General features: G+C 41.6%; 9 protein-coding genes across 11 annotated transcripts in view; 3 read left to right on the top strand and 6 right to left on the bottom strand.

Annotated features, from left to right (window-relative positions):
* Positions 1-6,192, bottom strand: part of trpm2 (transient receptor potential cation channel, subfamily M, member 2) — a 22,630-nt gene extending 16,438 nt beyond the window's left edge. The window contains exons 1-5 of one of the 2 annotated variants that reach the window (XM_079518497.1): positions 6,069-6,192; positions 2,262-2,365; positions 1,470-1,543; positions 723-891; positions 208-388 (exon numbers count right to left, since the gene is read on the bottom strand). In XM_079518497.1, the coding sequence (XP_079374623.1) occupies positions 208-388; positions 723-891; positions 1,470-1,543; positions 2,262-2,363 (526 nt within the window). In that variant the 5' untranslated portion in view covers positions 2,364-2,365; positions 6,069-6,192. Of the gene's footprint in view, positions 1-207; positions 389-722; positions 892-1,469; positions 1,544-1,621; positions 1,720-2,261; positions 2,366-6,068 lie in introns of those variants that run through there. The other variant, XM_079518498.1, reaches the window with a different exon arrangement.
* A 1,892-nt stretch (positions 6,193-8,084) lies between these two features.
* Positions 8,085-15,925, top strand: LOC306934812 (FAST kinase domain-containing protein 1, mitochondrial-like). Its single transcript, XM_079517609.1, has 14 exons — positions 8,085-9,356; positions 9,521-9,589; positions 9,676-9,816; positions 9,905-10,297; positions 10,987-11,097; positions 11,202-11,333; positions 12,241-12,736; positions 12,867-12,981; positions 13,553-13,681; positions 13,808-13,933; positions 14,042-14,161; positions 14,279-14,426; positions 14,920-15,034; positions 15,153-15,925. Exons 1-14 carry the CDS (start codon positions 9,016-9,018, stop codon positions 15,279-15,281), a joined length of 2,565 nt encoding a protein of 854 aa, XP_079373735.1. The 5' UTR covers positions 8,085-9,015; the 3' UTR covers positions 15,282-15,925.
* A 2,495-nt stretch (positions 15,926-18,420) lies between these two features.
* On the top strand, positions 18,421-26,529 carry LOC306935690 (FAST kinase domain-containing protein 1, mitochondrial-like). Its single transcript, XM_079518860.1, has 14 exons — positions 18,421-19,713; positions 20,542-20,610; positions 20,697-20,819; positions 20,908-21,324; positions 22,011-22,121; positions 22,226-22,357; positions 23,265-23,751; positions 23,882-23,996; positions 24,568-24,696; positions 24,823-24,948; positions 25,057-25,170; positions 25,288-25,435; positions 25,921-26,038; positions 26,157-26,529. Exons 1-14 carry the CDS (start codon positions 19,373-19,375, stop codon positions 26,250-26,252), a joined length of 2,526 nt encoding a protein of 841 aa, XP_079374986.1. The 5' UTR covers positions 18,421-19,372; the 3' UTR covers positions 26,253-26,529.
* A 356-nt stretch (positions 26,530-26,885) lies between these two features.
* Positions 26,886-29,525, bottom strand: klhl41a (kelch-like family member 41a). The gene is made up of 6 exons (XM_079518861.1): positions 28,366-29,525; positions 28,101-28,258; positions 27,899-28,006; positions 27,579-27,764; positions 27,262-27,408; positions 26,886-27,141 (listed from the first exon to the last, which is right to left on the bottom strand). The coding sequence occupies exons 1-6, from the start codon at positions 29,449-29,451 to the stop codon at positions 27,033-27,035; spliced, it is 1,794 nt and encodes a 597-aa protein (XP_079374987.1). The 5' UTR covers positions 29,452-29,525; the 3' UTR covers positions 26,886-27,032.
* A 1,391-nt stretch (positions 29,526-30,916) lies between these two features.
* Positions 30,917-35,778, bottom strand: bbs5 (Bardet-Biedl syndrome 5). Its single transcript, XM_079518537.1, has 12 exons — positions 35,582-35,778; positions 35,283-35,365; positions 35,092-35,157; positions 34,924-34,973; positions 34,210-34,337; positions 33,966-34,101; positions 33,361-33,456; positions 33,177-33,239; positions 32,963-33,097; positions 32,003-32,086; positions 31,356-31,379; positions 30,917-31,254 (listed from the first exon to the last, which is right to left on the bottom strand). Exons 1-12 carry the CDS (start codon positions 35,641-35,643, stop codon positions 31,153-31,155), a joined length of 1,029 nt encoding a protein of 342 aa, XP_079374663.1. The 5' UTR covers positions 35,644-35,778; the 3' UTR covers positions 30,917-31,152.
* A 2,018-nt stretch (positions 35,779-37,796) lies between these two features.
* Positions 37,797-51,877, bottom strand: col28a2a (collagen, type XXVIII, alpha 2a; the record flags this gene model as incomplete). The annotated part of the gene is made up of 31 exons (XM_079517691.1): positions 37,797-38,008; positions 38,255-39,046; positions 39,225-39,779; positions 41,064-41,136; positions 41,321-41,401; positions 41,487-41,555; positions 41,934-42,002; positions 42,095-42,169; positions 42,283-42,351; positions 42,441-42,509; positions 42,795-42,863; positions 42,987-43,055; positions 43,534-43,605; positions 43,704-43,772; positions 44,205-44,276; positions 44,396-44,464; positions 44,672-44,740; positions 44,848-44,916; positions 45,017-45,085; positions 45,355-45,423; positions 45,544-45,612; positions 46,010-46,078; positions 46,992-47,045; positions 47,802-47,846; positions 48,385-48,429; positions 48,521-48,547; positions 48,663-48,707; positions 48,886-48,939; positions 50,133-50,210; positions 50,335-50,355; positions 51,299-51,877. 31 exons carry the CDS (start codon positions 51,875-51,877, stop codon positions 37,797-37,799), a joined length of 3,846 nt encoding a protein of 1,281 aa, XP_079373817.1.
* Positions 51,878-75,200: 23,323 nt separating this feature from the next.
* On the bottom strand, positions 75,201-77,114 carry LOC306934880 (coiled-coil domain-containing protein 89; the record flags this gene model as incomplete). Its single annotated transcript, XM_079517690.1, has 5 exons — positions 75,201-75,287; positions 75,369-75,468; positions 75,814-75,887; positions 76,466-76,861; positions 77,055-77,114. The coding sequence occupies 5 exons, from the start codon at positions 77,112-77,114 to the stop codon at positions 75,201-75,203; spliced, it is 717 nt and encodes a 238-aa protein (XP_079373816.1).
* Positions 77,115-78,443: 1,329 nt separating this feature from the next.
* On the top strand, positions 78,444-140,056 carry lrp2a (low density lipoprotein receptor-related protein 2a). Of its 2 annotated transcripts, XM_079519091.1 has the most exons (79): positions 78,444-78,567; positions 84,171-84,278; positions 85,180-85,305; positions 85,917-86,033; positions 86,703-86,813; positions 88,214-88,327; positions 88,576-88,692; positions 89,269-89,412; positions 89,585-89,704; positions 90,407-90,538; positions 91,391-91,560; positions 92,862-93,085; positions 93,549-93,755; positions 93,845-94,047; positions 94,525-94,665; positions 95,675-95,878; positions 96,559-96,751; positions 97,922-98,047; positions 98,472-98,602; positions 98,861-98,998; positions 99,104-99,385; positions 100,001-100,240; positions 100,429-100,548; positions 101,010-101,126; positions 101,514-101,894; positions 102,271-102,285; positions 102,544-102,792; positions 104,388-104,599; positions 104,725-104,909; positions 105,036-105,264; positions 105,868-106,045; positions 106,398-106,526; positions 107,804-107,970; positions 108,640-108,783; positions 109,089-109,198; positions 109,628-109,805; positions 110,181-110,394; positions 110,534-110,773; positions 110,919-111,107; positions 111,784-112,704; positions 113,468-113,633; positions 113,831-113,989; positions 114,164-114,453; positions 114,803-115,003; positions 115,908-116,150; positions 116,858-116,983; positions 117,709-117,828; positions 118,383-118,514; positions 120,006-120,207; positions 120,570-120,865; positions 121,256-121,922; positions 122,071-122,241; positions 122,340-122,563; positions 122,776-122,953; positions 123,260-123,456; positions 124,144-124,389; positions 124,626-124,754; positions 127,301-127,420; positions 128,904-129,020; positions 129,423-129,539; positions 130,681-130,818; positions 130,986-131,108; positions 131,334-131,462; positions 132,112-132,243; positions 132,583-132,714; positions 132,854-132,997; positions 133,262-133,427; positions 133,510-133,638; positions 133,824-134,044; positions 134,721-134,900; positions 135,063-135,182; positions 135,426-135,516; positions 135,846-135,913; positions 136,438-136,555; positions 136,868-136,988; positions 137,379-137,495; positions 137,744-137,845; positions 137,929-138,000; positions 138,687-140,056. In XM_079519091.1, the coding sequence occupies exons 1-79, from the start codon at positions 78,459-78,461 to the stop codon at positions 138,855-138,857; spliced, it is 14,010 nt and encodes a 4,669-aa protein (XP_079375217.1). In that variant the 5' UTR covers positions 78,444-78,458; the 3' UTR covers positions 138,858-140,056. The 2 variants fall into 2 exon arrangements, with proteins under 2 accessions (XP_079375217.1, XP_079375218.1); XM_079519092.1 differs by lacking the exon at positions 102,271-102,285.
* LOC306934879 (retinol dehydrogenase 7-like) lies at positions 140,057-142,760 on the bottom strand (the record flags this gene model as incomplete). Its single annotated transcript, XM_079517689.1, has 6 exons — positions 140,057-140,427; positions 140,639-140,802; positions 141,136-141,394; positions 142,023-142,371; positions 142,623-142,649; positions 142,734-142,760. 6 exons carry the CDS (start codon positions 142,758-142,760, stop codon positions 140,177-140,179), a joined length of 1,077 nt encoding a protein of 358 aa, XP_079373815.1. The 3' UTR covers positions 140,057-140,176.
* Between the last annotated feature and the right edge of the window lie 1,419 nt (positions 142,761-144,179).

Below are 144,179 nucleotides of genomic sequence, written 5' to 3'. Positions count from 1 at the left end.
AATATATACTATAGAGTATTTATGTATTTATATGGATTTATATATATATCTATACATTGTCATTATCCTGCTTTATTTGGACATTAAACTGCTTAATAGTCTTCCTGTCTCCTGAGTGGTTGCATTTGAGTTCAGAACACAACTCAGTCTTAACACAAACCCTCCGACTCTCGTTCTATCATGATTGTTATCTCTGTCTGGGCTGACCTGTTGTCTGGGCCACTTTGATAAGGCCTCTGTGGAACATGCCCTTGAGATGAGCTTTTAGGTAAAAGTTCTTGGCTCCTCCCGTGACCGAGATCAGCAAGTTGGGAGGCGTAAGATTCCACTGCTCTGTCAACAGCTGGTACAGGACCTGCGGAGAGGTGTCTGCGGACACTCGCACATACTGGAGGCACGCACACACGCACATGCACGCATGTGCACGCACACACAACACACACACACCACACCACACCACACCACACCACACCACACCACACCACACACACACACACACACACACACACACACACACACACACACACACACACACACACAATGAATGCTTTGGCAATATACACATATACAGTATACACACATATACACATTTATGTTTTCTCATGCCATGAAAAGCTCCTTTGAATTGAATTGAATTGAATGCACGTTACACACATGCACAAAGCTTAAGTTATATAGCTCTATGAAAATAACAACACGCATTACATGGCAGAGTGTCTCACCTTGCCAGTTTTCTGTGCCTGGCCACCAAAGTTGATGTCTCCAAATGCATCAGTGGGTCTTTCACAGACATGCCTGTGTTTGTTCCACAACTCTCCTGCGAAGTCCTCCGGCTTCACAGCTTCATCTACATGATGTATCTTGGGGTAGCCGCACTTACACACACCCTCTCTAATGGAGAGGACAGAATCAGTGTTTACACAGTCGAATATTGTACACTGTAACATCCTCTGGTTCAATTCATTCTGAGAGTGTACAAATGTAACCAAATCCATTTGGTTACATTTGTAACCATATGCTTCCCTTGTATTCTCAGTTACAAATAGATAAATGAGCATTGATGCTTTTACTGTACAAAAATGCAATTTGATTTATCCTGGAAATGGATACAATTACCATATAACATGTTATACTAAGACACAGATGATACGTATGATACATTCAATAAAGAAAGAAAGAAAGAAAGAAAGAAAGAAAGAAAGAAATTAAGAAAGAAAGAAAGAAACAAATAAACAAACAAACAAACAAACAAACATCAAACCTGTTCTAACTAAGACAATAGTGCAATATTTTATTATTTCTTCTTTTGTAAGAGTTGCATCCTCTGAACTAGAGGGCAACTCATATCACTCCTGTGATGGCATGAAGCCAGTAGTAGCATCAACAGCAGTGACAAGGTCAAGTCAGGACCTACAGCCATACCTCAGATACCCTGCTTTTCTTCGCAAAGTCCCCAGTTTACACCCTACCTGTTTTCCTCTTCATAGAAGCAGCACTCGTTCTTCTTGATGTTCTCCCTGATCCAGGAGGATAGACAGCAGCGCTGAAAGGAGGGAGACAGACTCAGGTACTTAGAGGTTGTGCTGTCAGCCACAACTTGAACAAAGTGAGGTTCCACTACCTCTGCTTCCCCCATCCTGCAGATGGTAGACACGGGGCAGACCGGTGCTCCTCAGATCTGGGATGGGCTGCAGTTAGGAGGACTGATCTGCTAAACATAAGGGCAGAGTATAGCTCTGCAGGCAGCACTGTAGCTGTATAGCTACTTGCTAGCACCTCTATACTGCATTGGTGATGTCACAGCAGAGCGATAAGTGAGGGCTGCTGAGACAGGCTGAAATAGCATGCCTCTTATTGGAAGCAGGACAGAAAAGGGACAGGGCACACTTCCTGATGCTGGGCTGTAGATAAGATAGTCTACTTGAGATTAGATAGTTGTTAAATTATTGGCTTCTATTCTATCTGTTATTTGTTACTTGCAGATTGAATGGCTGTAGTTATGGGGTAGTAATGTGAAATGATTTGTTCCAAAACCAAAGCAAACAAACTAAAAGTGATACCTACTCTTACAACCTGATTGAGAGTATGAAATGGAAACAAAATTGAAACAGACAATCTATTACGCAAATAGTTATATTACTAAAATGTACTGCACATATATAATTCTAGCTGGCAAAGTGTATGACATTAACTTTCTTCCTACTCAAACAACACTAGATATTTTAACATTTGAAAGCATGCAACAGAAGTCTAGCAGTTACCTGGTCAATAGTAGACAGCACTCGATTTAGACGTACTTTGCCCAACTGAAGCTGGGCATCAGCTTCCTGTGGGTGAATTTTGCTTTCAGATCTCGGCAGCATCTCTGAGGGAGAGAACAAGAGAGTTTGAACATTTGCCATGGTCTGTTTTTTCCACTATGTACTGTATTATGTACTGAGGAAAAAACACAGGACGCATCCCACCAACGGTACAAACTGGCACTTTTGTATTCCTTATACTGACATGTGATGAATAATTACAACCACTGTAAATACCATATATACGTATAGTCAATTCCAATAAAGCTAACATATTATGATTTTTTTAAGGACCTATACTTACGGTACCACATTTTTTAAGTCTGCCATAACACGTTGATCCAATATGATTTCAGTAATGATGAGCTCCCAATGATAACCCGTGGCTGGACAGTGAAGATAGATATGCTTTCCTTATCTCACACTGTAAAAAAGGCTCCTCCCACTCAGAACAATAATAGCCACCCTCCCCACCTAATCTATCTCGTGAAGAAGGCTTTTTGTTGTACAGTAAGGTTTCACATTACTTTGCACCACCAAACCAAGGCACACACTGTAGTGTTACTAGTGTGTGGTGTATTTGTCAAATTAGTTGATACTGATATTATTGATACTGAACATATTGATACTGATGTGAATTCAACACAGAGCTTTGACAATCCAAAACATGCTACAGTAACTTCACTTGTAAAAACTGTCTTTTTAGACATTTCATACACCAGTAAAAAAAGTAGTTTGAGGAGGAATGACCCCTTGTTAACATTCTTACCTTTATCACTTCCCACTTTTCCTTGAATGAAGGACACCAGCAACATCAAGGCGTTTATGATGTGTATAGCATAAAAGGCACATATTCACTTGGAACTGCTGTTGTGCTTGTCTCCCAACTTTACAATACAGTAGCTGTTGCCAGGTGACACCTCAAGAATAGGCCTATATTCACCTAGGGATCTTGTTACTGAATGTCATTTAGTTTGGAGTCACTTGACTGATTGCCATAACAATGTGTATTGTCAACACAAACAAGGCAATCACTGATTGGACAGATTTCACTCATTTGATTTATTGATATGAATGCTCAATTAATACACAGAAAGCCATTTGGTATATTAATGACTTTGGTGTCATTACTATTAGTTATATACTATTTAGTATGAATAAAAAGTTGATAAAACGAAGTTGTCCAATGTGTTTAAGTGTCCAACAAACTTATCATTAACTAGAAAAAGTGCCCTTCTGGGCACAGGTCTCCACCAGGAGGATAGGAATGTGTGTGATGTTTGGCAAAATGTTTAGGAGTGATATAAACATGTTTGTTTGTTTTTTGCAACAATTTTCTTCATTGTGTTGAGGAAATGCAGTCAGATCACTCATAGCATCTCTGAGGATAGAATTCTGGATGAGCAGCATTTTGTACAAAACGGGCCACTCCTGAAGACTTTGGAAGGCAATCTTAGCCAATCAGTGTAGAATCTGATAAATCAAACAGACTCGTCAATGTGTTTTGCAGAAATCGGCCTCATGGTGGCGCTATAACCGGCAGATGTGGAGGGATGCAGGGAAAATGTTTTTCCATGCCTCTAGGGAGTGCGCATACAAAGTTGTACACAGAACGATGCAGTTATAGGTAAAAACAGGAATTTCCCTGTTATAGCGCCACCATGAGGCTGGTTTGGAAAATAAATTGTGTCATGTCGTCCTCAGCCTAGTGGAAATGTGCGTGTATAATTTCACGGAAATTTCACACTGTGTTTGTGATTTGTGGCATTTTGTTCTAAACGGACCAATCATGTGAGCTTTGGAAGCGAATCTTAGCCAATCAGGAAGGAAGATGGGAAATGGTGCAGATCCGTGTTGATCACATGACTATGGAGATAGTGTATACCGAATTGTGTGATGTATGGATAAAATGTGTACGAGTAATCTACAGAAATGTGTTTTGCCTAAATCGGCCTCATGGTGGCGCTATAACAGGTCATTGAGGAATATTTGGGGCAGAGGTTCGTCGTTGGCATCCAGAGAGTGTGTGTGCAAAGTTTGGCATGGATCGGGCCAACGGTGCCGGAGATTAGCTGGTAACAGACAGACGGACGGACGGAAGGAAGGAAGGACGGACGGACGCACACACACACGGACGGAGTGCAAAACATACTCTCTCCCCATGCCTTCGGCCTGGCCTGGTGGAGACAATTAAACATAATCAGATCCTCTCACCTTTGTTGGTTGTGTGTGTACAAATGAACTGGGGGTAAAAGAAAAAACTCAATAATGTCCCATTATGTCCAATAAGATCTTCCCACAGAACATGGGCTTTTTGTGGTCAACAGTAGATATAGCCGACACCAGAGCCTTCTATTGGAGAGTTGTGTCAATGAGGAATCAACAAGGATGGAATCAAGAAGGATTCAAGCCATCCCAACCACAGACTGTTTGAGATGCTGCCACATGAAAAAAGGGTTTCGTAGTCTCAAAGCTACTGGAAATAGACAGCAAAAAAGCTTCTTTCCCCATACAATCAGATACATGAACGAACTGATAAGACCAGAGCGAAACAGGGCAAAGGAAAACGCTAGCATGTCCCCTCCTTCACACCTTTGTCCTCTTCTTGCACTATTATGCTCGAATCCACCTTTCTAAACAACATTTGTTGTTTAGAAAGTAACTTTGCTATTACAGGGAAAACATGGACAAGTACATACTGTATGATCATCGTTTTACTCTTTGTTTGCTCGTTTCTGCACTCATAAAGATTCTATCCTTTCCTATTGTTGCTGTTTGATGTTATCTTTGCTGCTGCATTGTCTGAAGGAAGCCAAACAAAAATAGGTTTTACTCTTATGTACCTGTACACAAGATGTAACAATAAAGGGTAACACTTGCAGATAAGGTTCATGAAATAATGATTAACTAATGAATAAAGTACAACCTTGAATCTTGAATGAGGGGGCAGAAACAGTGCCAATCATGTGGTTCAACATTATGTTCGAAATAGTGACAAACGCTCATACAGTAGATTCCAGTGCATTCCGTAAAATAAAGCTCACTTTCTTTAACCTGCTTTTTTCTTTTCTTGAATTCTTTGTTGTGTTCACATTGCATATGTGCATGCATCTTATTTTTGTTTGTTTTATTTTTATTCATGATGAATGATACTACATAATTGTATTGTTCTGTGATAAATAAAAACAATTGATAACAAAACAAAATGTTTTCGCATATCACATGTTTTCCTAATAACGTGTAGCCCTAGTTTGTACACATATGCACTGCAATATTTGCATGTTTATGGGCCCAATGCGGACTGTATGGTTAGGAGAAGTAAATAGTAATTTGCATCAAATGTCAATCATTTATCGGGGGACTGATCATGATGATTCATCATGATATGTTATTTTTTTTTTATGATCAGTACTAATTTTTTACAAATAAACAGAAAAAACAAACACAAGCGAGAGTCTGACAAGAGTCTGTATAGCCTGCACCTTTGACCCTAGCCTAGGGGAAACTTTTATGACCAAGGTCATTAAATACCAACCACTTCTACATACCATCTCAGAGCTGGGCTATAGGTGCAGACTAGGGAATTGTCCCGATCGGATCAGGTGATTGGAAAGTTCTCTCTCCTGATTGGATAATCCCAACCAGAAAATGAAATTTCTGTTTAGTAAGGAGCTGAAGACCCTTGTTAATGAACAAACATTCTATAGCAATGATTACAGAGCATATAGAGCTATTTAACACTTATTTTAACAAACAAAATACACTTACCGGGTACCCAACCTTTACAGCAGAAGGTGGAATCCAAACCCCAGTGATGATGGTGTATGGAATGGGAAGAAGAGAATCCTTGGGTAGGCTATGAAAATCCAGGTCATGGCAAAAAAGAAAAAAGTCTTTTTTCACACCTACGGAGGACAGATGCGTCGGATAATTGACTGGAGTAGTATTCAAAAATGGAATCCTGCACACTGTCTTCACTTACAGCATTTTACTGAGCAACGTTTCAGTCGTTCAGACCTTCATCGGGCCTGATGAAGGTGTGGTATATGGTGAATCATATAGCATATTTCATAACTACTTGAGTATGAAACTAAACAAGAAGTTCTCTCTTGTCTGAGGTTTCATGCCAAAATGTTCCTTCTGCTGTAGACTCAACGACTCCTTATTTACCATAGTAAAGAATGTTTACACTTCGGCAAAGGCCTATTGTTCTAACCGTTTGAAGCTTGCTCCCCTGGTGAGAATCTAGAACAGGGGTGGGCAACTGGCGGCCCGTGGGCCACATGCGGCCCCCACCTTCACCCAATGCGGCCCACAGGTTAATATCAGAATACTGATATAGTATTGATTTCAGCTGTTGCAATTCCAAACATGCAAATATGACCTGCTTTAATTATACTTAATGACTAGTATTAAATGACTAGTACTTAACGACTAGTATTAGTAGTATTGGCTTTTTGTGTACAATTTGTATTTAGTTCATAAAGTTATCATAACTAAAACTAAATCCATTTGAAAATCAATAAAAAAGGTTACTTTTCAGGTTTCTAATTTAAAAAAGCAAAAGATAATTCGGTATTTCAATTCATATATAGCAAAAATAGCTGATCTACAAGCTCAAAACGCGTCGCGTTTGAGCTTGTAGATCGGCTATTTTTTCTACGACAGTAATATGCAATGCGGCCCTCTGGAGTGAGTGTGGAAATATAGTGGCCCTCTCCACGGTCAAAGTTGCCCACCCCTGATCTAGAACCTTCAGATCAGATGACCATTTGGCGGTAGAGAGAGACTCCTATCTTTCTTGCTGTTGTAGTTGGTTTACTTAAAATGACTCTTAACAATGTTCTGTCATTATAGAATAATGAGAAACGCTATGAAACTAATACTAGTGAGTGCATTTTGTACTGATTTAAAATGTACTATAACACAGCGTATTTTAATGATTATAGTTTCTTTACTGGGTTAAACAGTTTAATTCATTTCTTAATAGAGTCTGTTCAGTTTCATATATTTCCGTTATGTTTAACTACGTTTTCATTGTATCTTTAATTCATCATTGTTGTTTCCTGTTCCTTGGCCACCTGAAAAATCCCAGATGAACAACCCAAGCAATTTCATGGACCCTCTCCCAGTTCACATCCGTTCACATAGCCTACCACTCACAAAGGGAGGGAAGATGCTGCTGCAATGCCATCTTCCTGCTCCAGAGGGCGTACTCTAACCTTGTCTGGAAGAAAAACAAAAGTGATGAGTATGAGTTCAATAACAAAAAACTAATTGAATTGATGAAAGTGCAAAACATTGTTGTAAAATGATCTCAATATTTTATAGTTACAAATTTGGTCAAAATGTGCAATCTTTAGAAAATAGCTGAGCTACAAGCTCAGAACGCCTCGCATCGCGACGCATTGTGAGCTTGTAGATCGGCTATTTGAAGTGGTTGTTTTGTAATAATAATAATCAAAATCTACAAAGTAAAAGTAACTATAGTAACTAAAGTTTTAAAATAAGTGTAGTTGAGTAAAAGTACAATATTTGCCTCTGAGATGTAGTGGATCGAGAAGGAAAAGTATTGGAATACATCAAAATTGTACTTAAGTACTGTACTTCAGTAAATCCAGAGCCAGGCTCTGGGACAATCCTTGCACATTCGACCGTATATGAAAATATAGCAGCCAGGGCAGTGGCCACTTTACTCATCACCTCAAAAGTTTGGAAAATACACGTGCGCATATTCTCCTCAATTCTCGGTAATGGGTACTTAGCCGATACTGCATGCTCGATTTGGATCCCTCGTTGTGCCGATCGGTGTTATAAACTCACGTGTCCATCAGAGCCGTCGGGCGCGTTCGGAAATAGCGCACTGTGCAATGCAAACTAATAGGCGAGTGCGCTCCCGGTGCACATTTCCGAACGTATCTAAGCTAGAGTATAAGATCTAGCCCTAAGGCTCTGGTGTCCACCATAATGACCCGCCCGTGACGGACGCTCTGTGCCTTAAAACATGCGCCTACATTGTTTGACATTACTGGCTAGGGAAGTGGCTAGGCTATAGGGAAGTGGAATGTTATCACTACTTTAACATTGTACACGGACAATTTTACGTCTATATATTATATATAGAAAATATGAATAATAGATATCCTATGTGGAGACAGCCATTTAACCCAGCATTACCTAGATGCATGTGACGTTGTCACTCTGACTCCTCAGTCGTGTTTTGCTTGTTCCAGACACGTGTGCTCACTGCTCAGTGGGAAAGTCAAACTCAACATCTCCCGACCTGTTCCTGACGGACCTATTGTTTTGCTAAATGATTGAGTTCAGTATGGAATGGTGTTACGTGCTACTCGTCATTGACAAAAAATGTGAGATACTGTTACACTTCAAAATATTTGATATTTTATTCTGATGACTTTGATTTGACACTTGAGAGACAGCAGCCATTGTTTATGCTGTTACAAAATGCTCTAGCTCTCATCATCGTGAACCGTGATTGTCAGATTACCATAAGTTACCTGACGAGCTGGTACTACGACTGACATATCGATTCTAGATGCTTGGATCTCCATATGGAGATAACCTCGACATTACCGACGGGTTCATAGAGATGACGACACATCATTCTGACATCTCCAAGATCCTAGTCCTTGAATAACAGTCCTTTCATTTAGTAGTATTCACATTGTCCTTCGATTAGTCTGAGGCTGAGCTCATGGCTTTGTTTCGGTTCCGATTAGTGAACTCCTGCCTGCGCAGGGCACTATATGCGGGGTCAGGGAACAGCGACTATCTTATGGAGAGGTTGCAAGTCTGCTCTGGTGAAGACCAAGTGTTTGAGGTGGTGGGCAAGAACAAGGCTAAACTCAATGTGAGCCATGTTGGTTGTGCTGTGGGGATGCTGTGGCAGTTCCAGAAGAAGAAACAACACATGCTGAGGACTGTTGATTGCATCAAGAACAACCCAGAGTTCCTGACCCTCCGGGTCTTGGCCGAGAATAAAATTACCCTGATGGGGGATTCCATGTTGGTAGACATGCTTTACAATATTCTCAGGTAAGGAGGACAAGTTGAGCTTCTAAATGCTATCTACTAAAAGTACTTAGAAACTAGACCGATATTGTCTAAAATGGCAGCGATAAATGGGCCGATACATGGTCAGGCTCTATATGAAACTGCAGCTTATCAATGTCATTCAATTTATCATTGGATTCTTTCAGGCTCAATGTGGACCCTCATGACACTCTTGTTCAACACCTGGTTTCAGAAGCATGGCTCAGATTAGACCGGTACAGTACATTACATCATGTCCCTCTGTCCATGTGGAATTATTGTTATCGTAATTAAGAATAAATGATTTCATTTGTTTTGCCAGATTGCCAATGTCATCCCTCTCCAAGTTTGCAGTATGTCTACATCATAGATATATATATCATGACCACCTGCAACATAGCCCTCTGATGGGTCAAATAACTAACATTCTGGATCAGAAGCTGTCGACTATCGATGATGCTAGGTATACATTGAGGCTGAAGTGATGAAAATTGCTTTAAAATTTGTTTCCCATTTTTAATATCTATTTATGTGGCGTTTGTTGTTCTTAGGATCCTGACCACACTGATGGTTAGCGTGTCTTCCTTGGTGTCTCCTCGTTTGCGGGACGCTCTCATAAGCAAGGCAGATGATCTTCTGCCCCCCGGGGATCCCTCATCAGCAAGTAGGGTGGTGCGGTTCCTGCGTAACATCAAGCACAGCCACTGGCCTCTGCTGATGAAGTGCAACCAGATCCTGGTGCAAAACGTTTGCCGGCTCGATGCAGAGAACATCAGCATTATCTTGGGACTGTATAAAAAATTGCAATTCGACAACTGCTGTGACTTCAAGCTGGCAGCTAAACAGAGACTCTTAGAACTGATTGACTCAAGCACTGATCCTTTCACCTTCACCAAACTGTTTGTTGCTCTTAGTCCCATGGCCAGTCCAGAAATCAGAGAACGGTTTGTTTGTATTATTATTTTATAGTGTAGTTTTATACACAACTGCTAACCACATGAATACTAAGGTTCCTATTCTGGAGGAGAAATATTTGCCGAAAATAGCCAATCTACAAGCTCACAACGTGTCACAAAACTAGGCACTGTAGGCTTGTAGATCAGCTATTTTATTTTTGGTGCAGAGGGGGAAAAAGGAGCAGGACTCGTATAGGCCCCTGGGGGACTACGGTCAATTAAGTTTGGTACATACGTTTGTTAGACATACTAACAGTCCGGCAGGCTTTAGTCCGACAACACCGTCGCTCCCGACATGCACGGCCGGTTACAACTGACCTGTGGCCGGGTTAAAACTCACCCGTGGCTCCCGACATGCGTGGCAGGTTACAACTAACCTGTGGCTTCCAGTGAGGTTATGTTTAGGGTTGGGTTTTGGGTAGGGTGTCGGACTCATGACTGTAGGACTGTTAGTACGTTGGACCAAACACATGCACCCTAATGAAGTATAATATTATATACTTCATTAAACAGGGTTAAGTGGTTAAAACTTTAAAGTTGACTATAATGCGCAACACTGGTGCGCAACAAAATATAAATCGCGCCTTAGTGGTGTAAACTAACAACAGCATGAAATATAATCTAACCCATGGTACTTGCTGTAGATCGTTTCTAATATGCTATTTAAATCCTTTTAGATTCGAGAACACAGCGCTCCTATTAGCAGATGAGTTCAGTGCCCACCAGGCCCTGGCTGTTGTTGTGGCACTAGAAGAGATTAATTGTAGGAATCTTCAGTTGATCAGCAAGTAAGTTGCTTAGATCTGTTATTGTCATGTAGCATGTCCAAGTAGCTTCTACAGTACAGTGTATACAAATAATGCAATCATGTCATCTCATCGTTTCTTGACAGGATCGCATCAGTAGTCCAAAAGAACCTTCATGTCTACAGGCCAAAGGAAGTGACCAGAATTACTCAAACACTTTATCTGCTGCATTACCAGAACCCTGAGTTATTCAGTAAATTAAGGAATAGCTTGGTCAAGTGAGTAATGTTTTGATTATTAACTGCTACACCTACATACCAATTTCCTACATCTGTTTGTTTTGGATTAGGGCAATATATTGTTATATCAATATTGTGATGTGAAATTAGATATCATCTAGGACAGGGGTCTTCAATGTTTGTCAGGCCAAAGACCCCAGATGAGGGAGAGATGAAGCAGGGACTACATACTGTATAATTATTAAACCTTTACATAGATTTCATAGATGGCTTCATACTGAACACGTATTAAAAAAAAATCCTTTGGGCTTTTTCTGCCTATAGTACAGTGTAGAGTGACAGGAAACGGGGATAGAGAGAGACGGGGAGTGACACGCAGCAAAGGTCGTCAGGCTCGGGAGTCGGGAATCAAACCTGTGACTCGGGTGCATTACAGCCTATGTGGTCTTCTCTTTAACCATTAGGCCATCACCCCCCAACCCAAAGCCTCTTGTCTCACTCCACCCTGTTTACCTTTCCAAGATATAACCATAACCACGAGCAACGCACACACCTGGGTGCTCGCATTAGTGTGAACCCCATGCTCGTGCATGTCATGGTTTGAACTGTAAGTGAATTAAAAAGTATAATTTATTCAGCATTAAGCAACAGTTTGAAAAATAAATGTATATTGTCACAATGCTGATATCAAGGTACTTTATTTGGTCAAATATATCATGATATTTGGGGCAGACCGAGGCGCAGTTGGAGGAAACACATCGACTCACTGGCCTTGGAATGTCTCGGGATCCCCCAGGAGGAAGTCACTAATGTTGCTCTAGAGAGGGAAGTCTGGAGCACTCTAGTGATGCTGTTGCCCCGCGACCCGACTACGGATAAGCGGTTGAAGATGGATGGACCTAGCTTTATTTGGAGTGAACTAGACTAATGCCATTTTCTCTTGCAGCTTCTTGCAGAACAGCGTCTTTCCTTATGAAGTGACCATGTTGACCCGCGTCTTGTCAATGCTGCCCTGCCCACGAGTTGACGAAGGTGTGATCTCACGGGTGGAGGCGGTGTTGCCCCAGTGTTCTCTCAGTGACCTCAACATTTTAGCCGTGGCGATTGCCAAGTGGATGCGCAATGACCCCTCCTACCGTCACAACGCTCCCAGCAAGTATGTCCGCTTACTGCAGACACTGAACCACTGTGGGCAAGAGAGACTCCAAACAACTGACCGGCTGGATGTGGTGCTAGAAGAGCTCAAGTACATCAAGTCCATCTCTGGAGCGTGGTTTGAGGAATTTCTGCTGGAGGAGACCATGGTCACATTACAGAGGATGATGGACCAGATGAACTGGAGCAATATACTTGACTTGGCCGCCTTCTTAACCCGGACAAACTATCTATGTACTCCTTTAATGGATCGTGTTGCTTGTGTGGCAATTAAAGACATTGATAAGGTGTTTTAGAGAGACTATATCATTTTACATATTATAACTAGATTTTAAATAATAATTTGAAATGTAAACGGCAGGAAAAGCAGAGCAAACACATAATTTACTATATTTTCTTTTCTCTCTCGTCTTTAAGATTCATCACTCAGCGACATATGCTACACTGCTACCCTTTGCCATACTGAATTATGATCCTCCTGGAACAGATGACTTGTTTGAAGTTTGCATTCAGCACTTTACACCTCATATCAGTAAGTGAATATCAGTGTTTTTTGTTTTGTTTTTAATAATCATTGTTAATCAAAAAGTCAAGTCATCTTTATTTATATACCATATAAACATAATAGGAGTTTACCCAAAGCTCTTTCCAATAGAGGATGATCAACCACAACATAACCATAATAAATCATAATCCACAAAAGCAAGACTAAAGTTTTAAATGCATAAATCACAATACAATTATACAATCAAAGTAAAACGTAAATACCGATTTGCTCAGACAGCATTTAATGTTTGTGTTAGGACAATCTACATACGGTATGACATAAATTCTCCATTCATTGTCAATGGCATTTAATGTTTGTGTTAGGACAAAAATCTACACTAGCTGAATATACCCTCAAAAATCACACCCGTGTGAAGTGAGGGGCGCTCTTATCATCATACATCATCATGACGTAACATGTCTATTTGCTCAGACACTGACGTAAAATTTCCATTCATTGTCAATGGGAATTTAATGTTTTGTGTAGGACAAAAAATATTGATTTGCTCAGACACATGACGTTTTTAAAGATTATATTTTCATCTGTTTGTCTCCAGGTTCCATTGATCCCCATTTGCTAGTGCTTCTTGCCTATGCCTTGGCAATGGCCAATTGTTTCCCAGAGAAACTGATAAGAGAAATCTTTAATATAAACTTTCTCAGCAAGCTGGACTCACAATTAGAAAGTAAGAATTATGTTAAAATGATCAAAGGCAATTGCATATAAATGATTCATTTTTAAATCAATCAAATCACACCTTAGAGGATCAGACTCAGTACTTCATCACTGATAATAAAACATCTCCTGACAGCCCTAAAGGATGCATTCAAAATGCTGATTCGACTGCGGCTTATGGAGCTGAATCGAGCTGTGTGTCTTGAGTGCCCTGAGTTCCAGGTTCCATGGTTTCATGAGCACTACTGTCTGCAGAGGAATGGTAAGGGGTCAAGGACTGTTTGTCAGTGTAGAGAAAAGATACAATATAAAGAAGAAAGTGTGCTGTAATCTCATCCACAATTTCAATTGTCTGTCAAATGTTTTCCAGGGAATGGATTTATCAGTCATGTTACTGTACAACAGCAAAATCACAGAATGCTGGGTGAGGTCCTGGGGGGAATGAACTGTGCCCGAGTGGCAGTTCTCACCCCTTATTTCTACACAGTAGGCAAGTAATGTATGACAATTTTATCATGATAGTCATTTCCACAATATAAAGTAAACTAATGCTACCCTGGCTTTGCTAAGCAATGTTTTCATATTGTATTGCACTTTGTTCTTGTAGACTTTGAGTGTGTGTTGGACAAGAACTATCAGCCTGTGCCTTACATAGAGCCCAACACACTGCAGATCATCTCTGGCAGTGGAAAGGTTCAATGGGGTTCTGATTCACTGGAAAAGAACAGGAATGAGTTGCCACCTGGAGCACAGCGGTAAGAATATATTCCACAACATGACGAAACAGGGGGAAAAAAATCTACAGAAGTTTACATAATTTAACCGCAACGCTTTGTAAGCTTGTACATCAGCTATTTTTATCCAAACTGTGGAACGAACTTCCCATTGCAGTCAGAACGGCAGACTCACTCCCAAATCCCAATCCTCCGCCGTAATCTGAAGACTCACCTCTTCAGGATTATGAAAAGGCTCAAATGTATTTTAGAGATCATGTTATGTAGACAGATGCCAGGTAATTTGTAGACAAATGGCATCTTATAGTGTATAGTTTCAATGTACAGACAGATTATAGATTTCTTTGACATACTGTTTAGACTGATGATAAATTCTTGGTTTACCTATGATCCTGGATTACTATTTCTATGGATTTGATGTATTACCGAACCAAAACCAAGACCCAAAAACTGAGCTGGGCTAACTGAACTGTCCCACCCCTAATATTTACCACTTCATGTTTTAATTTATTAGTGTTGCTGTGGACTTCTTGGATTCCAAGTCGTTTTGCAGAAGTTCTCGTCACATGAAAGGTCAAGATATGATGAGAAAGAGGCACCTAGAAATCCTTGGATATCATGTTGTTCAGGTGAGAGAGGCAAGCATAGAGGAGGTTGAATGTGGTGTATGTTTACTTGAATGAAATCAATGTATCAAGTCTGAAATATTCAGTATCCAACAACCAATGTTTTCATTTGCACATACAGATCCCTCATTTTGAATGGAACTCCATGGAACTCTCAACACAAGATGCTAGGAAGGAGTATCTTAAGAAGACAATATTTTCAGATAGAACTGATAAGACCAGAGCGAAACAGGGCAAAGGAAAACGCTAGCACCCCTCCTTCACACCTTTGTCCTCTTCTTGCACTATTATGCTCGAATCAATCCACCTTTCTAAACAACATTTGTTGTAGAAATATGGAACACAAAGTTTACCTAACTTTGCTATTACAGGGAAAACATGGACAAGTACATACTGTATGATCATCGTTTTACTCTTTGTTTGCTCGTTTCTGCACTCATAAAGATTCTATCCTTTCCTATTGTACTGTTTGGTGTTATCTATGCTGCTGCATTGTCTGAAGGAAGCCAAACAAAAATAGGTTTTACTCTTATGTACCTGTACACAAGATGTAACAATAAAGGGTAACACTTGCAGATAAGGTTCATGAAATAATGATTAACTAATGAATAAAGTACAACCTTGAATGAGGGGGCAGAAACAGTGCCAATCATGTGGTTCAACATATGTTCGAAATAGTGACAAACGCTCATACAGTAGATTCCAGTGCATTCCGTAAAATAAAGTCTGCTCACTTTCTTTAACCTGCTTTTTTCTTTTCTTGAATTCTTTGTTGTGTTCACATTGCATATGTGCATGTATCTTATTTTTGTTTGTTTTATTTGTATTCATGATGAATGATACTACATAATTGTATTGTTCTGTGATAAATAAAAACAATTGATAACAAAACAATGTTTTCGGATATCACATGTTTTCCTAATAACGTGTAGCCCTAGTTTGTACACATATGCACTGCAATATTTGCATGTTTATGGGCCCAATGCAGACTGTATGGTTAGGAGAAGTAAATTTGCATCAAATGTCAATCATTTATCGGGGGACTGATCATGATGATTCATCATGATATGTTTTTTTTTTTTTATGATCGGTACTAATTTTTTACAAATAAACAGAAAAAAACAAACAAGCGAGAGTCTGACAAGAGTCTGTATAGCCTGCACCTTTGACCCTAGCCTAGGGGAAACTTTTATGACCAAGGTCATTAAATACCAACCACTTCTACATACCATCTCAGAGCTGGGCTATAGGTGCAGACGGTAACAAGACAACTCACCCCTTTTCCGTTTTCCTCCCGGAATTTTCCCCAGTGAGGGGTGGGAGAGGCTGGACAGCAGACGGCTGGACTTTGAATTTCTCTAACTATAAACTTTCACGACAGCAGACAGCCTAAGTACAAATATAATTTATGTAAAGGCTACTACAGTGAAGTCGGTTCACAGAAGTTGTTGTGGCTATGTGGGGATTATCTGACGAGGTACCATTTGAGTGGGCAAAACCTTACATATACTAAATAATACTAAATTGTTTATAGGGTCAATATAAGTAAAATAATATAGCCTTTCCACAGGAGTATCTTTTTAAATTTTTCCAAAAAGAATACAAACCGCCAATAGCATATTACAAAGTTATCCCCCTCACTGGGGAAAATTCCGGGAGGAAAAACGGGCAAGCACCGGGGTGAGTTGTCCAGTATTCGTGCAGACTAGGGAATTGTCCCGATCGGATCAGGTGATTGGAAAGTTCTCTCTCCTGATTGGATAATCCCAACCAGAAAATGAAATTTCTGTTTAGTAAGGAGCTGAAGACCCTTGTTAATGAACAAACATTCTATAGCAATGATTACAGAGCATATAGAGCTATTTAACACTTATTTTAACAAACAAAATACACTTACCGGGTACCCAACCTTTACAGCAGAAGGTGGAATCCAAACCCCAGTAATGATGGTGTATGGAATGGGAAGAAGAGAATCCTTGGGTAGGCTATGAAAATCCAGGTCATGGAAAAAAAGAAAAAAGTCCTTTTTCACACCTACGGAGGACAGATGTGTCGGATAATTGACTGGAGTAGTATTCAAAAATGGAATCCTGCACACTGTCTTCACTTACAGCATTTTACTGAGCAACGTTTCAGTCGTTCAGACCTTCATCGGGCCTGATGAAGGTGTGGTATATGGTGAATCATATAGCATATTTCATAACTACTTGAGTATGAAACTAAACAAGAAGTTCTCTCTTGTCTGAGGTTTCATGCCAAAATGTTCCTTCTGCTGTAGACTCAACGACTCCTTATTTACCATAGTAAAGAATGTTTACACTTCGGCAAAGGCCTATTGTTCTAACCGTTTGAAGCTTGCTCCCCTGGTGAGAATCTAGAACCTTCAGATCAGATGACCATTTGGCGGTAGAGAGAGACTCCTATCTTTCTTGCTGTTGTAGTTGGTTTACTTAAAATTACTCTTAACAATGTTCTGTCATTATAGAATAATGAGAAACGCTATGAAACTAATACTAGTGAGTGCATTTTGTACTGATTTAAAATGTACTATAACACAGCGTATTTGAATGATTATAGTTTCTTTACTGGGTTAAACAGTTTAATTCATTTCTTAATAGAGTCTGTTCAGTTTCATATTATTCCGTTATGTTTAACTACGTTTTCATTGTATCTTTAATTCATCATTGTTGTTTCCTGTTCCTTGGCCACTTGAAAAATCCCAGATGAACAACCCAAGAAATGTCATGGACCCTCTCCCAGTTCACATCCGTTCACATAGCCTACCACTCACAAAGGGAGGGAAGATGCTGCTGCAATGCCATCTTCCTGCTCCAGAGGGCGTACTCTAACCTTGTCTGGAAGAAAAACAAAAGTGATGAGTATGAGTTCAATAACAAAAAACTAATTGAATTGATGAAAGTGCAAAACATTGTTGTAAAATGATCTCAATATTTTATAGTTACAAATTTGGTCAAAATGTGCAATCTTTAGAAAATAGCTGAGCTACAAGCTCAGAACGCCTCGCATCGCGACGCATTGTGAGCTTGTAGATCGGCTATTTGAAGTGGTTGTTTTGTAATAATAATAATCAAAATCTACAAAGTAAAAGTAACTATAGTAACTAAAGTTTTAAAATAAGTGTAGTTGAGTAAAAGTACAATATTTGCCTCTGAGATGTAGTGGATCGAGAAGGAAAAGTATTGGAATACATCAAAATTGTACTTAAGTACTGTACTTCAGTAAATCCAGAGCCAGGCTCTGGGACAATCCTTGCACATTCGACCGTATATGAAAATATAGCAGACAGGGCCACTTGACTCATCACCTCAAAAGTTTGGAAAATACACGTGCGCATATTCTCCTCAATTCTCGGTAATGGGTACTTAGCCGATACTGCATGCTCGATTTGGATCCCTCGTTGTGCCGATCGGTGTTATAAACTCACGTGTCCATCAGAGCCGTCGGGCGCGTTCGGAAATAGCGCACTGTGCAATGCAAACTAATAGGCGAGTGCGCTCCCGGTGCACATTTCCGAACGTATCTAAGCTAGAGTATAAGATCTAGCCCTAAGGCTCTGGTGTCCACCATAATGACCCGCCCGTGACGGACGCTCTGTGCCTTAAAACATGCGCCTACATTGTTTGACATTACTGGCTAGGGAAGTGGCTAGGCTATAGGGAAGTGGAATGTTATCACTACTTTAACATTGTACACGGACAATTTTACGTCTATATATTATATATAGAAAATATGAATAATAGATATCCTATGTGGAGACAGCCATTTAACCCAGCATTACCTAGATGCATGTGACGTTGTCACTCTGACTCCTCAGTCGTGTTTTGCTTGTTCCAGACACGTGTGCTCACTGCTCAGTGGGAAAGTCAAACTCAACATCTCCCGACCTGTTCCTGACGGACCTATTGTTTTGCTAAATGATTGAGTTCAGTATGGAATGGTGTTACGTGCTACTCGTCATTGACAAAAAAATGTGAGATACTGTTACACTTCAAAATATTTGATATTTTATTCTGATGACTTTGATTTGACACTTGAGAGACAGCAGCCATTGTTTATGCTGTTACAAAATGCTCTAGCTCTCATCACCGTGAACCGTGATTGTCAGATTACCATATAGTTACCTGACGAGCTGGTACTACGACTGACATCATCGATTCTAGATGCTTGGATCTCCATATGGAGATAACCTCGACATTACCGACGGGTTCATAGAGATGACGACACATCATTCTGACATCTCCAAGATCCTAGTCCTTGAATAACAGTCCTTTCATTTAGTAGTATTCACATTGTCCTTCGATTAGTTCTGAGGCTGAGCTCATGGCTTTGTTTCGGTTCCGATTAGTGAACTCCTGCCTGCGCAGGGCACTATATGCGGGGTCAGGGAACAGCGACTATCTTTTGGAGAGGTTGCAAGTCTGCTCTGGTGAAGACCAAGTGTTTGAGGTGGTGGGCAAGAACAAGGCTAAACTCAATGTGAGCCATGTTGGTTGTGCTGTGGGGATGCTGTGGCAGTTCCAGAAGAAGAAACAACACATGCTGAGGACTGTTGATTGCATCAAGAACAACCCAGAGTTCCTGACCCTCCGGGTCTTGGCCGAGAATAAAATTACCCTGATGGGGGATTCCATGTTGGTAGACATGCTTTACAATATTCTCAGGTAAGGAGGACAAGTAGCCCGTCTCCGGACCCCCCGGGTTGAGCTCCTTTGGACCTACCACGTAGGGTCCGGTCTCACCGGCATCAAGCGACATGGGATGCCATCTGATTTCCCCTGACTTAGCCCTGTGCTGCGGTGTGGGTGTCACGCTGACATATTCCAAACGAAGCATATGAACGCTATAGGAGACAACGAACCATCTGACCCCCCCCGCGAACGGCTCAGAAGCCGTTAAGTATTTTTAATGTTTGTACGACCGTTTTGGCAGCTCTGAAATTCTCTCTTGTTGACATCCCATTGTACCGCCTCTCGGCATCTCGGTTGGCTAGCAGCGCCTCCCTACGCGCCTCGTAGGCGCAGCTAGCCAACCGAGATGTCAACAAGGAGGGACCGAAGAGAGAATTTCAGAGCTGGCAAAACGGTCGTACAAACATTAAAAATACTTAACGGCTTCTGAGCCGTTCGCGGGGGGGGTCAGATGGTTCGTTGTCTCCTATAGCGTTCATATGCTTCGTTTGGAATATGTCAGCGTGACACCCACACCGCAGCACAGGGCTAAGTCAGGGGAAATCAGATGGCATCCCATGTCGCTTGAATCCGGTGAGAAGGAACCCTACATAAAGTCATCAAAATGTCAGAAACTTTAACGTAGGGTTCCGAAAGGAGCTAGAGGACAAGTTGAGCTTCTAAATGCTATCTACTAAAAGTACTTAGAAACTAGACCGATATTGTCTAAAATGGCAGCGATAAATGGGCCGATACATGGTCAGGCTCTATATGAAACTGCAGCTTATCAATGTCATTCAATTTATCATTGGATTCTTTCAGGCTCAATGTGGACCCTCATGACACTCTTGTTCAACACCTGGTTTCAGAAGCATGGCTCAGATTAGACCGGTACAGTACATTACATCATGTCCCTCTGTCCATGTGGAATTATTGTTATCGTAATTAAGAATAAATGATTTCATTTGTTTTGCCAGATTGCCAATGTCATCCCTCTCCAAGTTTGCAGTATGTCTACATGACCACCTGCAACATAGCCCTCTGATGGGTCAAATAACTAACATTCTGGATCAGAAGCTGTCGACTATCGATGATGCTAGGTATACATTGAGGCTGAAGTGATGAAAATTGCTTTAAAATTTGTTTCCCATTTTTAATATCTATTTATGTGGCGTTTGTTGTTCTTAGGATCCTGACCACACTGATGGTTAGCGTGTCTTCCTTGGTGTCTCCTCGTTTGCGGGACGCTCTCATAAGCAAGGCAGATGATCTTCTGCCCCCCGGGGATCCCTCATCAGCAAGTAGGGTGGTGCGGTTCCTGTGTAACATCAAGCACAGCCACTGGCAAGCACAGCCACTGGTTGCACTTCATCTGCTGATGAAGTGCAACCAGATCCTGGTGCAAAACGTTTGCCGGCTCGATGCAGAGAACATCAGCAGTATCTTGGGACTGTATAAAAAATTGCAATTCGACAACTGCTGTGACTTCAAGCTGGCAGCTAAACAGAGACTCTTAGAACTGATTGACTCAAGCACTGATCCTTTCACCTTCACCAAACTGTTTGTTGCTCTTAGTCCCATGGCCAGTCCAGAAATCAGAGAACGGTTTGTTTGTATTATTCTTTTATAGTGTAGTTTTATACACATCTGCTAACCACATGAATACTAAGGTTCCTATTCTGGAGGAGAAATATTTGCCGAAAATAGCCAATCTACAAGCTCACAACGTGTCACAAAACTAGGCACTGTAGGCTTGTAGATCAGCTATTTTATTTTTGGTGCAGAGGGGGAAAAAGGAGCAGGACTCGTATAGGCCCCTGGGGGACTACGGTCAATTAAGTTGGGTACATACGTTTGTTAGACATACTAACAGTCCGGCAGGCTTTAGTCCGACAACACCGTCGCTCCCGACATGCACGGCCGGTTACAACTGACCTGTGGCCGGGTTAAAACTCACCCGTGGCTCCCGACATGCGTGGCAGGTTACAACTAACCTGTGGCTTCCAGTGAGGTTATGTTTAGGGTTGGGTTTTGGGTAGGGTGTCGGACTCATGACTGTAGGACTGTTAGTACGTTGGACCAAACACATGCACCCTAATGAAGTATAATATTATATACTTCATTAAACAGGGTTAAGTGGTTAAAACTTTAAAGTTGACTATAATGCGCAACACTGGTGCGCAACAAAATATAAATCGCGCCTTAGTGGTGTAAACTAACAACAGCATGAAATATCTAACCCATGGTACTTGCTGTAGATCGTTTCTAATATGCTATTTAAATCCTTTTAGATTCGAGAACACAGTGCTCCTATTAGCAGATGAGTTCAGTGCCCACCAGGCCCTGGCTGTTGTTGTGGCACTAGAAGAGATTAATTGTAGGAATCTTCAGTTGATCAGCAAGTAAGTTGCTTAGATCTGTTATTGTCATGTAGCATGTCCAAGTAGCTTCTACAGTACAGTGTATACAAATAATGCAATCATGTCATCTCATCGTTTCTTGACAGGATCGCATCAGTAGTCCAAAAGAACCTTCATGTCTACAGGCCAAAGGAAGTGACCAGAATTACTCAAACACTTTATCTGCTGCATTACCAGAACCCTGAGTTATTCAGTAAATTAAGGAATAGCTTGGTCAAGTGAGTCATGTTTTGATTATTAACTGCTACACCTACATACCAATTTCCTACATCTGTTTGTTTTGGATTCGGGCAATATATTGTTATATCAATATTGTGATATGAAATTAGATATCATCTAGGACAGGGGTCTTCAATGTTTGTCAGGCCAAAGACCCCAGCTGAGGGAGAGATGAAGCAGGGACTACATACTGTATAATTATTAAACCTTTACATAGATTTCATAGATGGCTTCATACTGAACACGTATTAAAAAAAAATCCTTTGGGCTTTTTCTGCCTATAGTACAGTGTAGAGTGACAGGAAACGGGGATAGAGAGAGACGGGGAGTGACACGCAGCAAAGGTCGTCAGGCTCGGGAGTCGGGAATCAAACCTGTGACTCGGGTGCATTACAGCCTATGTGGTCTTCTCTTTAACCATTAGGCCATCACCCCCCAACCCAAAGCCTCTTGTCTCACTCCACCCTGTTTACCTTTCCAAGATATAACCATAACCACGAGAAACGCACACACCTGGGTGCTCGCATTAGTGTGAACCCCATGCTTGTGCATGTCATGGTTTGAACTGTAAGTGAATTAAAAAGTATAATTTATTCAGCATTAAGCAACAGTTTGAAAAATAAATGTATATTGTCACAATGCTGATATCAAGGTACTTTATTTGGTCAAATATATCATGATATTTGGGGCAGACCGAGGCGCAGTTGGAGGAAACACATCGACTCACTGGCCTTGGAATGTCTCGGGATCCCCCAGGAGGAAGTCACTAATGTTGCTCTAGAGAGGGAAGTCTGGAGCACTCTAGTGATGCTGTTGCCCCGCGACCCGACTACGGATAAGCGGTTGAAGATGGATGGACCTAGCTTTATTTGGAGTGAACTAGACTAATGCCATTTTCTCTTGCAGCTTCTTGCAGAACAGCGTCTTTCCTTATGAAGTGACCATGTTGACCCGCGTCTTGTCAATTCTGCCCTGCCCACGAGTTGACGAAGGTGTGATCTCACGGGTGGAGGCGGTGTTGCCCCAGTGTTCTCTCAGTGACCTCAACATTTTAGCCGTGGCGATTCCCAAGTGGATGCGCAATGACCCCTCCTACCGTCACAACGCTCCCAGCAAGTATGTCCGCTTACTGCAGACACTGAACCACTGTCGGCAAGAGAGACTCCAAACAACTGACCGGCTGGATGTGGTGCTAGAGGAGCTTCTGGAGCTCAAGTACCCTAAAATCTCTGGAGAGTGGTTGGAGGAGACCATGGTCACATTACAGAGGATGATGGACCAGATGAACTGGAGCAATATACTTGACTTGGCCGTCTTCTTAACCCGGACAAACTATCTATGTACTCCTTTAATGGATCGTGTTGCTTGTGTGGCAATTAAAGACATTGATAAGGTGTTTTAGAGAGACTATATCATTTTACATATTATAACTAGATTTTAAATAATAATTTGAAATGTAAACGGCAGGAAAAGCAGAGCAAACACATCATTTACTATATTTTCTTTTCTCTCTCGTCTTTAAGATTCATCACTCAGCGACATATGCTACACTGCTACCCTTTGCCATACTGAATTATGATCCTCCTGGAACAGATGACTTGTTTGAAGTTTGCATTCAGCACTTTACACCTCATATCAGTAAGTGAATATCAGTGTTTTTTGTTTTGTTTTTAATAATCATTGTTAATCAAAAAGTCAAGTCATCTTTATTTATATACCATATAAACATAATAGGAGTTTACCCAAAGCTCTTTCCAATAGAGGATGATCAACCACAACATAACCATAATAAATCATAATCCACAAAAGCAAGACTAAAGTTTTAAATGCATAAATCACAATACAATTATACAATCAAAGTAAAACATAAATACCGATTTGCTCAGACAGCATTTAATGTTTGTGTTAGGACAATCTACATACGGTATGACATAAATTCTCCATTCATTGTCAATGGCATTTAATGTTTGTGTTAGGACAAAAATCTACACTAGCTGAATATACCCTCAAAAATCACACCCGTGTGAAGTGAGGGGCGCTCTTATCATCATACATCATCATGACGTAATATGTCTATTTGCTCAGACACTGACGTAAAATTTCCATTCATTGTCAATGGGAATTTAATGTTTTGTGTAGGACAAAAAATATTGATTTGCTCAGACACATGACGTTTTTAAAGATTATATTTTCATCTGTTTGTCTCCAGGTTCCATTGATCCCCATTTGCTAGTGCTTCTTACCTATGCCTTGGCAATGGCCAATTGTTTCCCAGAGAAACTGATAAGAGAAATCTTTAATATAAACTTTCTCAGCAAGCTGGACTCACAATTAGAAAGTAAGAATTATGTTAAAATGATCAAAGGCAATTGCATATAAATGATTCATTTTTAAATCAATCAAATCACACCTTAGAGGATCAGACTCAGTACTTCATCACTGATAATAAAACATCTCCTGACAGCCCTAGAGGATGCATTCAAAATTCAGATTCGACTGCGGCTTATGGAGCTGAATCGAGCTGTGTGTCTTGAGTGCCCTGAGTTCCAGGTTCCATGGTTTCATGAGCACTACTGTCTGCAGAGGAATGGTAAGGGGTCAAGGACTGTTTGTCAGTGTAGAGAAAAGATACAATATAAAGAAGAAAGTGTGCTGTAATCTCATCCACACTTTCAATTGTCTGTCAAATGTTTTCCAGGGAATGGATATGTTACTGTACAACAGCAAAAAAATCACAGAATGCTGGGTGAGGTCCTGGGGGGAATGAACTGTGCCCGAGTGGCAGTTCTCACCCCTTATTTCTACACAGTAGGCAAGTAATGTATGACAATCTTATCATGATAGTCATTTCCACAATATAAAGTAAACTAATGCTACCCTGGCTTTGCTAAGCAATGTTTTCATATTGTATTGCACTTTGTTCTTGTAGACTTTGAGTGTGTGTTGGACAAGAACTATCAGCCTGTGCCTTACATAGAGCCCAACACACTGCAGATCATCTCTGGCAGTGGAAAGGTTCAATGGGGTTCTGATTCACTGGAAAAGAACAGGAATGAGTTGCCACCTGGAGCACAGCGGTAAGAATATATTCCACAACATGACGAAACAGGGGAAAAAAAATCTACAGAAGTTTACATAATTTAACCGCAACGCTTTGTAAGCTTGTACATCAGCTATTTTTATCCAAACTGTGGAACGAACTTCCCATTGCAGTCAGAACGGCAGACTCACTCCCAAGTCCCAATCCTCCGCCGTAATCTGAAGACTCACCTCTTCAGGATTATGAAAAGGCTCAAATGTATTTTAGTTATGTAGACAGATGCCAGGTAATTTGTAGACAAATGGCATCCTATAGTGTATACTTTTAATGTACAGACAGATTATAGATTTCTTTGACATACTGTTTAGACTGATGATAAATTCTTGGTTTACCTATGATCCTGGATTACTATTTCTATGGATTTGATGTATTACCGAACCAAAACCAAGACCCAAAAACTGAGCTGGGCTAACTGAACTGTCCCACCCCTAATATTTACCACTTCATGTTTTAATGTATTAGTGTTGCTGTGGACTTCTTGGATTCAAGGTCGTTTTGCAAACGACCTTTCAGTCACATGACAGGTCGCGCTATGATGAGAAAGAGGCACCTAGAAATCCTTGGATATCATGTTGTTCAGGTGAGAGAGGCAAGCATAGAGGAGGTTGAATGTGGTGTATGTTTACTTGAATGAAATCAATGTATCAAGTCTGAAATATTCAGTATCCAACAACCAATGTTTTCATTTGCACATACAGATCCCTCATTTTGAATGGAACTCCATGGAACTCTCAACACAAGATGCTAGGAAGGAGTATCTTAAGAAGACAATATTTTCAGATCTGCCTTCTTGAAAGGGCCCAGTTATCGGTATTGAATTAACGTTGCTTTTTATACTGACTGAGCTCTAGAAGTTCCAATCAGTATGGCAACACTTGCTATGCATTCCACAGTAATTTTCAGTGCCGTCATAGCATATTTATAATGCATTATAAACTGCTTATAACACTATGTTCTAAGAACTCATACTATACTATACAATTATCATAGTTGTAATATATTATAATTTTATAATGATATACATAGTGTGATTATAAGTCACTAAGTGCTCATTGGGTGCTTTTAAGTAATTAGATTAATTAATGGTGATATGAGTCATTATAAAATGCTTTATAAAGTGTTGTGATCATGGGTATTTATGAGTTCTTATACAATAATACATTATAAGATAATGCATTGTATGTTTAGTATATTATAGACATCTGATGTACTGAGGAGGTCTGATAGAACTTAGAACTTAAGACCTTTTGTAATAAGTTATTTTTTTCATTCAAGTAGGCCTACCTTGTATACATGTGTTTTTAAAAGCAATTCTACTAGCCTGATAAGTGTGTCCACTCTTGTATAGGAGGGACAATGGGTATACTTGTAGCATATTGCACATACATATTTAGTATGAATCTATGATTAAAAATAAAGAAATGGGAATTAAAATTCAAATATGATTTATTAAGAAAAAAACACCAAAAACAGGTATTATGTTTGTTCCTAGTGAGCCACAAGTAAACAAACAAACACTGCCGTCACAACCATAAACAAACAACATTATTGGTATACACCGTATCCTCCAATTGTTACAGTTTGGGCATTGTAGCAGCATTGAGGCGCATGGACACACAAGTGGCCCCTGCTGCATAGCGCATCTCCTTGATCATCCCAGTCCACTGCTTATCATCTTCATACCTATTATTAAAAGAGACATTTGTCAGCATACTGCACAAGTGAAATATACAAATACGATCCTACAGTATAGTCTTAGAATAGTGAAGTATGAGTTGATGTAATAAAGAAATGGACACCTACTGCCAAATGTCAGTGATTTCACTGGGGACACACTCTTTGTTCTCCATCTCAACCACAGTAAAGCCTCCAACTGCATACAACAGCCCTCCACAGCTGATCAGATTGACTGAACTCCTCTCCTGAGGAAACTCTGTGAAGGGTGACCACCTGGAACAAGGCACATTTTAGTTAATTCATGGAAGTCTTCCATATCGTTACTGGTCCAAATGTATTATGTATATATTTCCAATGATGGTCACCCTTAAATGGGATTTCATGAATTTGTAGATTCTAGGCACATGTTTATTAATAAATACAATATAACTATATGCACATACTTGTTGGTTCCAAAGTCATAGGCTTCACATGTAGCGATGATGCCGTCGTCATTGACTCCACCAATCACAATAATCTTCCCATTGTGGATGACTGCCCCAAACATGGATCGTGGTGTCTGCATAGATGCCACAGTCTTCCACTCTGACCTCTTGTGATTGTATGCAAACATCTTATTGGTTGTTTTACTATATTTGTGGGATAAAAGGTTTTAGAAAAACATTTTTTATTATGTGTTCATATGTGCAATGTCATGCATACATTACATTCAAAATGTGTAAATGCATGTTTTTATTATTTATTGTGGTTATTGCAGCCTTACTTGTCATCGGTTTTTCCTCCAATGCAGTATACAAGTCCATGCTCAGAGACAACACTGTGGCCGTGGATTTTCATTGGCAACTTTTTGGTTTCAGTCCACTTCATTTTCCTATAGTAGTGAGTAGATGACACTATTATAAACATGTTCAACATTGAGTATGCAATATATAGAAAATGTATCAATTTGGGCAATATATACTCACCCTATATCATAGCACATAACAGAGTCAAGAGACTCATTGGACTGTAGATCTTTGCCTGCTACAGCAAAGATGATATTGTCACATTCCGCCATAGCAAACAGACCTCTGGGCGAAGGCATTGGTGGCAGAGCTATCCAGTTACTAGTGAGACTATCCAGCTGTGAAAAATATTGTTTTGGTTACTGAAGCTTTGGTAAAGAAATGCCATGAACAGTACATTTGAAAAGAAAATGAACTAACAAGTGTAAAGGCATTTTCTGGTTACCTGATAAAAGTAGCACTGTAATGGAGCATCTTTGTCCTCTTCATCTGCAAACAATCCTCCCAAGACATAGAGGTTATTCTTCTTTGATATCACACTGACGTGGTTCTGTGGGATTAGCTCAGACATTGCAGCCAGGAAGCATTCATTTTCAGTGCCATCATAAGCCACAGCAGCAGTGTCACTGATCATCAGCAGCATATCTTTGGCATACATGCCATGTCTGCGTTTGTCATTGAGATAGCCAGGCAATATGCTGTCCTCTCCTTCACCATCTTCTCCTGTCTTTGTCTCCGGGAGTTTCCCAGCGAAGGCGTCTTTGACTATTTTGATCTTTTTGACGATCTCTGGGTCAGACTTGATGATATCATCCTTCTCCACCTTTTCCTTGAAATACTTCTCTGGGAGCAAACGGAAGCGAATGCAGTCGAAGGCTTCGCCCAGTGACTTGGTGCGATTCTCCTTATCTTTCCTGATCCACTTCATCAGGGACTCAAACACAACTTCCTCTTTCTCAACATTCAGGGCATCTGATCCAATGATTGCAAAGAGTTCATGAGAAGCCAGCTCCAGTAAATCATCATCATTGACCACACTTTCAAACCGGTCTGCAACAAAGTCCCGAGCAGCCACTGCCAGTCTGGGGCAGTCGAGCAGCAGCCCTAGTCTGTAGATGGCCAGGCAGTTGGCTCGTGATAGCTTGCTCTGAAGGTAATTTACACAAACAGTGAAGACTGAAGGGATCTGGAAACGGTTTGCAACAATAAAAATATCCTGCACATTGTCATCTGTGAGGTCGATCTCTGCCGAATACATGTAGTTCACTATCATTTCCATGATATCAGGGTCCAAATTCTCGAGAACAACCTCCTTTTTGTTGTCCAGCTGCTTGCCATCTTCTGAAAAGTAAAGCTCTCGGAAATAAGGACTGCATGCTGCCAGAATGAGCCTGTGGCAGGGGAGGCTTCTGTCCCCTACTTTTAGTACACAGTCAATTAGCTTATTCTCAATCAGGAGCTCTTTTAGCCCATCTTGGAGTAAAGTGCTCTGAAACAAGCGAAGATCATCCTTCAAGCCTTTAGAATCCATGCTGAATAGAAGGAAGAGGATTTCAGAGAGACTGTTATCAGCACGCTGTCCAAGCTGACAGAGAACTATAGGCCACCAGGTCTAAAGCCCCTTCAATATAACCATTCCCATCTAAATATAGCTCACCAGGCATCTAGGAAGAATTCAGGTTGGCCAAATGTGAAAGCCGCCTGCATCACACAGCTGTCACAGAGTAAATACAACAGAGGATCCTTGTCACCCTGGTGACAACAATGTTATATGACCACACCAAAATATCCAATGACCATTATATAGTCAAAAGATCTATCTAAAGGAAATATAGTAAAACAATTGAAAACATTGTATTAAATGTGAGGAAAGGCCCATGTCATACTATTTACATTTAGACCCGTTTGTTGTTTCCTACATGCTTTAGTATTCTCCAAACATCTAAATATATAGATAACTTATTCACAATTCACTGATAGAACTGAATGTTATCCTGTGTATAGAAGTATGAAGTGATGTAGTCACTATACTAGTGTCACAAAAGCATTAAACCTGTTCTGTTGTGTGCCGCATGTTTTGTCACTATACTGTCCATGCCGAACAGAAACAAACTTTTCAATATTACCCATATTGCTTCCAAGATTATCGTACTTCCCACACACACACTTTATGATATGAACAATAAGGCCATCACACGCTTAGCACTTTCAATAACAAATGACACTGATCATCCCCTGTATCGCTACTTCGACCTTATGGCATCAGGGCGAAGATACAGAACCTTGAAGTGGGAAAAGGTTTTGTTTTAGCAGTTTTGTTCCCTCAGCCATTGCGGCATTAAAGAAAGTGCCCTGACGATAGGATGGTTTTCTCTGTAGTGTGGACCTCAGGTATTCTCTTGGCATTGTTGTTTTGTGCTATATGGTTATGTGTAGGCTTTTTAGTTGTTTTTTAACAGACTGTGAAGACAAATATCCCTTCAGGGAGTCAGGGACAATAATGATTATTATCTATGTGTCTAAATATACTGTAGAGATAACTGAACGTAATGGCTGTGTCTAGAAGTATGGAGTCATGAGTACTAGTGTCTGTGTCTAAATATAGAGAACTGATTCACGATTCATTGATAGAATTGAATGTAATCCGGTATGACTGTGTGTGTATAAGTATGGAGTGATGAGTCACTACTAGGTGTGAACGAGCCCAGTTCAGTATGTTATCAATTCAAATGAGTGTTTCCCAGGGGGAAGTGACCTTCCTAGTAGACAGGGTCAGAGAGCAGCTGTGTCTACAACAGGTGACATTTGTCCCCTACTGCCATTTCTAAAATACCTCAACTCCTGACAGTTTTGTATTTAGCCTAAGATCATTGTTCACAGAATAAATGACTCAGTCCCATGTACAAATGACTTGTACCCCTCTCATGATATAAATATAAGGTACATTCAAATTATAAAATGTAATGAACTGTAAAAAGAAATGTAGTCTGTAAAGATATATCTAAAATGTTTATTGACTAGTTTTCACAATTCAAAATAAATATTTTATGTAACACCTCCCAACTCTGCACTCATGATGTACAATCATTTCTTAATTCATTTTCTACCCACTATACTGAATGTACACATAAACTTTGAGTCAGACCTATAAATACATGATGAAAGTAACTTATATCATTACAGTTACATACTTACAACACATGCAAATATAAAAGATTAGTTCCAAATAATTTCAGCCCATAACTTCCCAAAGTCCTTGGAGTGTGAAACCTTCCTTCAGCTTTTCAATGGCAATGCCCAACTCCTCAGAGAACACAGGCTCCCGGTCTTGTTGCTTTGGAAAAATGGTAAACAGAGTAAAGTGACTGACCGGTTTTTAGATTACGGAATGTCCAAAATTATGTAACAGAAACTGGGATGATTGTGACACTTTACCTTATTTCCATCTGCAAAGTAGGCCTTAAAACAAGCAAATACAAAAATAAGAATCAGTTCAGTGAAAACTAGGGATGGGTATCGTTAGGATTTTTGTGAGTCCAGTAGCGATTCCGGTTCTGCTTATCGATTCTGGTTCTTAACGGTTTCCAAAATGGTATAAAATAACTTAAATAAGAGGTCAAATGTTTATTTAACAAAAAAGCTCAATGTCAATTTAAGACATGTAATGAATAGTGTAACATCCTCTCCGTTATTCAACAGTTGAGCCATTTGTGGCTATAGTGATCTATGTTTTCCTTATTCTGTATTTACCCAGGGCAATAGTGTTGTAGGCTACTTCTCTTACTACAATAACTACTGACAATAACAAATAAAAGCATGTCTGAGATCTGAGAGCAGCGCGCACGCACGCACACACACGCGTGGAAACACAATCGAATGAAGTAAGTCAGTGAGAGGGCAAAGCAACAGCTGCCTTGTGAGTACCTCTGTTCAAACAGAGGTACTCACAGAGGTAGCGACAGGCAACACACTTTACTGTTTGTGCTTCATTATGTTGACACTAGCAACATGCTATTTTGAGAGTGTTAAAACAAAATCATGACATCCCTAAGGATGGATGAGTAAGTATTGGATCAACTCACAGTGAAAGCATCAGTCTGCTCATCAGGTTCAATCTCCACATCATCGGGGGGCTGTTCCACTGTCAGCTCTTCAAGTGGCTGAGGCTGGAATCATAGTAGGAAAATATTTCTATGACAACGAGATCAACTGCCATTTTATATGCAACTGACATACTTATGTAATGTAAGTGAACAAACAAACCAAATTTCGATGTCAGTTTTCATAATTATTTTACCTCTAGGAAACTAAAGGCAGGGAGGTAAAATGGCTTGAGACAAGCTTTCAAATGGAAGTCTCACCCATCTACCATGAATAGGTTATGTATCATATCACCAAGTTGTTAATCATTATTTACCTTCTTGACTATGACATTTGACCACAATTTGCACCATATGTCAGCTACTGAGTTAGAGATTTAATATATGGCCTGGGCGGCTAGTGTAGCGGTCCGGGCACCTAGGCTGCTAAGCCAGCCTGACAGTGTGTCGCGAGTTCGACTCCCGATCCCGACGACCTTTGCTGGGTGCCGCCCACCCCCCGTCTCCTGTCACCATACTGTACGCTATCCAATAAAGGCAGAAAAAGCCCAAAAAATGTATATATGATGAAGTTGCCTGGCCTTGAGTTGATGATGATAGTGTATTGAGTCATTGTAGACAGAGACATAGCTACAGTACATACTGTACTATACACACTAACAGACAGCCACATTACAATAGTTTTGCTATGAATTTGCGACAGATTTATGTGGTTGTGATAGATGTTTACCGGTTATTCAAATTACAACACTGTTTACTGCTTCTCTCAGATGCTCTAGTCTAGTGCAGTGATTCTCAACCTTTTTAATTTCAAGGACCACCAGATTGATATGCATTAGGCTACGGACCTCGCTTTTGATATGATAACGCAATGTCCATTTATTCCTAACGAGAATTCAATTTTAGCCTCATATTGTACTGTATTGTATTGCCTGTGTTTACCTTTTCCTCCATTTCATAGTCCACTCCAAAGATGGGGTTGGCAGAGTACACCTTATGTAGTGAGTTGATCTGCTTAACTGCATCTTGAAGCTTATCCATTGGGTCAATTTTAAACCCAAGCACATAGCCTCCAGTCTAAAACAAACACAACAATTTTTGACATTGGCCAAAATATACACAGCATATTCAGAAAGAGCGATTTAGATTGAACTACCTGCTGCGAGCTCTCTATCACCAACGCCAAGCCAAACTTTGAGTCTCTTATTCTGATGGAGCGCTTTTAGGGAGAAAAACAACATGAGACATTTTTTTAGTATTGTAGTATTTAGTGTTGTGTTACTTGTGTATACAGCATTTGTATAGGGCTGTGTGAAATGTATTTAGTGTACTACACTTACAATCTGTAAATAAGGAATGCTGACATTGAAGCTCTCATTCATATTGGCATGCCACACAATCCGGACATTGGTGATAAAGAAAGTTCCCAGATTTCCCTAGAAGAAACGAATACAAGAAAACAAATTTCCACTGATCAATGTCCTAAAAAGGATAATTTACTGGTGATGCAAACTTGTATGTCTGATGAATACTGATATAATACAAGGCTTAAGTGTCTTGACTTGTTCTAGTAGGGACACTTTGACATGAACCTGGAGGAGCCGAGGATAGAACCAGAGACCTTTTGATTCCCAGACGGCTGCTCTACCTCAGAGTCAAGGAGCCACTGTGGCACCTAGTCGTAGTTAGAAACACTTCAAAAGGTCTATCTACAGTATGCAGTAAACAGACTGGGTAATGCTGAATGGGGACTGCCTCCAAGTCCGACATCCCACTAGTCCCGACTACGTGGCTTCCGCGTGCTGTTAGGGGTCAGTAATGGGGCTAGTCGGACCAACGGGAAGGTACCCAGCTCGCCCATGGTCCTCCCAGTGTGTTAAATCTAACCTCATTCCTAACCTCAGTAATCTTTTGAACTGTCTAACTTCAAGTAGAAATACAGTACCTGGTCACTGGATAAGTTCCACACTCCGTTAATTTTGTCGTACACTTGTTCCTGAGGCAAGAGTCTGAGCTGCTTGTTTTGAATAAGAGCACCTCGCAGTTTCAAGTCACGGTACATTTTGGATGTCTCGTAGGCCCTATAAACAAAACAATATACAGTATATACACATTTGTTAACACAACATGCATTCTGATTTATGGAGTGATATAACAGATTAAAACATCTGATCAGTGATGAGTGATACCTGTGCACAGCTATGACCGAAGTAAACAGCCTTGGACTTCCTGGAACCACATTTGTGAAAATGAATTCAAATCTTGTATTGTTGGACTTTGTCAAAATGTAGAGAGCTTCTGTTTGGCCTCTCAGTTTCTGGAACATAAAATGTAACACTTGAAGGCAACTTGGAAAGGTTTGTAACACATAATCAGTCTGTGTTTGTCTGGTCTAATTAGCGCCCTAATCTGTAACCTGATTTTACATCACAACCACTGCATAGTGAGTTTATACAATTTAGGCATTTAGCAGACGCTCTTAATCCAGAGCGATTTACATTAAGTAAGAACAAAAAGCATGGTAATACACCACATACATAAAAAGTAGTTATCATGAACATGCGTAAGCTAAGAATAGATTTAAAAACCTTTAAAAATAATGACATATTCAAAATAGGGACGCCAGGTTGAAGTGGCTATATGTCTATATAAAACACTATATAAGTGTTTTATAACCACTGAAAAGTATTAAAATAGCTTGTGACTAATAACATTGGAACAGAGACTTTTTTTTCCATTTCCAAGCATTTTGGACAAGGTTAATTTCCACCCGACCGTGACGATATGCTACATTCAGTCAGTGCATACTACTGTAGTCTGTATGTGACAAGTTCTGTACTAAAATTAAAATACCTGCTATGCATAACATGCATAGACATGAGTGATTTTAAAGTTTTACTTACAGAGTTTGCTGTCCTTGTTGTGATGTTAATAATAGAATTGTAGCCCACAGCTGATGAAAAAAAGAAAAAGTCTCCATGATTTCAGCAGTTTTAAATGTTTTATTAGCCAGATGGGCTGTATGGGCAGCTGAAACACTGTCACAGAATTGTGTAAATCAATATACTCACACAAATTGACTCTTGGCAGAGCCAAAGAATGCCAGATAATCCTCAGGTTTGTTACCAAGAGTCTCCCTGCAAAAGACCATATAGTCAAAGCCTGTAACCAGCTTTCTTTTCATTTAAGGTAACCTCGAGGCTCGAATCTCGATCCTAAAATGCTCAATAAAAGATATGCCTATCATGAATCAATTAAATACCTCGATCCCCGTTGTTCCCTTTGGTGTCTTCTATAGAGTCAAGGCAATCTATCAATACCTCTCCAGTGCGAGTTTTCATTTGCCTGTTAAGACGGACAATTTATCAGACAAACACATAATAATAAACAGCTAGTAGCCATGTTTACATGACAACTCACAACCATGCGCAAAACTATCTAGATTAATAAAGCCAGAGTTTGCACTTTGCACTTGCAGCAGTGTTGCTATCGCGAATTAGCCAATTATAGCTGTACCGTGGTCGTGGATAAAGGCTGAGTATATGCAATTCTATAACTTACTGTGCTGTTATGTCGAATCTGACGTCTCTGTCCTCCCAAAGAGCATCCAAAATCGCTGCCATTATTTCAGATTTTCAATATCCACCGTTAAAGCTAATGTCAAACCGAGTTAGATTAGCACATATGGTCAATTCCTTTGGTAATCTCAAAGCTTGTCAGAATCACCGTGGTAACAGACGGCAAGAGAAAGGGACAAGACTGAGATCCATACCATATACCCGTTATACCGCCATCTACTGTAATATATTAGCGTAACAGTGCAAACTGTACAGTGTACAGTGTCCACCCAAACTCTGTCCATTCTTCTATACCCCCAGACCCAATATTGTCTGAGATCATGTGTAAATTAGACTAGAGTAGTCCTATATCCATCTTCTCCACTCCAGTAATATCCACATTCAGGAGTCCCTGGAGCCCTCAGCCCTGGCTGCAATCTTGATTCTCTCAGACTTTGTTTGTATTATCCAGACAGACCAGCAATGCTATTGTTTCTTATCCATGCAAATGTTTTGATCAGTTTACATTCCTTTTTTCCTCTGGTTCTTTGCTGAACTGCCATATCAGCCAGCCAGTGGGCACCTAGTATTTCTAGGCACCGTTAAAAAAATCACACCTGTGTGAAGTGAGCGGTGCTCACTAAGTTATAGTTACTTACTGTACTGTACTGTATTGTAATGTACTGTGCTCTGTACTCTACTTTGATTTATTTTTGGAAATCTTTGAGAAACACCCAGGAACGTGCCCAGGGGGGCGGCCCGGTTCCGGCGAGCCTTCCCACGTCCAAAACGGTCGAGAAATGACAGAGTTACCGTGTTGCAGCATTCCGTGCTCGGACACGTATAGGGACACACATACTGTAGTGTACATACGGACACACATAGCTGCGTAATAGAGCGGAGGCACGGTACAAAAAACAGTATTCATTTTAGGGGCCTAGCCGGAAGGGGTTGCAGTTCTGGCAGTTCTGTGCTGTCCATTTCCAAATTCGGCAATAATAGAGGGTCATGGGAAACGAGTACAGCGTTGACAGACAACCCCTTCAGCCAATCAGCTAACAAAAAAATGATGACATCTCCAGTCTCCAACCAGAAAATATGCACATTATTGTACAAATTGCATATCGCTTTTTTCTTTATTGCTTTTATGGCCTGGCCCCGTCTTATCGCTGCTGGCATCTATATTTAGGCGTCAAGCCGGAAGGGCCCCTTATTGTTTTCGTACTTATTCCGCCATTTTTTGCAGTTTTGGTAGTTCTGTGCTGTCATTTTCCACGAGATTCGGAAATATGGGAGACAGAGGGTCATGGGAATTGCTCAAGAACTGAAACTCAGTCATTCGTCAAAGGACCTCTGACCTTTAGATCTCCCAATTCATTAATTATATGATCTGCTCTATCCACTCTAGTCCCATCTTATTGCTGCTTGCAGCTATATTTTATATTTGAATTTATATTTTACTTGGAAAACTGTTTTTTTCCATTTCCTGAAAAGTTGCGGTTTTGGACATACAAACCTCTTGAGCCCCATTGCCCCCGTCGGTGGGGGCAGCGGCTGTCCACCTCATGAACAGCTCTCAGCGGGTAAATGGTGACGCAATTGGTCTCCGGTTCCAACTCCTCTTAGCAGACCTTGTATTGAACTGAACTTTCCTGTGCTTTTTATTTTATTTTTTTTGCAAACTTAATAAAGTATTCAGTGAAGCTATGGATATCCGTGCATTTAGTAGTATCACCTTTTGTTTAAACTCAGTGAATCTTGATAAATCACCATACGACTTCTCTCATAGGAATGGTTTTTATTAACAAAATATTACAACTTAGAAGCAACATATTTCACAACATACTGTATACAAAACATGTATTTTCATGATACAAAGAAAATCTGGTCCGACAGACAAGACTTGGTTCACTTCCATTCAATCAACATCTTACATGAGCTCCTAATATTTACAATATATGATCCAGGGCAATAGATGCAAGAAGCAACAATCACAGCACAAGAGCACATGGTTCATTTTTACCAAAAACTTGCAATCACAAACATGGCCAGCATGGTTAACCTGAAATGGTAATAGTTTTGACTGAAAATTACACTTAATTTGAGGATATAGCTAACTCTTGACTGAAAGTTTCACAGAGAATATTACACTTTACATACAGTATGTGAAGTAATGCCCCCCCCCCCCCCCCCCCTCCCCCCCAAATAAGTGCAAGCCGTTAAAGATCAAGAGTTTTACCAGTTAGCGATAGAGTGCATGTATTTTTGCATTCGGCTACCGTCTTAAAGCGATTGTCATTTCCCTCACAGCCTCCATACCAGAACGCTTCACAGGCATTGGTCTGTTTGGAGTAGTACCAGTGTTCAGTGTAAACACGACAAGGACCTTGCTTCAAAGGCAGGTTGCAGCGTGGATCAGCAGGCATTGGCACTGATGGAGAAATAGTGTGATAGTTTAGTTTTCAACCTGGTCAATAATAATTGATTCTAGCTGAACATTAAACATGTTTAAAAAATATTAACCACTTAAGCCCTACTTTGAAATAATACTATATATATATTTCTTTAAATATAGAATTTATTTTAAAACATTTTCACCTATAATGATATGCCCAAAATAGGGACACTATGGGTTAATGTGGTAATTCTACTGGATTTGAATCAAGTTGCTGCTCACCTTCAGGCAGGACAGGAATCACCACAGGCTGAACCTGATTAGAGATAGATGACGATGAGGCATCTCCATTATGCCTACGGATGTGGCGACGGATTAGGGCACCAATTTTATCTCGGACCTGAACCGGGTGAACCCGATTAAAGTTAGACAATTTATCTACTTTCCCACGGAGGCTGGAAGGGATGAAAGCCTGGGTATCTTGGACCTGAACCGGGTGAACCCGATTAACGGTAGGCAATGTATCTACTTTCCCACGGAGGCTGGTAGGGATGAAAGCCTGGTCATCTTGGACCTGAACCGGGTGAACCCGATTAACGGTAGGCAATGTATCTACTTTCCCACGGATGGGGGTAGGGATAGGGTTCATTTTTTGCGCAGACGAAATGAAAGCCTGGGCATCGAGGCTAGGGATAGGGGTAGGGATGAAAGCCTGGTCATCTTGGACCTGAACCGGGTGAACCCGATTAAAGGTAGGCAATGTATCTACTTTCCCACGGAGGCTGGTAGGGATGAAAGCCTGGGTATCTTGGACCTGAACCGGGTGAACCCGATTAACGGTAGGCAATGTATCTACTTTCCCACGGAGGCTGGTAGGGATGAAAGCCTGGTCATCTTGGACCTGAACCGGGTGAACCCGATTAACGGTAGGCAATGTATCTACTTTCCCACGGATGGGGGTAGGGATAGGGTTCATTTTTTGCGCAGACGAAATGAAAGCCTGGGCATCGAGGCTAGGGATAGGGGTACCATCTTCATTTTTACAGATTTGACTGGAGAGTTTTGACTCCAATGCTGAAAAACAGATACAACATTGTTTAGATCACTTAATGTCAGGTAATGTCATAAATTATTGTAAGACGTGTTGAGATTGTGTCATAGTCTACTCACTATTTAGCCACTGTTGTGTAACAGCATTTATTACCTTTTTTCTTAACACACAACTGAACATTACAGTTAATGTAATAATCACCTGATAAAAGATTGAAGTCTTCAATATGGTGTACATCTTTGTCCGGGTCAGAGGCAATGAGCTTGAGCTCTTTCAGGAACATGTCCATTTTAGCGTGAGAGGATTTGAAAACCCCCACGGCATACATGTAAATGTTGTGTTCACGTGCCTCCCGCACGGCATCCTCAAGCGTATGAAAGTCTCGGTCATCCGTCTGTCCATCTGTGATGACAATAGCTACTTTCCTGACTTCCTTCCGGGCGTTGGAGAAAGCTTTCTGAGTGGCCAACCTGATGGCTTTACCAGTGTAAGTGCCCTCACCAATATAGCGCAATGCCTTGATTTCATCTATGATCTGTTGTCTGGTCAAGTTCCAACCCAAGTTTAACTTCAGTTCAGGTCTCTCGCTGTAGAGAACCAGTCCTATCCTGGTGGTAGTGCGTCCAATCGTGAAGCGTTTTACTAGATTTGTGACAAAGTCCTGGATCTTTGCAAAGCCCTCTTTGCGAAGGCTCTCTGAGCTGTCAATGATGAACACAAGCTCCATCTGCTTATTGCATGTGTCATTGCCACATTCTGAAAACAGAGGAAAACACATTTGTTTAACAGACACTATTTATTGGCTTTTGTTATCTTCTAAGTGCCATTCACACTGAGCACTATAACAATAAAGATAACTATAACTATATTGCTAGTTACTATCGTTGACCACGGCTAATATCGTTCACCACGGTGTGAACTTTGCCATCCACTTGACTTGATTTTTAAAACTATATTTTTATAATTATAGTTGTAGTGCTTTGACAGATGCCACTGCCCTGCTAATTTGTTGACTTGGCATCCTTTAGTTTGTATACCGTAGTTTCAAGGTACATATTATTGTCTCCACCAGGCCGAAGGCATGGGGAGAGAGTATGTTTTGCACTCCGTCCGTGTGTGTGTGTGTGTGTGTGTGTGTGTGTGTGTGTGTGTGTGTGTGTGTGTGTGTGTGTGTGTGTGTGTGTGTGTGTGTGTGTGTGTGTGTGTATGTGTGTGTGTGTGTGTGTGTGTGTGTGCGCATCCGTCCGTCCGTCCGTTTCCAGCTAATCTCCGGCACCGTTAACCCGGTCGATGCCAAACTTTGCACACACACTCCCTGGATGTCAACGAACCACTGCCCCATTTTCCAGAACAGCCTGTTATAGCGCCACCAGGAAGCCAAATCCCGGAAATCGTTCCACAGTATCTCTAAAGTCATGTATTCAAGACGGATCTGTCTGATATTTCATATTCCATCTTAATTGGCTAACATTTCCTTTAAAAGTTTGCAGGATTGGCCCGTTTTGAACAAAAAGCCTCAAATCATGAACACAGCGTGCAATTTACGTAAAATCTTTCACAGACTTTCCTACTAGGCTGAGGAATATATCCCACCCTTTTCACATGGGCCTGTTATAGCGCCACCAACAGGTGGGTCACTTTTTCTAGTTTATTTTTGAGGTGCGATAGCCCCTCCAATATCTGGCTTTCAGAATTACGTCATGTGGCAGCCAAGTAGTCTATGGACTTTTTAAATGTTTGTTTAGAGCACTTTAAATAAGCAAAGTGGCAGCCAAGTCTATTGACTTTTAATGTTTGTTTAGGGCACTTTAACAAACATTACCAGGCGTCCCTCAAGTCACACAAGTGTGATTTTCTTTTATATTATAATGTTTAGACTGATGTTCTAGGTTCTATGATCCTAGATTACTGAGGCACTAGGCACTTGATGCATTACCTTGTGTTTACCTTGCTTACTGTAAATCACTCTGATTAAGAGCATATGCCGTCTGCTAAATGCCTAAATTGTAAATTGTTATTGCAACATAAATTAAATCTTACCACATATTTCTCTGATCAACTGGATGGTGGCTTCAAGTGTGAGGCCTGTGTCTCCTTTTGGTCCTATTATGCCCTGGGATTTAAAAAAAAAGAGAGAGAAAAAAAGGGGAAAAAAACAACATTATCATCATCATCATCATCATTATCATCATCATCATCATCGTCTCTTGATATACAGTAGTCTCTACTCTGACAACAGAATTAAAAACATGATAATAACATGTTAATAAAATGAAGTCCAGGTCTAATATACATACATTTTCACCAGGTGGTCCATGATCGCCTATGTCTCCCTTTACGCCCCGTGTCCCTTTCTCACCCTGTGGGCCACGGACGCCCTATGAGAGAATAGGAAGCTTACAGTCAGTCAAGGTGATAAGATGGCAGTACAAATGACACAACAAAGCTATTAAGCTCCTTTACCTTAGCACCTGGATTTCCCTCTCCCGGGGGCCCCGTGGATCCAGTCACACCCGGAGACCCTGGCTCACCCTGAAATAAGGTTGAATTGTTTTTATGAACCCAGCAGTAGATCATTACTACTATAATATCACTCATCCAAAAATCATTAGAAGTCTGAGGCTCTGTGTCCACCACGCTTCCAAATGACAGAGTTATAAAGAAATATTTTAACTCAGGGCGACCAGATAAAAACACCAGAAGTGAACACACGGTGCATAATATACGTTCAGTATATACCGTCGTTACACTGCTGCCGTACGCTGTGCTCCCATTGAGAACAATTCAAAACATACACTGTGCTCAGGAAAAACATCTTGGTGGACACAACCCCTAATAATGCAGGCAAATGCAAAATTGCAAATACAATATATTATATATGTACACGTAAAGTTTCACCAGTTTACTTACCTTTGGACCTTGAGAACTCAAGCCTTCAGGTCCTACTGGACCTTGGGACCCTTTGCTTCCATCTTGGCCCTTAAAGCAAATTATAAATAGTGATCAAATTGCTGCTGCTGGTTGGCAATGTGGGTTGATAAACTAATCATGTGGTAAAGTGTTTTTCTTACTGGTAGTCCTATTCTCCCCTCCCAGTCCCCATGTGGGCCATCTTCTCCTGGCACTCCTCTATCGCCAGTGTCTCCCTGGAAGACATATAGGTAGGCTACTGTAAGCAAACTTACAATCATGCATGAATAAAATCCATGAATAAAATGCATGAATAAAATACATACAGTATATGTATATACACACTAACCTTGAGGCCGGGGAGTCCTGCACCTGCAGGGCCCGATTCACCTTTTAAGCCTGTCAATCCAGCAGGACCCTAGAAAAGGAGAATTAAAAGTCAACTTACCAAACTTTGCCCAACTTTAAGTTCATATGGGTAATTTATTGGGAGTTGTTTATACGAACCACACGGCCAGTGATGTCTTGACCCGGCAGACCAAATGGACCTGGTAAACCACGAAGACCACGACCACCCTGGTAAAACAGTATTAATTTAAGCATTCATTCATTTAATTGAGCTTGATGTTTACACTCAACAATTTAAATGAACATAGAGTGCGCTATGTACGAATTATATACAATTCTTTACCAAAATGGTAACAAACACACACACACACACACACACACACACACACACACACACACACACAGACACACACACACACACACACACACACACACACACACACACACACACACACACACACACACACACACACACACACACTACATTTCTTTCTCCAAAATAGCAATGCTAACCTCAAGACCAGGCTCCCCTTGGGTTGTTTGCCCAGAAGGCCCAGATGGACCAGCAGGACCTACATCACCCTAAAATAAAGAACAAGGTAATAAGGAATCAATGAAGCAGTATTTCTGACAGTCTGACAGACCTAGTTGTCTACCTTTCAAGACCTGTGTAGACAGGCAGTGGTAATTGATTTGTATTTGTACCTGCAATCCTCTTATTGCTGGTCCAGGGGACCCAGGCCTGCCTATCAAGCCTGGTGTGCCAGGCTCTCCCTGGAAAACAATAGTTGGGAAGAAACTTAACATTTAATTCAGACATTTGTTTTGTCCAAACTGAACATTTTATCTAACCTATGGTTGGTTTAGAATAGATAAAATGTTCGGTTGGAAACCATCTTTATCCAAGGGGGAATCACACCTCTTGGTCAAGAGAGATATTACGCTTCTGCTACTCATGCACTGCCAACAACCTACAGAAGTAAATCAGTCAAATCCTGATTTACGGGTCCATTTATACACTCTCTCTCAGAGTTCTAAAAACACGCAGGATTTTACAAAATAGAGCTACTAGTGTAAACTTAAATTATTTGGCTTGAATTCTATACTTGAGCTAATTTGACATACTGTACAGTAACCTTTGTGTAGAATCAGTAGAATCAATGAACAGAAATTGCGTGTACATTTGACAATCACATCAAAGTAAAAGAAACATTCTAGTCTTCTTGGTCTGAATGCAGGTTAATCTCCTCACCTTTGCTCCGAAGGCCCCGCTGATTCCGGGATGTCCATTAAACCCCTGGATACCTTTCTGACCCTGGTCACCCTGGGAGGGATTAGACCACATTTGGTGTTATATTAGTATGTGCTCTCTACAGTGATAGGAAAAGTTAAACACTTGGATGGATGTAACATAAAACACACCTGCTGTCCCAGAGTGCCAATGCCAGGTGCTCCTATAAGACCTTGTGAGCCAGGTAGGCCAATCTCACCCTGAGGAAGGAAGAGAATCTCTGTCGTCAGCATCTTAAATTCTTTCCATTCAGTCCACAACAATTCTAGCAATAGCTTCACTTTTGGTCTACTCTCTAAGCTAATAGACAATAGACTTGTTCATTCTGTTGATACACTGTACTATTTGAAATCACTGCTTGCATGTCTACTCTGATGTATTGAAGGTAGACATGCAACATAGTGCAACATGGTAATTTAATGCTGAATTAATATACTATATATAATATTTGTATATTCTATGTCTATTGCATTATCCTGCACTGCCCCACGGTACATAAAGTGAGATCCTGTCAGTTATTCTGTGTCTATATACAGTATTCTGTATTCTTTATTTTTACAGCTGATGTGAAGCGGCAGGCTTTTCAGGCCCATGTAGGGTGGTGTGCAAAGAGCTCTCCTCCTGTACTGTACCTTCTGCCCTGGAGCCCCGTTTTCTCCTGGAGAAGCTGCCAGACCATCCAGACCATCTGCCCCATCCTCACCCTGACACAGTGAGATAGAAGTGTTTGTTCACATTAAATGAATGTCATAGCTTTCCTACCACACATTTATACACTGTATAGATCACAATACTAGGATTCTTGTTAGCAGTCCTACTGCACCTTTTGACCAGGTTCACTGAAGCCGATCTCCCCATTAGGTCCTTGTTCTCCTTGTTCTCCTTTGTCTCCCTGGAAATAGAGACAACTCTGTGATTTAGCAAAACATCAAAATTAAGACATGGACAAAAACATGGACATCATGTACACTTGTATACTGTACAGTATACATCATTGCTGGTCAATATTTAGACAGGTTACATTATTTTCTTTACTCCAACATCACACAGACGTCAGAACTATCATGTTCACATTAACTTGTTGTTTTGTTTTACAGACCTCGAGTCCAAGAATGCCTTCGCCGGGGTTTCCTATGGTTCCTGGTGGGCCAGATGGTCCCTTCACTCCCTGTGAGATATCAGTCAGAATATCGGTCAATTGTTGTGCATGTGTGCATATTCATGTGCATTTGAATCAGATGAGAAGGAAACATTCAGAGAAGAAATTAAACTGACCTCCTCCCCCTTGATGTCCTTTCCTTGCAGGCCAATTTGTCCTGCAGAACCTTGAGGTCCGGTTTCACCCTGGAAGTAACACATACATTAAGAGAATCAATATTCAAGATTCATGAATACCGATTCACTCAAAAAACTACCTGTAAGATATAGTTCTTAAGTAATCTACCTTTAGTCCACGTAGTCCGAGTCCAGTGTCACCATTCATTCCCGGTGGGCCATCGTAGCCCTGGTCACCCTATACAATCACATACATACATGCAGATGCCGTTAGATATCCCCTTCAATATGTTGTACATTGTTAAGTTTCTGTTTCATGATATCATACATAGCATTGCCATTATGACACGGATTAGTCAACCTTTGAGGGAACATACAGTGATATACACATACTGTACATACTAACAACAGCAGCCTTTAAAAGGCTTAACACAGGACTATTTTACTGGGCCAGGTAATGTTTCTTTTGATTTGGTTCTTTCACTCGTGACAGACACATAATCATACCCTTAGTCCGGGGATGGCCTCGCCTGGTGGTCCTTTTGGCCCTTGAATACCTTGTAGCCCGTGAGGCCCCTGTAAGAGAAGAAAGTCAGCATGGTCTCCAAGACATGGCTCTGATCAAGGCAGTTTACTGCCCTCAAACTAGGGCCAAAATGTCATGCAAAGCGCACTGCATGTGGTTTCTTAACTTACAGGGAGGCCAGTTTGTCCAATCCCTGGAGGTCCATGAGCGCCATCGCTGCCCTTTAATCCCATGTCACCCTGTAGATAAAAAGATGTAATGCAAACATTGTAAAATCCTGAGTGTGAATTTAATTCTGAAAGTGTGTGGCTTTTTTGTGGCTGTTGGGTGGAAACCTCACAAGTTCTAAACCATTACTTTTCAGGAAATGGATAAAAGAAACCTGTGTTGCAATTAATCGAACCTACACTTAACCACTTTCACTTTCAAAATTAAATATGTGACATTCCAAAATCTGCAATTATTGCTACTTTTGTACACTCCTGTACGATGCATTAGACAACAATGACTTGTACATTCTCTGAGAGGATAAATTAACAGGATTTTACTGTGAACATGGTACAAAACAAAATCAGCAAAATGTCAAAAATATTGCCTGTAAGATATAGTTAACTTGATAAGAGAACAAAAGTATACCTTTGTTCCAGTTAGTGCAAGTCCAGTGTCACCTTTCATTCCAGGTGCGCCACGGTCGCCCTGCTCACCCTGTCATCACAAGCATAAATACATGCAGATTACGCACAAGAAACACTGAAACTCAGCGTGTTAGTGTGTGTGTGTGTGTGTGTGTGTGTGTGTGTGTGTGTGTGTGTGTGTGTGTGTGTGTGTGTGTGTGTGTGTGTGTGCGTGTGCGAGTGCACATGCACATGTGTTAAAGGCCTTCCATGAATCTTCTTCAACTATAAGATAGATTCCTCCATTTTCTCATCCATACTACACAGTGCGGTGGGATGCAAACATACATACACAATATGAGTCAGTGGATTTAGATATAATTCTGATTGGAAGGGTTAACGTCCATTCTGATTGGCCAGGTTGTAGATGTGCAGAATATAGCACATCTACACCAGCATGAAAGTATAAATCAGGGAGCAGAGGTTCTTTGATTGGGTAAATTAATACAAAAAATCACATTCATGTGAAGTGAGGGGCGCTCTTATCATCATACATCATCACATTCCGTGCTCAGCCAATCAAATCATCACATTCTGTGGTACACACAGACACACAAAGCTGGGGCTAGCGCCCCTCAAAAAGGTGTCCATGGCCTTAGTATAATAGTATAAGCCTATTCAAATTGGATACTGGGAGAGCAGCGGACTACATAACAATCTAAGGAGTTCCCAATTCAGCTACGCCCAAATATGGAGTGTGTTGTCTAACCTCAATGTGTCGTCAATGGCATCAGGCCCTAACAAATCAGTCAGCTCCATATATGGGCACAAAAGGGGCATCCCCAAATATGGGGTTATACTGATGACAATCTCCATATACAGTATGCACATAAAAGGACAAGGCCTGACAGATACAGAGATCACCATATATGGGCATATTGGTCGGATCTGCGGTGCGTGTAGCAGCCTGAACCTCTCTAGTGTAGCCTACTAAAAGCACCAACCTTGTTGCCCTGAAGGCCCTCTAGTCCGATGTCACCCAGCGGTCCTGGTAAACCCTAGGCAGGAAGAAGATACAGCTGTGTTAATAAGCGTAATCTACTGCAGCGGTTCTCATAGTGGAAACCGACACCAGGGGCAGGGGTCCCCAGAAAAGTTTGCAACGTAATATAGCATCAACATCAGTTTAACCACTAGACATTTATCGATTCATGTACCTTTTCCCTTCCTAAAAGTGTACTGGAGTCAAAATACAATAAATTATTGCCTATATGAAATGTAGTGGCGTGAAAGTCATCGTCAAGAATCCAAACATACAAATACTCAAGTAAACTAGTAAATTGTTGTACTGGGACAGGCACTTTTAATTCAGTGGAAATGTACTTTTTCCCCTTTTGTCTCCTGATGTTGTCAATATGCCATATGCCCTAATTTCCCTTGTTAATGCTGACCCCTACTGGTTGGTTCAAGGGTGTAGGCGAGCATGTGTCTGATACACATTATGCCCCCAGTCCACTTCTTTTCACCTGACAGTGAGGAGTTTCACCAGGAGGAACGCTACATAACGCATGTAGATGAACACGCTATTCCTCTCTCAGTTCCACACCCCACTGAGCACATGCCCTGACCAACCTATAGAAGTCAACTAAGTGCGGTGACAGAGATCACTCTCCCCTTCCCTGCTGTGCCATCTGGACACCCTGAAAATGTACAATGTATGACACTGAGATTATGGGCATGACTCTTCTTGTATCATGTTTTCTAATACAAGCTGCCAATAGCAATAATAAATGTTTAAAGGTTTAATCACTGACCTCATGGCCTTCAATTCCTTTTGCGCCAACTGGACCGGCAGGACCCTGATCAACATCACACAGGAAAGACAATAAATTATATGCAAAAAAAAAAAAACTATATTGAAACCGATATTTATTATTTAGATAATTGAGAAGAAATGTTTTCTTTTAAATAATATATTTTGTTATAATATAATCACAAATCAACATGGAAAATTCAAATATATTTTGTATAATCGACTGATTAACCACTTAACACTGCAATACTATTATGGTGGCATAATAGTGATAGCCAGCTATTTTCACTATATACAGAATATTTTTTTTTCATATGTGGTTCCCTATGGAGATACAAAGGAGACTCTTTGTGTCTCCATAGGGAACCACTGCTGGTCATCAAACTATTGGCTTCAATGCGACAAAAACAAAACAATTCATGAATTTGGGTCTCCATGGGGTGAGTAATCGATAGAAAAGAAGTTGTGATGGGTGAACTATCCCTTTAATTGTAATTGAAGCAAAGTTTGAAATAACCGTGATATTGATTTGAAGTTGTATTGCCCAGCCCTACAATAGATATAAATAGATGGTATTTCTATACCATTTCTCCTATGTTCCCTTGGCTCCCGATTTCACCCTGGTCGCCCTGAAATAGAAAATAGCATTAACGATGGTTCAAACTACATCATCACTGTGTAATTAATCACTAATTAATGTAATTAAACTGAACCACATACCTGCTCTCCTTTGGAACCTGGTTTCCCCTGCAAGTGGATATAATCAGATTAGATAAAAATGTTATGTGAATGAGGTATCAACAAATATATTTGTGTGGTAACAACACCCAATTTTGCGTTGTTTGTGAATGGTAATATTTACCACATAGCCATTCCGGCCAGATCGTCCCGTTAGCCCTGGTTTTCCCTGTTACCAAAGGAATATAAGCAGTCAAAATGAGTGTTAATTTAACTATGGCCTCAATTCATCACACCGAATAACTGATTTTCAAGTAAGAATCTGTTATTTTAGGGTATGAAGCATTAATTATTGGCTTAAGAAGACCACTGGTTAAGAAAATCTGAATGAATCAAAAGGCAAAGACCTTTGGGCCATTCTTTCCAGGTGCTCCATTATCTCCTGTAGCCCCTTTCTCCCCCTGTGGAATGAAGCAAAAAGTGTGGTAAGATGTGAATACAGCAATGGTCAAGAGGTGCACGCACATCCACACATTTCAACGAATGACTAAAAAATCACTCCCGTGTGAACTGAGTGGTGTGATGTCTTATATAGCCTGTCTGACGTAATGAAATCATGTCTGACGTAATGAAATCACACCCGGGTGAACAGGGTTTTTTTTCTGTGCAGAAAAAATGAGCATGGTTGCTATGTTCACCCTGTTCACCCGGGTGTGATTTCATTACGTCAGAAAACAGGGTGAACATAGCAACCATGCTCATTTTTTCTGCACTAACAAAGCCAGTTGTAGGAGTGGTTTACACCACTCAAAAAGGAAAGAGGCCCCTGAGGCTGAAACGTTGTATTGTTTTCCGCTCTGTTGTCAATAAATTGTTTTGGGAGCTTTTAAAACGGTGTGTGGATCTCCTCTTTCCTTTCTAAGATGTGAATACAGTATCTCATTTACAGTTCCTGCTTGTGTAAAATATCAGTAATCTATGAGACTGGGAAAATACCAAATCAAATGGAATGAGAGACTGGAATATGGGGTGTGTGGGAGGTTGGGAGCAAACGTTTTAGCATCAAAATATATTTTGAGTATATGGTTGTGTGTGTGTGTGTGTGTGTGTGTGTGTGTGTGTGTGTGTGTGTGTGTGTTGAGCTTGATGATGTATTATTCAGAGGGTCTTTGATGGCATGTGTAATTTGATTTCTCTAGGCAGCATCTAAACTAGACGGCGTGTGTCAACTGCTACTGGTTTGTGACTACACACTAATGAACGTAACAACGTAGCCACTAGAACCCCCAGCATCCATATACTGTATACAATAACCAAAAATAGCAGATCTAAGCTGCATTGCGTTGCATCGTGTTGTGAGCTTGTAGATCAGAAATTTTAAGTGGATACTTTCACTCATTGTTGTAAATATATTTCAGCATCATATTAGATATAAAATAAGAAATCTATTAATTCTCAGCTTTCAGCAGCATCCATTTCTCTATCTCTATCTATCTATAAAACAAAAAAGCCATGTTTGAAATTATATCATTAGGCTAATGCAAAACAATCATTCTGCAAGCATAATGATTTGTAGCCCATCTTTAGAAAATAACAGATGTGTCAAATGGATATTTTGCATGATGATCATAAACAGGCTACTGTAATTACTTACCGGTGGTCCACTCTGTCCCGTCTCGCCGTTTGTACAATTACATGTACATGGTTCTTGTTCTTGTTCTTGTACATGACACTTAAAAAAGAATGACATGTTATTTCATGTTGTGATGGAATTCTATCCAGTCAATCATGCATTATGCTGTTTGATACATGTATGTGTAACAAACACATGGGCAATGAAAATATATAGTACTTACCCGTTGTTGAGCCATTTCCTCCTGTATAAAACAATTACAGATGAAAGTTATGAATAACAATGAAAACAAAATTTGAAGATGGGGATGGGGAGTCAGGGGAGTTAAAAATTCAGAATTTCAACAAAATACACTGACTGGTGTATATAAAAATAATTTTGACAGGAAATGGGGCAGAGTAGAAAATGGTGAAAGAAGGCCACTTTGGCTGCAGGGCATTATCCACCCTATCCAATCCACTCAAACTGAGTGAAATTCACGAGTGAAATTCACTCCACTTCAGAAAGTGGAGGTACAATTGGTATATTAACCCAAGTCTTAAGACTTGAGGCTGATTTGACAAATGTCTTCTAATGAATTTGGTCGCCGACTGCCATCTGAAAATATTTTGTTCCAGGGACCACCAGAAGCAAAGATTTGTGTTTTAAAAGAATATATATTCAAAGATTTGCACACATTTTCACGATAAAAATAAATAGCAGAGCTTGTATATCTACTATTTTTGAATAGTAGATATACATAAAAGTATAAACTATTGCTTTTTAGATCAAATGACACAGATGCTTTCCCGGTTTTAATGGGTTAATGCTATCCCTGTGTGCACTTCATGCCATCCCTGCATGAAACAATGACTTTGGCTATCCGAGTCAAAAACGTCTGGACACTGGTTGAATGGAATCCCAAGGGATGTACACTCAATGCATACTGTAGCATCAACCTGTTCTGTTAGAATCTTGGAAAATGACTTTTCTACACAGTCAACCAAACAGAATCAGCTGTCATCCACATGCTTTCTTTCAACAATTCTTTCCACCATCATCACTCCACCACCTTGGTATGAAGGTTGAACAAACACATCCCATGATGCCAAATCTGAATACTTTCTACAGCTTTTTTGTTTATTGGTTTTTAGTATCTTTTTTGTTGTTTTATTTTTTGCGGAAACTACACATGGTAGGATACTTACGATTTGTTTGAGAATAGGCTTTACAATAAGCCTATCCTTATCCAGCAAATGGCATCGTGGCATTCTGGCACGCTGGCAAGCCAAAATGTCTTCCGATTTGAAGCCCACAATGATGAAGTTGATGTCCTTTTCTCTGGCTGCGGAGATAGCCGCGGAGGAGTTGGAGAGTTGTTCAATTCCATCTTTGTCTGTAAGCAGCACGGCTACTTTGATGCTGCAATCGATGGAATTATCCTGGTACATCTCAGTGATCTTGTTGACGGCACTGATGGTTTGGGTTCCGCCACGCATGTGCTTGAAATTCTGCACGTCATCCTTGAAACTCTGGGTTTCCCACCACTCGCTGAATTTAGGCGACTCAGGATCAACATGGTTGCTGTACTGCAGCAGACCAAGCCTCCACTTCAGGAGACTCTGAAGCTTGATCGTGGTGAGGTTGTTCACCACGTCCACAGCAAAGTCCTTCTCCAGTTGATAGATCCCCTTCTCAATACTCTCAGAGCTGTCCAACAAAAAGGAAAGCTTCAAGGGACAGTCCGCACCTACGATTTCTGTGGGCACATATACAGTAGAGCACATCAATGTTATTGATAAAGGCAAGCGTTTTAGTCATTTTGTCTTTTGATCTGGTCTGGCTTGAAATGCAACCCCACAAACTGTAACTTGTAATAGGTCGATAGGTTGTTTCATAGTTAACATAATAGGCATAGGACATACACCTTCATTTATTGAAGATATACATGTACACATACACCTATGACACTAATACTTACCACACAGTAAAATACTCAAAACTCAGAAAGTTACACTCTTTACACACATAACGTTTTGGTAGCTTGATATCTTCCTCGTAGCATAACACATAGTTAGCACCAGTAATTATCTTGTCTTTTTTATCATGTGTTGCATAATTACTTACCTCGGCATGGATGCTGGGCACTGATGCTGGTCAGGGCTGTGATGAACAGCACCAGCTTCATGGTGGGGTACACCATCCTCCCAACTGTTGACAAGAAAATGTAATATTAATAATCATCATCAGGTCAACTTGATAAATAATGATATAGTCTTTGTGGTAACACTTTCTATGAAGCCCATGTCTATAATAATAAACATTCGGCTCAAAAATGGGTAAAAATGCATTCTACTATGCTGCCACCAAAATGTAGAATGACCTACCAAAAGATTTAAAGGAACATAGTTTAACTCCTTGAACATCTTGATAGTAGAATTCCCTGACCCCCTGCCCCTTCCCCTACTGCCTCTGTAAATCTGCGTTATGATTTATATTATTATTATGAGCTTTATAATTGCTGGTCACTCACAGGAACATAGTGTATTATATTTCTCATAGTTGTAATACATTAACAATAGTTTTATAATGCATTATAATCACTGTTATGAAGTCTAGTGTAGCTACAGTATAAGCAGCCATTAAATGTTTTAATGAAGGAAAAAGAAATAGCATTAAATCTGTGCAAAATACAATTATAAAAACTATTAAAAACCATATGAAATAACAACAACTATTTCATCATAAATTATGAAGTATTCATGTTGTCCTAATAATTCATTATACAATGTTATATAATAAATTAATAATGTCTTATGACAATTGTTACAAAGCATTATTAATATGAATAAAATAAAGTGTTATAAGCATATTATAATGCATTATAAGTATGTTTATAATGCATTGTAGATGTGGGCTTCATATAAATTGTTATCATCTTGGTTTTAATTATATTGTAGAATGACTTGTTTGATTAGGCATTAGGCATTAAGGCATTAAGCATAACCTTCAAGCATAAGTGATTGTCATTGTCATTTCAAATCATTTTGAGAATGCTGCCCTTCTACTTCTAGTAGGCCTACTTCAAAATCTTACCTTGACAGCAGGGGGAAATTGTGAAATTGATGATAGGCAGTAGGGACAGCAGTCAGTCAGTCAGCTCCGATCAGCTCCAGTGTCTCATTGATGATAGGCAGTAGGGACAGCAGTCAGTCAGTCAGCTCCGATCAGCTCCAGTGTCTCATTGATGAGCAGCAGCAGTAGCAGCGGTGGTGACAGCTCTTCTGTGGAGTGGAGAGATACTGTGACTTCTCAGCCTCTCCCTTCTTCTTTATAAGAGGAGGAGAGAGATAGACCCCGCCCCCCTAAGCTTTGCTTTTGGTCTCACCCTACTGGTGGATTGATTGATCATTAACAGATTACAGAATGGGTACAGTCCAAGGAAGGTACAGGGTCCTCCATTTTCAATTCATCAGAACATTTAAAGATATACAAATACACACATATATGCATAAATAAATAAATAAATAAATACATATATATATATATATATATATATATATATAAATAATTTAATTATTGTTGCATATATGTGTGTATATATACACTGTATATATGTGTGTGTGTATATATATATATATATATATATAATCAAATATATCATCAAATACATAAAAAGAATCATCAAATACACTGAAGAAAGGGAATATGTGTAGAGTATAGAAAGAATTGGGGGGGGGGGACTTTTACTTTTTTACAGGGGCCAGTTTCGAATTGCAGCCACCAGTAACTGCTCTTTGAGAGCGGGTTTGAAGGAAGCTAGGGATTCACATTTCTTAACGACTGTTGGTAGGGCGTTCCACATTTTAGTGGCATAGGAGCGAAATTAATTGAACCCCTTGTTTGAGCCACATCTGGGTTGAACGTAGTTTGTTGAACTCCCACTGGTGTTATGATCGTGGACTTCATTGACAGTGGTGTAGCGAATCTTGTAGACTAAGACCATTGCAAGTTGCTGTACTCTGTCGTCAACCAGTACATTTACTTGAGTACTGTACTTGAATACTTTTTTATTTTTTGTTTCTTTCTTTTTGCAAGCTCGTGACTTTCAGTTCACATAGAAATACCGGTATTGTACTTTTGACTCCAGTACATTTCTAGGAAGGGACTCTTGGGACCCAGATAAAAATACTGAATACTGAAGCCCTATTTTCACTATTTTTGAAGATTTGAGCTTCTTTTTCTTTTTCACATTTGTACTTTTGAGTAATTGAGTATTTGAATATTTACTTGAGAGGCAATGGGATTAGGTGGATGTTTTAATTTAATCATGCATGACATCAGGGATTACGAAGCCTGTGGGTCTGTGTGAAAGTCACCTCTGTTCTTTGGTGAGGTCAGGAGAAAGATAAGGAGGTTAACGTGTCTGGGATCAGCTGATAACTACTCAAAAAGGTAGTTAAGACATATCTTGATTTACTGTAAGTTAATATCTGTCTAGATATTCCAGGAATGTCTGTCTGTCTGTCTGTCTGTCAGTATTTGTCTGTGTATCAGTCTGTCAATATGCCCAAATATTGAGATGACTGAACTACTGTACTACTACTACTGATGTCATACATTGACCTCCAGCCTCCAGGTACCCTCCCCGGACCTGACTTTGAGAACCACTGACCTCAGTGACCTATAGAGAACTGTGACAATGAGCACTGGACTAGTTTATTCTAAACTAATGCTGCATTCACCAGCTCAGTGGCCTTGTGCTTAGAGTGTCCGCCCTGAGACTGGGAGGTCGGGGTTCGATCCCTGGCCGGGTCATACCAAAGACTCTAAAAATGGGACCCAGTGCCTCCCTGCTTGACACTCGGCATCAAGGGTTGGATTGGGGGTAAGTCCCTGTGACATACTAGCGTCATGTCCAGGGGGTGTACTTGTACATCACGCTACAGAAACAGGAGATAGGCTCCTGCCCTATGGGCCTCATGGCTCGGCAAGGCTACTTACTTTACTTTTAATGCTGCATTCACATGCAAAAGCCCCCCATGCATTTATTTGTAGTTATTCAACTACAAATTTGTAGCCAAATAACCACAAATAAACGCACCTGTATTTCCACTACACAGGATTTACATGCTATTATAGCCAACAGCACACATTTAACCAAAATATTATCAAACTAAAACAATTACAGAAATCGGGTGCTGAAGATATTATATTGTTTAATAATAAATGATTCATCTCATTATACTTTTATCTGTTATAAATAGGGCAGGCCCTGGTTTCTTGCAAGAGTTGGGCCCCTATACATTTGCTAAAAATAGAGTTTTTTATGTTTATGTAAGGAATCTCAGTGGTCTTGTGGTTAGAGTGTCCGCCTTGAGACTGGGAGGTCGGGGTTCGATCCCGGCCGGGTCATACCAAAGACTCTAAAAATGGGACCCAGTGCCTCCCTGCTTGACACTCAGCATCAAGGGTTGGATTGGGGGTAAGTCCCTGCGACATACTAGCGTCATGTCCAGAGGGTGTACTTGTACATCAAGCTGCCTCACGCTACAGAAACAGGAGATAGGCTCCTGCCCTATGGGCCTCATGGCTCGGCAAGGCTACTTAAAGAATCTCACTTGTCCCAGCCAGGTAAGGCCTAACGCTAGTAACACATAGGCCTACTTGAAGGACCATACATTCAAGTGTTATATGATGCTAGTGTATGAAAGAGGGGGCCCCATTTAGATAAATCGGAGTCGATAACATTATATGTTATCTATCCCAATTTATCTAAATGGACACCCTCATTGTTGTAATGCGTGGACATTAGAGCATCTTATGTTGTTTTGCACTTGCTTTTTGGATCCCTCCCTCTGGAAGCCTTATGGATAAACTGAGGATTTAAACACTTGCAGTAATATATGATGATGGTTTAGGACTTTTGGGGTTATTTTATTGACACGAATGAATAAGCACATATTGACTGACAAAAAGTTATTAACTGTTATTAACTTTGGACTTTTTGGGCCCCCCCTAGTCTCCTGTAGAGTCAGAGCCACGTTATAAAGAGTTTGAAATCTAGACTGAAATCACCACAGATGATGTCGTCACCAGGTACATTTTTGAGCATTCCACAGCTCATGTCTGAGACATTGTCATACAGTAGTGCGTCGGTAGTACCTACTTAAACCATTCAACAGTCTGATTAAATGTGATAATGTCCCATTCAGTTCATTAACCACATCAGAATGAGGTGGCATTAGTGAAGGTTCACAATCTAATCTCATGATTCTCTGGATACACATGGGAAAGGTGTTAATTACTCCAATATGGATCTCGGAGACTTGGACTTCATGTGACCAGCCAGACAACAAATGTAAGAAAGATAGCAAACTGTAAAGACAGATGCTAGGTTCACTGTTTACCTGGCTGGGCTGGTGTTCAAGTGTCCTCGATTATTTACCTTGTTTATTGACTAGATCTCATACTTATTTCACACTTGTACGTAAGGCACTGTAGATAAGAGCATCTGCTAGGCCCGGGCGGCTGGCGTAGAGGTCTGGGTACCTAAGCTCAATGTAGCCTGACAGTGCATTGCCGGTTCGAGGCCGATCCCGACGGCCTTTGTTGTGTGTCACTCCCCATCTCTCTCTCTCCCTATTTTCTGTCAAATTACTGTCAAATCATTTCAAAGTAAAAAGTTCCAGCATTTGTCTTCACAGTAAGCTGAATTATAAAATGTGTGAATGGAGTTTCTAGGTGAAAGTGATTTTTTACGTGCCATAGAGCTGCCATTGAGCCCCATTATAAATTTCTCAAATTTGAAAGCACTATATTTCTAAAACTATGAAACATTTCAAAGATTTCTTTTCAGGCAAACATGTCCACCGTAAGATGAACCTAAATAGGTTTGAATGGGGTTTCTAGGTGTAAGTATGTAGGACTAGTAGCATGCCAAAGTTTGTGCTATTGCCATTGAGAATGCATTGGGCGTTTAAGTTAAATACGGGGAGGAAATATGACAGCAACTGCCTGTCATATTTTCTCCCTATTCCAAAGCCCCCACAGGTACATTATATATTTAAACTATTTTCAGAAATGGTACACTTGTTTTTTCAGTGGGTAGATCTTGTTGAGCTGGTCATTTTGAAAGTAGATCTCACGTCATAAATGTGTGGGCACCCCTGTTCTAGCCCCTAGGATGACCCGAGGCCCACCACTTAAAAACCACATGCTACGGTGCCCAAATCTGAATTTAGGTGCTCAAATGAACTCAAACTGAAGCAATTCAGTAAAGGCCAACACTTCCTCCTGGGGTCATTTTAGGGGCTGGGACCTCCAGTAAAAGGCCTAAATACTCTCCAAGAGTTGGGGAACAACATATCAAGAGAGTGGAGTGGTAGGCCCTTGGATTGACCCAGGACCAGTGATAAAATGTACCCCACTGAAAAATAGCAGATCTACAAGCTCGTAGCATGGCACTCGGTGCCGCACTACGAGCTTGTAGATCTGCCCAAAGTTGAAGGGCTTCAACCTTGGGTACTGGGTAGCTGAAGTTGAAGCTCTGCCCTTCAACTTTGGGCACTTTTACATGTAGGCTGACCCAAAGTTGAAACAGTTGCAAGGGGGACATCTTTGGGCATGGGGTCCTCATCGTTGGATATGTTGTTCCCACAACCAAGAAGAGTATTTTACCCTTTACTGGAGGTCCTAGGCTCCTAGGCCCTAAAATGACCCCATGAGGAAGCGTTGACCTTTACTGAATTGCTTCAGTTTCAGGTAATTTGACCACCTAACTTCAGATTTGGGAACCCTAACATGTGGTCTTTAAGTGGTGGGCCTGTGGTCATCTTAGTGGCTAGGAGGTCCAGTGAAAGGCCTACATACTCTCCCAAGATGGAGGAACAACATTTTACAATCTGGGAACCCTAGGCCTTTGTATGGCTACAGTTCGACTGGTTCAAAACTATGAAACATTTCAAAGATTCCATTTCAGGCAAACATGTCCACTGTAAGATGAACCTAAATAGGTTTGAATGGGGTTTCTATAGGTGTAAGTATGTAGGACTAGTAGCATGCCAAAGTTTGTGCTATTGCCATTGAGAATGCATTGGGGGTTAAGGTTAAATAACTCAGAAACTACAAATCATTTCAAAGTAAAAAGTTCCAGCATTTGTCCCAGGACCAGTGATTAAATGTACCCCACTGACAAATAGCAGATCTACAAGCTCGTAGCGTGGCACTCCGCACTACGAGCTTGTAGATCTGCCCAAAGTTGAAGGGCTTCAACCTTGGGTACTGGGTAGCTGAAGTTGAAGCTCTGCTCTTCAACTTTGGGCACTTTTACATGTAGGCTGACCCAAAGTTGAAACAGTTGCATGGGGGACATCTTTGGGCATGGGGTCCTCATCATTGGATATGTTGTTCCCACAACCGAGAAGAGTATTTTACCCTTTACTGGAGGTCCTAGGCCCTAAAATGACCCCATGAGGAAGAGCGTTGACCTTTACTGAATTGCTTCAGTTTCAGGTAATTTGACCACCTAACTTCAGATTTGGCACCCTAACATGTGGTCTTTAAGTGGTGGGCCTGTGGTCATCTTAGTGGCTAGGAGGTCCAGTGAAAGGCCTACATACTCTCCCAAGATGGAGGAACAACATTTTACAATCTGGGAACCCTAGGCCTTTGTATGGCTACAGTTCGACTGGTTCAATCCTACCCTAAATCTAGGCCTAAGACGTGACACCTCAAAGTGGGGTACATTGCATCCACTGGTCAATCCAAGGGCCTACCACTCCACTCTCTTGATATGTTCTTTCCCAACTCTTGGAGAGTATGTAGGCCTTTCCCTGGACCTTCTAGCGGCTAGAAGGTCCAGGGAAAGTCCTACATTGTAGGACTAGTAGCATGCCAAAGTTTGTGCTATTGCCATTGAGAATGCATTGGGCGTTTAAGTTAAACTCAGAAACTACAAATCATTTCAAAGTAAAAAGTTCCAGCATTTGTCTTCACAGTAAGCTGAATTATAAAATGTGTGAATGGAGTTTCTAGGTGAAAGTGATTTTTTACGTGCCATTGAGCCCCATTATAAATGTATCAAATTTGAAAGCACTATATTTCTAAAACTATGAAACATTTCAAAGATTCCATTTCAGGCAAACATGTCCACTGTAAGATGAACCTAAATAGGTTTGAATGGGGTTTCTATAGGTGTAAGTATGTAGGACTAGTAGCATGCCAAAGTTTGTGCTATTGCCATTGAGAATGCATTGGGGGTTAAGGTTAAATAACTCAGAAACTACAAATCATTTCAAAGTAAAAAGTTCCAGCATTTGTCCCAGGACCAGTGATTAAATGTACCCCACTGACAAATAGCAGATCTACAAGCTCGTAGCGTGGCACTCGGTGCCGCACTACGAGCTTGTAGATCTGCCCAAAGTTGAAGGGCTTCAACCTTGGGTACTGGGTAGCTGAAGTTGAAGCTCTGCTCTTCAACTTTGGGCACTTTTACATGTAGGCTGACCCAAAGTTGAAACAGTTGCATGGGGGACATCTTTGGGCATGGGGTCCTCATCATTGGATATGTTGTTCCCACAACCGAGAAGAGTATTTTACCCTTTACTGGAGGTACTAGGCCCTAAAATGACCCCATGAGGAAGAGCGTTGACCTTTACTGAATTGCTTCAGTTTCAGGTAATTTGACCACCTAACTTCAGATTTGGCACCCTAACATGTGGTCTTTAAGTGGTGGGCCTGTGGTCATCTTAGTGGCTAGGAGGTCCAGTGAAAGGCCTACATACTCTCCCAAGATGGAGGAACAACATTTTACAATCTGGGAACCCTAGGCCTTTGTATGGCTACAGTGCGACTGGTTCAATCCTACCCTAAATCTAGGCCTAAAACGTGACACCTCAAAGTGGGGTACATTGCATCAACTGGTCAATCCAAGGGCCTACCACTCCACTCTCTTGATATGTTCTTTCCCAACTCTTGGAGAGTATGTAGGCCTTTCCCTGGACCTTCTAGTGGCTAAAAGGTCCAGGGAAAGTCCTACATTGTAGGACTAGTAGCATGCCAAAGTTTGTGCTATTGCCATTGAGAATGCATTGGGCGTTTAAGTTAAATAACTCAGAAACTACAAATCATTTCAAAGTAAAAAGTTCCAGCATTTGTCTTCACAGTAAGCTGAATTATAAAATGTGTGAATGGAGTTTCTAGGTGAAAGTGATTTTGTACGTGCCATAGAGCTGCCATTGAGCCCCATTATAAATGTCTCAAATTTGAAAGCACTATATTTCTAAAACTATGAAACATTTCAAAGATTTCTTTTCAGGCAAACATGTCCACCGTAAGATGAACCTAAATAGGTTTGAATGGGGTTTCTAGGTGTAAGTATGTAGGACTAGTAGCATGCCAAAGTTTGTGCTATTGCCATTGAGAATGCATTGGGCGTTTAAGTTAAATACGGGGAGGAAATATGACAGCAAACTGCCTGTCATATTTTCTCCCTATTCCAAAGCCCCCCCAGGTACATTATATATTTAAACTATTTTCAGCAATGGTACACTTATTTTTAGATCTTGTTGAGCTGGTCATTTTGAAAGTAGATCTCACGTCATAAATGTGTGGGCACCCCTGTTCTAGCCCCTAGGATGACCCGAGGCCCACCACTTAAAAACCACATGCTACGGTGCCCAAATCTGAATTTAGGTGCTCAAATGAACTCAAACTGAAGCAATTCAGTTAATAGGCCGTGCTGCGAGGTCCCTTTTTGTTCGGTTTCGTTCCCGCGTCTTTGGCACTACGATTTCAATGCATATTTCCATAGACAATACCCTTCTGGACTTTGGGTTAAAAGTTCTCTGCATAATATCCTGCAGTATTTTGTCACAAGCCAGAAATGTATATACAAGTGTATAACCAAAAAACGAAAATCTTGTGCTGCTGTTTTTGCTTGTAAAATGTGTTATATTGATTTTGGCAACACCAAATCTTTCTCAAATGTCATAAATACATATATACCTAACATCTGAAACAAGTATTGGTGCCTTAGTTTACTCATATGTGAATCTAGATCATGAAATGTAGCAAATTTGTTAAAGAAAACGCTTCAACTTAAGTGATTGGCACCTAGCACAATGAAACATACACATAGAAAATGTAGCCAAAAGCTTATGTTTCATACATAAAAAATGTCACAACCTACTGGGTAATGAAAGGTAGAAAAGAAAAGCAGCCCACCTTGGCCCAAAATGGCTGCAAATCTATCAAAATGTTACCACGCCCCCTAAATCGGAATAATGAAAAAGATGGACAAGACTAAAAATAAATGCACTAAAGGTCAGAATTATTACAACATATGGTATGAAACATTTATACAAGTACCACAAAGTGTCACAGCATCTGACATTTGCACATCACCCCCCCCCCCCCCCCCAGCTCAAGTGCAGTTAGTCAGTCTATTTGCCAGCCCATAGAGTCCCATTGTGAACCCAGACATGTTGAGTACACCAAAGTTTTATAGTACAAATGTTGAGTATGTATGGGTCCCCAGCATGTAGAAACCGCCGGATGCTAACTTGCATATGTTGAACAATTTTCATAATTAGTATAATTAGCTTTAATGACCATAATCACCTAATGTATATGGACAAGATTTCAGCAATAGTCACAGGCCTTATGGATTTTTCTGCGCCAATCAATATTAAAACGACTAAATTTGGCCCAGATGTAGTCCTGCTCTAATGATTTAGCTAGGGAACCCGAGCCAGTTACCTTCAGGGTCGCCATGGCGGCCAAATCCAATATGGCCGCCACATAAAACGCCTTCCTCACCAGCCATTTTCAGCATCCTGTTGCACACACTAAAAGATCTGAGCCTTCTTGAGAAGAACAGAAGACCAGAGTAGTCAGACCAGTCCAACTACCCGTTCAGGTGCACTCCTAGAAACTTGTAGTTGTCTACATTCTCCACTACCTTAATATGTTGCTGGGAACCGGAGGTACACTCTTGGTCGTGCCATAGTCCACCACCATCTTCTTGGTCTTGCTAGCATTGAGCCAGAGGCTATTTGACTTGCTCCAGTGCACAACCTCCGTAACCATGCGTGCTCAACAGTGTTGTTACCTGAGATGCAGGTGACAACTGACATGTCTTGTAGTTGAAGTGGAAGTCAGATGTTTATAGGGTGAACAGGAAAGGTGACAGCACTGTGCCCTGGGGAGCGCCCGTGATGTTCACCAGCACCTCCGAACAGACAACCCTGCAGTCTCAGATACTGCGGTCTGCCCGAGAGATAGTCTGAGATCCATGCCACCAAACCATGGTCCACCCCCATCAACGCAAGCTTCTGTAAGAAGTTGTGACTGGATAGTTCTGAAGACTCTGGAGAAGTCAAAAAGCATGATTCTAACTGCGTTGCCCATGGTGCCAAGGTGTGTGAATGCCCTGTTTAGCATAAGATGATGACATCATCAAACATCATGTCCACCTGGTATGTAAAAACTGAAGGGGGCCGACGTAGTCACTCACCATCGGTCACAATGCAGCAAGATTTCCACAGTTCCTCCCTGTCATCAGGGAGGGGCATATCGTTTGGATCAGCAGTTCTGGACAACCTGATCTCCATATATGCCTATACTTATATTATTGCGACCACAGGTCGCATTTACTATGAAATTGCGCATTTTCCGTCAGTCAGTGTATCACTCAAAATCCCCATACATGGGGAAAGCCCCCATATATGGTGCCCAGGTCTTGTGAGTGACATCATCAGGGATGGAGATCCCTATATTGGCCAGCAACTCTACAACTGACCCCAACCCTTAGATCTCCATATACTGTATGTCAGAACCTGTTCTGACATTCCATATGTTGATCCTTCCCCATCCATCCTTCCTCTTTGATGTCTCCCTTTTGACTGATACCTGTCCGTGTAAACTCTAGATGGGCCTGCCCCAAAGTTATTAATGCAGCCCGTTAGGGTGAGGTCGATTCTCGCCCTCAGACTTACTGGTACTATGCTATACTATGATATAGCCTATGCTATACTATATACACACTATACTATACTATACTATACTACACTATACTATACTATACTATACTATACTATACTATACTATACTATACTATACTATACTATACTATACTATACTATACTATACTACAACTACAACCGGATCTCCATATATGACTACACTACACTACACTACACTACACTACACTACACTACACTACACTACACTATACTGATACGCCCAAACCCATGCATGGGCGTACATACTGTAAGTAGTTCTGGACAACCGCCTATCCAATCAACTCGACACCGGACATATAAATGTCCCTGTGCTGGGGTCAACAGCAACGTGCATGCCGAGTGTGAAGTTAGTTGGTCATACTCCTACTCATACTCTATCAATAGGAATGTACTGAACTCCATTACTTTCATTTTGTATTGTTTTAAATAAATTAAATGTGTAACATACAAAGGTTGCTTTTTTAAGGCTGTTCCTAAAGGTGTTCTGGGTGAAAATGTTGAATACGTTTTTTGGGTATAGTGGCCATATATATAAAAACATATATAGTTTTCTGGATAGATGTACTCATAAATCGGAGCATTTCAATGTGTTCTAATGCTTTTTAAGTTTGTCAAAAATGTCAAAAGTTCACTCGTTTTCACTTAGTGCCATCTTGTAAATATGCAAATTAAGGTTCCAGACACACTCAATCATAATTATAAGCATTCCAATTAAATGTGTTTGTAATGGTCAAAAAACATGACATAGACACAATGTTTGCATTTGTAGCTCATCTGGTTCAAATATTACAGCCAAAACCATTTTAGGTATAGCAGCCATGGATTTGGCCGCTATGGCGGCCAAATCCATGGCTGGCGGCCAAAAGGTTGCCAGCTTGGGCACCCTAGCTAAATCCAGATTCTGTGACACTTTGTGATACTTGAATAAATGTTTCATACCATATGTTGTAATAATTCTGACCTTTAGTGCATTTATTTTTAGTCTTGTCCATTTTTTGCATTATTCCAATTTAGGGGGCGTGGTAACATTTTGATAGATTTTCAGCCATTTTGGGCCAAGGTGGGCTTTTCTTTTCTACCTTTCATTACACAGTAGATTGTGAAATTATTTATGTATGAAACATAAGCTTTTGGCTAAATTAACTATTGTGTATGTTTCATTGAGCTAGGTGCCATCACTTAAGTTGAAGAGTTTTTTCATTTGCTACATTTCATGATCTAAATTCACATATGATTAAACTAAGGCACCAATACTTGTTTCAGATATTAGGCATATGTAATTATGACATTTGAGAAATAGTTTGTGTTGCCACAATCAATATAACACATTTTACAAGCAAAAACAGCAGCACAAGAATTTCGTTTTTTGGTTATACACTTGTATATACATTTCTGGCTTGTGACAAAATACTGCAGGATATTATGCGGAGAACTTTTAACCCAAAGTCCAGAAGGGTATTGTCTATGGAAATATGCATTGAAATCATAGTGCCAAAGACGCAGGAACGAAAATCATTTTCTAGGCACTTTTTCTTGGGTCGCAGCACGGCCTAAAAGGCCAACACTTCCTCCTGGGGTCATTTTAGGGGCTGGGACCTCCAGTAAAAGGCCTAAATACTCTCCAAGAGTTGGGGAACAACATATCAAGAGAGTGGAGTGGTAGGCCCTTGGATTGACCCAGGACCAGTGATTAAATGTACCCCACTGAAAAATAGCAGATCTACAAGCTCGTAGCGTGGCACTCGGTGCCGCACTACGAGCTTGTAGATCTGCCCAAAGTTGAAGGGCTTCAACCTTGGGTACTGGGTAGCTGAAGTTGAAGCTCTGCCCCTCAACTTTGGGCACTTTTACATGTAGGCTGACCCAAAGTTGAAACAGTTGCAAGGGGGACATCTTTGGGCATGGGGTCCTCATCGTTGGATATGTTGTTCCCACAACCACAAAGAGTATTTTACCCTTTACTGGAGGTCCTATAGGCCCTAAAATGACCCCATGAGGAAGCGTTGACCTTTACTGAATTGCTTCAGTTTCAGTTAATTTGACCACCTAACTTCAGATTTGGGCATAATTACACCATTGTTTCAGTTCCAGTTCATTTGACAACCTTCTTTCAACTTTGGGCACTTTTACATGTAGGCTGACCCAAAGTTGAAACAGTTGCCAGGGGGACATCTTTGGGCCTGAGGTCCTCATCATTGGATATGTTGTTCCCACAACCGAGAAGAGTATTTTACCCTTTACTGGAGGTCCTAGGTCCTAAAATGACCCCATGAGGAAGCGTTGACCTTTACTGAATTGCTTCAGTTTCAGGTAATTTGACCACCTAACTTCAGATTTGGGCACCCTAACATGTGGTCTTTAAGTGGTGGGCCTGTGGTCATCTTAGTGGCTAGGAGGTCCAGTGAAAGGCCTACATACTCTCCCAAGATGGAGGAACAACATTTTACAATCTGGGAACCCTAGGCCTTTGTATGGCTACAGTGCGACTGGTTCAATCCTACCCTAAATCTAGGCCTAAGACGTGACACCTCAAAGTGGGGTACATTGCATCCACTGGTCAATCCAAGGGCCTACCACTCCACTCTCTTGATATGTTCTATCCCAACTCTTGGAGAGTATGTAGGCCTTTCCCTGGACCTTCTAGCGGCTAGAAGGTCCAGGGAAAGTCCTACATTGTAGGACTAGTAGCATGCCAAAGTTTGTGCTATTGCCATTGAGAATGCATTGGGCGTTTAAGTTAAATAACTCAGAAACTAAAACTAAAACTTATAAAATGTGTGAATAGAGTTTCTAGGTGAAAGTAATTTTTTGACGTGCCATAGAGCTGCCATTGAGCCCCATTATACATTTCTCAAATTTGAAAGCACTACATTTCTAAAACTATGAAACATTTAAAAGATTTCTTTTCAGGCAAACATGTCCACCGTAAGATGAACCTAAATAGGTTTGAATGGGGTTTCTAGGTGTAAGTATGTAGGACTATTAGCATGCCAAAGTTTGTGCTATTGCCATTGAGAAGGCATTGGGCGTTTAAGTTAAATACAGGGAGGAAATATGACAGCAAACTGCCTGTCATATTTTCTCCCTATTCCAAAGCCCCCCCAGGTACATTATATATTTAAACTATTTTCAGCAATGGTACACTTATTTTTTCAGTGGGTAGATCTTGTTGAGCTGGTCATTTTGAAAGTAGATCTCACGTCATAAATGTGTGGGCACCCCTGTTCTAGCCCCTAGGATGACCCGAGGCCCACCACTTAAAAACCACATGCTACGGTGCCCAAATCTGAATTTAGGTGCTCAAATGAACTCAAACTGAAGCAATTCAGTAAAGGTCAACACTTCCTCCTGGGGTCATTTTAGGGGCTGGGACCTCCAGTAAAAGGCCTAAATACTCTCCAAGAGTTGGGGAACAACATATCAAGAGAGTGGAGTGGTAGGCCCTTGGATTGACCCAGGACCAGTGATTAAATGTACCCCACTGAAAAATAGCAGATCTACAAGCTCGTAGCGTGGCACTCGGTGCCGCACTACGAGCTTGTAGATCTGCCCAAAGTTGAAGGGCTTCAACCTTGGGTACTGGGTAGCTGAAGTTGAAGCTCTGCCCTTCAACTTTGGGCACTTTTACATGTAGGCTGACCCAAAGTTGAGACAATTGCAAGGGGGACATATTTGGGCATGGGGTCCTCATCGTTGGATATGTTGTTCCCACAACCAAGAAGAGTATTTTACCCTTTACTGGAGGTCCTAGGCCCTAAAATGACCCCATGAGGAAGCGTTGACCTTTACTGAATTGCTTCAGTTTCAGTTCATTTGACAACCTTCTTTCAACTTTGGGCACTTTTACATGTAGGCTGACCCAAAGTTGAAACAGTTGCCAGGGGGACATCTTTGGGCCTGGGGTCCTCATCATTGGATATGTTGTTCCCACAACCGAGAAGAGTATTTTACCCTTTACTGGAGGTCCTAGGCCCTAAAATGACCCCATGAGGAAGCGTTGACCTTTACTGAATTGCTTCAGTTTCAGGTAATTTGACCACCTAACTTCAGATTTGGGCACCCTAACATGTGGTCTTTAAGTGGTGGGCCTGTGGTCATCTTAGTGGCTAGGAGGTCCAGTGAAAGGCCTACATACTCTCCCAAGATGGAGGAACAACATTTTACAATCTGGGAACCCTAGGCCTTTGTATGGCTACAGTGCGACTGGTTCAATCCTACCCTAAATCTAGGCCTAAGACGTGACACCTCAAAGTGGGGTACATTGCATCCACTGGTCAATCCAAGGGCCTACCACTCCACTCTCTTGATATGTTCTATCCCAACTCTTGGAGAGTATGTAGGCCTTTCCCTGGGCTAGAAGGTCCAGGGAAAGTCCTACATTGTAGGACTAGTAGCATGCCAAAGTTTGTGCTATTGCCATTGAGAATGCATTGGGCGTTTAAGTTAAATAACTCAGAAACTACAAATCATTTCAAAGTAAAAAGTTCCAGCATTTGTCTTCACAGTAAGCTGAATTATAAAATGTGTGAATGGAGTTTCTAGGTGAAAGTGATTTTTTACGTGCCATTGAGCCCCATTATACATTTATCAAATTTGAAAGCACTATATTTCTAAAACTATGAAACATTTCAAAGATTCCATTTCAGGCAAACATGTCCACCGTAAGATGAACCTAAATAGGTTTGAATGGGGTTTCTATAGGTGTAAGTATGTAGGACTAGTAGCATGCCAAAGTTTGTGCTATTGCCATTGAGAATGCATTGGGCGTTTAAGTTAAATAACTCAGAAACTACAAATCATTTCAAAGTAAAAAGTTCCAGCATGTGTCTCCACAGTAAGCTGAATTATAAAATGTTTGAATGGAGTTTCTAGGTGAAAGTGATTTTTTTACGTGCCATTGAGCCCCATTATAAATGTATCAAATTTGAAAGCACTATATTTCTAAAACTATGAAACATTTCAAAGATTTCTTTTCAGGCAAACATGTCCACCGTAAGATGAACCTAAATAGGTTTGAATGGGGTTTCTAGGTGTAAGTATGTAGGACTAGTAGCATGCCAAAGTTTGTGCTATTGCCATTGAGAATGCATTGGGCGTTTAAGTTAAATAACTCAGAAACTACAAATCATTTCAAAGTAAAAAGTTCCAGCATGTGTCTCCACAGTAAGCTGAATTATAAAATGTGTGAATAGAGTTTCTAGGTGAAAGTCATTTTTTGACGTGCCATAGAGCTGCCATTGAGCCCCATTATAAATTTCTCAAATTTGAAAGCACTACATTTCTAAAACTATGAAACATTTAAAAGATTTCTTTTCAGGCAAACATGTCCACCGTAAGATGAACCTAAATAGGTTTGAATGGGGTTTCTAGGTGTAAGTATGTAGGACTATTAGCATGCCAAAGTTTGTGCTATTGCCATTGAGAATGCATTGGGCGTTTAAGTTAAATAACTCAGAAACTACAAATCATTTAAAAGTAAAAAGTTCCAGCATGTGTCTCCACAGTAAGCTGAATTATAAAATGTGTGAATGGAGTTTCTAGGTGAAAGTGATTTTTTACGTGCCATTGAGCCCCATTATAAATTTATCAAATTTGAAAGCACTATATTTCTAAAACTATGAAACATTTCAAAGATTTCTTTTCAGGCAAACATGTCCACCGTAAGATGAACCTAAATAGGTTTGAATGGGGTTTCTAGGTGTAAGTATGTAGGACTAGTAGCATGCCAAAGTTTGTGCTATTGCCATTGAGAATGCATTGGGCGTTTAAGTTAAATAACTCAGAAACTACAAATCATTTCAAAGTAAAAAGTTCCAGCATGTGTCTCCACGGTAAGCTGAATTATAAAATGTGTGAATGGAGTTTCTAGGTGAAAGTGATTTTTTACGTGCCATTGAGCCCCATTATAAATGTATCAAATTTGAAAGCACTATATTTCTAAAATTATGAAACATTTCAAAGATTTCTTTTCAGGCAAACATGTCCACCGTAAGATGAACCTAAATAGGTTTGAATGGGGTTTCTAGGTGTAAGTATGTAGGACTAGTAGCATGCCAAAGTTTGTGCTATTGCCATTGAGAATGCATTGGGCGTTTAAGTTAAATAACTCAGAAACTACAAATCATTTCAAAGTAAAAAGTTCCAGCATGTGTCTCCACGGTAAGCTGAATTATAAAATGTGTGAATAGAGTTTCTAGGTGAAAGTAATTTTTTGACGTGCCATAGAGCTGCCATTGAGCCCCATTATAAATTTCTCAAATTTGAAAGCACTATATTTCTAAAACTATGAAACATTTCAAAGATTTCTTTTCAGGCAAACATGTCCACCGTAAGATGAACCTAAATAGGTTTGAATGGGGTTTCTAGGTGTAAGTATGTAGGACTAGTAGCATGCCAAAGTTTGTGCTATTGCCATTGAGAATGCATTGGGCGTTTAAGTTAAATACGGGGAGGAAATATGACAGCAAACTGCCTGTCATATTTTCTCCCTATTCCAAAGCCCCCCCAGGTACATTATATATTTAAACTATTTTCAGCAATGGTACACTTATTTTTTCAGTGGGTAGATCTTGTTGAGCTGGTCATTTTGAAAGTAGATCTCACGTCATAAATGTGTGGGCACCCCTGTTCTAGCCCCTAGGATGACCCGAGGCCCACCACTTAAAAACCACATGCTACGGTGCCCAAATCTGAATTTAGGTGCTCAAATGAACTCAAACTGAAGCAATTCAGTAAAGGTCAACACTTCCTCCTGGGGTCATTTTAGGGTCTGGGACCTCCAGTAAAAGGCCTAAATACTCTCCAAGAGTTGGGGAACAACATATCAAGAGAGTGGAGTGGTAGGCCCTTGGATTGACCCAGGACCAGTGATTAAATGTACCCCACTGAAAAATAGCAGATCTACAAGCTCGTAGCGTGGCACTCGGTGCCGCACTACGAGCTTGTAGATCTGCCCAAAGTTGAAGGGCTTCAACCTTGGGTACTGGGTAGCTGAAGTTGAAGCTCTGCTCTTCAACTTTGGGCACTTTTACATGTAGGCTGACCCAAAGTTGAAACAGTTGCAAGGGGGACATCTTTGGGCATGGGGTCCTCATCGTTGGATATGTTGTTCCCACAACCAAGAAGAGTATTTTACCCTTTACTGGAGGTCCTAGGCCCTAAAATGACCCCATGAGGAAGCGTTGACCTTTACTGAATTGCTTCAGTTTCAGTTCATTTGACCACCTAACTTCAGATGTGGGCATAATTACACCATTGCTTCAGTTTCAGTTCATTTGACAACGTTCTTTCAACTTTGGGCACTTTTACATGTAGGCTGACCCAAAGTTTAAACAGTTGCCAGGGGGACATCTTTGGGCCTGGGGTCCTCATCATTGGATATGTTGTTCCCACAACCAAGAAGAGTATTTTACCCTTTACTGGAGGTCCTAGGCCCTAAAATTACCCCATGAGGAAGCGTTGACCTTTACTGAATTGCTTCAGTTTCAGGTAATTTGACCACCTAACTTCAGATTTGGGCACCCTAACATGTGGTCTTTAAGTGGTGGGCCTGTGGTCATCTTAGTGGCTAGGAGGTCCAGTGAAAGGCCTACATACTCTCCCAAGATGGAGGAACAACATTTTACAATCTGGGAACCCTAGGCCTTTGTATGGCTACAGTGCGACTGGTTCAATCCTACCCTAAATCTAGGCCTAAGACGTGACACCTCAAAGTGGGGTACATTGCATCCACTGGTCAATCCAAGGGCCTACCACTCCACTCTCTTGATATGTTCTTTCCCAACTCTTGGAGAGTATGTAGGCCTTTCCCTGGACCTTCTAGCGGCTAGAAGGTCCAGGGAAAGTCCTACATTGTAGGACTAGTAGCATGCCAAAGTTTGTGCTATTGCCATTGAGAATGCATTGGGCGTTTAAGTTAAATAACTCAGAAACTACAAATCATTTCAAAGTAAAAAGTTCCAGCATTTGTCTTCACAGTAAGCTGAATTATAAAATGTGTGAATGGAGTTTCTAGGTGAAAGTGATTTTTTTCGTGCCATTGAGCCCCATTATAAATTTATCAAATTTGAAAGCACTATATTTCTAAAACATGGCAAACATGTCCACCGTAAGATGAACCTAAATAGGTTTGAATGGGGTTTCTATAGGTGTAAGTATGTAGGACTAGTAGCATGCCAAAGTTTGTGCTATTGCCATTGAGAATGCATTGGGCGTTTAAGTTAAATAACTCAGAAACTACAAATAATTTCAAAGTAAAAAGTTCCAGCATGTGTCTCCACAATAAGCTGAATTATAAAATGTGTGAATAGAGTTTCTAGGTGAAAGTAATTTTTTGACGTGCCATAGAGCTGCCATTGAGCCCCATTATAACTTTCTCAAATTTGAAAGAACTATATTTCTAAAACTCTGAAACATTTCAAAGATTTATTTTCAGGCAAACATGTCCACCGTAAGATGAACCTAAATAGGTTTGAATGGGGTTTCTAGGTGTAAGTATGTAGGACTAGTAGCATACCAAAGTTTGTGCTATTGCCATTGAGAATGCATTGGGCGTTTAAGTTAAATACGGGGAGGAAATATGACAGCAAACTGCCTGTCATATTTTCTCCCTATTCCAAAGCCCCCCCAGGTACATTATATATTTAAACTATTTTCAGCAATGGTACACTTATTTTTTCAGTGGGTAGATCTTGTTGAGCTGGTCATTTTGAAAGTAGATCTCACGTCATAAATGTGTGGGCACCCCTGGACTAGGCTATCTATCTATTATGCTCAGTAGCAGAGCCTCAGTTGTCAGTACTCACATGCGGCGCCCCCTTGTGGTAGTAGATGTGGTGATAAACGTGCGCTCCCAGTCCCAGGCTGCACCTTCCTTCAACCATGATGCTGGTGCACCGGGGCTCTTGCAGGCGGCCTGGCTGGCGTACACCCTATGGCGTAAACCCCCTGCCTGAAGTCAGACATTGAGATATGGTTCATTTCACGCGCGTAAGCTTTTCGATAAATACCGGACGTTGCTTTATGTTAATCTAGACAGTCAGATCAGGCGTTTCAATGATTTCATTCATTTACCACACACGACACACCTCAAGCACAACAGGACAGGTGTTTGTAATGTAGGCTAATCTATAAACTATTGAAGCTTTAGGTACTTTTGTCTTTTGTGTCTTTTAGGGCAGTGGCGGCCATTTTGTGGTGCCAAGATATAAACCCCATTAATTTCTTCCATAGAGATTTTCGATAATATTTAAATACATTATTTTAAGCTGGAACCAAGCCATCCAGGCTTGAATCTAGCCTATGCGATTTAGGCTCTCGTATATGTATTTTATCGTATCGTATCGGGGGGACACTGCAGCTGATTAATTGATTGAATGAATACTTTATTAGTCAGGAATGTAAACAGTACAGATTACAGTCTAAAAGGATATCACAGAAAAAAGTCCTTGCGGTCTTATACATTCAGGTCCTGGGTATTAAATCCATGATCATGACATGAAAAATAACAACAAAATTCAAATCATCACAATAAATAACTTGAACTGCACTCTGTCGAGTGCCTACTTGTGCGCAAGTAGAGCACGCAAGTACTGTCGACGAATACAAAACAACTCGCCACTTTACCAACTCGCCCCGGGCGTACACCCGGCGGAACAGCGCGGCCTGGTATTCCTCAAGTAATCTAAGTAAATAATGCTTAAACGGTTAAACCTAACCTTATTCCTAACCTTAACCTCAGTAAAACTATTCCTAAACCTAACCCTATAGAGAGTATGCGCATGCTTAAAGTGAATGGCACATCGAGTGGCAAATCGAGTGGCAAAGCAACAGGCAAAGTTTGTTTAACATCGTTTAATGTTGTTTAATGCAATCAGATATGACTTTTCTATGTGGATGTATGGGCTGTCAAGGCCAGAAAGTAGTTTTTTGCCACTCAGTAGGCATTCCTGCATAACTTCCTGGTTTGATGATGATGTCACACGCATACCCTCTATTCCTAAACTTAACCCCAGTAAAACTATGCCTAACCCTAAACGTATTTCTAACCTTATTCTCAGTAAAACAAAATAAAGAATACAAGAACCGCCGCAACGAGCTGTCGGCGTGAGGTCGGCGGAAAATAAGTAATACAAAGTATACAGGTTGTGGGGGAAATGAAGGGGTTAATTTCTTCTCCCTTTGGCCTGCTGAAAGGTGGATTTTCAGGCCTGTTTTAATGGACGCCAGTGATTTGCATTTTTTGAGGGATGGGGTCAGGGCATTCCACACTTGGGTGGCAGTGCTGTAGAAGGAAAATCTACCCATGTTTGTTTTAAAAGTGGGTGGTGCCAGATCTGTGTTTTTGCTCCCTCTAGTATTGTGGCTGTGGGTGTCGCTCACTTTGTTTTGTTTTTGGAGTTTATTTTTTATTGGAGAACCAATGGTGCAAGCATAGTCAAAGGAGGGCTGAATTAAGGCTCGAGCTAGAGTCCTGAGAGCACTTTTGTTGACAAAAGAGGAAATTCTGCTCAGGAATCTTGTTCTTTGACTTACTTTTTTGATCACCTTTGTTGCCATGCTTTCACCTTGTTGTCAAGAATACAGCCCAAATATGTAATCTCGTTTTTGCTGGAGATTACTATGTCATCAACTTTCACCGTCCTTGAAATCATTTACATCGACCTTACTGTGGAAACATTTAGATCCGAAAATAATAGATTCTGTTTTACCAAGGTGTAGTGAGAGTCTGTTATCGGTAAGCAAGTACGGATTTCGGTGATCCGATTCGGTGACCCGGCAAGAACAAGAACAATTTGCAGTTACAGGCAGCATTCATGTCGTTAATGTGAAGAAGAAACAGTAAATTAATACATTGCACAAGCACCCAGTAGGCCTCTCTAACATTTGGGGCATCATGGTATCAGGCTTATATTTTGCATTTGTACCTGTTTGGAGAATCGGAGGAATTGGAGCTCTAAGGTCTCAGCTGGTGTCCGTCCTCCCCCTCAGGGAAATGAAGCGTGGCTTGGCTTGTACTTCACGATGATTATGACAGTCATGTTTCAGGACTAAGACTATCGTAGATTGAAAATGTCAATCGATAAATACATCTACGAGAGTCTAAATCTTAGGTTAGCTTGAATCATAATGATTCTGTGTCAAAACATATTTGAAAACTGAACTGAACTTTCAAATGGATATGAAACTGAAAAATGGATGTTTGGGGTTTAAAGAACAGTGGGTTAAATATCACAATACCAAAAAGGCAGGTGCCCATTAACATTTTCTTAACGCATTCCGATTCGTCTTCAACAAGGGGTTAAATTAATTTCGCTCATATGCCACTAAAGTGTGGAACGCCCTACCAACAGCCGTTAAGAAATGTGAATCCCTAGACTCCTTCAAAACCGCTCTCAAGGAGCACTTGCGGGCGGCTGCAATTCAAAACTGGCCCCTGTAAAAAAGTTAAAGTCCATCTAACAAACAGGCCATCTTGATCTACATGACATGTGCCTACTGACGTTTTGTCTGACCCGGCAACTGACACTACTTTTGCTCACTTTGACGCTACAACTGTGTTGTCCCGTGCTATTGCTGTGCTAGGTCTATCCCACTGTGGACCCTCTGGATTCCATCTCCTGGACCCCAAGTTGTTGGTGCTGAACACTACAATGTGGCTTGTCTACATATGACGCAAATTCTCCATTAATGCGTAAAATAGACACTGCCCATTTCCTCAGACATTATGATGTAAAATGCTCTATTCATTGTCAATGGGAATTTAATGTTTGTGTACGACAAAAATAGACCCTATGCCGATTTGCTCAGACACTGATGTAAAATTCTCCATTCATTGTCAATGGGGATTTAATGTTTGTGTAGGACGGAAATCTACACTAATAGCTGAATATAGTCAAAAATTTAATAAAATAAATCATATTTTTATAAGTTGTGGTTTTTGTGTTTTTATAAATCCATTCAATCTTAATTACTCAAAGCAGCCAGATTCAAGACCCTTAATCTGTATGTAATGACATTAAATGGGTAAATAAATATACACATTTTATTGCCAGATAAGTTACTTTGCTAAGTAAGTAAGTTGTCTTCAGCCAATCATGTGGCGTAGCTTGACGTTTAACTCCTTTTCCTGTTTGAGGAGATTGGAGCAGTGTTGTCTGTAGGCTTCAAAATCCTATGAAATAGAGGAAAAAACGTTGAGTATGTTGTTAGATACAGCAATTACAATGTCAACTGTTTTCATATTTAAACAAACCTGTTTGAGCTTCTCGTGTATCTTAATGGATTCATCAAGAGCACACTGGAGGTTCTTCACTTTCTGATTTTCATTCACAGCGGCTTCATCCTGTATGAATCTTAAGCGGGGACAAAGTGGATATTGAAGAAGATGGTTACTCAACTTTTGTGTGGAGATTTTCTTCTTAATCACTCTTGCAGCAAATAGTGTGAGTTGAAGCTGGGGGCTTTATGTTGGATTGAAGTGGTTAATCATTTGAAATGATGCATTAAGCAGGAGTAGACCTACATGCAATGATGCACAGCAGTTTGCACCAGTTTGTCCATGGAAGTCATTTACAAAGTATCAGCAATCAAAAATTTAAAATGAATTTTATTAACTGTAAAATAGCATCAGCACAACAGATTTGACAATGGTGCAGCACTGTTACTGACACTGTTGTGTGGTCAACTATCGTTCTTACCTGTCTTTTGATTTGACCCTCACTTTTTGTTCTTTCCATTTTGTCTCCAGCTGCTGAATTTCTTCCTGTTTGTCCTGCCATATGGGGATCAAACAGATTGATGGGTTCAGTTTAATTATTATTTTTTTATTCTGTGAGGAAAATATACTTAAATTACCTTTATTATTTGCCCTCTTTCAATTGATAGATTCAATAATGTATCCTTGTCTTTAGTGAGGTTGGTTAGAATTTCTTTCATTCTGGTCTCCTCTTCTTGTAGATGTAGCTTCAGCTCTGACCCCAGTGAGAGATCGGTTAAACATAAATGACCACTGCTTTTTAATAGTAATAGTAAATACTATGGATCATTGAGATTAAGGGGAAACAATAATGTACCTTCACACATATTGACAGCATCCGTAACCTGTTGCTGAGCATCATGCAATTCATCAAGTAGTGAGGTTTCCTTGGATTGATGGGTGGTCATTTGTTCAGTGAGTTTTTTCTGCCATGCTGCTATTTCTTTTCTAATAAATTGAAAATATATAGTGATCGAATAATATAGACTAGAGCGATACAGGAAATAGGCATAATTGATTACATTATAGTCTGGATCTTGTTCTTACCCATATCGATTTTTCATGGTTCTCTGTTTCTCTGTGAGTTGCCTAACCTCTTCTGTAAGATTATCAATAACTGCCTGTTTATCTTGTAGTTTTGGGGAGAAAAGTGTCTCGTTTTCAGTCCGTAGTTGTTCGTTCTCCTGTCTGAGATGGGCATTCTGCCTTTTGTATTCGTCCTTGAAAACAATGATCTCTTGATGGTTGTCAGCTAGCTCCATAAATCTTTTCTCTAACCCTGCTGATTTCTTCTTTTCAAATTCTAACATGTCTTCCAACTCTGTATTGATTTTCTGCAGTCCTTGACAATGAATAAGCATACTGTCTGCTTTTTGTTTCAGCATGCAGATTAAACTGGATTGCTGATCTATTCTTGACCGCAGCAGCCTTGCATCTGTTTTCTCCTCTGAGGTAAACCTGCATAGTTTATCCTGGAGGCAGTCTATGTCCTTCACAATGAGAAAAATAATGTATAATTATATTTTGTGTCATCTTCTATTAAGCAACCATCCAAAAATACTGTAGTATTTATAACATTAATCAAATAAAGGTTAGAGTAGTGATTAGGACACAATGATCCATAATAAACTACAGTAAGCAGATCAGTGAGTAAAGTGTTAGCTGATTTATTGGAGTTCATACCTCTTTAGTGTCACTAATAATCTTCATGAGATTTTTGGAAGTTGTCTGAGATGAGGCCATGATTGAAGTTTTTCCCCCGAGTAGCTATACTATTGTAAACTGTCGACTTCCAAAATGTTTTCACTGTAGCCTACTCTATTCCAGTCTTCGTAGAAATACAAGTTTCAGGTTGTTGCTATAGCCTACTTGGTTGCTAATGACAACTGTAAGCTTTTCACTCGTCTGCAAGTGAAACCTCGGAGCCACATCCCAACCACAAGATGGCGCTGATGGTCTTCTAATCATCAGTGGTGCGTGGGTGCAAGTTGCAACCCAGGTTGACTATAGCCTTGCGTCAAGACGGTCATCGTCGACGGTCATATGCATGGTCATTATATGTATCAAGGCTATAGTGACCAACTCGGGAAAAAAATGACGTGAATGATGTATTTTGTCTTGTGAGATACTACTATCCCCATTTGGCCATTTCTGTCACTATACATTTTCTGATTAACTTAATCCTCACGATATCCTAAATTTTTAAGCTCGATTAAAAGGTCACGCTGATTGGTCATTCAGTTGAATTATAATCAAAGCGAACTCGGAGAACAAGAATGATGTCAAATTCAAGGCCGTGTCACATGTTCTTAAGTTTATTAAATATACACAGATAATATATTATTTATGTTTGATCAAGCCATTCGTGACCGGAGATATCAGAACTGACACAGAAGTAGATAATAGCCTAAAGATAGAAAACGAGGTTAAATGACAGAACGCAACAGTGATAACGCCTATAGGAGGTAGAAATTGATAAAGGAGAGCACGCGGCGTTTATAATATAACACAGTTAATACGCGCGTGATTAAATAGCATAAGATAGTCCACTCACGGGATGTTCTGAGGCAGACAAGTCGTGATGTTTACAACAACGATTGTCTCCAGCGAAGACACTGGGCAGATAACAAATGTGTTGTTCTCAGTGTACGGTTCGGGGTCCTACGGGTTTCAAGGGGTCCCCAGATTTTTTTTCATAATTAATATTAACCAAATGGACCCTAGCTGGGGCTGTGGGATTTGTACCGTCTCAGAGTTATGCAGGGGGTCCATGGCCTTACGCTTATACCAAACTGGGGGTCCTTGAGATTAAAAAAGAAAGAGAACTACTGCACTACTAGGCCTACACAGCATAATGAACTGAAAAAACAGAAGTTGGTCTAATGGTCTAATCACGCGCTGCCGTCCAGACAGCTTGGGCCACGGCATTATGCAGATTCCGGGGCAGGAGGGATTTATCCGGAGGGCCGAGGTTGGGGCGGCTGTCCCGGGCTTTATGCACGCCCCTTTTCATCAACTAGCGGGACAAGAAAGAGAGAGGAGAGCCCTGCATCCCAGTCCCAAGAGCTTCTCCATCTGCCCAGCTTCATGCGGAGCTGGACGGACCAGCCGGGACCCAGTAACAGAATGTGGAGAACACTGCGAGTAAAACTTTTCCTCGTCATAGTTTTCTGCGTTATTCGGGTCCATTCTCAAGGTAGGCCTGTGTGTGGTTTTGGTTCTTGACTGCTTTTATTCACAGGGTGCCTATGATGAATAATTCATGCGGAACCTGCTGCAAGCAACTTATCCGAGTTGTTATGTTTCTGTTGATTGATTGATTCAGCTAGTCCACTTGTTAAACCTAAAACAATTCGAGTGTCCGATAAAATCTGAAAAGCACTGTTATTGTATCAGAGACACAATGTATCTTTCTTTTTTCTTGTTTGCCTTTTTTATTTCTGTCTTTTAGGGGGGAGTAGAAATGTATTTTATTCCATAGAGCAGATGCTCATGCAGTTGTTTGATGAGAGCTCTGAAGAATAAATGCATTCAGCTGGTTTCAATGGCTTATGCCCATGTAGATCATTCAGTATAGGTACCATTATTTCCTTGCATTGTAGGCCTAATAATCTAGGTGACAACTAATTTGATTCTAGATAGCAAAATGTCTTACTACAGAGTATTACATTAAAGGTTGAGTACAAAGCCTTCCTCAGACAGATTGGAAGTTCTCTTGGAGAACTTTTGCCTGAGCTTTACTTGTTGCTAGGTAACAGAAGAGAGCATGTGACTTACAGACAATCTGTGTGGACTGAAAGCTACTGGTAAATCTCATTCAGAGGAATAGTTTTTCTCATGCAAACCCAGGAGGATTAACACCAAAATCATATATTATGGGACATATTTTATTTTCACACTTGTCAAGAGGGGAGGTGGGGGGGAGGTGATTAAATGTTCTTATATGACAGGCCTGTGTTTGTCTCTTATATGTAGTTGTAGCCTACAGGTCCTAGTCTCAAATTGTAATCTGCTTTCTTTTTGCTCAACCCTTAGTATGTAAGCTCCTTAGTGTGAATCAAGCAACTAATTACACTGCAGCTGCTACGGAAAGCAACCTTTTCTACCTAAGGAACTGTTTTGAACCGAGTAAAAGGGCATATAGCTCTATAATGAGGAGAAAGTTCTTACAATCTGTTAAAGAGCCACTCAGGGGATCCATCTTTATGATATCATTATTTATTGGTATCGGTTGCCCTGCACTTATTTATTTCCTCACTGGCTAGTAACATTTAAGCATACATTCATGTGTCACAAAAGGCCAAAGTAAAAGGAGGCTGCATGTCATCTTTGCTGAATCTTGGACAGTGACATAAATATGGCGATGCTGTTACTGTAGAACGGCAGTGGCCTAGGTAATAACTTGGACTGTATTGACAGCATGTTTACATGTTACACTTTGTCAGCATATTTCCGTTGATTATTATTAGCAAGACGTATTAGTTATTAACTGACAGTGATGTGCTGTACTTCTATAAATGCAGGGGGGATGCTATACCCTGTCAGAGACAGAGTACATAACAGACCTAGATTTGTCTTTGGAGATGATCTGACAATGTGTAACTGTAATTACACTTAAGGACACATTATGTCCTCACTCGGAAATGTTTGAAAGGAATGGTTTAAATATTCTCCTGATTTATTAATCACAAGCTATGTGCAGAAATGGTCACATGATGCTTGGTGTTGAGGGACAGGATATTTTCCGTCCTTCATTGTGACTTGCTTGTAATAGCCTACTGGTACTTGTTTTGTGCCTGTCAAATGTGAAATGTCATAAGGTTAGTTCTAGGAGGTGACTGTTTTCTGACTGTTGAATGACCTTTTGTAGCACATTAACTAAATCTGGGCCTTGATGTTGTTGCAGAATGACTGCATCAGCATAATGTGACAGAGTTTGAGGTCATTTCCTGTTAATGCGTAGCCTAAACGTCTAACACACAACAAAGGTGTTGAACTGTTGATGGATGGATGAATAATCCAAGTTGTGGTTGGTTGCCTTCATCCTGCTTTAGGACATAGCTGTTAAAACATGTTTCACCAGTAAATTGTTGGAATGACAGCTGAAAATGTGTGTTTTCTCCATTAATCGTTAACAAATGCAACCTGGCTGTAATATTCTTCAATGATCTGTTAGGTGCAGTGTAAGGGAACCCATTACATGGATAGATGCATACATGAACAGAATATGAGATAGAATTTAAAAAACAAAATAATAATGTATAAATAAATACAGTTATATAGTCTACATATACAGTTTGAAGAAGGTGTCTTGGTTCACTTCAATCTGATCTATTTTTAGTTTGAATTTGTAATGACATCGTAACAAGGGGGAAAAACACTCACCTTTTGTTGTGCTGAAACTTTTCAGTGCTCCGTAAACTAGCCAGCACGTGCAAGTTAAACCTCACACATGCAGGGTCCTTTCCGGCATAGCAGCCTAAGTAAGTACTTGAGCAACAGTAACACTGTATTAGAAATGGGAACGCAAGTGCAGTTGGCAGGCAGAGGCAACCAGTCCTTTCCTTTTAGGCAACTCGACCTCTGTAGGTTACAGACAACCCTGTCATGCATTGGATGGAGTTCAGTCTCCAACCAGGAGCTGCTGTGTTGTGTTCTAACAATAAATAATTAATCTATGCCGTTTTGAGTGCAGTATGACAACTCAATTTACAGTGCTTCTTTTGACACAGGCTTTCATAAGTTAATTTATCAAAACATACGATGACTACTCCCTTGAAGCATCCTTTCTAACCAGCCCAAAGTGTCATTCATCACTCCGTTTCTATCACCCTGTTGTGCCTGTGCCACTGCCAGACTCCCTTGGTTTTGTCACCGTTTTATTTGTGCGTTGCGGCGAGAGCCAAAGTTGTTTGTCAATTGACTGCATTCTGTTGCATTGATTTCCATATGAAATGGGCAGCAGCAACTCTGACAGTGTGGACGGGTCCAGCGCCTCATGCTGCCAGCAGCCGTTCTCTCCATACACATTCAATGAGCGCGGAGGGCCATACCAAAACAAGGCGGTATTGATGAAAGACTGAACACATCTTTCAGGGGCCCCACGTGATGAGAAAGAGATGTTTTGGGGTAGCAGACAGGAGGAGCTTTTCTAGGAGTTGGGGGTTGGAACTTGGAAGGGACTTCTGTCCAACTTTTGTTTTGGAATTTGTTGTTGTTTTTTTGAATAAGATGGCTTTACTGTATTCTTCTTTCTGCTGTCCATCTCCATAGTGGCTTTTTGTGGGGTGACACTTCCAGTTATGAGGTTGCATCCCCACTGGCCCCTCTTTTGTGCCATTGTGATTTCACAGTGGGGTCTGAGGCATTGGGAGGCTTCATTCTAATGAAAATTCCTCTCCTGTGCCTCTTTGTTTAGCAGTAGTACTAGTAGGGTGTCATTATCTTCCTCCCTGGATAGTGTGGGGTTCTCGCCTGCTGTGGGTTTAAGTTGGCTAATTAGAAGACACGAGAGTGTGTAAAAAGAAAACAGCAAATTAAACAAAACATACAAAAACAAAGGCACTAGTAAGGATGGAGGGAAAATTTGCTGAAGGTCTAACCGTCTCTAAGGCCATACGACAGAAGACGCTCTTAACAGCAGATTCGCATCTTTCAGGTTATTCTGCCATTAACATTTTCAGTGATTGACGCTGTCGCAGTCAGATCACTTCTATTTTCAGAAAAAGATTTGGGGATTAAGGAAAAGTTACAAAGAAGACGTTCTTCACTGAATGCAAGAACAGCTCCCACACAAGATAGTACTGTTGAAAGGTTCAACTCTAGTGTGGTTGTCACCTTTCCCAGAACTGATACTGTCAGGAAACACTGGCTGCATTTGAAGGTCTTGGCAGATTAGTTTCTTGCTGGCATACGTCGTTTTTAAGTTGTTAACCTTGGTCTCAATGTATAGCAATCGTATATCTCCTTCAATCATATCCTAATAGTGCCGTCCTTTAGTGCCGATAAGAATTTAAAAATATATATATATTCTTATCAGTTATTTTTAATTGTAATCTTCCATTTAGATTTGTTTTGTCATTATATTATATTGTTTGTGTGTAAAGCTCTTTGTAACTTATTATTATTGTAATATTGAGTTTATATTGGAATATTGTTATATTAGACCCGTGGTAAATAATTGAGTGCCTTGAACTGAGAGCTTCTACTCTTGAATTGAATTGGAGAAAATTAACGGATATTGTTATTGGACATAACTCGTCATACCTTACATATTGTTGTTTGTGTAACTGATTAAATATTTGCAGTGCCTCTTCTACACTGTATGCACCACTTGTCCTATGAGCCATGTTATAGATGATGCTGAAACCTCTGGGATCATTGCCTTGCAACAAAGGCTCCCTTTGAGCCGACGGGGAGCAATTTTATCATTAGTAAACTGAGCAGGAAAAAGGCTTGCCTCCCAGATAGCTGCTGAAGGAGTTAAATGTGAAGCCCATTTGGCCAAGGTGGTTATTGAAGACTTTTGGTGGTTTGGGCTAATTAATCTGAGAAGAGACCTCATGATATGAGCCTATTGCAGGGCTTTTAGTGCAGTAGCACAAGCACTGACCCCACAAGTGAAGTGGAAGTGATCCATCTTTAAAGAGCACATTACATAAAAGGGATGATAAACTACTGACTCTCATAAAATAAACTGTTCACTCACACAGCATTAGTCAAGTGAATAATAGCCTGTTATTTTGCAGGGAATTTATCAAGACAGAATGCAATTTCAAATTGTTTTGATATGTTTTTTTAGGGGGGGGGGGGGTAATTTCCTTTTTACCCATCAGAAGGACATGCTTAGTAGCTGACACTAATACACAAGTGAGAAGGAAGTAAGCCTTTTCTTCATAGCGTCACAGCGTTTCACACCCTTTGACCAATTAATTACATGGTCAATCTATCATCTACTTCTACAGCATTAGGGCTGAAAATATTGCAGTCTAGATCTAATATGGCATTGGCTACTCTTGTACTTGTTGCCAGTACCCTACACTACACTACACAACACAACACAACACAACATAGTATTGTTGCTTTTGATTTTTGATACGCATATTTGTGAGTAGGATGTTTGTTTTTCTGTGTAGAAAGCACTTTGATTGAGTAGGAAGGGCGTATCTAGAGGTACTGGATAAGACAGGCTAGAGATAGACCCCCAACCCCAGGCATGCACCACCAACCACCACCTTACACTTCCTTCAGTGAAGAATTTGGGTTGAAAGGTTTGCGGTACCACCCGGTACCACTATTTATCCCAATTACGTTTCTGACCAGGAACAGCATGAACCATAAATCAGGTTGTCAGAAAGAGACAATCAGAATTGCACATTCCTATTTAGACGGGTCTGACAGAACGCTCTGACACTGAACTATGTTGCCGGAGTCAATATCTCCTGGAAAACGTCAGGGAAGGTAGAGTGGTGGTACCTTATCTGCTCAGATGCCACTCAGTGTGAACATCAAAAGAAGGCTTGAGATGAGTGCACTGAGGGTTGTGTAACTGTCTGGGGGAAGGCTGGCACGCTCGTCTCCAAGGCTCGTCAATGCTGTTAACAGCATGCTTCATCAATGGAAGGCATCCCTACACCATTAGGACTGCTCTGATGTTTTCGAGGAAAATAGAGAGGGAGAGTTGGCATTTCAGTGAGCAAAGAATGTTACAAAAATAATGTTCTTATCTTCTAATCTAATTCTAATTAAAATCATCAAGCGTGGTAATTAAATGTATAATTCCATTTTGGTTGTGTTTAGGATGTGAAAGCCAGCAGTTCCGCTGTGGGACAGGTCGGTGTATCCCGGGTGATTGGCACTGTGATGGCACATTAGACTGTGTGGATAACTCTGATGAAGAAGACTGCCGTGAGTCACTTATCACATAGATCACGTAGATCAAGATACCCTATTAGACAGAGTTGTTACTGACTCATAGAGTCATACTCCATTCTTATAGGTTGAATATTAGTGTTTGACCACTTAAACCCTACTAGGCCCTTCCTTTTTCCCCTCTGCACAAAATCTCGCCACCAAAAATTGCCTATCTACAAGCTCACAACACGTCGCGTTGTGGGCTTGTAGATCTTCTATTTCAGCCCGAATGTTCGCCTATTTTTCCCTTTAGAGGCTATCATCGTACCAGAAAGTTATAGTAGTTAATGCCTACTGAGTGGCAAAAAAAAATAACTTTCTAACCTTACATTCAAACAGAAAAGTCCTATCTGATTGTATTAAACAACATTAAACTCACCAATATTGCAGGTGTACGGAAAGCTTGAATCATCCTCTTTCTATCTGCAAAGATTTTGTTTAATACAAATTCACCATAGGCATGTTTTGAGCTACTCAAGAATTTCCGTGAAGGTAATTATTTTTCTATAAGTGCCAGAGTTTGGAGGCGCTCGTTATCATTAATGCAACGTCCTGCTGCATCCTGCATTATGTGCAATTTAGAAACAGGTGGTATGCAGGACTGTTGAGTGATTTCCAACAAGCGCTTCCAAACGCCAACGATACATGCTGCTCAATGTTTTGCCACTCAGTCTAGATGAGGGGGATGTGTCCCGGTGGAAAAGGGATGCATGTGCATACTCTCTATTATGACATGACCTAGAATGTAGATATAGATGCTAGGGTCCTGGGTTCAAGTGGTTAATTATTGTTCATAAGTATCCCTGGCTGTAGTCGTGCTAAGGTCCTCAAGGGAGAAGTAGTACTCACAGACTGCAGAAAAATACTCAAAGATGATCTGCTTGTGTTCCCACAGCAAAGGTAACATGTGATGCAAGTCATTTCCAGTGTCTGAGTGACGATGAGTGCATCCCCGAAGTGTGGGTGTGTGACGGCGAGGAGGACTGTGAGGATGGCTCTGATGAAAGACAGCAGCACTGCCGTAAGTACTTCCTCCAAGACTGACATTCCAAGACTAGTTCTCAAAGTGGGGTCCAGTGACTCTCCCCAGCAAAATGAAATAGGAAGAGTTTAAACACTTCAGCTACTCCAAAATAGCTGATCTATGTTCACATCATGACGTGATGCATTTGTGAGCTTGTAGATCTGCTGTTTTTGACAAATATTGACAAATGTTGACAACATTTGTCTAATCGGTCCCCGGCACAAAATCTTTTCAAATGAGTGTCTGTGGCTAAATACATATCAGGTCCTTGACATTAAAATGTTTGGGAAACACTATTCCAATATAGACCATTGTATTGCAAATAATAGCATAACCCTAACCACCAGTCCTATTCAAATATTTACAAAAAATTAGATTTTCAAGCTCACAATGAAATGTTCACCTATAATGACAGGCCCAAAATAGAAGGGACGGCAGGTTAAAAGTAGTCCATTGCTATTACTTGACTTGAGATTTGAGGGATTTACCATAGCAGTGCAATAATGAGTATCTCAACTCAAGTGCATCACATTTCAAAATTGTTAAAGAAATGAGTGAATTGCCACCCGTTCCAGTTGTAGCTAAATGACTCCCAAATCTGTTGCCAGCTGGGAGGACGTGCACCACTACCCAATTCAGATGCGGTAACGGAGCCTGTATCCCCAGTGAGTACCGCTGTGATCGGCGGTCTGACTGCTCGGATGGGTCTGACGAAATAGACTGCCGTAAGTTTCCCCCTGGAAAGGGTTCCTTTTTGTGTGTGTGTGTCTGACTCAGACTACCGTGGCATTTTAATCAATTTGTTAAGATTAAGAGGCTCGTTGACTGACAGAATGGGTCACAATATGCTTCTTGTTGTCAGAGGTTGATTGCAGATTCCATGGTGGATTAGTCAAGCTGAAGTTCAGCTGCTATTCCATTATTGTGCCGACATGGTTACAGCCCTGCACACTGTGGTAATCTCACAATTGCATAAAGAATGCTGCATGTGGCTGTTGCCGGTGTTCATTGTAAACTTTGCTTTCTTATCCTTCGCATTAGTCTTTCACATGTTCTGTGATATTTCTAGAATGCCAAGAATGACCCTTTGCCATTATTCAGTTCAGTTACAGTGTATTTCAGAGGTCAATTGCCATAATGAATTTTTGATAGCTACAGGAGTCTTTACATGTCTAAAGCAATGGTTTAAACAGCATGATTGCTTATACATACAGTAGAATGTATTTAATAAGAGCCGAGACATCAACATTTACCAACAGTTTGACATTAGAGCTGTGTATATCCATGTCATGCATTTTAAACACCCAACATCATGCAATACTTCTACGCTAAAGGAACTGTATGATGAATGCAATTTACTTTCGTCCTGTGAATAATCTGTTGATCTTGTTCAGACTATCCTACGTGTGCTGAGCTGAGATGTGCTAATGGAGCCTGTTTCAACCGGACCCAGCGATGTGACCAGACGGTGGACTGCCGTGACGGCTCTGATGAGGCAAACTGCAGTAAGTCTCAAGTCAATAACACTGGTACCCAACTCTTTCCAGAACTCCTTATTGCCTTGTTATCAGTTGTTAAGTGGTCAGATGGGTGGGTCGCATGCATTTTCAGAGCATGTTTATTTTAATGACAATCAATTTTGTTCTGGTTTGGATCAATGGGACACACATAGTACACATAGTTCCTATTTATCGGTATTAAGGTTTAAATGAATACCATGAATTATTGTTTTTACTTTATTTTTTATTTTTTATATTAATGTTAATTATTAAAATCTTAGTGTTTTGCCAATTATGTGGTGAACCACTAGCCTGGGTTCCATTATGTGGTGGACCACTAGCCTGGGTTCCATTATGTGGTGGACCACTAGCCTGGGTTCCATTATGTGGTGGACCACTAGCCTGGGTTCCATTATGTGGTGAACCACTAGCCTGGGTTCCATTATGTGGTGGACCACTAGCCTGGGTTCCATTATGTGGTGGACCACTAGCCTGGGTTCCATTATGTGGTGAACCACTAGCCTGGGTTCCATTATGTGGTGGACCACTAGCCTGGGTTCCATTATGTGGTGGACCACTAGCCTCTAGGCATGTAACGATACACTCAACTCACGATACGATACGTATCACGATATGAGGTTCACGATACGATTTTTCACGATATTTTCAACACAATTATTTTCCAGACAAATGACCGAAAAATCTTTTTCCCCCCAAGCTTTTTTCACAATTTTTATTTAACTACATTGCAAAAGTAGCATTACTTTTCATGTAAAATTACTTAATTTCTGTGCAACAACTGTAAACATGCTTTCATGTTTAAACCTAGCTCGAGTTAACATTTCTTCTTTTCTTTGATGGCATCTTAGGATAGATGTAGACCTATTTGACAGTGCAGAAACATAATTGCCTTCCTTGATGTATTAATGAGCATCAATAACGACCATCACCTGTGTCACAGACACATACAGCTCCCCTCTGCAGGCCTCTACTACTGAAAGTGACTGCATGGAGTCTGTCTCATTTCTCTCCAAAAGCACGTGAATATGATGGAATATGATTACAGCTCACATTTCAAATCACACACTAGCCCCCCTAAAAAAAAAAAATCGATATTATTTTTTAATAAATCGATACATATCGTCGTGATATAATATCGATATATATTGATATACGATATATCGTTACATGCCTACTAGCCTGGGTTCCATTATGTGGTGGACCACTAGCCTGGGTTCCAGCCTTATTCACTACGTTCAGTGGATTTGTTTTTGTGGAAAAAAAATCCATGGAACGTAGTGAATCAGGCTGGAATCCAGTTTAGCGGAATCTGCTCTACAAGTCATATGATGACCTCACCTATCACCTATCACTGTCTTTTGTTTGTTTATATGTTCTGTCTTTAGCACTGCACTGCAGCACAGGCATGTTCCCGTGTCACAATGGAGAGTGTGTTCCTCAGCGCTATGTCTGTGATCATGACGATGATTGCGGAGACAGAAGTGATGAGCAGGACTGCAGTATGTACCCTCCCACTCTCTTCTCTTCTTCCTTGTCTCTTTTTCCTTATTTATATTATTTTGTATTCATAGTGCAAACATTATGACAGCTTCAGTGTTGAACATTCAGTTCCCACTGCACTCTTTGTTTTCAAACAGACATACCTTTTCCTGGGACAGCAACGTTTATTTTTGCCTGGATAGATGCTCTCTTAAACTGGACTTGGCCTGACCTTTACTATGTGTTTTCCTCCTCTCTCTCATGGCAGCATACCCCACTTGTAGAGGGAGCTACTTCACCTGCCCCAGTGGCCGCTGTATCCATCAAGTGTGGCTGTGTGATGGAGAAGATGACTGCGAGGACAATGCAGATGAAAAAGGCTGTGGTACGGATTCTTTAAAGCAATACGGCCCTTCAAATACCTAGCACATGTTCAATATTGGACATAGAGCCCCTGAACATTTGGTGGAATGGGTAGGAAATCCGAGCGATCTGTGTGAACCTGATTCACCTCCAGCCCCCATGGTGGTTATGGGCTAGCCAGGCACTGAGTCTGTGCCCCTTTAAGTGTGTTATTCAAATGCCTCTTTGTGGCACAAGACCGCGCAGCCTTCCAAAGGGCTTTAGAATTCCTCCACACTGCCGTGAAGAGTGTGTGTTTTTAGAGGATGGGCCACGGGAGCCCTCCAAGCACCCCCTCCCACCTTTTACCCCCTCAAAACTCAGTTCCCCCCCATTGATTTAAAGTGACAGTGATTTCCCACAATGAAGTCTGCGTCACCTTGTCCTTGAGTTCACTATTGCATTCCTCGAGAGATACGGTTGCCTGTACAACACATTGTATTGTATCTTTCTCTTTTGCACATGACACTCCGTGGCAGGCCCTCCTATCTTCTTATTTGTTTCTGTTTTCTCTGTGTCAAGGCACTGATGAGTTGAAGACTGATTGTTTTGCCTCTAGATCATATACCACGCGAGTGCTACCCTGGCGAATGGCCTTGTCCATCCACGGGTCTGTGTATCGCCATGGATCAGCTGTGTGATGGAACAGTCCACTGCCCCGATGGAGGCGATGAGACCAACACTACAGCTGGACGCAACTGCAGTTAGTACCAATATGATGTACCAATGTTTATTTTTCTTTCTTTCTTTCTTTCTTTCTTTAGCTTTCCTGTAAGATTAAGCCTATGATGCATGGCAACCAAACGAAATTCCTTCAGTACCAAGTGTGAAGTACAAAATGTATTCATTCGTGACTATTTTGTCCATTGGGTCAGGTATCTGGAGATGTCCATCTCTGAGCTGTGAAGATCGTTGTCACCCTTCCCCTGAGGGAGGAACATGTTCTTGTCCTTCTGGATATATTGTCAATAACAATGACAGTCGCTCTTGTATTGGTATGTATGGTTAACAGATTACAGCATACATTGTTTTACTGCCTAAAGATTCTTTGGCCTTTCAGAGAAATCTTGTTCCTTCTCTGCTGATATGAGATTACGGTACCATTCTGACACGTGTAGCCCATTGACCATGAGTCCATGACATTACTACTGAATTGATCACATGGTTAAGCCATTGAAACCGGGAAATCTGCGTCATTTTAGATTTGAACTACAAAGCATTATTTTATACTTAGAATCTTAGAATCTTAAAAAATATAGGTTTATATATATAGTCAGTATAACAAATATACTGTGGCGGTTCAACATTAGGTAAGCCAGACACAGAACAGTGGTCCCCAAACTTTTTAAGACCCAAAAGAGAAATTGGACGTTTGCCTGGGACCCAAACTAGTGAAAATAGCAGATCTACAAGCTCACAACACGTCGCCGCTTTGTGAGCTTGGCTATTTTCATTACTTCTTATTCATTTGTTTTCTAATTTATGGAATTTCTTATATTTTTCTTGTATTTTTTTTTCTTTTTTGGGGGGAATGTTTTATGAAAATGTTTTGAATTAACAATAATTTAAAACAAAATGTAGGAAACAAAAACAAAATGTAGAAAACCCAAACATGTGGTTAACTCAGCTCAGAAGAAAAGGAATACATGTCTTTTGACCTGTGTTGGCTGTGATTGTCCTTTGATTTCATGGTGAAGACTTTGACGACTGTTCAATGTGGGGCGTTTGTGACCAGCTGTGTGAGGACAGGACGGGCAGCCACCATTGTAGCTGCCGAGACGGTTACATCTTGGAACAGCACAGATACTGCAGAGCCGACACTCAGAGGTGTAAGTGACTGTTCCTCTCTCTATGAACAGAATGCTCTTCCTATGTCTGAACTTTGAATGCGGGGTTCGATTTTCTAGGGCGAAATATTCAAAATATTCAAAACGATTAAAAAAAGTTCAGAATGTTTGAATGAACAAACATTTCTTTGTATTTGGTCATGTCCAACCAAACTCTGGCCCCTTAGACTAGCTACTTGTCCTGTCTGCCAACATGCCCTGCTGAGTGTCTGCTGTGCTCTCGGATGCATTGTTGCGCACTAAATGTTGTTTTAGCCAGTCTCTTGCCTTTGTGTAACAGAAGAGAGTGTTGACTAAGAGACCAGCCTCTCTGCCTTTGACCACTAGCCCAGCAGCAACAAGTCTGATGACAATGGCAAGCAATAGTACTTTGACTTCATGAGATTCAGTCAGGGATCTACTTGTACATGCAGTGTTATATATTGTAACAGGATCAATTCCAGTGGTGCGTGAGTTGAGCATTATATACATGACGAGAGCCCATAATGTTGTTTTTAAGGGCCATGTCCTGCTTTTAGTGTGCCAATACAAACTTTGTCCTACACAAACATTAAATCCCATTGACAATGAATGGATCATTTTGAGTGTTCATATAAACACAAACATTGCGTAACACAAACATTGAAGACGAAGGTGAGGACGCAAATTCTGATTGGCCGGAATGAGATGATGTAGGATGATGTACGATGATAAGATCGCCCCTCACTTTACACGGGTGTGATTTTTTTAGCCCAACATATAACGTGAATTCTCTGTGTCTGGGGCTCTGAATACAGAAGACAGACTACATTACAGTACTTTGTAACTGACTTTATATTTTGTTTCCCTCTGTAGCTGGAGTCCCTCTTTTAGTCTTCTCCAACGGCAGAGACCTTCTAATTGGTGACATCCATGGCAACGACCAACGTACTTTGATCCATTCTCAGAACAGAGGGGTTGCTGTGGGCGTGGACTTCCACTTCCTCCTCCATAGAATCTTCTGGACCGATACAACTCAGAACAAGGTAACAGAGGTTTGTGCTATTCCAGCAGCCAGTGTTACCCCTTTACCCTTTTAAACATACAGGAGAAGGGTGCACACACCAGTGTTGGTGAGGTGCTGCTGGCCTTGGTAAATAAATATAGAAGATAAAGAAAAAGGCTGCAAAATGTATTTAAAAGACTTGGCAAGGTCTTCTTCGGGGACCCCTTTAAAACACTCCATGGATGCATCATGCATGACATCGCAACCCCCAGAGACAAAAGCAAAAGCTGAGGTCAAGTCTGTGGAGAATAGAATGCTGTATTGTGCAAAGAAATACAGGAGCAGTAGAGGAAATGCTTTGGCCAGGGACTATTTTGGTTATCCTTTTAAAAATCGGCACTTTGGATACTCTAATAAACGGAGAGCTGTTGGCTCCCAAGTGGCACAGCCATAATGAAGGGGAAGTAGACCAGGAATGGAATCCAAATTGTCTAATCTTGAAACCTGTCTGATGTGCTGGTATGATGTCCACATACCACGGTGCAATTTTTGTAACCTGATCATGTTCAAGGTAATCGTGCAGCGTTTGTTTTCAGGGAGTCTGTCCAGCTATATGCATTCTTTGGCCAGCTCAAAGGGCTTTGTGCTGTCTATGCCTCGGCTTCTCTTGGATTGAACCGCTGCCACCGGGAAGAAAAGCTGGGGACATAATTGGGACTGGGTATCTGTGTGTATATCAGCCACCTCTGTGGCGGCATGTCAACGGATTAAATGCAGGGGAGACCACAAACAGGGCATGTGAATGTAACCAGAAAGGTTAAACTACCAGGCTATTTCCACATCTTCAGTTTCTTTTTAAACAGGTCAGTTGAGAAAGCCTGCTTCTCAGACGTCTAGATCCTGTGTCAAAAGAACCAGAGCTGGAAAGAGGAGTATACCCCTCGCTAGCTGCGTGGTGCCAAGGCTTCAAGCCTGAGAAACTAGTGCATCTTAGCATGAGCAGGATAGTACAGTAGTTTACAGAAACGTCCCACTCTAAGCTATAAAGCACTACCAAGATGTGGTCAGGCTGAGAAGATGACTAAATAATCCACCAAAGTTCATGTGCTGATTTTTGCAGTTCCTTATAAACAGCATACTAGTGTTTGAAACGATTTTGTCCCCTATTATTCATACTTTAACAGGATTTAATACCTTCAAAGTTTTTGAATGGTGAGATACTGGTAGCCATTTTATTCTGCTTCTTGACCACGGTAGACTCATACCTCAGTTTATTCCCTTAGCTCTCTGACCACCTTGGGCCGCCTCTCTCTTAACAACAATGCTATCTTTTGTGGACAGGTGTTCTCTGTGGATATGGACGGTTCCAACTTGCAGGTGGTTTTAAATGTATCAGTTGACCACCCTGAGAACCTGGCAGTCGACTGGGTGAACAACAAACTGTATGTAGTGGAGGCAAGCGTCAACCGGATTGACATGGTGGACTTTGATGGCAGTAACCGGGTCACACTGATCACCGAAAACCTGGGAAACCCTAGAGGGTTGGCCGTGGACCCCGCTGTCGGGTAAGCACATGCTTCATCTCCCACCCATCTAGCCGCAGTCCCGAAGTACAGTATCTGTGTCATGCTTCGTTGGCATGGAATAATGTGTGTGTATGTGTGTGTGAGGGAGATTAGCAGATTGCCCTGGATGGATTAGTGAGGAGCAATGTAAGTGATGACCCTCATTGTAATCCAATAGTATAGTTCAAGGGGGAGATAGAGCCAGGTGGCCACACATACATTTCTTAGCTTAAATGAATGTACAATTTCTTAGGTAAGATTCACAGCCACCCACCTGGAGACAAAAAGTAATGTTCTGGATGTGAAACTTAATTAAAAAGAAGAAAAAAAAAGGAAATCCTCTTATCATTCAACCTCTTGTCTTAGGTCGAATGCTTGTCTAGGTATCCATATAAGCGCAGGTGCAAGAAGCAACCCTGATTGAACAAGCCCAGTTTCCAGGTTTTTCCTCTTTCTTTCTCAGGTTTATGTTCTTCTCTGACTGGAATGCGCAGAATGGAGAGCCAGGACTGGAGAGGGCGTATATGGATGGCACCAACCGCTATGGGATCATCAGGAGCAAACTGGGTTGGCCAGCCGGTATCACTCTGGACTATGAGGCCAAGCGCATCTACTGGGTTGATAGTCGCTATGATTACATTGAAACCACAACATATGATGGCCTTCATAGGTAAACCTAACAGATGTTCATATGGATTCATGTCATTTTGTGTTTCATCTGCCAGTATTATGATATAAGTCTGTCCTCAAACCTTTTAGAAAAACGGTGGTTCATGGAGGCTCTGTGGTCCCTCATCCATTTGGCATCTGTCTGTTTGAACACAATGTCTATTTCACTGACTGGACCAAGATGGCTGTGATGAAAGCGAACAAGTTCTTTGACAGCAGTCCTCAAGTGCTTTACTCAACAGCACAGACCCCACATGGGGTAACAGTGATACACCAGTTAAGACAACCAACTGGTAAGCCCCTGACTATAAGGACATACATACAACTGTACAAATATTGTCTTGATAGTCACTTATACAATCTCTAGTCCCTATTGCTTGGGAAGCTTTTTAAATGTGAATTAGGGCTTTAAGCAACTAGTCGACTAGTAAATCCACTAGTTGACCTTGTTGGTACTAGTTGACTAGTTGATAAGAAGGAAAAAAAGCGTTTATTTTCCCTCCCGTTTTTGTAGGCTTCCAGATCAGCTAGAATGCTTATAGTCACCAATGTACACAATTTTTAAATGTACAAATATTATTTAAAAAGTTTTTTTTAGTAGTTAGTTAGTTAAACAACTAGTCGACTAGTAAACTAGGCAACTAGTCAACTACCAGTAGTAATAATCACTAGAAGTGAAAGCCCTAATGTGAATGCTGCATTTTTCTGTTGGAATCATACAATCAAAAACAAAAGAATCCTGCAGCTTATTTTGTTATTATTTTTGACAGTGCCAAACCCCTGTGGTGAAGACAAGGGTGGATGTGAACAGATCTGCGTTCTGAGTCACAGGAGTGACAACGGAGGGCTGGGTTACCGCTGCAAGTGTCGCATGGGTTATGACCTGCATAATGATGGCAAAAGATGTGTAGGTAAGAAATACAAAGCAAAACCGAGGTTCAACATAAGAGTTCCCTGGACTGAACTCCTCTAAACAGAGAAATGGGAGTCAAGGGTCACCAGAAAAGGACCTGAATCAACAGTGTGCTTCTCCTGCCAGTGATAGAGATAATTTCTTCCTGGAGTCTGGATTTGGCCAAACCACAGCACTCAAACAACCTTGATCAGAATAGCATCATGGTTGTTTGTTGTTGCTGTTTTGTCATATGGCATATGGGTAGATTATTTATTGAATCATCTACACAGGGCTATATGCAGGCTAGCACAAGGCTATGTGCTAGGATTGTTTATTGTTTACATGCTACCACTGTCTGGGAGAACTTATTTATTGCCATGGTCTACACTACACACCCAGATTAACTTTTGGCTAAATCCAAAAGGTAGTCACCACTTCACCCATTTCTAATCTATTTTCATATAAATAGTGGAGATACATTGGAGATATAAATATCTCCATTGCTCCAATTATAATATGGTACAATTTCTGTCTACCGGGTATTTGCTCTGTGTCTCAGAGGAGGGCTGTGGACAGTTAAGAAACCTGCAGCCTACCAGTGACATCATCGATTATCATTAATAAAGCTACTACAAACGTTATGCAAAGATCGGCCAATCACAGAGGAAGTTAGTTGATGCTTCCTGTCTCGTTCATGCGTTTGTACATGTGTCTTCTATGCATCTGGAATATTGTATATGTCTACTCTACAGTATGTCTAAGCTCATTATTTCACTTCATCTTTAATTTAATTAAAAGAGGTTTGGTTCTTGACTCCTACTCAACTGTACCTCTCCTGAGTTTCATTCGTACTGCTGTTGCTCCTATGACACTTAAATGTCCCTCTGTGATCCATAAATTAAATGATCTTGTGTGTAGAAGTCGTCTTCCATGGTCCTAACACACACAAGGGCATATAGCATCATGTGTGTCACAAATTTATTTTCTGTTATCCTAATGCTACTGGTCTCGGTTCCTCTCTGCAGCCGTCAGGCAGTTCCTGCTATTCTCCAGCCAGCTGGCTGTCAGAGGCATCCCTTTCAACCTCTCATCTCAGGAGGATATCATCCTTCCCATCACTGGAGCACCCTCATCCTTTGTTGGGATTGACTTCAGTGCAGAGGATGATTGCATCTTCTTCTCAGATACACTCAAAGATATCATCTATAAGCAGAAAGTGGATGGGACTGGTGAGAATCTAATCTATTAATTTAGCTGATGATGCTTGATAGTAGTACTTAACAAATACCATTACACAATCATAAAGTTTTATTTATAATTGGGAAGTATTTAGCATGGAGTATGACAGAGAATCAATACTTCATATATTTGGATTTGGATTGTTATTTACATCCTTGGATAATATCTTTCCTATTAGAGAGTTTTACCATGTGATCCAGCCAGCCTTTAACAGGGATTTAAGGGTTTTATATAATTTCGTTTTGCGTGATTTAGTACACCGAAAATAGCCCATCTACACACCCCCAACGTGAGCACCCAGACCGGCTAATGTTTTGTATGATGGGGTGCAGACAGTGTTGAACAGCTCAAAGTCATGCCCTCGAAATTAACGTTAACGAACAACTCATGAAATCTATTCCACAGGGCGTTTTTAGCGTTTTAATCTTCTCACTTGACCTTAATGTCTTACAGAGAAAGTTACTTGTTTACCCTAGAAATCCATGAAGACTCACTTTGAAAAAGAAAGCAAAACCTCACTGCTCTGGTCAGTGCTGTTATTTTTGGGACAGCTCTAGCTTTCTCTGTCAGGTCTACATGGGGAAAATGCAAGCTGACAGCCTATTTATTTAAATGTGTTCCTCCTTTCATCTCTGCTTAAATGGTGGCCTGAATCCTCTGATCTGCACAGGCAGGGAGGTACTGGCAGCCAATAGGGTGGAAGGAGTGGAGGACCTGGCTTACGACTGGATTTCAAAGAACCTCTACTGGACTGACCCTCGCTACAGAAGCATATCAGTCATGAAGGTGGCCGACAAGTCCAGGAGAGCTATCGTACGCAACCTCAACAACCCCAGATCCATCGTGGTGCATCCTGTCATTGGGTATCAAGATAGAATTACTTGATATTGAAAGGTTATAGGTCGTAGGGGTGTTCTGTATATCGGATAAAGAAGTATTTTAACTACTTTTATTACTATTTTACTACTATTTAATCCTACTAACTTCAGCAATTGTTACCCCAGTATAGGGTTGCTAAGGAGGGATGCTAAGTGGTTTGGCAGTTTTATTGGATAGTAGAGAGACATGCAACAGGTCTTCAGCTTGCATCTATTGCCATGCCCCACATACCTGCATATCTTACAGATTTTAGTCATAGACATTATGCCAATTAATCCCTCCACACACATTTCGGTGTGTTGCTACTGCTGTTGTATCCTACTGGCTCACCTGCCAGTGAGGAGCCCCACCACCCAACACTTGCCATGCAGTGACAAATATCACCCTCCCCGCCTGGCTTCCCTCTCCCGAACACGAGGCAATTGTGTTCCTATAGATAGATGCTCGACATAGTCGGACGCACCCGCGGTGGTTTCAAAACCCCTATAGACTCTGCGGTGGAGGTCACATACTGGCCTACCTCTGTGCCACCTGAGGGCATTACAGATGTATTTATGACATACAGTTACTTATATTAGAGGTAATTCATTTAGCTATTTAGCTCTATTAATTTAGAGTATAGTGGCAATGAAAAAGAACAATAATTGCTTAAGTGCTGCAGAAATGTGAAATCAGATGTACAGTAATAACATGCCATCTGATGCTGTTGATAATGTCTTTGTCTCAGCTTGTTCTTCTTGTCAGTTACAATTTGTCTCAGCTATAGAACGTGGAAGCTTTAGCTTAACTGGCCACTTGCAATTACATACCACATGTGTCCCACTCCCAACATTCATCAGATTCCACAAGAAACCTTCTTTCTAGAAGAAGTGGTTATATTTCCAATAGCTCTGTGTCATATAACCAAGATTAGTTCAGCATGAAAGCTGGTATTGCAATGAACACTAAGATCTTGGCTTAAATAGAAAAGCTCTATGAAGCTCTCAAAAATAAAATGTCAGCATTCGTTAGAAAAAAACGTTTTTGGCCTTGTAGATATTATTTATCAATGCTACTTTATTGCGTGACACTGTGTTTTATTCTGTGTGTGTGTGTGTGTGTGTGTGTGTGTGCGTGTGCGTGTGCGTGTGCGTGTGCGCGTGTTTACTTGCCAGATACATATTTTGGACTGACTGGTACCGTCCAGCAAAGATCATGAGAGCTTGGTGTGATGGGTCACATGCCCTGTCTATTGTGAACACTACTCTTGGATGGCCAAATGGCCTGGCCATTGACTGGAGGTGAGCAAATGGTCCCAGAACCACTGGTTCAAAGTTGCATGTACCCACCATTCTTATACCATTCTTCCTTCTCTGACAAGTTAGGCCGATGGCTTTTGTTCTTGTATACAGTACATGTGTGGGAGTATGTGGTATGTGGGCTATAGGGTGGCCAATAGTACAATAAGTATGTGATAATGTCATGGAATTATTCATTCACCCATCTATATATATAGCAATGACAGCTTGTATAGATAGATCAGAAGATTCTTGGAAAGTATTTGTTGGAAAGTATTTATTAACAAATCACTATTTATTTATTATGTCATGATGACCCAAATTAAAGAGTGAGAGAGAGAGTATGACATGTATTATACGAGTGGTCTTCTCTAATGAGTTTTCTGACATATTGCTTGTGTGACGTTTTTTCTTTTTCTTTTCACAGCTCTATGCGTCTGTATTGGGTGGATGCCTTCTTTGATAAAATTGAGCACAGTACTTTTGATGGACAGAACAGACTGTCTCTGGGCCGAATCAGTCAGATATCCCATCCCTTTGGCCTCACCATTTTTGAAGGTAATACAATTGCTAATTCACTGTATGATATGAAATGTTGAGCAGTTTTATCATGAGTGGAATATACTGTATACTGTAGTGGACACAAGGATGGCTTGTAGTTCTTGCTTCAGTGCTTTAAATGCTTTAAATGAACAATTACTGTCAAACTAACCATTCATTGACTGTAGGTGATGAGAGATGAAGTAGCTCTGGTCGTGCTCTGGTATTATTAACATGTCTCACTTGCACGATGATTTCTGTGTTTAACCCATTAAGACTATGCATATTTCACTGACTGGCGCCTGCGTGCCATTGTGCGTGTGCGCAAGACTGACGGTGGGGAGCAGATCATTATCAGGAGAGGAATCAGCCACATCATCCATGTCAAGTCTTTCAACTCCAACACTCAGATTGGTGAGCTGCCTTACTTACCAGTGCACTCATTATTCTGTTCATGTGTGGCAACATTTTTGCATCACTTCCAGTGATGTGTATTGTCTATACTATTCCCACTCCCAGGTACCAACGCCTGCAACAGGCAGACAAATCCAAATGGCGACTGCAGCCACTTCTGCTTCCCAGTGCCAGATTCCCAGAGGATATGTGGGTGCCCATATGGCATGAAGCTGGCGCCCAACCAGAGGGCCTGTGTGGAGGACCCATCCAATGAGCCCCCGACAGTTCAGTGTGGAGCCAACGCCTTCTCCTGCAGCAACGGCAAATGTGTGCCCATCAGCTACAGATGTGATGGCCTTGATGACTGTTATGACAACAGCGATGAATTAGACTGCGGAGCAAACAGTAAATGCATCAGTTTTCTCCTACTGTACTGTGGTTGATGCCCTATATGCACACAGAATACCTCTCCCTACTTCCTTCACAGGTGTTACCGATGATACTTAAGGATCTGTTCCTTTTTCTTTAAAACGTTTTTTTTCACTAGAGCATAGAACCTTGAGTTGCAGTGACTTGTTTTCAAAGGGGTTCAACTATTTAGTGTGCAGTGGTTTTCAAACTTTTTAATTTCAAGGACCCCCATAACTCTGAGAGTGTACAAATGTTTTGTTTCATTTGTACACTCTCAGAGTTACACTCCCACATAGGGCCATTTGGAACCCACTCAAGGACACTTTGAGACCCACTGGTGTAGCAGAGTTCAGTGAGCCAACACGCACTATAGCAGCACCATGACTCTGTTTGACCAGAATGGAACAGAGCCTTCATTAGTATCAGCGGTAACACCTGTGAAGGAAGTTGGGAAGGGGCCCAAGTTCTTCCCAAAATGGTGTGTGTGCATAGAGCTATTCGAGCCCATTGGACCGCATTGACCCGTCCACAGTTGAATAATGCAATGTAATCTGGCACATTAGAATGCTGGAATGCTTAATGAACATTGTCATTCGTACTGTTTTGCAGACATCACTTGCTCTCCCTCTGCGTTCACCTGTGCCAACCAGCACTGCGTGCCTGGGAAGTGGCGCTGCGATGGGCACAATGACTGCTTTGATGGCAGTGATGAACAGAACTGTCCCACCCTCATTCCTAGCACTTGCCCTGCCAACCAATTTACCTGTGCCAACTATCGCTGCATCCCAAACACCTGGCGGTGTGACACTGATAATGACTGCGGGGATGGCTCAGACGAGTTGGACTGCCGTGAGTTCCCTTTACATGCATAAAGTCAAGTTAAGATAACTGAATCAAATTGACTGGAAGGAACGCAGAGTGCCCTTTCCAAGAAACCTTTTCATCTTTACCCGTTGTTGTCGATCATGTGATACTGTATTTACCGATAATGTGTTTTAGTTTACAGTAATGTGTCTTACTGTTGGATATGTTGACAGATCTGTCAACCACATGCCAGCCAGAGCAGTTTCAATGTCCTGACCACCGCTGCATCGACCCCAAATACGTGTGTGATGGGGACAGGGACTGTGCTGATGGAGCTGACGAGCAGGGCTGCAGTGAGTTGTTTGTTTGCCTGAAATACACTTGACTCTGCCTCTCAATGACAATGACTGCACACATATTGTTGTTTATATCATTGGTCATGTGCAGTCAGGTTTGCTTAGGGTATAGCGTAGCACAGTAGGTCACTTTAAGTCCATTTATTCATTCAACTCCTATTACAAGGTGAGATTGAAGATTTTGGGATTGGTCATCTAACGATCTAACGATTTACTCAGATTATGATAAGATTCTTATTGTCAGAAATTCTTATCTTGGGACTGGACTTAAGAACAACTGACACGCTTATGTTAACGTGTCAGTACTGTGAAAAGCAACATTGATATGCTTTTTACACAATAATAACTTCTACATACATTAATAATGTATTAAATACATGTATTAAAACACAACAAATAATTTCTGTATACCTTGGTAAAGCTAAACGAACATGCATGTTCTACTGGCTCTCTTTCAGTTTACAACTGCACTGTGTATGAGTTCAAGTGTTCCAATGGTCATCAATGTGTCAACACCTTCTACCGATGTGACGGGGTCTTTGACTGTAATGATCGCTCAGATGAGTCTGGCTGTCGTAAGTGTTTCGCTCACCTTCTATGTGGCCGTTGTGTAACCATACTACTGATGATTGTTGCAGCACCAAACTGTTTTTTTTCATACAGTTGGAGGCCATCGATATTGTCCTTTTCTTTTTGCTGAGGTTTGCGTGATCTGCGCAAAACCCCTTTTGGTGTTTTAAACATTATGTTATAATTTAGCTATTGAAAAATAGCAGATCTACAAGCTCATAGCGCGCCACCGAGTGGCGCGCTACGAGCTTGTAGGTCTGCTATTTTTGAAAAATCGTGAAAATCAGGCCTAAATGGGTCAAATGATAAGGGACAATATCGGTGGCACCCAACTGTAACTTGCTGTCTATGGTCAAACCATTCTCTGTTCCATGTTACTACTGTGCCATTAGCAACCAGGCCCCCAGGGATGTGCCACCATGAGACAGAGTTCCAGTGCCAGTCAGACGGAAGCTGCATCCCCTCTCACTGGGAGTGTGACGGCCACCCAGACTGTGAAGATGGCTCTGACGAGCATCACGCCTGCGCGCCTCGCACTTGCCCCAGCTCGCTCTTCCGCTGCGACAACGGCAACTGCGTGTACACCAGTTGGATCTGCGACGGGGACAACGACTGCAGGGACATGAGCGACGAGCGCGACTGCCCGGCTCCGCCTTTTCGGTGCCCAAGCTGGCAGTGGCAGTGCCCGGGCCACAGTGTCTGCATCAATCTCACCCGTGTGTGTGACAACACCCCCGATTGCCCCAACGATGCTGATGAGTCTCCACTCTGCAGTAAGTGTTCCCTCCGGGTGTTACATCAGCCATACTGTACAGTGCGATACATTGCTTCTCTGTCAAAACCGTCAGGATTATTATGTAACATTTCATTTCATGAATGGCCTCATCCTGATATTTAATTGGATTTCTACACTGTGTTAATGATTCATATTCCTGCTGTTATTTTTTGTTTTTGTTTCATGATGATTTGACATTAAGTCACCTGTTAAATTCTTCATCATTTAACGAGAGGAAAACAATAGTTAAAGTTGTTGTTGTTTGCTGTCTTTTTTTGTACTCTTGTGTTCAAATCATGCATGTGTGTGATTTGATTTGTATTAACTTAAAATGATCTGTGATTTTCCTCTCTTGCCCTCCTCAAAACTTTCAGATGAGCATTTACCAGGTAGGAACAAGTAGAGTAGAAATAGAGTATACGTTCTAAAGCTGCATGCTGATGTACATCAGTTGATGCTCAGTGATGATGATGATGATGATGAAAGCATGTACATTAATAAAGCATGTACATTACTAAAGCATGCAAATTAATAACTCAAGCAGAAGTTTCTACTCGTGCAGTTATTTCTTGCGTTGTCCATTCACTTTTTTTTAAATGCGTTTCATTTTGTGGCCATAACTCACTCTTTCCATCCCCTCCACGCAGATCAAGAGAGCTGTTCAGACAACAATGCTGGCTGCACCCATGGGTGCATCCAGGGACCCTTTGGGTCTCAGTGCCATTGCCCTATGGGCTATCAACTGAGCAATGACTCCAAGACATGTGACGATGTAGACGAGTGTAATCCCCCCGGACTGTGTAGCCAGCATTGCTTTAATGAGAGAGGCTCCTTCCGCTGCCACTGCCAGGATGGCTACACTCTGGAAATAGACCAACGCACGTGCAAGGCCTCAGGTAGGGATGGATATGTCTAGAACCTTGGTTTTGTAGAGTAGGAACAGCAACAGTCCAGGAACAGCAAAATCCTCAGAATTAATTAACATAGGGAGATATGATACAGCGTTTCATTACACCTGACACACCACACATGCTGCATAATGACTTAATTAAGCAATATTACAGTCGAGGGTGTGCTTTACCGTGATTATTGGCACGACAATGATGCGGTCAGGAACGAGACGTAGACGAGTTCCGCAAGCATCACTGAAGTGAAGTGAAGTGATTATACAACAGTTACCAACAATACAAAACACATCAAAATAAATTCATATTGTGGCGCAATTCATTATCAAAATAACCGAAAGGTTTCGGCCTCTGTTTCCCTGTAAATAGAAGAGTTAATTTCACTGAGACATTAAATAGTCCCTGTTGATTCAAAGCTGCGCTCTGATGCTCCGTCTCACCTCACATGTCAAAGCCGGCCCGGTGCAGTGGGAGGAATTCAAGATATGCTCTGTTGTACGACCGTGTCGTGTGGCGAAAATAACTGATCTACAAGCTTACAACGTGTCGGTGGCGACGCGTTGTGAACTTGTAGATCAGCTATTTTCTTTGCCCAAGTAGTTGACTTCACTATACCGACTTAATTCCAGACTTTTCTAAGTTATCGAGATCTTCTTTGGACAATGTAACATATCTCTCGTTTGGTTTGGCATTCTCCTCATCCTCTTCTTCCAACCATTCATCATCCACCAAATAAATAAAAATTAACAATATAATCCATTTTTGAGAACGGGATACTGGCTGTTTGTTGTTTTGGGGTTTCCCTCTGGAGTGCAGCTGCTCCATATATGGTCTAATCAGGTTCAAAGACTTTGACTTATTAAAAATAATAAAATAAAGGGTATGGGAGAGATAGATGATGTGTACAGAAATGTTAAAGTATAATACAATATATTACTCATAGGAAGACATAAGAGAGTATTTGAAGCTGTGAGCAATATCGGTTCATATTTCTAATCTGACATTGTCCTGCAAAATCATATTCTTGCAAATTAAGAAGATGGCAATTACAGTAGCAGTTGTTGGATCAAGCCTGTTTCCCCAGGAGATGGGGATGAGGATGTCACTGAGATTGGCCCACACAGACCTCAGCCTTCCCTACTGTGGTGGCTGCCGGGCAGGAATTATCTGTAACGTAGAGGGGGGCTTGGCCCCCAGACAGCTAGGCTGACACACTGTCTTTCTTCTCCACTCTCTCTTCACACAGCTCTGATTTCTTTAGATAAGACAAATAACATATATGTCACTCAGTGGCTCTCGTTGGGGTAATTAGGACATAATCACCAACAAAGGGCTGCTTATGAGGAGCGTGCCCGACATGAGACCATCTTCCATACAGATAACCCGCTGAAAGGCTTATATAATACAATAGCCCATTATACCAACACGAGTGCATTCCCCAACCAGAGCTATGTGAGTGGGGTCTATCTATTTTCTATCCTGTTGTGACGTTTTGCCGGTTTTGGAAGCCATGTGCAAGCTGATGAGTAACTATCATTAAAATGAGAATGACAAATAGGTTTGACTATGTGTCTGTCTGTCTACAGATTCTAGGGAAGCCTTCCTGTTGGTGGCCAGTCGAAATCAGATCTTGCAGGATGATATAACCACACAGCCCAACGTGGTCCGTTCGGTGGTTCGGGACGGGCGCCTCATCGTGGCCCTGGATTTCGACTCAGTCACCGACCGCATATACTGGTCCGATTCCATCCAGGACAAAGTCTGGAGTGCTCACAAGAATGGCAGTGATAGAACTGTGGTCAGTCAGTACATACATAGCATAATTTATGTTATGATCTATAGCTTTAAGTAGCAAGTTTATTGTGAAGGATGTGCACAGATGTGTGGTCAGCTAAGTCTAAGAGCTAAGCCTCTCTTTGACAGATATTTGACAGTGGAGTGACGGTGACAGAGAGCCTTGCAGTGGACTGGGTGGGCAGGAACCTGTACTGGGCCGATTACATCCTGGAGACCATTGAAGTGTCTAAACTGGATGGCTCCCATCGGACTGTGCTGGTCAGTGAAAATGTCACAAACCCACGAAGCTTGATTCTGGATCCAAGGCCCAGGTCAGTGACTTACAATATGAACACTGTGGCTGTTGAGATCAGGGTTTAGATTTGCAAATGTTTGATAGGCCTAAGTGATGATCTTCTTCTGTTTTTCTACTAACCCAAGGTATTTGTTTTTTGCAGTGCACACCTGATGTTCTGGACGGACTGGGGAAGAAACCCTCGCATTGAGAGGGCCAGTATGGATGGAAAGTTGAGGACCACCATCGTAAACAAGAAGCTCTATTGGCCCAATGGTCTTACCATTGACTATCCAAACAATCTGCTCTACTTTGCTGATGCGTATCTGGACTTCATTGACTATTGTGATTATGATGGGAACAACAGGAAGCAGGTCCTAGCCAGTGACCTGGTAAGAGCATATCGTTATTGACATTTTCAAAATGAGCTTAGCCAATATGATGGATGTGAGTTAATTCATACCCCTGACTTATACTTGGTTGCTCACAGTGTCACGCACCGAAAATATGTGAGCTTATAGATCCGCTACTATATTTGGTACTCGACACTGGCACGCAATTAAAGGGGAAAACCACCCATTTTCAACATTTTACTATGTCATTAATATACCTTAGAGCTGTTGTGTGGAAATAATAAAAAAGTCCCCCCATTTTGTATTTCCTAGAACTGTAATTATGAAAAAAATCATTAACATGGTGAAACACATCTTGATGACATCATCAAGATGTGTTTCACCATGTTAATGATTTTTTTCAGACCTCTAGTTCTAGGAAACACAGAATGGGGGAACTTTTTTTATTATTGCCACACAACAGCTCTAAGGTACATTAATGACATAGTAAAATGTTGAAAATTAGTGGAATGCCCCTTTAAGTATAAACCAAGCTATACGAGAATGAGGTTTTTGTGCAAACACAGTATGCATTCTTACCTTCCTGTGATGAATAATATGAGTAAAACCCACTTCTTGTTTTTTGCTGCTCCCTGTAAAAAGGTACTACAACACCCCCACGCAATTACCATTTTTGAGGATTTTGTGTATTGGACCGACAGATACGTCAACCGAGTGATCCGAGCCCATAAGTGGCATGGGGAGAACCAGACAGTGATGCTGTACAACCTACCTCAGCCCTTGGGTCTGGTAGCGGTACACCCAACCAGGCAGCCAGCAGGTATGATGGATAATGCACAGACAGTAAATGATCCTTAGTTGCTGAATATGTCTCCGTGGCTTGAAGCATTTGATACTGGATTGTCCTAGCTGGGCACAGTTTGGCCGTCTTGTAGGTCAGCTCATTACAAATCTTTGGCTTGGTCATTTCATCAAATTAAATATTGTATTGCCAGTATACAATGGTTCCATTGTATTGGAAATCAAATTCCATAATAACCTCACGACGATTGCATTGACTGTGGCGTGTGTATGTGTATGTGTGCGTGTGCGTGTGCGTGTGCGTGTATGTGCGTGCATGCATGCGTGCGTGCATGTGTGCGTGCGTGCGTGCGTGTGTTGGCTGTATATAGGTGACAACTTCTGCTTGGGGAGTGCCTGCACCCATATCTGCTTGCTTTCGGCTGTGGGGCCCAGGTTCTGGACATGTGCCTGTCCATCAGGCTGGACACTGGCTGCTGACCAGATGACCTGCGTCAGAGGTAGGAATCCTTCCAAAAGAGAGAAAGCACTCATCACTTGATTTGATGAGAAAGGAAGTCAGGTCAAATGCAATTAATAAATTGATCTAGGGCAGGCCAATAGTTTATTTATCTCATTGTCAATTATCATTTTTTATAATCATTATTTTTTTACTATCATCAAGTTCTGCTTTGTAATTCTTCTTGTTTTGTCCAGCTTAATGCTGATAAGAGGAGAATCTTAGAACGATTTGGACTCATATTTTGGATTAAACTAGGGACGTGTCAACAGTATCCCATTTTAGATTTCCGTGTAAAATCCTGTTTCAGTCATAAATATTAGGAATCATAAAAGCATGTCTTAGGTTTCATCAAGACAAGGGGCCTATAATCCAAAGTCCATGGAGTCGCCTTTAGGTCAGCAGCTTAAGCCATCTCAGGTTTCGGCTCATTCAAGCCAAGCAGAACGCATTCTCCCTGGAGGCCAATGATTATCCAAGAATGAAAATGCCCCACAACCATCCATTGACTCTAATCGCTGATGACAAAGCAAATCAGATTGTGGAACAAACTTTCACCAGTCAATCCTCATTATAGATAAAAGGCTGTTTTCCTGGATTGAGTAAATCAGTGATCCCTCATTCCCAGTGGAGATCATACACTAAAGGTGACTTTTAGCCATAGATGAGGTTAAATCCAGGTGCGAGGAACATGCTTGTATAAATCCAGTTTGTGGCAACACAGAAGTGCCACTTTGATCTGCTGTGTAATCCCAAACATATTGTAGAAAAGAATAGCAGCACTCACGTTGTATCCTGGAAGGATTTAAAGTTTTATTTTGTTCCCCCCAGCAGCAAACAACAGTGTGGACGTTTCGGCCCGAGAGCCTTCCTCAGCGTGGATCAGATTCACGCTGAGGAAGGCTCTACTCGGGCCAAAACGTCCACACTGTCTGTTGTTTGCTGCTGGGGGGAACAAAATAAAACTTTAAATCCTTCCAGGATACAACGTGAGTGCTGGTATTCTTTTCTACAGTCTGTATCTTCCAGAACCGTGCACCCGTGACATAATGACGTGGAATTACTCTACCGAGTGCTTGCTTTTTCTTCTTTATAATCCCAAACATATTTAATGATTCGGTGACTGATTAATACACACTATTGCCATTGAAAAGCATATTGTTGATGTTCCCAAAGGTTACACAAATGTGTTTTTCTTCTCGATGGTTTGTTTCAAAGTTGTTCATGTTTGTATTTTTTGTTTATTTTTCAATGAATCTGTCTCTTTGTTCACGTCAGTTGAGGATCCTTTCCTGGTGGTTGTAAGGGACAGTATGATCTACGGCATTTCCCTGAATCCAGATGAAAAGAGTAATGATGCAATGGTTGCTATCGTTGGCCTTCAGAATGGCTACGATGTCGACTTTGATGACAACGAACAGACCATCTACTGGGTGGAGCACCCGGTGAGCCTAACCACCACAGCAGTACTTCTCAAAATCGTTTGTGTCAAGGACCCCAATATTATTGCATTATGTATTTGGCTGTGGACCCCCAACTGTAAAGAATGTGTTCCAGTACAAGGTACAAGGCTGAGACACTTACTCTATGCAGTAAAATCAGAGTGCTCATTTAACCATGACAGGGTCAATTTTGCCCCAGAGTTAATTGAACACTCCTATTTGTTACTATGGGTCCATTTGGGTCAAATATTTACTTTCTCAAAGTTAATTTATCATGAGGCTATTACTGTGCACAGAACATATTCTAAAAAATCACACCCGTGTGAACTGAGTGGTGTAAGGTTTTATATAGCATGATCAGCTGTGGTCTGACGTAATGTCTGACGTAATGAAATCACACAAAATATGTTAAGTAAAAAAAGCTATCATTTTTGATAAATGTATGTATCACACCTGGATGTGATTTCACAACTGGCTGTTTTTGCGCAGAGAAAATGACCACGGTTGCTACGGTCATCCAGTTCACCCGGGTGTGATTTAATTACGTCAGAAATTATTTTGAACATAGCAACCATGGTCATTTTTTTATGCACACAAAAGCCAGTTGTAGGAGTGGTTTACACCACTCAAAAATATATACATCATCTGTCCACTTTGTTCCCCAATCCCCAGGGTGAGATCCACCGGGTGAGGTCAGATGGCACCAACCGGACAGAATTTGCCCCTGCTGCCATCCTGGGCTCCCCCGTTGGCCTGGCTCTGGACTGGATAACTGAGAACCTGTACTACACCAACCCAGCTACACAGTCTATTGAGGTAAGAAAAACTGTGCTTGTCTTCTCAGCGGGTAAAGGACAACTGAAATGTTGAATGAAGCTGCCATTACTGAGTAGGCTTCTGTCGGTTCTATTTATCACATCTGTGTGTGTGTGTGTGTGTGTGTGTGTGTGTGTGTGTGTGTGTGTGTGTGTGTGTGTGTGTGTGTGTGTGTGTGTGTGTGTGTGTGTGTGTGTGTGTGTGTGTGTGTGTGTGTGTGTGTGTGTGTGTGTGTGTGTGTGTGTGTGTGTGTGTGTGTGTGCTTGCGTGTGGTGCGCTTTGTGTGTTTTCACACGCTTGGCCAGGTTTTGAAGCTCAGAGGGGAAGTACAATACCGGAAAACGCTCATCACAAATAACGGCTCTCCGACTGGCCCTGGCACACCTATTGGCATTGCAGTGGACCCGACACGTGGGTAAGCCCCATTTAACACAGCCCTGGCATGGACGCTCATCCCTACAGCCACTGAGCCTTATCGGCCTCCTTAGCGCCATCTGCTCTTTCCTCAGAGAAAGAGCTCAGGCAGTGATACTGAACACCAGTATTGGACAAAGTACTTAACCCCAGTACTTGAGTCAAAGTATAGATACTCCTGGTCAAATATTACTCCACTGCGAAGTGAAAAGTTATAGTGCCCCAATATTTTCTTTTAATAATACAAGTACAAATCGTTAATGTCGGGCAGAAACCTTGTTTATATTGATATATTGTATCATCTTTGTAATGTTTTGTTTTGTATTTTTGTAAATTAGTATTCTGAGTATTATGTTCCTGAGTATTAATTTATCTGAGTTACAAATTGACGAATGAACACAACTATATTCCCATCGTTAATTTGTTTCAGAAAACTCTACTGGACGGACCAGGGCACAGAGAGTGGCATCCCAGCCAAGGTGGGATCTGCAGACATGGATGGTTCCAACCCTGTCATCCTCTTCACTGGCAACATGCAGCACATTGAGTTTGTCACCCTAGATATCCAAGAGAATAAGCTGTACTGGGCCGTCACTGGCACTGGCGTGGTGAGCACTTACGGCTAATTCATACTTTTACTCTTGGCAAATAATGTGCCTCAAGACAGGTATTCACTGATGGATATGTCACTATTTAGCATTCATTCTTAAGGTTTTGAAAGTTACTTTTGAAATGTAATCACAATATCACATACATATCACTGATTACTAGAATTGTAATTCGTAATATAATCATTTAGATTACCTCATCAAAGAAATGTGACCTTATTTCACTTGATTACGTTTATATTACTTTCTATATTTAAGCCCGGATATGCGCATCCATATAAACACAATGTCTGACATTATGACACATACAGGCTGTCATGTTTTGATTGGTAACTGTAACTGATTGCAGTTCACTTGATCATTTCAAAAACACAGATAGAGCGCGGGGATCCAGATGGGAGTGGCCGTCTCACCATAGTGGCCGGCCTGTCTCACCCGTGGGGCGTGGCTGTCTTTCAAGATTACCTCTACTTCTCCGACCGCGACTTTGAGGCCATAGAGCGCGTAGACAAAGCCACGGGTGCCAACAAGATTGTGTTGCGGGACAACGTCCTTGGACTGAGATCGCTGAAAGTTCACCACCGAGAGAGTAAGTGTTGATGGACTGTGAGGAAGATGCTGCACATGTTGAAACGCAGTCGCTTCTATGTACCGCATGACTCATTGTCTTACTGTCTCTCTCTCTCTGCTTTCTGCTTTCTTGCGTCATATTCACTCTGCATCCTCAGCCATCGCGGGGACATCCAACGGATGCAGTAACAACATTGGGGTTTGTGAGCAACTGTGTCTGCCGCGGCCCGGGGGTCTGTATACCTGTGCGTGTGCCACAGGTTTTCAAGTCAACGCTGACAATAGGACCTGCGCTCCGTACCAGTCCTATGCGGTCATCTCCACTCTGTCTGCTATCAAAGGCTTCAGTCTGGAAGGGACAGATCATTCTGAGACCATGGTGCCTGTAGCTGGAAGAGGTGAGTGTGACTTCTAAAAGGCTGTTATTCCAGTAGGAGAGGACGTTCTACTAAATTAACACAGAATTCTAACATTTTATTGAGAGCATAGCTGGCTGATTGCCATGTTTGAATTCATGCTAATGACCCGTTAATGGTCTTGCAGGCCGTAACGCGCTACACATTGATGTGCACATGGCGTCTGGCTTCATCTACTGGTGTGACTTCAGCATGACCGTGGCATCACAGAACGGCATCAGGCGAATCAAGCCAGATGGCTCAGGATTCCGTAGCGTGATTACATCTGGAATTGGACGTAATGGGATAAGAGGCATTGCTGTTGACTGGGCTGCAGGTACTCTATCAGCACGGTACTCTCATCCTCAAGCTGCTATAGAAATTAATGAATACTAAAAATGTGTAATTTTTAATTTAAGCTAAATTAATATTTATAACAAAATAACAAAAAGTGGGAAAATATATATTTGGTCCCTGGAAATATATTTAATGGTTTGTATTTGCATGGTATGGTACTTCATATAAGGGCATGACATGCAATTTGTATTGATGAATTAAGATCATTGCTATTAAATGGTAGTATAGATAGATTTATGGTGCATAGGGCATAGCAGTGGCGTCTATTTTCTGGTTAAATTGTAAATTTAACTATATATTATAAAGTACCCTTTTTTGCGGTTTTCTTTTGTTTGTTCACAGAATCAAATATGTTGTGGCCATGATTCACCAGAATCCTGGATGGCTTGATTCTAGGATTAAAATAATTAATTGTAATATAAATTAAATATTTTTGGAAATCTCTTTGGTAAAAATGAATGGGGTCTGGAACGATGGAACCAGAAAATGGCCACTGCTATGCCCTATTGACCAAGCTGATCTGTATTGGTGATCACCTCCCCCTTTTCAGCTGTGTCGGGCTCAGTTACACAGTCACGATGGGTCGCTGGATATTCATACTGATTTGTGCAATTGCAAATAATGCCAGTTACTCAACTTGGATATTGTTTTCACAGGAAACCTATATTTCACCAATGCGTTCCTGACTGAGACATATGTGGAAGTGGTCCGGCTGAATTTCACCTTCCGCAGGGTACTGTTGAAGACCCAAGTGGACATGCCCCGCCACATTGTGGTGGACCCCAAAAACCGCTATCTGTTCTGGTCGGACTATGGCCAGAATCCTAAGATTGAGCGGGCACTTTTGGATGGTACAAACCGCACTGTCCTAGTATCCTCTGGAATTATAACCCCAAGAGGCCTGGCTCTCGACCAGCAGACTGGCTACGTCTACTGGGTAGACGACTCCTTGGATATGATCGCTAGGGTCAGTCCCGAGGGTGGGGACACGGAGATCATTCGTTATGGCAGTCGCTACCCTACTCCATTTGGGATCACAGTGTTTGAGAGTAGTATCATTTGGGTTGATAGGAACTTGAAGAAGGTGTTCCAGGCTAGCAAAGAACCAGGGAGCTCAGAGCAAGCTGCCGTCATCAGAGACAACATCAACATGCTAAGGGATGTCACCATCTGGGACCAGCGCACCCAGCCCACCTCGGCCCTGGAGCTTAACAACAACCCCTGCGTTGAGGGCAATGGCGGCTGTTCCCACTTCTGCTTTGCACTTCCGGGCACCCCGACCAGGAAGTGCAGCTGCGCCTTCGGGAACCTGGCGGCAGACAACGAGAGCTGCGTCGTGTCACGGGACGATTACCTCATCTATACCACGGAGAGCACGGTGCGGAGCTTGCGTCTGGACCCCGAGGACCACGCGCAACCCTTCCCCGTGGTCAATGTGCCACGCACCTCGGTGGCGCTGGACTTTGATCTGACGGACAGGAGGATCTACTTCACACAGAGCTCGGGGGTGGGCTCGGGCAGCATCAGCTACATCAGCCTGTCCTCTGTCACCTCGTCCCCCGTAGTGGTGGCCTCAGGTAAAACATAGGCCTTTAGTTTGAGGGAGAGTGCACACTCTGCCGATCGCTACTGTTTTCATCCACACACCCCCTAGAGCCTCAGAGTTACTACAGGGGGGCTGCCAAATCGTTGTGTCATAGAAACTTTTTTTTTTTTACATTAACCACTTCAACCCTAGCATTCCTATTCTGAGGGGAACGTGCTGCAAGACGTTGTGAGCTTGTAGATCTGCTATTTTCGACAAAGAAGTTTAGTGTAGTGGAAAAAGAGCAGACCGAGTACAGAGCCAAGTTTACTAATTATTTTGGGTTTAAGTACTTTATAGAACAGTGATGTAGGGTATGTAGATGTAGTGATGTAAAGCAACTTTGATGATTGCCACATTGCATAAACACAAAAATAGCAAAAATAGACGATCTACAAGCTCAAAATGTGTCGCAGTGCTTGTCGCAATGCTATGTTTTTTATTGGAATCCTGAAACGTAATTCTAATTATGTAAACTTTATGAACTTAAAAAAATAATACATAAAAAAGACAATAAAATGTAATACTAGTCATTGAGCCACTAATATAGACTGAAGTAATTAAAGCTGTTTGCATGTCATGTTTGGATTTGTAACAGCTGAAATCAATAATATATCAGTATTCCGATATTAACCTGCGGGCCGCATGTGGCCCAGGTCCGCCAGTTGCCCATGTGTTCTAGATAGAAGGTCTAGACTAGAAGGTTTGTGGTGTTGAGTTGACGGTGCTGAGTGTGATGCATATGTTTGGTACAGATCTCGGGGCTCCTGATGGTATAGCATATGACTGGATCAACAGAAGGATCTATTACAGCGACTACATCAACCAGAGCATCAGCTCCATGGCAGTCGATGGCTCTGAGAGGACAGTTATCGCTCATGTACCCAGGCCACGTGCCATTATGGTGGATCCGTGCAGGGGGTAAGACTGTAGTAACAGTATCAAAATAATCTTATCTTCCACTCTGTTGAAACAAAATACTTTGTTCTAACTTCCAGGTCTGTACGGTAAAAGTTAAGCATATTTCAAAACAGTGTAATAGTACTGTACAGTGTTGTCCTATATATTGTCCCAGTAATGGACTGGCATCTTGAAACAGTTCTTTCCACTCTCCACAGCTATATGTACTGGACAGACTGGGGGACCCATGCAAAAATTGAGCGAGCCACTTTAGGAGGGAACTTCAGAACAGAGATCGTGAATAGCAGTCTGGTGTGGCCCAATGGCCTTACCCTAGACTATGAAGAACAGAGGCTGTACTGGGCAGATGCCAGCTTGTAAGATTTTATGATAGCCTTCTTTAAACATTTCCATCACTATGCAGTATTTGTATTATTGTCTATGTGGCAAATTTCAAAATATATTACAATATATTACATATATTACATTATGTCACATACTGTGGGAACATTTTGTGTTTATTTCCAACACCATTTCTGGCCTGTCACCAGACAGAAGATTGAGCGCTGCTCTCTTACCGGGGCCGACCGGGAGGTCATAGTTGGCACCGCGATATATCCGTTCGCCATGACCATGTACGGCCAGCACATCTACTGGACAGACTGGAACACGCGCAGCATCTACCGGGCCAACAAGCACGACGGCTCTGACCAGCGGGTGATGATCCAGAACCTGCCGTCTCGACCCATGGACATCCACGCTCTGGCCGGCAGGAAGCAGCAGCAGTGTGACAGTCCCTGTCAGCAGTTCAACGGAGGCTGCAGTCACATCTGTACACCAGGTGCGTATGTATGAGGGCTTCCCATGCATCATCTGCATGCTGTAATGCTAATGCACTTTGACTGTGGGTGTCCTATATGCAGTGGTGGGAAGTAAGTAAGTATATTTACTTAAGTACTGTACTTACAATTTTGAGGTACTTGTACTTCCAATACTTTTTCCTCTACTCCATTCTTTTGTACTTTTACTCAAGTACAGTTTTTTATTCCAGACTTTTACTTTGAAAGTATTTCTACATTGCAAGTATTGATACTTTTACGTAAAAAATGTGAGTACTTTTTCCACGACGGCCTATCTGTGAAGCCAACCCAATCATAAGGTTCTGTCCTACTCTTTATTAATCTGTTCAGGTCCCAATGGCGCCGAGTGTCAGTGTCCGTCAGAGGGGCGGTGGTACCTGGCCGACAGCAAGTACTGTATCCCTGACAATGGGACGCGCTGCAGCGCGGCTCAGTTCACCTGTATGAACGGCCGCTGCATTCGAGCCCAGTGGAAATGTGACAACGACAATGACTGCGGGGATGGCAGTGATGAGCTGGAGAGAGTCTGTGGTAATGGATTTCGTGAACAACAAGAAACTTTCTGTCTGCTATCCGCTTTTGTTTGGGTTTTTTCGTTATCCTTTTTTACACATAATTTATCTAGAATGTCACTGTTGATAAATTCCTGTGCTGGTCATTAGCACCCGTAGAGTGGTGCGAAGCTCCCTCTGTCTGTCAAATAGAAATCAAAATACTGCTCTGCTCTGCTCTGCTCTGCTCTTTTCTTTCTGAAATACTGTACCCTTGCCTTTACTGACACTAACATGTTTCCGTTTCTCACTGTAACAAATCTCTTTTCCAGGACCCAAGGTTGATTTCAGCTCTTTTGGTGTGTATGCTTGCGTTTCACTAATCCAAAATTAAGTGACCTTTAGTTTCCCCATAACAACTCAAATGAATGTTAACAAACTAATCTGATGTGCTCATATCTTGCATGCAGTCCCTCAAGTGGCATCGTCATTTATTGCCTTGTCAGGTAAAATGTCAATTGTGTACAGTAGTGTACATTAGTGTACATTAGTGTTGAATGTCAAATGTTCTTTTCCTACATTAAAATATATATATATGTATTTCTTTCTTTTCTTTAAAAAATTTAAAAAAAATTAAAATAATTTAAAACAAACAAATCTAGGAAATTGTGCACTGGTAGATCTGTTATTTTCACTAATCTCTCTTTTGGGTCTCGACCTGAAACGTTTGGGAACCACTGCCCTAGCTCACTGGTTCTCAAACATTTTCATCTCAAGAACCCCTAGGTAACCCTGATAGGTATTTGGGCATCGACCCCCATCTGATAGGATTTAGTTTTGTGACAGGCTGGGTAATCTTCTCCTCATAAGAGAAGAGTACAAGTTTGTACATGATTAAACATCACTCATCCAATTTATTTATTGTGTTCTTTGATCGGCTGCAGCCTTCCACACCTGCGCGCCCACACTGTTCACGTGCGGGACAGGCCGATGCGTGCCGTACCACTACCGATGCGACCACTATGACGACTGCGGGGACAACAGCGACGAGCAGGGCTGTCTGTTCCGACCCTGCGACTCCAACACGGAGTTCGCCTGCAACAATGGACGCTGCATCGCCAAGGAGTACATCTGCAACGGCATCAACAACTGCTACGACAACGGCACCTCGGACGAGCAGAACTGCCGTGAGTGACCCAGTGTTGTATTTTGGAGGGCCTTGATGGCGTCATAATGGCTCATTTTAAACTTGGTTGCATATTTAAAATAGCCGATCTACAAGCTCACGTGTCGTACTGCGACATGTTGTGAGCTTGTAGATCTGCTATTTTCAGTATGCAACCAAGCATAAAATGACTTGTCTTTTAGTTCTACTGGATCTCTTCTCCACTGGTCTCTCCCGAACATTTAGTTTTCATTTGTTGACAAAATTGTCAATAGATTTAGTCTCAGTTTTAGCCATCGTAGCTTGGTTTTTATTTTGTTTTTATTTTGTTTTCGCCAGTAAAAAATGTTCAACACTACATGAGTGAGTCCATGTCCATCCTGGGAGCACCTATACAGTATCTCAAACAGACCTAGGTGTTTTCATATAGGTGCTCGTTATAGTAGCTGATTGGCGGGCTAGAAATCAGAGAAGATCAGAGCTAGTAAGAAGTAATAGATAAAACTATACAGCTTTCAAGACACCGTTTTAGCCCAGGTGACTCTGCTTTATATTTAAGTGACTACGTCTCATAGTCTTGACGCATAGTCTCGGCTACAAGTTGTGCTTTCATTTGAAATGTACCCATTCTGCATACTGTGAATAACATTTTCAATCAATCAATCAATCAATCAATCAATCAATCAATTTCAATCAGCTAAGCCGTTTTTGTTTTTTCCGTCATCTCAGCGGAGAGAACCTGCCTGCCCGAACACACAAAGTGTCAGTCCACCAACATCTGCATCCCACGCTCCTACCTGTGTGACGGTGACAACGACTGTGGGGACATGAGTGACGAGAGCCCCACACACTGTGGTGAGTTGACCTGTGAGGTGGGCTTTTCCACTGTGTTTCTACTGTCACATCATTCCGACGAAAAGCTGGAGAGATTGTAAAAGAGCTTCTCTAAAATGGGTTTGCATTAAACAAGTGGCGGACGTCAAAGGCGAAGAGTGAAGTGAATTAAACAATGTTAAGTTCTTAAAACTTCACGTTTGCTTCCGTATTGCCGCCGAAACCGGGTACCTTGAATGCATGTGCACGTTCGTGCATGGGCATGCCCCATTCATGCACGTTCGTGGTCATGCATGCACGCTCACGCACGGGCACATGTATACGCACCATAGTCGCAACCATAGTTGCATACAGGCAATGACTGATTGACACACATCAGTGTTGAATTTGGTATCCAATGCAAACATTACGCATGTTTTCGATTGGCTAGGTTAGCATGTACAGATTGTACACAAACAGAACATGATAAAAGTCTATGCAACTGCTGAAAACAACTATTATTATTTGTAATTGTGACGAAAACCGGGACAATTTTGTAGTGAATGTTGAAAACCGGCACATTTGCGACACACAGCTTGAAATCAGGACAATCCCAACCAAACCAGGACTCCTTGTCACCCTCTCTCTCTCTCTCTTTCTCTCTCTCTCTCTCACACACACACACACACACACACACACACACACACACACACACACACACACACACACACACACACACACACACACACACACACACACACACACAGCCACTTCCACGTGTTCCCCGACTGAGTTCCGTTGCTCCAGTGGCCGCTGCATCCCCACCCACTGGTACTGTGACGGAGGGTCCGACTGCACCGACGGCTCTGACGAGCCCTCCTCCTGCAGTGAGTAGTAACAGACACAACACATCCCACCCCCACACCATCATGAACCGCCTGGCTTTGTGCGTCTTCGTCTATTGCTATTATGAGTTTTGTGTCTGAGTCTGTCTGTGAGCCTGTGAGAGTGATGTACCAGAGATTGTGAGTCAGTGGTGTATGTCTTTGTCAGGGATGTGGTCAGTCAGGCCTCCTATTGTCTGCCGCATTCCTCCACGGTGACGCCCCCCAGTCTCCTCTGACAAACAACCCCTCCCCCTTTGTCCCCCCCCAGGGGTTACTGAGGCGCACTTTTGGCCTTTGTTTAGTCAGCGCACCGCGCATGGGAATGTGGCGTTACCATGACTATTTTGAAAGCCTGCCTAGTGTTGAATTGTGTCTTGGTTATCATTTTAGGAACAACAGGCATTAAGTAATGTAACCGAGAGCCAAGAGGTGACTGCATAATGCAAACATTTGAATATTGAGTATGCATAGTACACACAAGTTCCTCAGTCACAGTGGTGTTGAGCTATATGTACAGTTAATGATCATGACATAATATGATTCATGCCCCCCAGCCACTATGATCAGAACCTGCAACCCAGAACAGTTCCGCTGTGACGACGGCAGGTGCATCGCTGCATCCTGGATCTGCGACGGAGACAACGACTGTGGAGACATGAGTGATGAAGACCAGAGACACGACTGTGGTAGGGGTTCCCTCACTTTATCTCCAGTCCTCTCCCCCGCGGCATCTTGCTCTTGTTATTATACATCCTTTTCTCTATCTTCTTCCCTTTGTCTACTTCCTCCCCTCATAGGGCAACTTGTCCCCCATCTTCTCCTCTTCCCCCCTCCTTGCTAGTCCCCTTCTCCTCTCCTCTTTCAGGACACTGGTGAGTCAAGATGCCTACTGGTGGGGAAGTAATTTTAGAGCAGTGGTTCTCAAAGTGGGGTACGGTGACCCCCAGAGGTCCTTGGGGGGGGTTTCAGAGACAGATTAACATACAGATTAACCATTTAAGTCCTATTTTACACTAAAATAACGAGATGTAACGCGTCTAGATCTGCTATTTTTTGCTATATCTGAACATTTCATTTATGATTTGGTTTGCCTATTACATGCCCAAAATATGGAAGCCAGATTGAAATTGGTTAATTTCACCAGTAGAATGTAGTCTAATGAATGTACCGGTAAATGTAAAAAGAAAAAAATACTTTTCAGATTGCTTAATTGATTAATTGAATACTTAATTGACATGACTATCAACAGACTAGTACATAGTACATTCATAGGTAATGCTAAAAGGATTACATAAAAAGCCATAAGTTTCACTCTCCTCACCTACAGTATAGACAGTTGTAGAATTGTGTACTAAATCTAATCTAAGAACAAAAATGGGGGTCCCTGGCACCAAATGGGGGTCCACAGTCTAATATGTATCGACTTGGGTGTACTTTCTGTAGGACCACAGTGGTCAACAAGTCCCCAGGACTTTTTTGTGTTATCCTTTCTAAATGTCCAACTGTACCCTCCGTGCTGTATACATTTCTGACTAATAAAGTATTAAATCAATCAATCCTTGACATGAAAATGTTTGAGAACCACTGTTTTAGAGTGGGGTAGACGGTGCCTAGCATCTCTGGCTCCCATAGATGTGTCTCCCGCCAGAGTCCTAAGGAGTTAGCATTCCTGATTTCTCCTGCCTCACTCGCTACTTTGTGCGCGTCTCCTTTCCCCTGGCTTCCTGGCTCTGGGTGGATCAAGACTCTTATGTCATGTCTCACCAATGTGGGATTCCAACAATACGATGCCCAGAGCAGAAGGCTTCAGTGCTCCCTGCTGAGACTTACTTCACAATCTGCGTGCGTGCGTGCGTGCGTGCGTGCGTGCGTGCGTGCGTGCGTGCGTGCGTGTTTTGAGGGGGGAGTTGAAATCACAGCTTTAAGTTTGGACACACGTCTGGAATCTCTGGACTATGAAAAATCTAGGGTGATACAGTATACGCAGTCATTATTACCGCCATCCATCCAGTGTCTTACATGGAAAACAGCCTACCTACAAGCTCACAACGCATTGCAGTGCGATACGTTGTGAGTTGGTAGAGCGCCTATTTTCAATGTGCACCAAAAAATAAAAAAGCAGGCCTTTAACGTAACTCCTCCTGCTGTGCTTGGCACCACCCCTGTCCCCCTCTCAGCCAATCGCACGTGCACAGCTGCTGAGTTCACCTGTGTGAACAACGATCCACCTCAGCGGAAATGCATCCCTCATGACTGGGTGTGTGACGGAGACGCGGACTGCGCAGACGCGTTGGACGAGCATCAGAACTGCTCGCGGCGATCCTGCGGCCCCAATGATTTCAGCTGCAGCAATGGCCTCTGCATACGCAGCTCCTACAGGTCAGAGAAATGTGGACCCAACAGGGACAAACTGAATATTATAATACAGGAGAACACGCAATATATTTTATTTATAGTCATACGGTGTCAACTTTTTCATTGAAACAAAAGTTATTTCACTGGTATATTTTTCATGATAATCATTCCACATAATGTGTTTTGACAACTTCTCTAAACACTCGTATAGAAGTTTTTTTTTGTGTTGCCAAAAATACTTCTAAAAGTAATGTTACACTAGGTCGTAGGACAGACAGTTCTTGCTCTTTGAGAATGATTGTCATGCCTGGCATTCGCATGAACAGTGCTTCTTCCTGTAGTGTATATAAATAAAAACACTGTGAAAATGATCTCCCGACGACAAGGTGTGACCGACGCAATGACTGTGGCGACAGCAGTGACGAGCGCGGCTGTACCTACCAGCCATGCCAGCAGCACCAGTTCACCTGCCAGAACGGCCGCTGTGTGTCACAGGACTTTGTCTGCGACGGGGACAATGACTGCGGCGACGAGTCCGACGAGCTGGATCACCTGTGCCGCACGCCACCACCCACCTGCCCCCCTGCACAGTTCAGGTGTGACAACGGACACTGTGTCCCTCTCAGCAAGGTGTGTGACAGGAACGATGACTGCGCAGACAACAGTGACGAGAAGGGATGTGGTGAGTGTGTGAAAGCCACACGGGCATGGGTAGTGGGATTGGGGGTTGACTGGAGGGAGCTTCTCAAACTCCCCTCTCGAGAGGGTGTGAAGAAATTGCAGCCACTTGTTGAATCAACCTGCAATCTTGTGCCATGCAGTGATTGATTCATTGCTACAGTGTATGTGAAACATAGCAATGCCACACAAGAAAAAAACCATATTGTTTTATGATTGGGTTAGGATGTAGGAAAGTACAACAAATGGTAAGCAATCTGACAGGAAATGAAGGTAGCAGTACCTCTGTAATGAGGTCACTGAGGTGGTAAACAAATTATGGTAGTAAAATAAATGATCAATAAATAAATGTCAAGCTTTACAACATAGCTCTTCTCTGCAATTGTCCTGCTAGGTATCAATGAGTGCACAGACCCCTCCGCACACCACTGTGACCACGACTGCACCGACACGCCCACTAGCTTCATCTGCACCTGCCGCCGCGGTTACCACCTCATGTCTGACGGCAAGACCTGCGACGACGTCAACGAGTGCGGCGAGACGCCTGGCGTGTGCAGCCAGGAGTGCGAGAACACGATGGGCTCCTACATGTGCAAGTGTGCCCCTGGGTACCTCCGAGAGCCGGACGGACGCAGCTGCCGCCAGAACAGCGGCATCGAACCCTACCTCATCTTCAGCAACCAGTACTACCTGCGGAACCTGTCGACGGACGGGGAGGCCTACTCGCTAATCCTGCAGGGCCTGACTGGCGTCGTGGCCTTGGACTTTGACCGCGTGGACAAGCGCCTGTACTGGATCGACGTGAGCCGCCGTGTGATAGAGAGGATGTCCTACAACGGCAGCAACAGGGAGGTTGTGGTCAATGGCGTGCTGTACGGCGAGGGCCTGGCTGTTGACTGGGTGGCCAGGAAACTGTACTGGGTGGACAGCTTCTTGGATTGCCTCAAGGTGTCTGAGCTGGACGGGCGCTTTGTGAAGAAGCTGGCTGAGCATTGTGTGGATGACAATAACACCTACTGCTTTGAGCACCCCAGGGCCATTGTCTTGCACCCCAAATATGGGTGCGTAGAAGGCATTTTATTATCCTTTTTACTATACTGTTGATTTCCATACAGGGTTAAGGACTCTGTGTTGTTGTTGTTGTTGCTGTTGTTGTTGTTGTGAGTAGATATCACATAACCTGATGTAATGTTCTTGGATTCCTGTCAGATATGTGTACTGGACTGACTGGGGAGACACAGCCTTCATAGGTCGTGTTGGAATGGATGGAACTAGCAAGGCAGCCATAATCACCACCAAGTTGGCGTGGCCTAACGGGATAACCATTGACTATACTAATGACAAGCTCTACTGGGCTGACGCACATCTCAATTACATTGAGTGAGTTGAATGATGTCTGTCATGCTGGCATACATTTGGCACTATGTTTGTTTGCGGTGAATGAAATTAATTTCCAACATACCCTTGACTTTTCCCAGGTACTCAGACTTGGACGGCCATCACAGACACGCAGTGTACGACGGAACTTTGCCACACCCCTTTGCTCTGACGGTGTTCGAGGAGACTGTGTACTGGACTGACTGGAACACACGCACGGTGGAGAAAGGCAACAAATATGACGGCTCTGAGCGCCAGGCCCTAGTCAACACCACGCACAGACCCTTCGACATCCACGTGTGCCACCCCTACAGACAGCCTATTGGTGAGTTTCCCCTATTCAAGAGCTCATTTCCTACCATCACTGGTAGATCCCCAGTTTGCGCCGAGATCTCTTATCACCTGTGTATCCTGATGTATCCTGCCTCTTAACTCCAGTTAAGTGTTTTATCAGCGGTTGCACAATGCCAGGCTTGTGCTTGCCCAGCTGTGCTGAATGGGATTTGTTTGACCCCTGTGACCTCTTTCTCGTGACAGTGACCAATCCCTGTGCGGTGAACAATGGAGGCTGCTCCCACCTATGTCTGATCAGTCACGGTGGACAGGACCACACCTGCGAGTGCCCAGACCACTTTCTGACTGTCCAGCAAGGGGGCGTGACCAGATGCCTTCCCATGTGCACCAGCACTCAGTACCGATGTGCTAACAATGAGCGGTTTGTACAGCTTCCTTTGCACTGTACCATTACTTTATACCTTGTGATATCATTGACTTACTTGAATATCAAGCTACTATTACTGTTAATAGCCTCACCCAGTAGCTTTTAGAAAGGTATAATGGTAGCCTTTGCCAGAGATGGGCAACTAAAGACTGGGCCTTTAGATCCAAACTGAATCCTTTCAAACACTGTTTGTATTTTTTAGAAAGGTTTAAAAAGTCCTAACTATTTCTTCAGATCATCCGAGACTTTAATAGGCAAAGAATCCTCTGGTTTCATGGAAATATAACTTCACATCAACAGGTGCATATCTATCTGGTGGAAATGTGACGGCGAGAGGGACTGCAGAGATGGCTCAGATGAGCCCTCTACCTGTCCCCCGCGGCACTGCAGGCTGGGACAGTTCCAGTGTAATGATGGCAACTGCACCAGCCCACACTTCTTGTGCAACAGCAACCACGACTGTCCAGACGGATCTGATGAAGACTCTGTGCTGTGTGGTGGGTCATGGTCTTTATATACAGTATCTGATGAAGACTCTGTGCTGTGTGGTGGGTCATGGTCTTTATATACAGTATCTGATGAAGACTCTGTGCTGTGTGGTGGGTCATGGTCTTTCATTTTATTGATCTGATGAAGACTCTGTGCTGTGTGGTGGGTCATGGTCTTTCATTTTATTGATCTGATGAAGACTCTGTGCTGTGTGGTGGGTCATGGTCTTTCATTTTATTGATCTGATGAAGACTCTGTGCTGTGTGGTGGGTCATGGTCTTTCATTTTATTGATCTGATGAAGACTCTGTGCTGTGTGGTGGGTCATTTTATGTTTTATATACAGTATTATTTCAATTATTTTATTAGGAATAACCCCTTGAGATACAGGATCTACTTTTTGAGGGGGTCCCAAGGACAGCAATACAATATTCTGTAAACATACAATACAAAACGATTAGCAGATAAAAATAATAAAATGAAACAAAGTATACAGTATGGTACAGTATACTTTGTTTCTTTAACATAGCTAAATTAGCTAAATTAGCCGATTTACAATGTCATAATTATTGAAATGCGACTGTTTGGACAAAAGTGATCGTCACAGTGGTAAATCAGATACCACAGGTGAGCCAGTGCCAGTGTGGCCCTGTCTGGTGGTTCTTGTTAGATGAGCTAGCTTGTCGTTCCCCACAGCTACCCACCAGTGTGAGAGCCACCAGTGGCAGTGCTCCAACAAGCGGTGCATCCCGGAGGCGTGGCAGTGTGACGGTGAGGACGACTGTGGCGACGGTTCTGACGAGGACTCCTCCCACTGCTCCAGCAGGACCTGTCGCCCCGGACAGTTCAAGTGCCGCAACGGACATTGCATCCCCCAGGCTTGGAAATGTGATGCTGAGGACGATTGCTTGGATAACTCGGATGAACCATTGGAGGAGTGCAGTGAGTGACACGCACACGCACACACACACATAGCCTACACGCACAGGCACGCACACACACATGCATCACTCTTGTTAATAATATTTTTACGCTAATGGAAACTGTACGATAAGGATTCCCATCTGCAAGATCTAGTGACTTTTATCAGATATACGTACCGGTATATTATATTACGCATTGCTTTTATTGCTATTGTTTTCCACATATTTCTAACCATTTGTAATGTATTTCTACAGTGGGACCGGCATATCGCTGTGACAATCATACACAGTTTGACTGCATATCGAACTACCGCTGCGTCCCGCGGTGGTCCGTGTGCAACGGACACAACGACTGCTTCGACAACAGCGACGAACAGGGCTGTGGTGAGACCCCCCCCCCTTTTAACATAACGTATATTATTAGGAACCAATGTTACCCCACTAGGCGTTGTGAAGCTGGTTGTACAGTTGGGGCGTGGGGCTGACTGAAAGGATACAAGTGTATTTTGTACCAGGTCTATGTTCCGAGTGAGTGAAGGGCAATTAGCCAACACCTCAGCCTCCTGTGGAACATTACAGTGCGATGGGGTTAGTGGGAGGCTGTGATGGAGGGGATCTCATCACACACTCCCACCACCACCATTCACCTCGCTCCCACAGATTTATGAGCTGTCTGGGTACATGGGTCAGTGTGTGTGTGTGTGTGTGTGTGTGTGTGTGTGTGTGTGTGTGTGTGTGTGTGTGTGTGTGTGTGTGTGTGTGTTGTTCTGTCCTTGTGTGGGGGCAGGGTTCACACAAGGCTCTTTGTACTTTGCAAGGAGATCCACACGCACGCACGCACGCACGCACGCACGCACGCACGCACGCACGCACGCACGCACGCACGCACGCACGCACACACACACACACACACACACACACACACACACACACACACATCATCCTCCTCCCCTCTCTTATCAGAGGCCCTCACTCCATTAGTGCCATCCCCGCGCAGGAGGGGAGATCCGCGCTAATCTGCCCGTAAGAATGCGTCAGCAGGGCCAGGTGGAGGGCTAGGAGGCTATCTCTGACCCCCAGCACGGTGTGGTAGAGATAGCTCAGTCCTCCACTCTCCTCCGCTCCTCTCTGCGCTCCCTCATGTCTCGTCTCCCACTCTCCTCCCCATGCAGTGCATAGACACAGGCTGGCATGGAGAGAGTTTACACATCCATCTTAGGCAGGCTGTTTTCCTGCTGATGTAATCTCTGCAGTTTTAATTAAAAAGGCATCGAATAACAGGACAATACTACATTGGTTTTCATCACACCACACAGTGTTGTGATAACTTGGTGTTCGTTTGACTCAGAGGGTGTCCGAATTTACCCGAATGGACCTGAAACGCTGAGGAGTTTAACGTGCATATTAAAGACCAGGTGATACAGTGTGAGTTCGATCCATCCATCACGCCACCATATATGGCCGTCTGTGTCAGGCATGCCCACATATGGAGTGTTGTGATGTCAGAACAGGCCAGCTCCATATATGGGCCCTGTCCAGAGCCCGGGCAGAGGCCTTTTGTGACGGTTCTGGGCAACCGTGGGTCCGACCGGGCACTGTACTCCCTGCGGGGGTGTGGAATTTGAAGTCGGTGGGGCGATAATTACATTTTGAAACCAGATATAATCATTAGGGAAAGTTTATTGCAACACAACTACACATAGTACATGCATAAACTTTCCCTAATAATTATATCTAGTTTCATTTATGATGTATTTTCTCTATTATTATTAAGGTTACTAGAGTGGTGCCCGTGTTGTGATGTCAGAACAGGCTAGATCCATATATGGAGAGATAGGGGTGATCAGGTCCAGAGCCCGGGTAGAGGCTTCTGTGCTGGTTCTGGACAACCAGAAATCCAGAGTACCCGTTCCACCAATCTGTCTGTGTCCCTTTTACGCCCATATATTTTAATGTTTCATTACTCGGCGACACTGAAAATTAGTTTAATTACTTTCTATTACTTACTATTTAATTTCGAGAATAAATAAAACTTGAATGAATGAATATGGAGATTTCTCTCTGTGTCCCTTTATTCCTATATGGAGTTCTGTGTCAGGCATGCCCAAATATGGAGTGTTGTGATGTCAGATCAGGCCAGCTCCATATATGGACCCTGGGCAGGGGCCCTGTCCAGAGCCCAGGCAGAGGCCTTTTGTGACGGTTCTGGACAACCGTGGCTCTGACCGACTCGACACCAGACACTGCACTCCCTGCGGGGGTGCGGAATGCGTGTGTTGAATTTGAAGTCGGTGGGGCGAACGGTTCTCGAGTTACACATGGATTACACACGTACCATATATGGACCTTTTTTTTAATTGACATTTTCAGGCCTGAAATAACAGAGCTTCTTAATACGGCATTTATGTGTACCTATGTTTGTGTGGTGAGACACGACTCGCAGCGGAGTGTCTCCAACCCACTCAGACATTATAAAATGCAAGGTACCCTGGCACCTGGCGTGGCTTATTGCATTTCTAAAATAGTTACAAACATAGCAATATTAACAACATCATGAAACTATTCCTAATTCACAAAAGTGGTTTCATAGTAATCTGTGACCTACAGTCCTGCGACCTTACTAGTTTAGGAGAAAGTTCAGTGTTCATATGAGATGATTCTCGTATTGCTTCGAAAATAAATCCCAAGAAAACTGAATGGAGTGATCCAGTGATAAATTTTCTCCATTTTCTGCGTGCGTGCGTGCGCGTGCGTGTGGGCAGTTCAGAACGACCAGATATTTGTAACGTCACCATAATACTCAGTCAATGATGCTATCCAGGTGCAAACATTTTCCATGGCAAATGTTTCGGTTCATCAGTACATTGGTTTGTTTGTTTGTTTGTTGAAGTACTGTGCCTAATGCACCTCCTTGTCTGCCCTTCTTCCAGAGGAGCTGGCCTGTGACCCTGTTGGAGACTTCCGCTGTGACAACCACCAGTGTATCCCGATGAGATGGAAGTGTGATGGGGACAATGATTGTGGGGACAACTCAGATGAGCAGAGCTGCAGTGAGTCTTCTCCACACTTAACTGACCAATTGCTCACTGCTTTGTACTGCTAAATTACAGTATACTGTAAAGAGTATTTCTTTTTATTGATAAATTAATTCGAAGTCTGAGTACTGATGGATGTGTTCAATATATCGTAAAAGAGATTTCTGTCTCAATGTGTTTTTACTGGTTAAATAAAGGTTCAATAAATTATGCAATGCTTAGTTTGTAGGACATTAGACCTGTCTTGTGGGAAATCTCCCACATTCCTGACATCCAAATAACACAATTCACAGCTGTATATATTATTTTCACATAGTCCAAAGTGCCTGTTAAGTGTGGGATTTTAACTTGGGTCTAGTAGTCATCAAAATGAAATAAGGGTGTCGATGGCAAAGAATGGCCCCACTATTGTTTTATCAGATGGCAGGGGGGGTTCTTGTAAAAGACTCAACACTTCTGCCCTCAGTGCAGCCCAGTGAGAGGCATGCCTTATCAGCTGCTAGAGAAACAGGCTGTCCTCAGCATGTCAAGAAGAGGGAGTGAGTCACCCCGTGCCCTGGAGAATTTAAACATGTTTAACAACATTGCCAGCTAATGAGCATAATGATGCTTTTCATAGGAGAACCAATGTCTGGGTCTAAATCATAATGTTTCATGGTGGAGCTGTGCTGTCACTCCCAAACTATGTACAGTAGGTGAGCTCACCGCAGAGAAACAAGTTGTTTACTGCTTGAAGCAATGCAGTGCAGCCTAGAGACTGTGTGCTGAATGTTACAATACAGGTTTTCTGTCTGTTGTCTCCCTCTTCTGACGGATTTAATTGCAGCAATGTACAAACTTCAGTAAATGTCCAACACAGATTCTGACATGAACCAGTAGGTGTCCTTCCTACCTGACACCAGGTTTGAAGACCTCCTCCAACCACTGCAGATTTGTTAGTTATATTGTATTAAGATACTTTAAATGACATGGTAGACAGTAGCTTATAGTAGTTTTACAGAATAAACTATACACTATATTATATTTTCATAACATGAATTGTTTTTTATTCTTGCTAGCCTCAATATTTAAACGCATGCACGCACGCACGCACGCACGCACGCACGCACGCACGCACGCACGCACGCACGCACGCACGCACACACACACACACACACACACAGGCACAAGGCTTTGCATATTTAGACTGTACACACAAACATAGGTACACATAAATGTGCATACAGTACAAAAACATATTTATACACACATCCTGCACAGTAGGTAAATACACATACTGTACAAAAATATTTAGATGACGCATAGCACCTGCAAGCACCTCAAAGGGTGCTATTTACTTTATCTTCAATTGATTATTGTTGCTTACTATTTTTTATTATGTCTTTGTTATTGCTGCTACAATGTTGAGAAATCAACACCAAACAATTGTAGGACCTGTGTGCTCTTACATAAGTGAAGAAATGTGAAATTGCTGTTTTCCCTGTCTGTTTTCCCTCAGCTCCCCGCGTGTGCACAGAGAGCGAGTTTCGCTGTGATAATCTGCACTGCATTCCCGACCGCTGGGTCTGTGACCATGACAACGATTGTGAGGACAACTCGGATGAAAGGGACTGTGGTAAGTGCATGGAGGCTTTTTGTTGTGTGGTGTATGGGAGTAACAGAGGGCTGCACTAAGCATAGAAGTCATAAAATGTCACAGTTTGACCCAGACACACAGGACTCCCAATGTTCACATTTTCAGTCAACATCATGGTATACGTAAGACCCGTGATCGGGAACAAATTGAATGTTCTTTACTGTTGACATGAAGTCTAATGCCTAATTTACTAACTACCTAATTTATCAGATGCACACCGTTGTCGCTGATCGCTATGCATAGTGCAACTAACTATAACTCAGGTTTACGGTAAAAACTAAAGACTGGAGTCCCTTCTAATCCAGAATGTCCACGAGTGAAGCTCACCGGATTATCATGCAAGGTATTTACACGTTATGTGTTGGATTCATTGCGTTGCAGAGCTGAGGACATGTCACCCAGGCTACTTCCAGTGTGTCAGTGGACACTGCATCGCTGAGCGCTTCCAATGCGATGGCAATGCAGACTGTTTGGACTACACAGATGAGGTGTCATGTCGTAAGTCCCTCCAATCTTTTGACTATACCTCTACCTACCTCAGAAGAGAACTTATTATCGCTGCTACAGGCTTTTTAAATCCACCACATCCATATCACATTTTTGTGAAAGTTACCTTCAGGTTTGGGTATCATCAGGCTTAATAATAATAATAATAATAATAATAATAATAATAATAATAATAATAATAATAATAATAATAATAATAATAATAATAATAATAATAATAATAATAATAATACATGCCATTTGTATAGCGCTTTTCAAGATACCCAAAGTTGCTTTACCAAACAAAACAAACAAAAAATAAAACAACGTCGTTAAAACAGATTTTTTTTTAAAGCAAAAATAAACAGCTAGAATCGTTAAAATATAAGATTAAAAAAGGGGAATTGAATTAAGTGGGGATGGCATGTCTGAGAAGGTGAAGGTTTTGATTGCAGTTTGAAACGAGGAGAGGGTGGGGCTGCTTTGATGTGAGCTGGGAGGGGGAGGCAACTGAGAAACCCCAAGTTCAGTGCTTTGACCTGGGGACCACCAGGACTCCAGGAGGTTGGCATCAGCAGACCTGAGGGAACGGGAGCGGGCATGGTGGTTGAGATAGTCAGAACTTAGGGTAGCTGGGGGCTAGTGACCAGATTTGACTGAGGGGCAGCCATTCTTTCGTTTGTTGAAAGCAGGGAATCATAGCTTCACATTGATATATTGGTTGTTCAGTTTGACCCATCAGTTTTGGAGATATGGCTTATAGAGTAATGTCGAAAACAGCAAGTTGAGAAAACAGGCTTGAAAGGTTCACTTCTGTGAACTCTAACATTACACCTAGCTACATGTTTTAGCATTTATTTCATATTTACATGTCGATTTCAGCTCTGACATTTATTTCAGACATGCTCTAGTATGTGAAGAGTCTGCCTGTGCTATTAACTCTCTAAAAGCTGGAGGCTGCACGATGGCAGCCCCTCAGTCAACTCTGTGTCCTTGCAGTTGATGAGCAGTATCTTGAAATGTACTGTATTTGACTTGGATCCAGTCATGGAGAACTGGCATGATTATAGCAGGTTTTAGTGAGTAGCTTAGCCGTAAACATTTTGTTTTATCATTCTCTGTAACAATATGGGTCTGTTTGTTTGTTTTTTAGCAACCCGCTTTCCCAATGGCACATACTGCCCTCCATTCATGTTTGAGTGTAAGAACCACGTGTGCATCCAGCCTCACTGGAAATGTGACGGAGACAACGACTGTGGAGATCATTCAGACGAGGAGCTCCACCTCTGCTGTAAGTAAGAACAACCCCACCAACCTCTGGAATCATTTATCTCACTGACTGCAGTGTTTAATACAATAAATAAATAAGCGAAATAAATAAAAAAGACTACTGTATTGACTGAAGACTCTGAAGTCACGGTTTCCATGACGGTTACTTTCTGTCCTTGATTCCCATAGTGGAGGTCACGTGTGAATCTCCCTTCCGCTTCCGCTGCGACAACAACCGATGCATCTACAGCCACGAGCTGTGTAACTCTGTGGATGACTGTGGGGACGGGACAGACGAGAGGCAGGATAACTGTAAGACATACTACAGGAGTGCATTATGTTTGATGGACTCTTCTCTTGTTGACTCTTCTCTTGTTTCCCTGCCCGTTATTATTTTAGATATATCCTGTTATTCCTGTTTTGGTCATGATTGAAAGTAGTAGATGTGGGCAGGAGAGCTGCATTTTTATACTGTACTTATCTGTACTTTTTTTTGTTGACTTGTGCAACCAATCATTGTCTTGGTGCATGTTATAGGTCAGACCCCCACCCCTGGACCCTGTTCCGATGAAGAGTACAAATGCAGTAACGCCCACTGCATCCCTCTGCAGTACGCCTGTGATGACTATGATGATTGCGGAGATGAATCAGATGAACTGGGCTGCCGTAAGTACAGTACATTGATCTGTGTTTGATTGATTGATTGATTGAATACTTTATTAACAAGTCAGAAAACAGTTAAAAAGGATCTATGCTAAAAGGATAACACAAAAAGGCCCAGAGGGCTTGTTTCCATTATGGTCCATTGTACTCAGTTCATCATCACAACATACAATACATTACATATCAGAAACAACACTAAAAGCAATAATGTGAAAAATGTGGGTTGCGGGCAGAGGATGCCATGGGGCTCCTTCTGTGGAGCTTGCTGAGGGAGTGCGTTGTTTGACGGCGGCGAGTTAGTATAGGATACATTTATCTAAGTCCAATTATAATTTGAGGACAGTCAGCCATGTTTTAGGTCAGTTTACAATTTGGATGCAGCATCGATAATGAATGAATTTCATGTTGTAGGAGATTTAATATCCAATTAAGGTGACTTTACACACACCGGGAACATGCCAAAAAAATACTGAAATGTGCTGAAACAAACAGCAGTTTAAATTAATGCAAAATACAAATTAAACACTTTTGAAGCCAGGTCCATATAGTAAAATCTGTGACAGCATAGCAAGCATGGTAATAGGACCTGATTACGGTCTCCTCTGTGGTGCTTACCGTGTTTCATGCTGTATTCTGTTTGTGCTCCCACCAGACAATGGTAGCGGGCGGTCTTGCAGTGAGAACATTTGTGAGCACAACTGTACAGACCTGACAGACGGAGGCTTCCTGTGCTCCTGTAAGCCTGGCTACAAATCCAGAGAGACAGACAGACACATGTGTGAAGGTAAGGGAGGGGGGGAGTATCTACTTATCACGGAAGATCCAATTATTCTGAATCAAAAAGCGGATGCTTGATTTTGTTTTAGATTTTTGATTCCCGTGCCCATGTTTGCCTGTCAACAAAATTACTTAAAAAAGATGTTTGTGATTATCAAGGTTAATAATTAAGTTAAAAAATAACATAATAATCAGCCATATATCGGGAATGGACAAACAAGGGATTTTGGTGCAGGCAGGGAAGGGATTACATCCCCAGGTGCACTTTTAATTTAATTTGCAGTGCTTCCCGGGCAGTGAATGCTGTCCACACAGTGTCACTCTGTTGTTTGTTTCTTGGAAACAGATGTAAACGAGTGTGAGGTCTACGGGACGTGTCCCCAGGACTGCAGGAACTCCAAGGGAAGCTATGAGTGTTTCTGTGCCCAGGGATTTCACTCTGTTGGTGAGCCAAATGGCATGGAGTGTGCGGCCCAGGGTAAGAGCCAAGTTCTCTTGTGGAGCCAAACCCCAAAAGGCCCATTACAAATCCTCCGTTGTGTGTTCTCTTGTAGTTTGTAACGGGTTAAAATCTGCAATGAGATTACTAACGCTCGCCAAATTCTCTTTGCGTTCAGGAAATCCACCAGTGTTGCTTCTGCCAGACAATGTCCGCATTCGTCGCTTCAACCTTTCCTCGGAGCAATATTCAGACTACGTGGACAACACAGAGCACATCCAAGCCCTGGATTACCTGTGGGACCCAGAGGGAGTAGGACTCAGTAAGCTTAATTAATTATATCATATCATCTTAGTTTAACCGCTTACATACACCCTATACTTAGTTTACATAGAAATCTGTGTTACATACTTATGTTTGTAATCAAATGTGATCAAAGACAATTTATAAATGAGTGTACAAAACGTACACTCTCAGAAAGAAAATGGTAAAATTGACACTTCATTGTGTACAGTGAAAACAATTGTGATAAATGTTTTAGGTCACCTTTGGTCTCCTTGTGTTCCTTTCCTCTGGTGTTGCTTAGGCATTGTGTACTGGACAGTTCTGGGCCGAGGGTCTCAGTTTGGCTCTATCAAACGAGCCTACATGCCCACATTCAACGACAACGGCAACAATCCAGCGAAAGAAGTGGATATGAACCTGAGATATGTTGCCAGTCCTGATGGCATCGCTGTAGACTGGGTTGGAGGGTACGTCCCCAAGCACGATGAAACTGTACTTAAGTGTGTCATCGTGAAAGCGGTCTAACATCGCTCCCCCGTTTCTTTTCAGACACATTTATTGGACAGATTCCGGGACCAATCGGATTGAAGTGGCCAAACTGGATGGGCGGTACAGGAAGTGGTTGATCCATACTGACCTTGACATGCCCGCTGCTATTGTAGTAAATCCAGCACTTGGGTATGAGAATATTCAGTATCAACATTATGAAGTAATACTGATACTGACTGTCTGACTGTCTTATACTTGATGTATGATACTCATGTTAAATTGACAGTACACAGTATATAAAATATAATAATAAACTGTTAATTTAACGCTTTCTTCTTTATTTTTCTGTCATGTTTGTGGTCTCGTCTTTGTAGAACTATGTACTGGACAGACTGGGGCAGGAGACCCAAAATTGAATCGGCCTGGATGGACGGGCAGAAGAGACAGGTCCTGCTGGACGAGGACCTGGGCTGGCCTACTGGTCTAGCTCTGGACTATCTTAACGGAAACAGGATCTACTGGAGCGACTCCAAGGAGAACACCATCGAGTCCATGAAGCAAGATGGCACAGACAGGAAGATCATCGTGTCAGGAGGTCAGAACATTTAACGTCATGTTGTTAAAGATGAGGCGTCATTGGGTGGTCCAGTTGCCTTGTCTATTCTTTAATATCTATATGCATACAGGTCATCAGATCACCGTGTTCTCTTTCAAACTTCCACCGCAAATATTGATTCATTTCATCATTTACGTTTAATGATCAACTTCAAATTACGTTGTGGACATATCTATTGTAAGTTCTATCTATCTATAAATGCACCATGTCTATATGTGTACGTAAATCTGTAATCCACGTAACTCGAGAACCGTTCGTCCAAAAGGCCTCTGGCCGGGCTCTCGTCAGGGCCCCTGGCCAGGCTCCATATATGGAGCTGGCCTTTTCTGACAGGCCAGCTTACACTCCATATACCTAATGTCAGGCATATTTGGGCATGCCTGACACAGAACTCCATAAGAATAAATCTTCATATATGGGCATAAAAGGGACACAGACAGATGGGTGGAACGGGTACTCTGACACAGGTACAACGGGCATTGCATAGCCGGGTGGGGCATGGATCTCCAGTCCAACTTCCATCGTTACAGACTTGGTGCTCTACAGCCGGGCACCGGTCTAGTTGAGATTTTAACCTGTACATTTGTAACCATTTCTTTCTTTTACTGCAAAATAATGCTGAAAGTAATTGGATACAAAAACATTTCTTGCACAGACATTGGAAACCCCTATAGTCTGGATGTATTTGAAGGACACCTGTACTGGACAACAAAGGAGAGAGGGGAAGTATGGAAGACTAATAAGTTTGGAACTGGACATAAAGTGAAGGTACTGACCATCAACCCCTGGCTGACTCAAGTTCGCATCTACCACGAGCACCGGCAGAACCACTCAGGTCAGGAAATAGTCAATTCAAGTAGAGCTCATAGTGAGAAAAGCTATTCTCTTGAGAGAATTTCAATATGTTGGTTAATTGCATAATGCATGCTATTCAAGGATTGCTGACGTGTTTCCACAAATTATTATCTTTTGTCTTTTGCCGCTCTGCGTCCTATAGTACCCAATCCCTGTAAGGATGTTTGCAGTCACCTGTGTCTCCTCCGGCCTGGTGGATACACATGTAGCTGCCCACAGGGGTCCTCTCTGCTTGGCTTCAACTCCAACGAATGCGACGCAGGTAGGACCAGTGCTCTCCCCAGTCCCAGGCATCTTGTGTTGGCTGGTCTTGTTGCACCACAATCTGTATTCCATTCCAAATGCATGGCTACTCGTATGATGCTGTTGTGGTGTTGTTGCTGATGCTTTGTGTGTGTGTGTGTGTGTGTGTGTGTGTGTGTGTGTGTGTGTGTGTGTGTGTGTGTGTGTGTGTGTGTGTGTGTGTGCGTGTGCGTGCGTGCGTGTGCGGCTTTCACCCCTGCAGCCATTGAGGCACCAGTTGCAATGCCCCTTGCATGCAGATGCATGAACGGTGGAACGTGCTACACTGATGAGGGGGGTCTGCCAAAGTGCAAGTGAGTTTAGCTGCTGATGCCATTCCCGACAGTGGATGATTGCCTGGACTGTAGCTACAACATAGAGAATTCCACCCATTCCATAGCCTGACCATAATGCCTTGCAGTCTCTGTAACTGAATCCGGTTTAGCGTTACATTAAGAACACAATGGAAGGTGTGTTTATCGGAAAAGGAAAGGTGACCGTATTTCCAGCAAGCATTAATATAAAATGGAGAACTGCAACTGCAAGGTCTGGTTTATGTGAAACCACTGAATACAAAGTTATTGCTATCATGCTGTCCTAGTGTTTCCCCAGAGGAACTGACTGGTATCCTGGTTTTGTCTAGATGCTCGAACGGCTACGCAGGCAGCTTCTGTGAGATGGGGAAGTCAAGGGGCACTGCGGGAGGAACGGGTACTGTAATGAACTTTTCTTACAATACTTTTATTTTATGCTGATGTATGAACCAGTATTTTACTGCACTGCAGTGCGTGAACACACGCACGCACACACGTGCACCCGCGCACACACACACACACACACACACACACACACACACACACACACACACACACACACACACACACACACACACACACACACACACACACACACACACACACAATTAGGTACATTTTATAGCACAATGGAGAATAGTTACACAAACACACTTTAGTTACATCTGGTGCTATCCAGCACTTTCTAAAGGCTACTGAGTAACTCCACAGGGTTAAGTACCTTGACTTACATCACGTCTTACAGTGGCATAACAGAACTTAGCAAATGACTCAGCAAATACTTCACTTGTGTTCTGTGAACGATTACATTAATGCAATGTCCAATTATGACACCCAGAGACCACTATTAAAATAAATATAATTATCATTTTGAAAAAGATAAAATGAATAAATGAATATATCCTTATTTTCTTTCTGTAGCTGTAGCGATTCTGCTGGCCGTGCTTCTCATAGTGATCACCATGGGTCTGGCTTTTGGAGTTTTCCAAAACTACAAACGAACCGGCTCCTTCATTCCCTCTATGCCTAAACTACCCAGGTACAAAAGCTCTCATCTTCTATAGAAACTGTGTCCATCTGTTGCATCTTGTGCTTTCAAATGGAAGCCTCTTCTTTAATGCACTTGAATGCAGTGGTAATTTAACTTTAGTTCATAGTTCTGCCAGGCCATTCCTTTTTTTAAATTTCATACAGAGGGATGGTCTTCCTGCTAAGCCTTTGGCCGCACCTCTACTGAGTGCCCATGGTGGACTTTTAAATAACTATGTGTTCTTAAATGACCTGCGTGGTTAAATAAAGGTTCAATCAAATTAAAGCAATAAATACATGTGTTTCTATTGGTCTCATCCAGCCTTAGCAGTCTGGTGAAGTCTGGTGACACTGGGAACGGGGTGAAGTTTCACTCAGGTGACAATGTGGACCTGGGGCCGTCACACATCGGGGTGTCATTCATTGACGCGGCCATGCAGATGGTGGGTGCTGAAGCATGATACTTGAGCACTTGTTAAGCCTCATTTATTTCTTTGTCATACAACTCTGTCGCTCAACGAAAACAACAGATCTGTATTTTCACTGAGCAATGCTGTCGTACGAGGTTGTATACATTTGCTATTAGCCTCACTACTCATCAGAGATGTATTGTCAGCATGTGCACATCCTTATTTGACCTTAAAAAAGGACTTTGAAACTATGTGGTATTTATTAACAGGGATGATTGATTTTAAACTATGCTAGCAGGATTGCTTCGCTCAGCAATGTTTGAGAAACTAGAGTATTAAATGGCATACTGTTGAAGACAAAGTAACAGCTGAGTTCATACTGCAAAAGATGTTACCCAAATATTGCATTGAATATTTCCTCAGGATGACAACTTTGCCACGGAGGCAGGAAGGCAGCCAATCACATTTGAGAACCCGCTATATAAGCCCACCAATGCTGCTGGAGTCCCTAGTGATCCTGCAGTCATTCATGCTTCACAGGTACACACTGGATTATGTTTGTTGAATGTTTTTAAACCTTTAGCCACGTATGCCCTGTACCTACTCATAATGTAATAATGGTTCATATTGCAATAACCTAAATGTAATAAAAGCTCATAATCATGTTTTGCATAATGCAATAATGTGTTACATACAGAAGGCTTATTGTAATAAAGAAAATCCATAAATTGTCCAACCTATATCAGCATTTGATGAAGATTTGTTGTTAATTCATGTCACAAACACAGGTAACTGTTAATGTGAGTGGAGAACACATTGTGAACCCAGTGTATGGAGAGCAGAGCGCAGGCATCGTACAGAGTCCTCCTGTCAGCTCCACACCTGCCCAGGTTAGAGTCATCCTACTCTTTCTGAATCTACTGTAAATGTATCATTATTATTATTATTTTACTGTTTGTGTTTGTGTTTGCAGGAGTCCAAATGGAGTTTATTCAAAAGAAAACTAAAGCCAAGCACCACATTTGAAAATCCTTCCTATTCAGAGGTAATCATTATTTTGTAAAAAAATCACACCCGTGTGAACTGAGTGGTGCAGTGACGTCACACACTAACCATAGCAACCATGCTCACCTGTACGTGGGGCCACGTACAGGTACACACATACATAGATACATAGATACAGACAAAGCTGGTTATTGGAGTGGTGGGAAACTCTCCCCTGTCTGGTGAAAAGAAGCAGCTTGGACTCCTCATGCATAGAAGGAAGCATGAGGTCAGTCCGCTGCCCCCCCAGGTTGGCAGAGTAAGTGTAGCACCCAGGATTACATTAGATAATTGACACTGGGTGAAAAAATTGGTTACAAAATTGTGGGATAAAATATAAAGTAAAAGAAAAAAAATCTGCTATTTTCACTATCTTTGTAAATGTATGGGGGAGAAATAATATTTAAAATTGTTTAATGGAAATAGTCAGATGGAAAGTGGTTAAAATATATATATTTTAGGGAATAGATTTTGCCTCTGTATTGAGAAATGAGTGTACACAAAGTACCGATATAGTAAACTTTTTCTATAGTTATATAGAAATGTATATTCCCGATTCCAATAATAATGTAGCATAGTCACAAATGTATATTTTGCAACCACTGCAATAATGTTTGATTCTGTCGGATTTGTCATTTGCAATTGTTGTCAGCTCTGCTATAGTTGTTCCGGTCTCCTGTTTTTCAGATGAAGGATGAAAAAGCAGTAGAAAGCAATGCGGACAAATCCACTGCTAAACCGTCTCCATTTGTTCCCCCTGCCAAAACTCAGAAGAGGGATCGTCCTTGCACCTTCTCACCAACTGAGGACACTTTTAAGGACACAGCCAACCTTGTCAAAGAGGACAGTGATGTATAATGCTTACTTTATGCTCCATTGTGTATTAGTGTCATGATCCCAATAAGACTGATCTACAAGCTCACAACACGTCTGGGACGCATTGGAAGGTTATAGATCAGCTATTATCTGATTGTGACACAATCGCATGATGAAGTATAAATTGAGCTTAACCCTTACCCTCTCGCAGACGGGAAAAAAACGAACAAAAAAAAACTAAAGAAAACACACTTTGCACAGAATCTATTTTTTTATGCAGCCTGTGTACAAAACTCAGAATGTTTTAAGAAGAAAAGAGATGAAGATCTCTATAGCATACAGAAAAAAATGTCTTTTGTGACTATGCCTTCTGATATTTCTTATGCCAATTCTTGTTTTAATGATTTTGTTTTTTATTCTGATGTACAATATGTATATCTTTGCACTGAAGCATAGAAATGTTAATAAATATGTTGTATATTTGTAAATTTGAAGAGAAAGATTTTGTTGATAATATCTTCTGGCCGTTTGAAATAGATGATCTTATGCATAGTGGTAAGAAATGAGAGCTGCATTGTGACACAGTAGGTCCACCTTATACATTGTTAGCGATGTGTTGGATAATAATTATATACTGTTTTGCCACTGAATAAAACTGAAGATGTATGCAGGTCATCTTTCATGTTTATATACCTCATTTCAGGGCTAAAGACGAGAAAAGCAATGACAAAACAAATAGGCAATATTGGTATTAGTGTTTCACATACGTGCTCCAGTAAATACAAAGCAAAGGATATGTAACAATATTTGATGAATGGTATGCTAAGCATACATATACATTCTACTTACATTTGAATATGATTGAACCTTTTCTGTTTTCTGTTCCCTTTGTGATATTTGAATCAATATGATCATATTTTAATAATGATATAATAATGGCCTCTTTTTAAAAGAAAATGTTTGAAACCATACTTGAACACACTCATGTATTTTCCATGCTGTTTGCATTTGATTATGTTTATGAGAAAAATATCCATTTAACAGAGATTGCAGATGCCAGCATTTGAAACATCTGTCGTTTTCTAAAGATGGTATATTACAGAATGATTGTTTTGTATTGTGAGAAAGAACAAACAGAAGAAATAAAAACTATCAATGATTGTTTTAAACATGCCCAAATATTTTTTTCTAGAAATGGATGCTGCTGAGACCTGAGAATGAATAAATTTCTTATTTTGTAATACGATGTTGACTTTTTTTTATTCCAAGGTTCCATCCATCAATACACATTACCCGCATTGTAGACATAATACACACAGTACAACAGTGGTGCTAGTTATAACAGCATGGCAGTACGTCAGTCATTCAACATCTACTTGATTAATGGGGACATTTCTTTCCTCATTTGGTACGGGAAGAGTAGCATTGACTACAAAGTCCTGAATAAATGATGGGAGGTAAGAGAGAGGGATCCAGAACAACTTTGCGTCCCAGCCTGCTCCGTAACGTGTGCGAGGGTGCTGAGCCGTTAGGGCATGTTCCATACAATTGGTCACTTTGCTGATATCTGAACTGACCAACAGACTCATGTTGAAGTCCTGAGCTTTCAAGTCTGAGATTCACAGTATATATAAAAGGAGAGGGGGACAAAAAGGGACAGACATTCAATGATTGTAAAAATAAAATAATATATATATATATATATATATATATATATATATATATATATATATATATATACACACACACACAATAACGGATAGTATGTGATTGTAGAGTATCTGAAGATGCTGATCAGTGTATTGCAAATGACATCCACTCACATTCGTCAAAGTAGGTGGGTCCATAGGAGTCTTTGACTTCCTGAGGGAGGCGGTTCCAAAGTCTCTTCAGGTCTTCTTCAATGAGATCCACACTAGTCACTGATGTCTTGAAGAATCCCGGCTCAATGATGCTCACTTTGATCCCAGAGTATATCATTTCCCTCCTGAACAGAAGGAAGATATGCTGCAATTGCTGAAATATAATTTCTGTGACATTTGATTATTTCTATGCAGGAATTATATTGGCAGAAATAAACAGAATTTTTCAGGGTTAATAACCCTACCTGCTGATGGAGTTTTTTTTTGCTTTGCAAGGATACCATTGATTGTACTGTTCACATTGATGATGATCACTGATTGGATATGTTGACAGTGCAATCACAAACAGCGACCATTTTACCATTTTTACATCTTTTCATCTACTAATATCTCACTTGCATGCCCAATCTAGAATAATGTATAGTCTAGTCTAGTATAGTCTTTGATAAAAGTGATACCTGAGGCTGTCAGAGAAGCCCTCGATCCCCCATTTGGACACGCAGTAGCCTCCACCACAAAGGGAAAGCCTCCCCAAGACACTGGACACATTTACCAGCCTGCCTTGGGCCTTCTTCACCAGTGGGAGAAACTGGAGGGTCACATGAATGACACCCAGTAGATTAACATCCAAAACCTTTGTGAAGTCCTCTAACTGCATCCACTCTGTTGGGCCAATGGGGATGGCCCTCCCAGCATTATTCACCAATCCCCACAGACCTGATAAAGACAAAGAAGAAACAGCTGGCTTGGCTAACAGAAAGTGTTTGGCTATAAAAGTTATAAAACACAATAGTTTTCACCATTATGTTTTTGCTGTTCCATTTGTCCATCAGTATGAAGAACAAACTTCAGTGAGACGAACGATTTTGTCTTTGACTTCGCTGAACATAATAACTTTTGAGTCAAAACATTCAAAGGTCAAGGTCAAAATCAATAATGGATGGGTGTAAGTCCACTCCTTCCTAAACCTTTTCATGAAGCCTGGTAGGAATGATCATTATAGGCTGTCCCAAAGAGATGATCAACCACTTATTCATAATTAATATTTGCAGCTGAGATGTAGTGGAGTAGAAGTGTAAAATATCGAAAACTTTGAAATACTCAAGTAAAGTAAAACTACCACAAACATATACTTAAATACAATACTTTAGCAGTTACTTTTCACTACTGATAATAATTCACCTCAGTAACCTGTTTCAGAAAAAATGGGCTGGGAAACATGTAGATCTGCATGAATCACAGTAGGAGGATTGTGGGTTTGTCAAGTAATTCCTTTATCTCTCCTAGTGCTTATCACTGACTGGCACCCTATCTGTCTCTACCCCCTACTGTCCGCCCGCCTCACCTCGATCTCCGACCTCTGTGCTTACAAACTCCACCGCCTTTCTGATGCTTGTACTGTCGGTAACATTGATCAGAACAGTCTTGAGTCTGGAAGATGCTGTAGATGCCAAATCCGAAGCACCTTTTTCTGTGAGACAAGCAGCTATTACATTAAAACCTTTAAAATCCAGTTGTCTGGCCAGATGATTTCCAAAGCCGCTATCACAGCCTGTAATGAACACGTGCTTCTCATTGATGGCATTTATCTCGTAGGACTCTCTGATGTACCGGAAAATGAAACTGGCTACGGCCAAGATAAAACAGCCTGTGGCCCAGAAGAAATAGGCCGAGGGCAGGCGTGACAGGATTCCCTGCAAGATAGAAGTAAAACAATGTTGAAAATTACAGATCACTTAAAATTGCTATTCAATTAGCAGGGAATTACATGTAATAATTGTGAGAACGTAAATATAAATTACATTTTATTTGACAGGCCTGTTAATGAACATGGTCTTGTCTTTAAAATACAAAGACATACTCATTGAAAAAAATGAGAGCAAATGTGATATCAGTTTAACTTTTCATATATTTTCAAGATATCAAAAATATAAATGTATCTTACGTCATAAAGAAGATAACTGGTAGACACCTGAGGGTGGAAACTTGTGATTAATTTCTGTATTTATGCCATATATAAGCCACATGAACACATGCTAGATGTAATTCTACTTACACAGGGGACTGCAATGTCTTCCTCCATTTAGTAGTTACCATAAGTCACTCTGGATGTTTAAAGATTGATTATTATAATGCAATATTGAATATATACCCCACAGAATATCTACATAAAGTGCCAGTGTCTGCTTCTCCCGTTCCTCATTAGTAATCCTTGTCCATCTAGCTGACAGAACTGTATGTGCACAGCTAAAGGATTATAATATTGACATAAGCAGCTAGACACAAACACTTAGTAAGCATGCGTGGGACCTAGAAGCTTGAGACTAGATTGAAAGTATAGACTTTGACCGTCTACTTTTATTTACTTATCTACTACTTTTTATTTGTTTTACAGTTATGACAAAAGACCACCAGGTGGCATCTGGATACATAGAGAGAGGGGGGTGGGGGGGATTCAAATGTTTTTGTAAATTTATTCCATTGCCCAACACATTATTTCTTACTTAACCATTACAATTTCCATTAAATGTTCACATTGCTGATTTACAAATATCAGAGATTGAATGTTAACTAGGTTTTCTAACATTCATTATAAAGTAAGCCTATCCTGCTAGAAAGTTGCCATGCTGGTCTTTGCTGGTCTAGCTGGAGGTCTATGCTGGTCTTTGTTATAAATGGTGGTAGACCAGCATGAGTTTAGCTGGTGACGCTGGTCTATGCTGGTTTAGCTATAGTCCACCAGGAAGGTGTAGTTAAAGGGGTATTCCACTCATTTTCAACATTTTACTATGTCATTAATATACCTTAGAGCTGTTGTGTGGAAATAATTAAAAAAAAGTCCCCCCATTCTGTGTTTCCTAGAACTGGAGATCTGAAAAAGATCATTAACATGGTGAAACACATCTTGATGATGTCATTAAGATGTGTTTCACCATGTTAATGATCTTTGAGTGGTGTAAACCACTCCTACAACTGGCTGTGTTAGTTTACGTGTCTGTCTGTCTGTCTGTCTGTCTGTCTGTTCGTACCAAAAAATGAGAATGGTTGCTATGGTCACCCAGTTCACACGGGTGTGATTTCATTACGTCAGACGTCAGACCACAGCTGATCAGTCTATATAAGACCTTACACCACTCAGTTCACACGGGTGTGATTTTTTCATATTTACAGTTCTAGGAAACACAGAATGGGGGTACTTTTTTTTGTTATTTCCACACAACAGCTCTAAGGTATATTAATGACATAGTAAAATGTTGAAAATGAGTGGAATGCCCCTTTAATTATGCTGGTCTGGTCTAACAGCATGCTCTTGCTGGATTCACATTTTAGCTCATTTATGCAGCCAAGTACTTACAGTAGGCCTACATGGTCCTTGTAGTTAACTTCTATAAAAGTCTTCTTTGGTAGAAGGCTGTCAATACAGCAATATGTGTTCATAATATCTAATGAGTGTTACAACAATCCACTGACAATGTATTTTGTAGGGTGTAAAATTATTATT

This window comes from Electrona antarctica (assembly GCF_951216825.1).
Source record: "Electrona antarctica genome assembly, chromosome: 13".
Lineage (NCBI taxonomy): Eukaryota > Metazoa > Chordata > Actinopteri > Myctophiformes > Myctophidae > Electrona > Electrona antarctica.
This window is presented reverse-complemented; position numbering and strand designations above follow the sequence as displayed.

Coding starts and splice junctions, on each gene's coding strand:
- LOC306934812 (XM_079517609.1), top strand. CDS start 9,016: ATGGCTTTGTTTCGGTTCCGATTAGTGAACTCCTGCCTGCGCAGGGCA. Junction 9,357..9,520: donor ATGCTTTACAATATTCTCAG/GTAAGGAGGACA, acceptor GGATTCTTTCAG/GCTCAATGTGGACCCTCATG. Junction 14,427..14,919: donor TTGCCACCTGGAGCACAGCG/GTAAGAATATAT, acceptor TTAATTTATTAG/TGTTGCTGTGGACTTCTTGG.
- LOC306935690 (XM_079518860.1), top strand. CDS start 19,373: ATGGCTTTGTTTCGGTTCCGATTAGTGAACTCCTGCCTGCGCAGGGCA. Junction 25,436..25,920: donor TTGCCACCTGGAGCACAGCG/GTAAGAATATAT, acceptor TTAATGTATTAG/TGTTGCTGTGGACTTCTTGG. Junction 26,039..26,156: donor TTGGATATCATGTTGTTCAG/GTGAGAGAGGCA, acceptor TTGCACATACAG/ATCCCTCATTTTGAATGGAA.
- klhl41a (XM_079518861.1), bottom strand. CDS start 29,451: ATGGATTCTAAAGGCTTGAAGGATGATCTTCGCTTGTTTCAGAGCACT. Junction 27,765..27,898: donor GGAGGAAAAACCGATGACAA/GTAAGGCTGCAA, acceptor CCACAAATATAG/TAAAACAACCAATAAGATGT. Junction 27,409..27,578: donor TATGACTTTGGAACCAACAA/GTATGTGCATAT, acceptor GCCTTGTTCCAG/GTGGTCACCCTTCACAGAGT.
- bbs5 (XM_079518537.1), bottom strand. CDS start 35,643: ATGGCAGCGATTTTGGATGCTCTTTGGGAGGACAGAGACGTCAGATTC. Junction 34,974..35,091: donor TCTGCCAAGAGTCAATTTGT/GTGAGTATATTG, acceptor TTTTTTCATCAG/CTGTGGGCTACAATTCTATT. Junction 31,380..32,002: donor AGCAGACTGATGCTTTCACT/GTGAGTTGATCC, acceptor GCTTGTTTTAAG/GCCTACTTTGCAGATGGAAA.
- lrp2a (XM_079519091.1), top strand. CDS start 78,459: ATGCGGAGCTGGACGGACCAGCCGGGACCCAGTAACAGAATGTGGAGA. Junction 129,021..129,422: donor CTCGGATGAAAGGGACTGTG/GTAAGTGCATGG, acceptor ATTGCGTTGCAG/AGCTGAGGACATGTCACCCA. Junction 129,540..130,680: donor CACAGATGAGGTGTCATGTC/GTAAGTCCCTCC, acceptor TTTGTTTTTTAG/CAACCCGCTTTCCCAATGGC.